The 109,143-nt window shown below is 36.9% G+C and overlaps 7 protein-coding genes, 2 long non-coding RNA genes and 1 other non-coding gene across 41 annotated transcripts; 7 read left to right on the plus strand and 3 right to left on the minus strand.

Annotated features, from left to right (window-relative positions):
• Positions 1–3,116: 3,116 nt before the first annotated feature.
• LOC112197244 (G-type lectin S-receptor-like serine/threonine-protein kinase At5g24080) lies at positions 3,117–4,186 on the plus strand. Its single transcript, XM_024337864.2, has one exon. It carries the CDS (start codon positions 3,293–3,295, stop codon positions 4,184–4,186), a length of 894 nt encoding a protein of 297 aa, XP_024193632.1. The 5' UTR covers positions 3,117–3,292.
• A 7,350-nt stretch (positions 4,187–11,536) lies between these two features.
• Positions 11,537–12,427, minus strand: LOC112198947 (probable sucrose-phosphate synthase 1). Its single transcript, XM_024340027.2, has 3 exons — positions 12,300–12,427; positions 12,096–12,159; positions 11,537–11,950 (listed from the first exon to the last, which is right to left on the minus strand). The coding sequence occupies exons 1-3, from the start codon at positions 12,380–12,382 to the stop codon at positions 11,537–11,539; spliced, it is 561 nt and encodes a 186-aa protein (XP_024195795.2). The 5' UTR covers positions 12,383–12,427.
• A 3,593-nt stretch (positions 12,428–16,020) lies between these two features.
• LOC112197248 lies at positions 16,021–17,609 on the minus strand. Of its 2 annotated transcripts, none has more exons than XR_002935603.2 (3): positions 17,385–17,609; positions 16,615–16,758; positions 16,021–16,481 (listed from the first exon to the last, which is right to left on the minus strand). It is a non-coding gene; the product is annotated as an uncharacterized LOC112197248 (long non-coding RNA). The 2 variants fall into 2 exon arrangements; XR_005809938.1 differs by having other exon boundaries at positions 16,606–16,758.
• A 9,116-nt stretch (positions 17,610–26,725) lies between these two features.
• LOC112197245 lies at positions 26,726–37,995 on the plus strand. 26 transcript variants are annotated; one of them, XR_005809926.1, is made up of 19 exons: positions 26,726–26,870; positions 26,959–27,157; positions 27,537–27,935; positions 28,107–28,225; positions 28,331–28,408; positions 28,851–28,991; positions 29,316–29,600; positions 30,846–30,981; positions 31,379–31,474; positions 31,558–31,789; positions 31,952–31,995; positions 32,079–32,287; positions 33,264–33,320; positions 33,537–33,699; positions 34,374–34,606; positions 35,847–35,911; positions 36,985–37,029; positions 37,130–37,296; positions 37,859–37,995. It is a non-coding gene; the product is annotated as an uncharacterized LOC112197245 (transcript). The 26 variants fall into 26 exon arrangements; XR_005809925.1 differs by having other exon boundaries at positions 32,082–32,287; XR_005809927.1 differs by having other exon boundaries at positions 31,558–31,769.
• Positions 37,996–40,645: 2,650 nt separating this feature from the next.
• On the plus strand, positions 40,646–45,081 carry LOC112197243 (serine carboxypeptidase-like 18). Its single transcript, XM_024337862.2, has 14 exons — positions 40,646–40,918; positions 41,019–41,164; positions 42,139–42,215; positions 42,307–42,429; positions 42,765–42,867; positions 42,993–43,030; positions 43,311–43,412; positions 43,511–43,597; positions 43,687–43,833; positions 43,916–43,987; positions 44,114–44,232; positions 44,361–44,474; positions 44,585–44,639; positions 44,733–45,081. Exons 1-14 carry the CDS (start codon positions 40,758–40,760, stop codon positions 44,814–44,816), a joined length of 1,428 nt encoding a protein of 475 aa, XP_024193630.1. The 5' UTR covers positions 40,646–40,757; the 3' UTR covers positions 44,817–45,081.
• A 2,765-nt stretch (positions 45,082–47,846) lies between these two features.
• On the plus strand, positions 47,847–49,960 carry LOC121052499. 3 transcript variants are annotated; one of them, XM_040517689.1, is made up of 4 exons: positions 47,847–48,053; positions 48,137–48,199; positions 48,983–49,324; positions 49,446–49,960. In XM_040517689.1, exons 3-4 carry the CDS (start codon positions 49,312–49,314, stop codon positions 49,940–49,942), a joined length of 510 nt encoding a protein of 169 aa, XP_040373623.1. In that variant the 5' UTR covers positions 47,847–48,053; positions 48,137–48,199; positions 48,983–49,311; the 3' UTR covers positions 49,943–49,960. The 3 variants fall into 3 exon arrangements, with proteins under 3 accessions (XP_040373623.1, XP_040373622.1, XP_040373624.1); XM_040517688.1 differs by having other exon boundaries at positions 49,163–49,324; XM_040517690.1 differs by having other exon boundaries at positions 49,163–49,324; positions 49,464–49,960.
• A 2,109-nt stretch (positions 49,961–52,069) lies between these two features.
• On the plus strand, positions 52,070–53,100 carry LOC112200345. Its single transcript, XR_002936285.2, has 2 exons — positions 52,070–52,291; positions 52,941–53,100. It is a non-coding gene; the product is annotated as an uncharacterized LOC112200345 (long non-coding RNA).
• Positions 53,101–63,006: 9,906 nt separating this feature from the next.
• LOC112197912 (probable receptor-like serine/threonine-protein kinase At5g57670) lies at positions 63,007–66,409 on the minus strand. Its single transcript, XM_024338876.2, has 7 exons — positions 65,940–66,409; positions 65,587–65,841; positions 65,315–65,472; positions 65,143–65,222; positions 64,931–65,066; positions 64,605–64,754; positions 63,007–63,344 (listed from the first exon to the last, which is right to left on the minus strand). Exons 1-7 carry the CDS (start codon positions 66,151–66,153, stop codon positions 63,177–63,179), a joined length of 1,161 nt encoding a protein of 386 aa, XP_024194644.1. The 5' UTR covers positions 66,154–66,409; the 3' UTR covers positions 63,007–63,176.
• A 15,089-nt stretch (positions 66,410–81,498) lies between these two features.
• Positions 81,499–82,542, plus strand: LOC112198949. The gene has a single exon (XM_024340028.1). It carries the CDS (start codon positions 81,499–81,501, stop codon positions 82,540–82,542), a length of 1,044 nt encoding a protein of 347 aa, XP_024195796.1.
• Positions 82,543–89,962: 7,420 nt separating this feature from the next.
• On the plus strand, positions 89,963–94,174 carry LOC112199929 (U4/U6.U5 small nuclear ribonucleoprotein 27 kDa protein). Of its 4 annotated transcripts, XR_005810158.1 has the most exons (4): positions 89,963–90,607; positions 93,349–93,547; positions 93,688–93,730; positions 93,934–94,174. XR_005810158.1 is itself a non-coding variant. In XM_024340924.2 (2 exons), exon 1 carries the CDS (start codon positions 90,001–90,003, stop codon positions 90,598–90,600), a length of 600 nt encoding a protein of 199 aa, XP_024196692.1. In that variant the 5' UTR covers positions 89,964–90,000; the 3' UTR covers positions 90,601–90,607; positions 93,934–94,174. The 4 variants fall into 4 exon arrangements, 1 of the variants encoding a protein (XP_024196692.1); XR_005810159.1 differs by lacking the exon at positions 93,688–93,730 and having other exon boundaries at positions 93,918–94,174; XR_002936108.2 differs by lacking the exon at positions 93,688–93,730.
• Positions 94,175–109,143: the final 14,969 nt, after the last annotated feature.

Raw genomic sequence — 109,143 nt, forward strand, 5'->3', positions numbered from 1 at the left:
GACGTAGACTCGGCCACTCGGGATTCCAGTTCGGCAGCGGTTTATTACTTGGGGTGGGCTTGACAGTCCTACACCCAATTAGAAAAACCTAAAAAAAATAAAAAAATCAAGCCTCCCAAGTCCTCTCAAATTTAATTTTTTTGTTGAAATCTTTTTAGTAAGTTATACCTCAAAAGTTATGTAAATAATTAACATTAGTCACATGAACATTTGCATGTCAAAAAAAGACCAATTCACCGAAAAAAAAATTGTGAAAATATACTGTTAAGTTATTTCTCAAGTGGACGTCATAATCATTTGAATAATGTATTAATATAGTAATTGAATAGCGCAAGTTGATGATTTTACACTAAGGTGTAATCTCAAATTTATTAATTTTCAATTTCAATTATATGGATCGCACAAAATCCTTATATATCTACTAATGTATTCTAACTTGTTTATTAGTTATATGAAAAAGTATACCTTTCATAACCAACAAGGCTGAGGAAATAGAATTTATGAAATTCAACCGCTGGATATTTTCATGACATGAAGAAATGGCTATGATCAAAGTTTCAACTATTTTCGTTTTCGTTTGGATCTTGATCTCTGTGGTCAATCGTAAACCCTAAATACACATAAAACAAATATTCACATAACCACTCATCCACAACCTTTTTTTTCGAGTTGTCAGGTCTCACACTCTCGTGGGTATGAGCTATATAAACTAATTTAAAATTTGCAGAAATTCTAGTTCCTTGTGGTTCAGCTCCTCTTAGGGAAGTATAAGCGTAAAAAAGGTTGACCGTTTTGTTCCATATTGAAATGACGGCGGATGCGGTTAATAATTTTACATAGTACCTACTAAGACGCTATAAATATATGGGTAATCTCAAATTTATCAATTCACGATTTCGATTATATGGATCGCACAAAATCCTTGTATGGCTACTAATGTAGTCTAACTTGTTTATGGAAAAATAACGGCGGATGCGGTTAATAATTTTACACGGTACCTACTAAGACGCTATAAATATATGGGTAATCTCAAATTTATCAATTTACGATTTCGATTATATGGATCGCACACAATCCTTGTATGCCTACTAATGTAGTCTACCTTGTTTATGGAAAAATATACATCTCATAACCAACAAGGTGAAGGAAATAGAATTCATGAAATCAACCGTTGGATGTTTTCATGACATGAAGAAATGGATATGATTAAAATTTCAACTATTTTCGTTTTCGTTTAGGTCTTGATCTTTGTGGTCAACCGTAAACCCTAAATACACATAAAACTAATATACACATAACCACTCATCCACAACTTCTTTTTTCGAGCTGTCAAGTCTCACATTCTCATGGGTATGAGTTATATAGACTAATTCAAATTTTTCAGAAATTCTAGTTCCTTGTGGTTAAGCTCCTCTTAGGGAAGTATAAGCGTAAAAAGGATTGACCGTTTTGTTCCACATTGAAATGACGGCGGATGGGGTTAGTAATTTTACACGATACCTATTAAAACTCTGGATAACCTCAAATTTATCAATTTCCAATTTTGATTATATGGAGCGGCAGGATCGCACAAAATTCTTATATGCTTACTAATGTAATCTAACTTATTTATTAGTTATATGGAAAAATATACATCTCATAACCAACAAGGTGGAGGAAATAGAATTCATGAAATTCAATAGTTGGATGTTTTCATGACATGAAGAAACGGTTATGATCAAAATTTCAACTATATTCGTCTTAATTTGAGTCTTAATCTATGTGGTCAATTGTAAATCGTAAACCCTATTTATTTTTTTTTCAAATTTTATTCAATTTAATTTTTAGGTCACTAATTGCCACCATATTTGAGATAATCAATTCAGTTTATTATAAATTGAAAAAAAAAAACCAATTGCCAACCATATTTTTAGATAATAAATTCAGTTTAGTATCAATTGAACAAAAAAAAATAAAAAATAAAGACAAAGTGAAAACAAAAAGGGAATGAGGTGGCTCGAACTTGAGTTGCCACCCCAACGCATCATGCATTAGCCACCGCACCAAAACCAAGACTTTTCTCTATTGACTTTGCTTTATTAACTTTAATTCGTTCTGAGGGCTGATTCTTCTTCTTCCTTCTCCAGATTCCGCAATTTTAGTCTAGAGATTTAAAGTCTAGAGCACAAAGCAATTGTGAGTTTGTGACTCGATTTCCATTTTTCCACGCCATAAAAATTCACATCAAGCAGAAGACCAGTGTCCAGTGAAACGCTAAATTGCTTGGCTGCGCAAGAAATTTTTGGTTAGGTTTCCAGGCGGCAATGGTGATTATATGTCGACTTCCCTATCAATTAACACGATCGAAATTTAGTTCCTAAACCCATTAAACCCATATATTCTAAATCAAACACTATCTGTTTCTTGTTCGGCTACTTCTCGATTTCGTAGATGAGGCACAGCAGTCGACGACCTCGACGATGAAGGCCTTGCGGCCAGCGTAGCGATTGTGGAGGAGGATTCGCCCAAAAAATGAAGAGGACCTCTTCGTAAACAAGGAAGAAGAAACAGAGATTTACATTTACCCATCCATTGGTTTTTTACCTCATTGATCGAAGAGTTTTTTATTTGAAACCGTGACCGTGTCTCCGTCTATTAGCTAACGACGGATCCAATGGCCTACATTGGCTAGTCGCGTAAGGAGCGCCAGATCTCTTGACAGCACACGGGATGACCACCCACCTGCGTGGGTGGAAGAATTTTCGATAAGTCTTCGCGAGTTCGTGGAATCATCGAAACCAAAAAGTCAAATACTAATTAACATGCATGACTTCCAGTGGTCAAATAAACGTATAGTCCACTCTTCTTCTAGCTCTCTAATACTCCTCATGCCTTGTTTTTCATCTTCTTTAAATAGACACAGTCTAGGTCTTGTGTAATCTAAATCTAAATTTTGCGACTCTTTGTATATCTGCAACTTTATTGAATACTATTTATACTGGTTATCTATCTCCTGATTAATGTCGAGAAATTACACTGCCGTTGCCGTGGCCGTTGCCGCTTTCGTTGCCGTTGTGTTGGAGAGTTACCATGGACTAGCATTAGGTGTGCTGTCTTTTTCTCTTTCTGCCTTCTAATATATAGTTACTTGTTAATTAATCGTACGTTATTTAAAAGGTATAGAAAAGCTAATGGGTTTTCATTGTTTTGTTACATTTTGCAGTAGTTGTCTGTGTGATTGCTATCATAGTTGTAGTATGGAGGAAACGACGTAATCAGAAAGGGTAGCAGCTCTGATGATCCGACACTCACAATGGACAATTTTCTAAATGATATGGAAAGAGAGAAGCCCGTCAGGTTTACTTCTCTACAACTTCGGATTGCAACTGATAACTTCACCAACTTGTTGGGTTCAGGAGGGTTTGGTTCAGTTTATAAAGGTGAATCTAGTAATGGAACACTTGTGGCAGTGAAGGCTCTAAGTGGTACCTCGGACAAGAGAATTGATGAGCAATTCATGGCGGAAGTTAGTACACTTGGCAGGATTCATCATGTCAACTTGGTTCGTCTCCATGGTTTCTGCTTTGAGAGACACCTCAGAGCGCTTGTTTATGAGTATATGTCAAATGGTTCGCTTGACAAGTTTCTTTTCCATGGAAACAAGATTTTAAGATTCGAAAAGCTTCATGAAATTGCAGTTGGGACAGCTAGAGGGATTGCTTACTTGCACGAAGAATGCCAGCAGCGAATAGTCCACTACGATATAAAACCTGGAAATATTCTTTTAGATGTGAATTTCTTCCCTAAAGTTGCTGATTTCGGTTTGGCCAAGCTGTGCAACAGGGACAATACTCATATATCAATGACAGGTGGGAGGGGAACTCCTGGTTATGCTGCACCAGAACTTTGGCTGGGGCTTCCTATAACCCACAAATGTGATGTGTACATGTACATCTTTAGATTAATGCTGTTATTCGAGATTATAGGTAGAAGAAGAAACCTTGACCTTAATCTTCCAGAGAGCCAAGACTGGTTTCCAAGGTGGGGATGGAAGAAGTTTGAAGCTGGTGAACTAGGACAACTAATGGTAGTATGTGGTATAGAGGAAAAAGATAGAGAGGCAGTAGAGAGCAATGTTTTAAAACGCGGAGGCGTACCTGAGGCGTTTTCGGGAGAGCCTCACCAAGGCGTAAGCCTTGAGGCATAAGGCGTAAGCCTTACGATATAAAAGGTTTATACATATATTTATATATATAGCACACTAATAATAGAGAAAATACTTATTCATTATCATTAATGAAAGGTTTGTGATGATTAATTGGTTATTATTTATTGAGAATGGTGTATATAATTATATGATTAGTTATATTTATGAGATATATAGTTGTATACGAGTAGAAGATAAAAACTAGAATATATAGCTGTATAAGATAAAGAAGAAAACTAAAACTTTTATACTGTGGATTCAATTTGAAGAATAGTCCTTATCATCAGAAGATAAAGATAAGGACTTTGGTTTAACAGAACTCATAATAATTCATAATAAACCAGGATTCATTTTGTGAAGGAGAGACCTATGCTCCATCTTGCTTCTTGCTGCTTCTCATTATGTTCCCATCCCTGTACGTTAGTTTCAAGACCCGAGCTTTCCTCTCCCATCTGTTCATCACCACAGTATATACTCCAAGTCGTGAACCCCACCAGAAGTTGTTTTCTTAGAACAACTCAAGACCATGAGTTTTGAAGTCATGGAACAGAAGTTTGACAAAGAGAAGCTTGACAAACAGAAGTATAATAGCAGCTATGGGCCATTTTCATGAAACATCAGAGTTTAAGGTAACAGTTCTTGGGAATTCTAACAAAGAGAAGCTATAAATCATAGTTGATTACTTGGAGATCCCTAAACAATAGTCACAACAAAAGCATTTCGCATCTGGTCTAGACTCGGTTGAGAAATTGGGAGAATTTGAAGATACAACAAGTCTATGAGAAATTGAAAAAAAAAAAAAGTTTTCTAGGCTTTCGCTTTTCACGCCTTTTGCGCCGTCTACGCCTTGAGCAACGCTTTTGGTGTGTTCAGTGTAGGTCCGAGTTGAGGCCTTTAATGAGTGTTGCGGTGAAGATGTTGGAAGGAGAAATTGATATTCCTAGACCTTCAATTAATCCATTCCAGCACTTGCCAGACACTCCTATCATGGCAGCATATAGCACTAGTGCCTTCGACACGGATTCCTCTCAAACAATAACTGGATATAACATTGTTTGTAAGACTCCCATCATGAAAAAGTATGAGATTGAAATAGCGTCTACTTAAGTAGGTTGAAGCAAGTCCTGACTGATTCTCTTTTATTTTCTTGCAAAATGTCACGTCTCTCAATTATGTATATTATAGGCAAATAGACATGGTTTTGATTGTACAACTCCTGAAACTGTGCTGATCAGCAGTCATGACTCATGACCTGTTCCCTTATTATATTGAACAATGAGCGTATGTATGCATCTCCTCTCGCATTCCATAAACTGCTCTTATATAAGTTCCATTACATTTTTGAAATGGCACTCTGCTAAAGGATATTGGAATTTCTTGAAAGTGTCACAATGTGAACTATCTGGTTCAGTATAGAATGATTACTGCATTGCATTTTTTTATGAAATTGTGCAAATGTTCAAGGAAAATGTGCTGTTTGTTGGCTTGTCGTATAACACAGGTACTTGATTCCTGTTGTTCTTAGTAAAAACTTGATTCTTGCTATATAGTCCTCTAAGATTAAATTTATGAGGCAACACCTTTGAATTTATACTGTAAGGCTACAAAATCCTGTAGTTATTACATTCACAAAATTCAGAATTAACTCCATGACATTAATTACTTCGCATTACAGGATCAACTATTATGTCATTTGTGGAACTTAAAACCCATAGCAATATTGTAAGCTGGTCTAAGTGGAGTTGACGACTCTCTTCCATGAATCCTTAAACATGACACATACACTTCTTTTTAAAAATATAATCCCCAATTTTCATATATATATTATGTATGTAGTGTTAGACAACAATCAGGCTTCCTTGAAATGGTGGTACAACTCAGAGTGGGTGCTTCTTAGCATGCATCTATAATGTAAGACTGAAATTTATTGAATTTCGGCGTCGTAGACACCATAATTATGAGAAGGTACGTATACTATCCTTGGTTATACACTTATACGATATACAACTCGACCGGCATCATAAAAACTTTAATCCCCACAAAGATATTGATGTACTATCACACACTACTACACAAAGTGAATCAGACAACAGTCAAAAGCCTGTTGTCTGAATGAAAATGGAGATGTTGTAAACTAGCGTGTTGTCTGATCTCCCCCATCAGACAACATTCTTTTTTAATTGTCTCTCTGGTCATTCACACAACATGTGTACCTAAATATGTGTTGTCTAAATTTACCAAATTTCGATTCATGACGGTAGTCTGTTGTCGGGTATGAACTCAGACAACAGCTTATTGTCGGGGTGTTGAGTGAAATTCACCAAACACAACAATCTTTCCAAGCCTTTGTTGTCTGCTATATATTTTCAACGACAATATTGTATGAGACCTGATGTGTGAAGTAAACATCACACAAGCATTTTTGATTACCAAATGTTGTGTGAAATGTATTACAAATATCAATTTGCTCGATATGGTGTTGTCTCGGGTGAACCTCAGACTACATCTTCAATTACCGTGTGTTGTCTGAATATCTCTAAGATAACAATTATCTAGATTCCAATGTTGTCTAAAATTCAATTAATATAACAAAATTAATTAAGCATGTGTTGTATCGGATGAATTTCAGACAACACATTTTTTCTTCTTCTTGTTGTCTGAATTAACAGTTATATAACAAGTTTGATGATACTGATGTTGTCTAAATGTAATTTAAGATAACATTAATGTTGATGAATTTGTTGTCTTGAATGAACCTCAGACCACAATATTCCTTCCTTCTTGTTGTCGGTGTTCCTTTAAGACGACAAATTGCTGGATGTCATTGTTGTCTAAACTAGCTTAAGATGACAAGTTGGTAGATGCAAATGTTGTCTGAATATCTTTGAGATGACAAGTTGGTATATAAAGGTGTTGTCTGAATTCTCCTCAGACAATAAGCTTTATTTGGACCTTTCTTTTGTGTTGTGTGATAGTTTGCACTACAACAGTTACATTCATATATATGTTGTTGGACTTAAGTTTGCACAATTGATCTGGAAATAGGCAGATATGAAATTCAAAGTTGTCATTTACTTCATCATTCTCATACATCATTCTCGCAAATCTTACATTATCAATTCAAAGTACAAGCATCAACTCATGTCCAACCAAATCCATAGAACAAAGTTTCAACTGAACTAAAAAAGAAGATATAGCTCCATAAGTACCAAGCGCAATGCTTACATATATGTCTTCACCATAAACTTTGCCCACTCATTTCTGACCACATCAATATCTTCCTGGGTATATGTTGCTTTGCCTCTTCTCTCCCACTGAAATAAATTAGTTTGTAGTTAGTAATGGACAAATTTGCAAAAAGAATCTATAGTTGTACGTCATTGAGCATTATGTTTCAACTGACATATCCAAGCAATCGTCATTAACCAAAAAATTACATATACATGTCATTGTTCAACAAAAGACATGTAAAACAACAGCAACCAAAATTTCAAGCATTCTGGACAACCTTGACATAATCCAAGCAACCAACACCAACCAAAAGTCATATTCACCTTAAGATTACTATTAACAGATAAAAGTACCTTTGGTTTTGCTGCTAGACGATAGATGTCAGGAACATCAGACTGCTTGTGGTGTTTCGGATATGCCACATGACCATACAGATCATATCTGTCAATCAGCTTTAAAATAGAAAGAAGCACAGAGGCATTTGTGCTCGACATTTCATCAATATCATCGCGGTTTCCCATAATTAATGTCTTCAATGACACAAAAGGTGAAAAGTTCATCCTTAAATATATGATTATATATTATTCTGTTTTTTGTTGGCTGAATAAGGAAGCCTCATCTATTTGTCAGGGGACTATTTGAATTACATAGTAGGAAGGTGCAGTTAAGAATTTGAACTTACAAGGTTAGAAAGATCCCTCAAAGGGCGACACTCTCCAAATGCTTTAACTAAAGTCGTAATATTCTTCTTAGGATCTGCCCTGGCAAGAGCAAGTATCATAGGCTTGCGCGGGTTGGTAAAGAAACGCATAATCTGCCAATTAGAAATCACTAGAAATGACGCCCGCGCGTTGCTGCGGGGTGTTCAATGTTTAACTACAGTAAACATGAAAATTTGAAACATGCTATAAGTAACCAAAGTATTTCTTACAGTTACAGATTTGAAGACATACATATTGAAACAAAATAGTTAGGCTTAGAATAAACTATTTTACGTCAAAGTACGCACCAAACCTCAAATCACTATGTAGATACCTCAAGAAAGAATTCAGTATATTCTATTAACGAAAGATAAGCAACCGCATGTATGCAACTTACTGAATTGCTGAAGCAAAGGATGTAGTTTTGTAGCTAACACAACCAATACTTCGCAATGTGGAAGTTGTCAATCAATGTGAAGTGGAGATTGACCTGCTTGATAAAGAGATTATTGTTAGAAAAAGAATTTATCGCAGTCTTGGTAGGGTAAATAAAGGTAGTAACTAAATTTAATCATAATTACCTTTGAGCTGTATTAGTAATGTGCTTTTAAATTCTGAAACAGCCTTCTTTTGTGCACTATAGTTAATGGCCTAAAAACAAACATATAAATTACTCATATTAAATATGAAGAGGAAGACAGAATTACAGGTATAGTAATTATAAGAAGAAAGGGTGTCCAGACCAGGAAGCAAATCAGAATAAAAGTATAACAATAGAAAATCAAAAGATGATATGTATAATGGAGGATTCGAGATTCTCTTTTTGGCTTTTGAGATATCTCAAACGTCTTTCAATACGCTCCTGATCAAGCAAAATTTTAGTTATGGTTCTGTTTGTTCTATATACAAATTTACTCCTATAAGCTTTTGTCCAACCAATGACTAAAGATCATATTATCAATTTCACGTTAGTCAAATTCATACCTTCACTTCAACATGCATGCCGGTAATATGCAACTTCGCCCAAATTCCAAAGCCGATCCTTTCTTTAGCTTGACAGCAAGTATTCCAAGCATATCATCAGCTATCAGAAAATTTATTCCCAAGTGCAGAATCTGCATTCGGTAGACTGTAATACTTAAGCTTGGTGCAGTTCTAACTTTTAACACTGCAAGCACAAAGAGCACATGAAAACAACTGGCCAACACACTGGAGAAAGTAAGGCATACCAAATGGTTATCACCAGTAGACTGGTGGAGAACTGTCATCTCTGAACATGGATGGGTTCCTTCTCAAATAAAGGTACTGAGCTACGCTTTTAATCTGGAAACATACAATAATTATCATTAAAAGATAAAAAATGAGATAGTTTATCAAAACATAACCACCATGTTAGAGTAATTTACAGGTATCACCAGATAAAGATTTATGGGTAGTTTAAACACATATACGCAACTTAAGTGAAAATAGTAATTTTTAATGCAAACCTAATATAAGTGGTACAAAATTCTGAATGCTTTAATCAATATAGTAATTACTAATGCAAACCTAATATAAGTGGTACAAAATTCTGAATGCTTCTGTGAGATGCTGATGCAACATAGAACAGAAAGTTTTTGCCGCTAAAATACTTGCACTTGTATCCATAGAGGAAAGACTAAAATACATCAATTTGTATGAAAATACTATCAGAAATCCAAGATTCTGTTTAGTAAGTTGGTACCATTTTAATAAGTTGGCACCAACTATAATATGTTTTGTAGTTACGTGCTAGTGTTAAAATTTAAAAACATGCATATGCAAACTGTCCGAAAGAAGATACAGGCCAATATATATCGACATATCCTCATGAATCATGATCATGTGATGTAGTCATTGATTTAAAACTGTTACTGTATGTCGATCACGGGACATATTCCTAGGTATTGGATACTTTTGTAGAGGAATGGCCAAAGGCAATGTATCCAAAATTCTGGAATCAGCCCGAACAAATAATTTGAAGCTTGAGATATTGCAGGTGGTCATTTAAGCAATGCATTACAACAAAAAGAAACCACATGATATTCAATGTATCAATGAACTGCATTTGTGAACAATTTTGTACACACAGACAACTAAAGCTTACCCGAATAAGAGCCTCGGAGTTTTGCCCCTCTTTATGTAATGCAGGGCAACGTGAAATTATATAAGCATACTATTAAGGGTCTTTCACATACTTCATGATACGGGGTCTGCAAATGTGCAAAATATGCATTGTAAATAGACTATTAATATTATACAGTTAAGACTCAAGACAAATTGTTTATTGGTAAGGGTGGTTTGAAGGAAAGATAGATATCAAACGATACGGCAGTGACGTGCATTTGGATCATGCGCAAGGAAATTTCATTGAAGATGAATGTAAGACATAACCTTCTGCTCCCCTCCCTTCACCTGGAACACATTTGCATCAGAAAGTCAAAAAGATAGTTCTATTAAAGATCAAAAATAAAAATAAAGGTTATCATAGAGTACATAATTCAACCAGGAAACAATTTAATTGAATTTGTTTCGACTAAGAAATGGAAAGATAAGAAGACGTTTACTGATTTGAATTCAATTGAATTGAATAAAAACTCAATAGCCTAATAAACAGAATCATGATCGTTAACTCAAACTGAAATCAAGTAATCTAGCAGTTACTAAGCTGAATGATGTGATAATCAAGTGAACAAAATCAGTATGTATGAAAGTGAAATCTCACCAAGCCTTTCATGATGTTGACTTTCATGTCTAAGCTTGTTATCGGCTAAAAGCAGATGTTGACCTTGATGGAGGCTGGAGGTTTCTGGAATTGAAACAGTGGTGGAGATCCTTCTTATATATTCAATGGTTCGGGTAACTCACACAATGCTAAGGAACCAAAGGGCCAAAATAACTCTGAGAAGGCATGCCCAATTGAAAACTGAAATGCCAACAATAATCAACCATGACCACAATAGAAGATATAGGGTTGTTCAAAGTAATCAAAAGCAAAGTAGAAATTTTGAAAAGAGGATATCAATCAGCAGAGACTAAATCAAATGCCTATATCTCTGACCTCAGCACAAACAAAACTAAGCGAAGAAGAACACAGCAGGAAAATAGGATTTCCAAACCTGCAATCGTTTACTCTCCAAACCAAACCCAAATCTATCAGTCCTCTTGTTCTTCTAGTCGAACACTGCAGTGATAAAGCAAGTGTCAATCATGTATGCAAACAGAACTAAACCAATCAACCAGTTAAAGAAGAAAAAGCGAATGATAATGAGTGATGATCCTAACCGATCTTTTGTGGTGACTGATATTGATTGCATATTTAAAACAGTGGAGAAACTGTGTTGGGTCTTTGCAGACACTTCCCGAACAACCTAATAAGTCAATTGCAGATTTTATAGCATTAGAATATGTGGTAGAAGTGTAAATTGCCAGAAAAGTCGGATAAATCTAGAATCTTAGAAAGTAGAAGTGTAAAGTAGAAGTGTAAACAACCTCCAATTTGCTCTCCAAGAGCTTTGGACAACTGTATAATATGGTTAAGTGCTCCATCTACAAACTCAGGAATGTGTGGCCAAAGGAGTTCTTTGGGAACGTATTTATCTTTTGGGCCAAATGGTATACGCACTATATAAGCCCCAGTACTCTCCCCAAGCTCCTCTTGTGGATTCTCAGAGTTTACTGGATTCAACATTTCAGTTGGTTCCCCATAACTCCAATCCACATCTGGAGATGAAACTTGTCTTGTTAGTAAATCAACGCGATAAACTCCAGGCATTGAACCCAAGGCCCTGGCAAGTTCCACAACATACTTGACCTGATAACAATAAAACATTTATACTCTCAATGAATTGATAGAAGATGTTATGATTCTAGTCAAAATGTATCCAGTATTGACTATATGGAGAACACATGCATAGAGAACAATATGGGGAATAACAATTTCTATTTGTAACCGTTACCTGGCCACCTGTATCAGAATCACGACCAAGCTCCATGTTTTCACCGCGTATCAAGCCATGGAGGCTGCATGAAGACTGCTTGTTAGAAATTAAAGCATCAAGTGGTATCAAGAGTGCAAGATATATCATATGCATCGTCTTCCATAAAACCTGAAACTTAAATTGCATTAATTAAGGGAAAAAAAAAGTTGTTTAGCTCATTGCCTTATTAACACAATGTAGAATTTCTTTTCCTTTTGATGAGCAGCCCAGTTCTCCATCACATCCATAGAATTGATTCTACGCATTCTTCCTCCTCTAGTGCTATCACTATTATGAGCTGAAATATCACCAACTGTTCCTCTCCTCGGCGCTCCTCGCCGTCGCCGCAGCCTGAAAAAAAAAAAAAACAAAAAAAACAAAGCAAAAAACCAACCGGTGATCAAAAACTGAAACGTAAAATCGAGATTAACGACGAGATTAGATTCGGCACATACTCGAACCCAGGAGCGGTGGAGATCAGTCTCATCGTAGCGAGTGATGACCTATTCGACGAAGTAACGAGTGGGACTGAAACGACCTCGTTCCCGGAGCAGCAGCGAGGACGAAGATTTGGCGTCGTCGAGAATGGCCTCTAAGTAACTGTTCACCCAGTCATTTCCCGCCATTGCCGCTTCTTCTACACAGAGCCAGAGCCAGAAAACAGAGCAGTTTGCTTGATTACAGTTTTATATACATAAAGAGAGAAAAAAGGAGAGAAAACGGTTAGGGGTGTGGTGTGCTGGAGATTTGTGACAAAGATGGGACTAAATGTGCAGAGATGGAGTGGGAGAGAAGTTTTCGGAGAATTTTTCCTCCTCCACTTTGCGATTTCTCCAAATGACAACCAAATAAACTGAGAGCCTTCCATTAAGCTTGCATTCTAAACAAGACCCAATTCAGTAATTGAACAAAGAAACACCCAGAAATACCATCAAGTTTTTCAAATCACCAAAGACCCATCTTTTGAATCACAAAAACATAACTACCCATATCAAAAATCAATGAAATGCTGCAAAATTTCAGCTTTCAAAAGACAAAATCGCACAAATGAAACTGTGCTCCACCCAGAACATGAAGTAAAGAAATTCAAGGTTTTTGACATTATACAAAATCAGAACAAGAAGATGAAGACAGACCAGAGGAGAAGAAGAGAGACAAGTCGGCTATCCTTCTTTACCCTTGGACCTCCCAAACACCACCCAATTCACGTTATAACTAGAACAAGCAATGACATCAACATCTCAAAATCTCAAACTCAAATAAAACCCAAACCTAATCATACCCAACAAACCCAGATTGAAAATTTCCAAACCCTAATAAAACAAAGGCCTAATTAAAGAGGGATATAGTACCTGTAGACTAATCGACCAGAGTTGATGCAGCCGTAAGCTTCGGCGACTTCGAGCTCAGGCAGCAGAGAGAGTAAACCACCTGGGTAGCGACTAAGCTTCGGCGACTTCGAGCTCGACCAGGTAGCGACTTCGAGCGGAGAGAGAGTGAGAGTGAGAGGCGGAGAGAGAGTGAGGCGAGAGCGAGAGAGTGAGAGTGAGAGGCGGAGAGAGAGTGAGGTGAGAGCGAGAGAGTGAGAGTGAGAGGCGGAGAGAGAGTGAGGTGAGAGCGAGAGAGAGTGAGTTCTGGTTTCGATAGGCTGCTGAGATGGTGAGATGGTGAGAGCAAAAAGGAGGGAGAATGACCTAATTTCTTTCAAGAAACGGAGGGAAGTTTTTGGCTTCGATACGACCAAGGAAAGAGATCTGCTAGCTCAAAAGGATTTGACCGATTTGTGTTTTGGGCTTTTGGCTACAAAAAATAAATATAAATTAAACTTTTTGGTTTTTTCTGATTTCTCAGACAACACGTGTCCTAATAACTGTTGTCTTACAGTTATCAATTTCACCAAACTCCAATTGATTACAATGTGTTGGCTGAGTTTGAGAAGAAACGACAAGTATAACTAATGTGTCGTATGTCGTCTGATACATGTCGTGTGATTCACTTTGTGTAGTAGTGACAGACAAATTAAGTTCGAAATACATAACAACTTCTTTCTCAACTAAATCTACAAGATGTCTTGAAGCTGTTGTCACCCTCTGGAGCAATATGGATTGCAAATTTGCAGTAAGTCTGTATGCATCTGGGTTACAACGATCAACATTAACATCATATATATACTTTAAGTTTGTCGATCGTAACCAGCAACAACAAAATATATATTTGGCTTAAGAGTGAAAAGCAGGGATCTTGTAGTGTTGGTGATTTCTTTACCAAGGGAGTATAATCTTGATGTTTCCCTCAAACCTGCTGTAAGTGATCGACCTAGATAGTCGAATTTGATCACTTTACGAAGAATAAGCGACTGTGAGAAATCAGTAGCATGATTCCGAACGTGTATTTCAGATTTTTTTTTGTTCTTGGCCAAAAAAAAAAAAGGATATTTTTTTGTTCCTCAGTCAAAGTCCATATGTTTTGCTCAAAGCAAAGAATACAAGGTGTCTCAAGTTCAGCAGTGGCCTAGACATCCAAAAAATTGTTGACGGTTTGAACGTTATAGTGGAAGACTTTCATGCCTTCTCTTTTTTGGTCCCTTGTCTCAATTAAGTTTTATCCATGTACATGACATCTAGCATTGTCATAAGTCATAACGTCATTTTATTACGATCTAAATTTTTTTGGTTTCAATAGAGTACGTTTATGTGAATAAGTTATATGTAACAATGGTCTTCACTTTGTGTGACCATGAATTCGAGTATATATGCCCATGAACTCTTCAAAAGATTGAAAGTTAATAAATTTGAAATTATTCTGTCTTGATGAAATTATCAGTACATGCAGTATATGCTAATGAATTAAAAGGCGCGCCTCTTAAAAAGTGGAAATCAGGCCTGAAATTGAGTGGGTTTCATTGGTAAGGTGATGAGGACGCAGCGTCCTCTTGCTTGCATGATAGCCACTGTCCTCTTGTTCTCTCTTTCTCTAGTGTCTCCTTCTCTCTCCCCCATTGAAAGATATGACGGCCTTGAAGGCCTGTGTGAATTTGTTCTATTAGAGAAACTGTTACTCAACATGGTTATTATGGAAGAGATCAAGAGAAGGCCATTATGGGTGGGCATGGAATAATTGCAGATTTTGCTTGATGTGTATTTTCTGTCCTGCTTGTTTTTATGCATCACATGCATTACTCGACTCCCTGGTTGGTGAACCTGTTATTGGCTTCTTCCCTGGTTGTAATTTATTTGTTCCATTTCTGAATTGCAGATATGTTGAATCACTGACTACAGGGTTGCCAACCAGGTTTGCATTTGAAAACTTCAGGAATGAAAATGCATAAGTTAATATTTACTTGTTCCACCTTGTCATTAGATGGTGAGGAACTGAAACCATTAGTTGGTGCAGAGTGCTGCTTGAACCAAGAAATCTGAGAGGTTGAGAGTTGAGAGTCCGAGAGTTATGAATGGGAGCTAAACTGGGTTTACTATGTTGAGGCCAAGTAGTATATGATTGTCTCTTGTCATAATTGATATGCTGTCATAATTGTTTACAATTGTATAATACCAATTGTATAAGACCAATTATATAATACCAATTGTATGTCATTTTGGTTACTCTTAATGTGGTATATATAAGAGTAATAATTACATCAATATATGAGGCTTACGCCTTACGCCTCAAGACGAATGCCTTCTTGAGGCTCACCGAAAAACGCCTCGGCCTACACCTCAGCGTTTTAAAACATTGGTATATATATGCACAGACATTTTCCAAGATATTTTTCTAGCTAGTAAGGGAGCAATTATCACCAGGACTATTTTTCTTTTCCATATATAGATTGGTTAGAATGATTAGACTGAAGCAACACAGCAATATGGTAGGAAAAGAAATCATATTTCTGAAGTGTGAAATAGTAATTATCCAGACAAAATGGCAAATCCCATAGTTTTGTAAGAAAAAAAAAGATAATAACAGAACTTATTCATGTCTCTATTCTGGTAAATCATTGATCCATCTCGAGTTCTCGACAATTTCCTTGTTGTGAGCTGCATTTATGAATTCATCAACCCATCCCTACTGTGCTGTAAACACTAGGCTTCCAGCTGTAGGGCATCAGCATCCCAAAGGTAGACTAGTTGCCATGCCAGCTGACTGGCAGACTGTAACAAATACCTGTAAGTCCCTCCCACGTTGTCTCGAGTCCATTTTTGCTTCTTACTTTTGATGCCAGTCGATCTTGGGACCTCGTAGTCTTTGCAATTAAAGCAAAGCCAACAGACCTCCAAGTGACCAGCAAGTCCATTGGGTTGTGAATTCCATTCATGGGTTCATTAACCCATGATCAATTCTACAGAGTGCCTACCACTCTCCCGATTTCTGGAAGTCAAATTCAATTTATAACCATTAGCAGTTATCCACGAAGGCCATTAAACAACATATATTCGAGAGAAACGGTCATCATGAATAAGATTATCATATTGAATAACTGAATGGGAATGACCTAGCTCACCAGCCTGTGAATGATCACCAACAACTTGGAATGCCTCAGGTGCCTGCTTTGATTGTTGTCCATGCTGAATGTATGAACTCTTTTACAGCTTTGACTCCACACAATTGTTTTTTTTTTTTTTTTGTATGGGGTTCATAGGGAAAACTGCAATTGGATTGTCTATGTTAATTTAGGTATGCTTGAATGGGAAGGGAAAAAGATGAAATAATTAGATAGATATGTGGATTATGCGTGATATACTGATATACGTATGATGGTATACTGATATACATATGATGGCAACTATATGCAGTCCACTTAATAGGGTAGTATTGCAATTACAACAAAATGAGATTGGGTTGCTGGTTATTATTCTCCTTTTGTTGAGACCCTAGAACGGTCTAGGAAAACCAAATGAAAGATGCTGATCATGAAGCTAAAGGTAAAACTGTAAAAGATATGGATTCACATACTAGGAATGGGCTCTAGCTAAAAGAAAACACAACCCAAGGATGACTGAGAGACGCTATTCTGGATGAACTACTATGAATATGCTTATCATATACCCCTAGGACACTCTAGGAAGCAAAATGAAGGATGCTAATAAACGATCTGTTCTTCATACTAAGATGAACAAGATCTTTCACAATAGTGAAATTCTTAGTTATCATAGAAGTGTCAGATCGATCTAGTGGCAAAAACGATAAAATTAAAATCACAAAAACTATTTTAATACATCAAAATCCTAACAGCTAGCTCAGTTAGTGATATGTATTGATATTGTATATTACCTCTCTGGTAAATCATTGATCCGATATTGGGACCATCTACGGGTCATCTGATCACAAGCATCGCGTTCATCCTGTGTTTCTGATGTTACATCAGACATTCCAGATTTCCAACCCACCCAATCACACTGAATTAGAGCTTTTGTGTTCCTCAACCACCCTGTCTGTTGAGGCATTTAAACACAAAAGGGAAGCCGGTTTTGGCAGAAACAATGGGCAGCCAATTCATTGTGCGTTTAGGTTCGTGGAATTGGATCATATCCACGATATGGAAGGTGTGCTTTACTATTTGAGACTCTTACTATTTTTCTTTTTTTGGCTTATCACCATTTTTTTTTTTTTTTGAGTAAAAGAAGTCATCCCATTATGTAATTCAGCAAGCAGTACAAAAACGATCCACCCCTATGGGGTCGACAGAAAGAACCGTTCCGTAAAAACCACTACAAAGCCACCCCTAACTAAAAGAGCAAATAAACCAGTAATCTCCAAGCACACCCACATTTTAGGATTAAGCCCAAAACAAAGAAAAGTAGAGCCCCGAAGAAGATTTAAAAACCCCAATGGGGACAACGAGGTCTCTCTTTTCTTTGCGATCTCTCCCGCTCAATGCAAGAAAAAAATAGGTCCATCATTCACAAAAGAATGAACGCCCAAAACTAAATTAAAATTTAAAGACAAAGTAACGGCCCAGGCCCAAAACAAAACCCTAGCAGCCAAATACCAGGCCCAACCAAAACACTTAGGGTAAACCCTAGATGAGAATGCAGTCAAGCCGCCGCCGTCACCACTCGCCGGAATACGTCGCCTGCACTGCCACCACCATTGATAGCATCCTCCTCGTGGCCGCCACCCATACCAGCAAGCAGCCCGGATAGGAATGGACCCAATTCCAGCAAAGGATAACAAGTCCCACCACCATTCTCAAAACCCAATTCCAACCCGACATCCTTTGCCGGCAAAGAAAAATCAAGAACACCACCGGTCCCTTTGTCCTCCATAAGATTCGACCGATCCCAGCCATGCCAGAGAGCGCCACCATCAAACGGAAAACCCAGTATCTCCAACGGCCTCAGACACCAAGCGCTGCCATTCGTGTCACCCACGACCATACCTTTGTAGAGCCGTTCAAACACTAGATCACCTTTACCTCCCCCATTAGAAGCTTGAGAGAGAAAATTAGGTAGGTTTCGACGGGAAGGCCCGTCTTCACCACCACAGTTTGGACCATGGAAGGAGGCAAAGCCATCCATCCAGATCGTAAGTACACGGCCTCCACCAACAGAGAAAAGAGGCGGAACTTGAAACTTATCACCAATTTTGTTAGATTCATTTTTATTAACACAATCTGACGCATGGTTGAAGCAATTCCCCTTGATTAAAAAAAAAAAATTCCTTTACCTTTTATTTTCTATCATGCCTAACATTTTTAGGTAGCTCCATTCATACCTCCCTATTTGTTTTTCAGACCTCCCATTATTTTTGAAACTTTCAAAATCCAAATTTACCCTTACCATTGAAATAAAAAGAAGAAAACCATTATTAATCTCAATGGCAGCTCTCCTCTGCACTCACGGCCGGTCAAAATTAAAATAGGGATGGTCAGTGGCGACTACATTTGAAGATATATAGATACAGGCATAGGTGGATTGCAAAAAAATCAAAGATTTGCATGTGCCTTGATCTGCCAACAAATATTATAGAAGTAAATTTCCAAGCAGCTGTTTATATACAACTCAAAAGAAAAACGACTTTCCTTGATTACATGGATCCCCCACTCTTGAGTTTGATAGGATTGAAATCCAACTACATATCATGAAGCAATGCACAGCAAAATTGATTGATGTAATTAGAAAGATTGGCACAGGTTGTTGTGAAGTGGGGAAAATAAAGAGAGACGGCCTCAGACTTTATGACGGGCGTCATTGGCACAGGTTGGGGAAAATGAGGTGCAAAGAGAAAAATTATATGGGTAATTTGGTGTGCAAAAATATCAAAACAGGTATAAAACTCAAATAGAGAGGTCTAAATAGAACCACCCCACATTTTTTAGAAAATTAGTGGATCTATCTCAACATCAAAGCCAATTTCATCAGGAACTAAAGAAACCACAAAGCAGCCAAATACCATTTGGGCTAGTGGCAGTAGTCTTCATTTTGTACGCTGGAGGCGAACTCATAGTGTTTACTAATTCTTTTATTTCTTAGTTGTTGATTTAATAAAGAGAAATGTTATACACACAACCCTATATACTTAATACACACCTCTTAAATTTTTTTTGTCCAAATTTTCTTCCCAAACTTCCTCTTATGCCCTCTTTATTTTACTTAATACACACTCCTTAAATCCATCATCTTCTTCCTTCTGCCAAATCGAACCCAAGCATGCTGCTCCTCATTCTTGCACCCTATTTCTCACGGTCTCACCTCTATGACCCATACCACCATCCTCCAAGTGAAACCAAATCAAAGGAAATTGGCAAGCAAATGAAACTCAACAAACAATCAATGGAGACAAAGTGAGAGAAGATTTTTTATATATATATTAATTTCTCATTCAATTAACTTCCAAGATTTTCAATTAATCAATGTACCATGAGAAAGTTGAAATCACCAGGACGCTTGCAGACCGTAGAGCACTTGGAGTCCTAAATATGTAGAGAAACTCAAAAGCTTTTTTTTTGATCAAATAAGAACTTCATTAATAATGAACTGCTTACAATGAATTTTTTGCGACATCTCTTACTCAGAAATGGCCACTAGACTTCCCACTGGAAACCTAAATACTGACTCTAAACTTGCACTACAACTGTATGACAAAGACAACAAGCGCAGGAGCAGTAAATCCTTGACATCTCACCTCTCGTCCAGCCAGTAAGAACTCTGAAACTAGACAACTCACTTGTGTCGACACTAACTCACCAACCAGAGTCCTCCTGACCAGCTTTTGATCGACCAATCCAACACTCGTTGTGACCTAAACTCGACCAAAAGGATTGCCGGACATTCAAACCTGGGACTAAAACACCAACACCATCACCTCCCTATTGTCAACACCATCCATCCACCACTGCTCCAAAACGCCAACTCCTCCGACCCAATCCCAAACAGGAAGGACCCACTAGAAGGCCAAGGATGATTGTCTATGCTAGACTTTTCGCCACCGCTGCTGACCCAACTCCAGAACAGGAACGACCCCTAAGACTGCGAAAAGAAGATTGTCTCTGCCACACCTTTAGTAGCGACATATTACCAACAATAAAATAAAACCAAACCCTAAACTAACAAACAAACCAAAAAACAAACCCTAAATTAAAACTAGAACAAAAAACTAGAGAGCCCAGTCCTGGCCCAAAAAGATGGACCAAACCCGAGCTTTGACCCAGGAGAGAGGACGACCCCAAGAAGCCTGCCATGCCTCGCATCCCTGCCCCGGCCTCCGTCGCCAGACCACCGCACCACACCGCATTCGCAGGACCGCCGACTTGAACCCACTACCTTTTCCGACGAACCATGAATAAGCACCGCCCCAAGCAGACGAAACCAATCCCAGGCTGGATCCAAGGGTTCCAACCCAGAACGGATTGATCCGATTGGCAGAAAGCTGTGCCTCCAAACCATGCCACCACCGACCAACCTCCGAACGGTACGACAACACGCCACCACAAGCATGTCACCGTCATACCTCCGATCCCCCAACACCGAACTAGTCCACCGCTGCAACCATCGAATGGTGAAACCAAGCCTGAGAACTACTGTGATCTCCTCCTTCCCCATTGCAGCAACTGCTACCTCGACCCACACTCAGTCAACTAAAGCCCGTCCGACGACGGCGCCAGGGCTCGCCGCCGGACAGGGATGGAACGCGAGAGAGAGAGAGAGAGAGAGAGAGAGAGAGAGAGAGAGAGAGAAACTCAAAAGCTTAATATTCAAATTTGAATTTGTTACTTCAACCTATCAAATTCATGAAAAAAAAACTTGAATAGAGTATGAGAAGCAGTTTTTTTTAGTGCATGGCTAAATTAGTTGTGTTGTTATTGAATGTAGGATCTTGGTCATCCTGGTCATCTCCAGTTCTAGGTCAAAGTTTTTATTTTCTTTATTTTGTTTTCGGTTTATTGTAGTTTTCTTTTTGCTCATCTTTATCAAAAAGGGTAAAAACATATTAAAAAAAAGTTTCAAAAAATGAGGGTGTGCATTAAGTAATTTGGTATGTGTGAATAAACTTTCTCTTTAATAAAATAAAATAAAAAACACAAAGCAGTGCTTAACGATACTGCTGACTTACCTAAATTCACACCCACTTTGACTAACAAAGTGGGTTCTCTTAACTTAAAGATGTTCTTCCCATCTCCAAAACCTAGCCGCCGGAGCTTTGCTTTTCGCCCATGGCGACCAAGGCCGGCCTCCTATCTAAGTGGAACTTTTCTCTCCACACTCTATGGTCTGTCATCAGCCCTTCAAAGTCATTTCTTTTCGACAAACACTTAACCAAGCAAACCTCTGGTTTGGATTGGATTGACTGATCCAAAACTTGTGACTTCTCAGGACGTCAACGAGAAGGCCTGGCCGGAATTCTGGGGGTTGCCATGAAGATGGTGGCGTGGCATAAGGTAGCAGAAATAACCATTGAAGGGGGTCAAATCTGACCACGTAGAGCAAGGCTAAAAGCATATAAAGTTTGGTTTACAGGGATTGCTGGGTAGGCGGTGTTTGGATTTGGGATCCAATCTACAGAGGAGGTAGCGATCCAATCTGCCGGCGCGATGGTGGTCCGATCTAGTGTCGAGGTGAACGGAAAAAGGGCATGGGAGCTTCGATCTGGGCCACGACGTGCTTCCAATTTCTGGAGGAGGAAGGAGAGAGTCTTGGCAATTGTGTGTGCAGCCGCGCAAGTGCTGGATGACGTTGATGATGGTCGTGTGCCGGGAGTGATGGAGGCGGTTGCAGCGACGGGGATAGCTCCAGGAGGAGAGGAGCTCGGATCCAAGTGGAGGCCCGATCCAACTTGGGTGGCCCATATCAAGTGGGTGGCCCAAATCAACTCTGAAGCCTAGATCTAGGAAGGTTCTTTGGATTAAGGCCCACTTGTGGATCAAAATAAGGAGAGCTAATTCTCGAGGGTTTCGTATTTGGGATCCGGGTGGTCTGATCCAACTATCTATGTTTGTACCTGACATATGTGGTACTAGAGTTGTCTAGAGTATTGGCTTCAGGAAATTTAAGTTTTGTTTGATCTTGGCCTATTTACTATGTTTTCTTTTCATAGTGTATAGTCTCGCTTTTGAATAAGTGAGCACTGGTTGTCTAATGAGTGATGCTAGCATACCACATCCTAAACTTGTCCTTGGTATGGCAAGGGAAGATATGTATCCGTGTCATTCTGGCTTGAGTATGAATGAAATTGATGTTTAGTTCAAAAAAAAAAAAAAAACGATACTGCTGACTTGTCATTTTGATAATCATAATTAGGTTTAAAGTTGTTGTAGTGTTTTTGTTATTTTGGGTTGTGTGGGATTTTTTTTTTTTTTTGAAAGGAAAGACGACAGACTATATTAAATGATAACTGAGGGTTACATGGAGCAGAAAACAATAGAGCATATATAACAAGATGCACAGATGCATCTGTAATGAAGCAAAAACAATAAAGAATAATAAGATGAGCAGACGTATCTAGAATGAAAGGTAACCAAGATGTGACTTGATGCCGAACGACATCGTCGCACTGCATGTGTCATGAGAGCAGTGTAAATGTAATAGTAACCGTAATCGGTGATATGATCACCTAGGAGAGGTGATTCGCTCACCAAGAGTTCGAAAGTAACTGAGGGTGTTAGAAACTCGAAAATTAGCAAACGAACTCCTAAGAACCAGAACCAATACCAAATCAATATAAGCAGCTATCTCGGATCTAAGATCCAGATTTGAAAGCTACTCGGATCCCAAATATGGATCCAAATCCTGCCTGAGACCAAAATCAAGCTTGCTAAATTAGACTTGACAAAAGCCCGAGCCCATTTGAATCTGATTTTGGGCACCCTGCATCAGCTCCTCTCTGGACACCTGAACGTCTGTGCAACCCAACCTGCAGCCGTTGACTGCCACCGGTGGAAGAACCCACAACGCCACCATCACCAACCTCAAGCAGCCTCAGCGCTCCTCGTCCAATCGTTCCGCCGCGCCACAGATGGGAAAACACCTCACTAGGAGAACCTAACACCACCGCCAACCGTAGCACCCTGATCCTCAAAACTGCCTGAAGCCAAGACGAGGTCTTTCGTCCAAATGCCCGGCACACAGCAACCTTCAGCCACCAAGCAGTAGGTTAGGGATCCCAGATCTGGTTCGGGTCCCCCAAACCATAGCGCTGCCATCAATTTCCTTCACAAAATAGGAGAGCGTCCTGAACACTGGCCAAACCTGTGGGAATTGAGTCCCAACGACAAGGCGACGGGATAAAGATGCAGCAATCGAAGGGTTGAATGGGGGAGTTGCTCGAGTCCAAGGAACTCAGTGGCCAGGCTCCTCGAACGTTGTCACAGGCCAAGGAGATCGAACAACTAAACCCTAGGGTTAGCCGCCAATGAGACCGGAGAGCGAGAGCTCTCATATTTTTAACAAATTGTTCAATGTGTGGGATTGGTTAGGATTTAAACTTTATTTTGGTGATCTGGAGTTAATAGTTGTCAATGCGGCTTTTGTTCATGTCTAGCATGGGCGGTGGTGCCGGTGAATGGAGCACTGTAGCACCACCAGGAATGAATGCCACTGTGAAGCCCTCCCTTACTTTGAAGGAGAATGTGAAAAAGTTCATGATCCCCTCTTAGATTTTTAACTACAATATTTCATACGAACATACGTAGTTGAAATACTTTGTAAACTCGTTTTGAATTTGCCAATGAGGTTATAGCTAGGCTGCAATCAAATATGTAATTTTGGTTACATAGTATCTGAAATTCCCATTAGCAATCTTGAATGTTAAAGATGAGTGAGGAGAATTAGTGATCACCTACAGTCCTACACCCTGATGATTTGTGAGGTAAAAAGGTTCCACATTATGCAAAGTAAGTGATAACTTCAAATCAAGTGTTATAGTTCCCAAGATTTATTACCACTGTCCTTTGGTAGCACTGCAGTGCTATCAGCTGAAATGGGGAGAATTGTGAAACGACCATTTTCATTTTCCATCATCAAGGCTCTCTTTCTATGCACTACTATTCCCAGCATCAGATTCAGCCAATTTTGCATACAGCAGTTGCTTAATTGGATAGATAATCAAGTGAGTCTGAGATTCAGAAATAATTCTCATAGAGCGTAGAAGAAGTTGAGATGACGAAAGGCAATTTATAAGACAAAATTATCAGCAAACCTTTATCTCTATGAACAGATAATAATGAGGGAAGCCGAATATAACTTGGAAGCAATGTATGGCTGCTATGAATAATAGCATTACCTGATGTCTATAGTCTATATTCGAAAGTTCTGTTTTTTGTTGTTGTTGTTAGAGTTGGCTGGTAGAAGAGGGAGAGGGGTGTTGTGTTCCTCTTCGATCTATTTGACGAACAATTTTAAATGTAGGAATGTTTTTGGCTGTGTAGAGTTATAACTTATAAAAAAAAATTTAATTTAAAATATCTACAGATCATCGACTCTCGCTCTTGATATTACCTATCAACTGGAGCGTTGCGCCGATAATTAGTAGCTCACTTGATACTATGTATTCTTCACGAGCTGCATTATATTTGCTTCCTGTAGAACATGACATATCTAGATTGAGTTAAAATGAGAAAGAAACTCATGGAAATGCCTAATAGATTTTGTTTGGCTCCAGTTTTGTTGCAGCTGGTCAACAGTCTCTTTTCTGAGTGGGCGTGCCAGCACCGTTCGAGTGCGGTCATCGGGGGTGTCCCTTGACCTGACTTCTTTCGAGCGATTGTGGATGAGGAGAACACCAACCTTGTCGCGGGATTCTTTGTGCCTCATGGTGAGGACTTTTGCTAAGCTTCTTCAAACATTGACGAGAATCCTATCTCCTTGTTCCCCGCGAAGCCTCACTGACTTTTTCCTTTAAGGAAGATCTGAGTAAGGAGAAATCTTCTCAAGAGAGATCTGAGTGAGGAGAAATCTCTTTGAGCTTGGCGAAAATGTTCTTCGCAAACAAATATTTCTTGCGAAGATTTCGTTGGCCTTCTCCTTGAGTTCCGCGAGAATTTCTCCTTGTTCCTCGTAGACAAATGTTTTCCCCGCGAACAAATGTTAACTATTGGCTCAAAGGAAATCCAAGTGAGGAGAAATGTTTCTTCAAAATCACACAATCGATACTCGACGTCGTAGATCCAGCAGAGCGAAAGTCACTGGGAAGTGGGGAGAACTTGCTAAAGCATGACTTTAGCTTGGCTGGGTTGCGAGGGCGTTACTCTTGCTTGGCTGGTTCCGTAACTGTTGTGGTCGCGGTACTACAGTCGGCTCCTGAGGAGACTAGGACGGAAGCACGTTGACAGAGGGTTTGGTGGCACTGACAGTCGGCTCCTAAGGATACTAGGACTGGAGTGTGATCACCGGTAAGAGAAGGAGAGGGGTTGCTCACCTCTGGGGATTGGATAATCATAGAGATTAATTGATGAATTGGCTGTGTGTTTGCTCTTTCATGCTAGCCTCTTTATATAGGCTATTTTTGCTGGAAGAATGTAGAATATTCTATTCTAGATCAGGAGTATATGACCTGTAGACGCATTACCTCGGGAGTCATAGCGAATATCTCAGATTAATTGTTTAATTAATCTGGATATGCTTAGAATAAGAGTAAAGCTGACCCCCTATTGGATGCAGGCAATTGGGGTATACTATTTAAGCTCATCCTCGCGAGAATTCCACCATGGTCGCGCACTAATATAGTCATGATGATAGATTCCTGCTTTTCTGCGATAAAAGGTGATCACGTGGTCCTATATGCCCAACATATTCCCTTATTTGCAGGGAAGCCTTCGTTGTTTCCTTCAATCGTCATGTGTGCAAGGAATCTTGATGATTACTGTTCACCACCGCGGGTCATGGGCTCCATTTTGGGCTCTCGTGGGAATCCCCATTTGGTTTCCCGCGCGGCGCGAGGCGAGTCCTTTCTAGCTTGGGCCGCTAGTCCAGCCCATGGTGCTTGTCCTTCTTGGACCTAGCCCAAAGTCACTTTTGGGCTCAAACAGATATGATGAGCTCGATGGTGTCATCTCCCTCCAATGATGAACTCTTCCAAATAGCTAGGTTTCTCTAGTCCTTTGGTATTTTTATTGGAGTAGCACAAAAATACTAAAAATAAAAAAATAAAACCTAAACTGCGCCGTTTCAGTCGTCGGGCCCAAAGAACACAAAAAGGCCAAAAAAGAAACACCAAAGTTGGAGAGTAGCCACCACCCCGCCCTTAAACCCCGAGCGGCAGAGATGATTGGAGGCGGCAAGAGCTACGTCTCAGCCCCACCGGCCTCCTCCACCGGCTATACAGGTTGGTTTCCACTTATACCCCTCCCCTCCTTCCTCAATTTACACTCACGCCGCACCCCCTGAAATTGATGTCTCTTTTTGTCAATTAGATACTGTCGTTGGAGGGCCACACGGCGTTGGTCACCGCCGTCATAGTGGTTCCCGGTAACAAAGCCCTCAGCTTCTGCTGGACGGCCTCGCTCTTGACGGCACCGTTAGGTATTGGGACTTTGCCGCCGCCGAGTTGATGAAGACCACTGATATCAAAATGCCTATTTACTCCATGGTAATACCTTCTGTCACTCCATGGTAAGTATTTGATATTATGTTTGTGTTTCTCTCTCTCTTTCTCTGTTACTCTTTGATATCATATTATTTTTGTTTCTTAAGAAGAGTGCATTTGAAGAGATTAAACTTTACTTCCAAGAGAATTGACTCCTGACTCTGTTCATAGATTAGCATCTGGAACTTGTGGAGTGTGTTTTACTTTTAACTAGTTTCAAATGGCTCGAAACAGATTTCTGGAGAAATGAAGTTCCAGTTATTGATTGTTCGATAAATTCTTTAAAAAATAATCTGGTCTATAGGGAGTGATCAGAAGATATAATAATGTGTTATGTCATTCCAATTTTCTTCCTCTCGTATTGTAATTTAATATGTATGACAAAGGGTTGTCTTAATTTGACAGACTAGAAAACCACAAGTTACATCTATCAGTCCCTCAGGAAAATTCTTTGAAAAAGCGGAAGCTTCATATCTGGAGAACCCCTGGCTAAAGATTCTAAACTCCCAGTGGCCAAGATTACGCTACACCATACAAGAAATTTCACACTTCTTGCATTTCATACAACAAAGAGGCTCGTTGCTGCAGGTGATACATCTGGGAGAATTCTAATCTGGAGAGGGTTTGGTAACCGTACATTTTCAGATGGTGACAAACTAGTAAACTGAGGATCAATGAATGATGAGGAAGAAAGACCTGGGATCAGGGGAGATGATGATGCTGACTCTTGCACCACTTGGCATTGGCATCCTACTGGAATTAATCTCCTTCGTTTTTCTTCTGATGGAGCGTATTTATATTCAGGTGTGTGGATTTTGAGTGCTGTCAGGTGAAAATGGGCCTGGATTATGCCTTGCTCTTTTCTTTTCCATCCTCTTCCTTCTTCTTTTTTAATAATATTTTTTTCGACTTTTTCAATTTTCTTACAACATCTGTGTAGACTTGACCATTCAATGACACAATGTTGGTATTCAGGTGGAAAGGAAGGAGTTCTCGTGGACTGGCAGCTAGACACAGGGAAAAAGAAATTTTTACCAAGAATTGGATCTCCACTTCTATATTTAACTGATTCTCTAGATCCTTCACTTTCTGCTGTAAGTATGACTTTCAAGATACTCTGATGGAGTATTTTAGCATACATAATCTCCATCCATAAGAAAGTGATCAATTCTACTGTTTGACTGATAGAAGGTTTTCAGATATCTTGTGCAGATAATCAAATTCACTTACAAAAAATGCCCTCAATGGAAATCACAAAGTCTATTTCAGGGATCAAGGTTTGTTTATATTGTAAATTCTGATAAAAATGCCCTCAATAAAAATCTGATTGCTTATTAATTTTTCAGAGCCTTTAGAATCTGCTATAATAGGCATGGGCTTGACACTTCAAATGCATAAGCATGAAAAAACATATCATTAACTTGGCATTAGAAGTTGGTAGGGATTAATACGCATGATGAAATTTTTACAAACTATAGTCCGAGGGCATTCTTGAGTCGTCTTGCCTTGAGGCCTGAGATGAACCTTAGCCCTATGTCCAGGTTGAATGTTAATTTGCCATATATGACATATGGTAGACTGGTACTTAAGCTACCTTCTTTATAGTTTAGCAGGATAGCTGCTGTATTTGTGGTTCCATTCCTTGGAAGTACTTTTAGCAGCTTTATCTGACGATAAAATAGTATGAAAGCTCCTAAGTACTTTGTTGTTCTTTTTCAGCCCCCCTTTTCTTCTCCGGATGTATATGAAGGCATATGCAGCAAGTTTGCCTTCGATGACACTGCTGGGTTAGTTGCCTTGCGCACAGAGAACTATCGCATCCAGTTTTACAGCTTGTTTGATGACCGTGAAATTTCTGAGGTAAAGATGTTTTATTGGTACTTGATGTTTCCCATGGATTAAATGGTACAAAGATCTTTTTATTGCATTTTGTTCTCTTATGCCTCCTTATAAGGCAATTTCCCACTTTCATAGCTTACCACAGCAGCAATCCTTTTGATGAATTTAACTTATTAGCGTTGTGACATCAATTCATTGATGATAAATACATTTCTGCCTGATTTGTGCATAATTGAATCGTGTCCTTTTGATATTTTTGGGGTTTGAAATTAGCACCCCCTTTTTGACAAACCAAACCCCCTCCATGAGCAATTTACTATATACTAAACGTGAGTTCTACTGTAGGGCTGTTCACTCGGGATTCAAAAAGACTCTTTTGCCCTTCATTTTCTGTTCAGTTACATCCCTGCCATTCAGTCTGGGTAAAAAGGCCCCCGACTGCAGCTTTAGATATTTTCTCTCTCTCGCTCTCTTCCCTCACGAACTGTAACCTGAGAAGGAGAGAATCTTGGATGCTTCTCTGCTCGGCTTAATTTGGGGTTAAATTTGTGCTTACCCAGTTGGTAATTGATTTGACGGTGAAGATACAAAACTCCAGAAACCAATACCATCAGACTTCACAACAATCAGGTAATGAATTCCTTGCTACGTTTTGTATGCATAGAGACTTGGGTATAGTTAGATTATGTTAGTTTTCTCGAATTCCTTGATACGTTTTTTGAGTTTTTTTTTTCCATGTGATTGATGATTTTCTGGGTCTGGGTAATTTAGAGACTTGGGGGTGCGTGTTTATGAATTTCCATGTTAGATTGGATGTAATTTCTGGGTTTCTTTTTTTTCTTCATTTTGTATGAGTGATTGGGAAGAAAAAGAAGCAAGAGGTGAAATCTGGATTTTGGTTTTTATTTCCAAAATACTAATTTCTCTTCAAACATTATATGTGATCCAATATCCAACCTAACAAAATTTTAATTCAATTATTACACACTAATTATCACATCTTTCACATTGCAGACAATATCTCCCTATCAAGCACAGGAAGTGTTTTTACTTCTGCAATCCCGACATTCCGGATTGCAGAAGTAAAAAGCATATTTATTTATATCATAGTATTGTACCTTTTTTTGCTGTAATATATGGCACATAGTGAATGATTGTATATAAAAAAAAAATGCCAGATTGTATTTTTTTCTTTGCTGCTGTGTCCATTAGTTGGTGCTAGCATTAATGGCATATTACTTTGCTTTATTGAAGCATGTAGATTGCTTCTGCAATCTATATCAGTCAAGTTTGTTGGTATTTAGTTGAAGCTGGTTTTGTTTTAATGCACAAATGTTTGCTTTTAAGAAATCTGGAAATTAACAACATGTCAGAGCTCTACTAAGGTTGCTTTTACTAAATGGTGAGCAAAAGTGAATGACCAAAACACAATCATAACTCAAAGGAAAACCTAATAACTAAGGAGCCTCATTGTAACTGGTATACATTCCTATTCCATTAACACACTTGAAACCCAAAGCCCTATTCCAAAACCCAAAACCCTTCATGCTGTATCACAGGTTTACTTACTTTGAGTTTGTTGGTTTTGTTCTGATCTGTTCCCCAAGTATTCATAAACTTTTCTCGGATATTGCTTCTTCATATTCGTATGTACTTGCAGTCAATTTTTGTTTCTTTTTCAGGCTGAATCTAATTCATCCGTGTAATTTAATTTCTTGGGAAATTTTCCTTTTATTTTTCCCGTTACATGCTCTTTTGGGGAATTTGTTCTTAGTTTGCTGGGATATTCCGTATCTTCTCACGTTTTGGAAGTCTATGTCATATCTATTTAGTTAACATTATACATTGCTAACTATTTTTGTATCAATATCCTAGCTTTTGGAGAAAGCACTGGAAGAATGTGGTGATGGTTTGGATTTAGCAATAAGAAGCTTGAATCAGCTATACTTTTGTTTGGCTGCAAATAAATCTGGTGTGCTGTCAGAAGCAGGTTTCCAATCCCAGCCTGGAGGTATGGATAGTTTCTTTTCCTGTTATCTTTAGTCAATGTATTGCTTGCTTTATCTTTTTATCAATCTCGGTGCTCATGTGAATAGAAGTATCTACTTAATTATTCATCCCATCTCCATGAACTGATGTAATTGCATTGAACTTTTTTTGAATAATGCTTTTTGTTTGCTTAGGATAGTGTAAATTGAGAATAAGTGTGAAGGGTAAATTATTGTGTACTGGTCTGTATATAACTATATATGCATAAAGAACATTTCGTCACTTCATTTACAGTTTGAGAACAAGGTTTTAAACCAGCTTTGTCCATATCTACCTATATGACAGTTGATGAAAATATATGATATCTCTTAAATACATCAACACTAACTATATCCTGCATATCTACCTCATTTGTTCAGTCACCGTGTTAGAAGGAAAAACAAGCAGTTAATCCCTCTTTACATACACCTATTCGATTATACACACTCTTGGCACATGTAGAGGGTCAACCGAAGGTCAGCATATTTTCATGATTTTTAAGTAAATTGCATATTAATTCATGAGTTAAACTGATTGTGGCATACTGGCATTCATGCAGGGTGATAGAATGTCCAAGCCTGAACTATTTGTGATAGCAAAACATCCAGGTCAAAACCAACCAAGAGATTTGTTTGGAAAAAAAAAAATCCATAAATACCAGTATATGCAATGGTGTTCGTCATTCAATTGCAAAATATGATTTAGAGTCCAGTTGCAGTTGGCTGCAAAGATGTTAGTTGGTTGCTTGGCTTATCAAGTTTATCTTTCGATGTACATAAATATCTACTGTGGTTAGCATATCTAACTTTTGAAATCTAGCTAACTTATTACCAGATTTTTGAACATGTAAAACAATATATAATATATAATGTAGCAATGTATATAAACAATGTTTCTAAATTTAGTAGCATTGAATCAAATGATATCGCTCATATTCCCGCTGCATCGTGCAGGTGCACTTTCTAGTTCTATATATACTAATTGAGTGCTCGAGCAGGTATAGGAAAAGACGCTTTTATCCCTCTTTCCTCTTATTTTACGACGCTGCCACTAACCTGGGTATAAGAACCTATCGATCAGCAGCAGCAGTTTTGTTCTCTTTCCGCTCTCTTCTCCCCCTTCAGAAAGTGATAGCCACGGATTGCGACAGAGAGAGAGAGAGGTATTCTGTGTCTTCTGGGTCCCTTCACTATTCTGTGAGAGAGAGAACAAGGGAGTGAAGGCTGATCCGAGAGAGAGGAAGAACAGGGAACGGGAATAGGAAGAAGAATTTGATACACCAAGTTGAGGTAATGACTTTTTTCCTGAAATTTCAGTTCCTGATTGAAGGTTTGGTTTGCCATGCATGCTGGGTATATGTTGGAATTGGATTTCAGAATTTGTTTTTTCTTTTTCTCTGTTTGAGTTGAAAGCTCTGTGGGTTTTGAAGTAGTGGGTAGCTGAGATTTAAGAGCATCTGAGATGAAGTCCATGAAGGTAGATGGCTATAGGAAATGTTTTTGATGGCTCGGTTTTGACGGATTTTCCCTTTTATAACTTTCAATTTATCTCCTGTATCTGTAGCTTGAGTTTCCAATAAATTAGTTAGAGCTGTCTTCTTTTTATTAGAAATTGCTTTTTGAAACTTGATCAAAATTGTAGAGCCAGAGGATGTAGTTTAAGTTGATGAATGACTAATTGGCCAGTAGATGTACTGATTGTATTATTGCTGTCCTGTTTTATAGTTCGATGAAAACCCTATGCAATTTTAGTTTATCATTAACTTTTAGGTATATTTCTTCGTCTCTTAGTCCGATTTGGTTGAGTTTTCTGTGGACTTTGGTTGTTCAGCTCTGAGGAGTTGTGGAGCCTACAATGTGTCAATGTCCTTTTTATTAGACCAAACCAACTTAAGAATAATAGGATACTAAATGCGTCTTTCCTTTGAAAAAAAATTCTTATGAAATAAGCTTACTGGATCCAACATTACTACTTATGAAGCACATACCCAGAGTTTCTTATCAATTCTTTCTGTCTTATATCTACTTGCAATATTTAGAAAACCATACTGCATGAAAGATACTACTGTGAAGTGTGAATCTATGATATGGGTACGGGTGGTTTTTATCAACAAACAACATTTTTATCTCTCATTTGAAGATTTGGAGCAAAAGTTATAAGGAAAGGGAAGCTGAAAACTTTAGTTTATGCATTTCCTCATTTCATACATACTGAAGAACACGTTCATTCCTAAGCAGAAGAACATCATCTTCTTCAAATTTGCAGGTATGACAAATCAAAATGGTGGTTGGGCCGACAGCAAAGGGATCTTCATTTTAAGAGGTATTTGCTTGGTTTCTTCGGTCTAATTCTTCTTATCTGACTCATTTTGGGGCTGGGCTCTTAGATTGTTTTTCATTTGATCTTAGCGTTAGCATCTACAACTAGAGCCCAAGATGGTGTCTTTTATTTAACAAATTTAATATATCACCGAGGTATATATATTTGTAGTTAGTCTGCATGCCGAACTGAGTCACTAATTTTCTACTCTCTGTTTAGGCTTCCAAAAAAGCTTTTGCTGATGCATATGCGGTGACGGCAGTTAGCCAAGAAGTTGTTCATCCGGAAAGTTCCAATTAAAAGAAGCAGAGTTCAAAGCTCCGTCTATCTGAGCTTCTATATATATAAATGAAAGAGGGGAGGATTTACGATCGTTCATCAGGTAAAGCACAAATATTTCATGGTTAAGAATTTTGGAGATGATATGTTGTGGTTAGAAAGAAAAATTGAATTAACTACATGTTTTTCCTTCTGAGTTCATCAAAATTTTAACTTCTGGTTAGAAAGAAAAAGTCTCACATTTCCAATAAGCAAGACAGGCTTGGACATCCCCATCATCAATAGGTTGCCTTAGTTATTTTGCCATGAATAAGGGGAGCGGCAATGTGTTTTTCTAAGTTATCTGTTAACAAAGAGCCACTTATACTCACTATTGGAACAAGAGTAATAATGGTGGCTCATTAAGCTTTTCAGAGTAGTCCTAAAGTCCAAATAACCTTTAGCAAGCTCAAAGATATCGCAACAGCTATTCCAGTTCTTTTGAAAGAAAAGCAGCAGGAAACCCTCACTCCCAGAGGTTTATAGCCTCCAATTGAGAGTAAGGTTTTTCATGAAGACATCGTCATAACTAATCTCAAAGTATAGAGAATTTATGATCTGCAAGGAAAGAAACACATCAATATTAAAAGCTGTATACTTTTAGGTGAATGATCTGCAACGAAAATTATAGTTGCAATTCGATCTGTTTGTGGATAAAGAAACTAAATCGAAATGTGGTTTACAAGCTAGCTACTTTATCTTATTGTAATCCGTATAAACCATTGTTCTTTTATCTAGGCTGTTGGCACTAACAGAACCAAGCCAAATCCTAAAGGTGAAAAACCCATAAGCATTGATATAGAGAACATCTGAGAAATATATGAGCTGGAGACACAAATGCAACTTCTAAAAGTTCCTCACAAGATGGCCAGACAAAGAGGGACTCAGATTACTCATCAAATGAGAATTGGCGCCATGATGAGCCATTATCTGTATCTGCCATCCTATTACCAATTAATCATTTTGAATTGGTAAGCCTATGGAAGACAGAAATGTGCCTGCGTTTATCCAGTTGATGATTTTGTACTGAATTATTATAGGATTACCTGGACAGGAGATTGTTGATTGCTATGTATAAGCAGGGTTTAATTTTATGTGTTGGATATTTACCCTGTTCGTACTCTGTATAAGCAGGGTTTAATATATGCAGTTCGTACTCTGTTCTGTAAATTACTCCCTCCTGGAAATTTCATTTGGGTGTTGACTAATTCACTATAGAAACAAAGAATAGCCTTTTTACAGTTATTAAATTTCGATAACAAGATTCAACCATTTATCCTGTAGTGACTGATCAAGCATTTATAATTTATATCAAATATAATAGCAACATGATCAAACTATCAAGCTAGCAATTTGTCCTAACTAAATACCACATGTCTCAATAATAGAGCTCCTGCAACTTCTAGGTGTCTGTTCCTTTAATTACACTGTTTTACTCACAAAATTTGTATCAGCATTCCTATTTACTTTTAATAGATTAGTCTCCGGCATATTAATAGATTAGTCTCCAGCACATGCTCACCATGTACAACTTTTAAAGAAATAATCTTTGGTATCTCTGTTATGCTCAACAAGTCACCACTAAAATCTTTGCCAGCCTAAAGCACTCTCTGATACAATCATAAACATGCCAGAGGAAAATCCTGCTGAAAATAGTATGGTGACTAAATCCCTTCCTATATTTGATTTGATTTTGTAGTTTTTTTTTTTTTTTTTTCATTTTCTTTATGTTATTTGTTGCTGGGATGTCATTATTTCCAGTTTCTGTCGATCAGCATTGGGATTTGTTTGTAGTCTTGCAAGTTTTCGTGCTTTTGAGGCTGAAATTGTTACCTTTTTAATGTTTTGGTGTCATGATCTTCTGATTTCATTCCTTGGCCCTTTCAAATTTGTAGGGTTGGTAATTGAACTTATTGGATTATCTCTGCAAATAAACTAAAATGATCAATCTCTTAACATTTGGTCCTTTTTGGTTTTTTCTATTATCAAAATTTTTTTACAGATAGATAGTTCAGATAAGATTGATCTGTTTGGATCTTCTATTGTTGTTAGTTTGTGCAAATGAAACACTTCTTTTTATAGTCTTACATTGTCTTATAACCATAGTTGTTAATAATATGATTAATATCCAAAGTTCCTGATTAGCATTTTCATTGTTATGAAGAAGTTTTATCACTGATATGCCTAAGATGTCAAGTTGTGTTTATGCAGAATGATCATGTGGTATTTGGTGCCTGCCACACTATCTTCACTACTTATTATGCCTTAGTCAGAGGGTATGTAAAACTATTTGATATGCTCAAAGTTTAATAAATTTTAGACATGCTGTATTATTTTTGCAATATCTTCCTTCAATATTTTTGACAAGTAATATTTATCTCCAGCATAGTTTCATCTCAATTGATGGACTTTGGTATGGTGTTAAGAACATCGGGTAATGGAGCCGAGTCGGAAGAAATTATAGACCAACTTCAATGGCATAGGTTCTCTCAAGAAGAATGTGCCTACATTGATACAGTTATTGGCATTGAGAAAAAAAAAAACTAAAAACCAAGTCAAGCCATATGGTCTAGATAATGAAACTACTGGAGAGCGGATAAAGATCCAAATATAGCGATATCTGAAGATGGGATTCTGGAAGTCTCAGAACGAGGACATCTTTTATGGGAATGACAGATAACCTTTTGTTGCATGCGATTGTTTAGCTATTTCACATTTCTTCTGTACGCTTGATTTGCATAGCTTGGATTCACTTTCAGCTGTACTAAGCACAGCTCTTGAACCTCTATGTTCGATCTCTTTGGTGTAGAAAAAGATGGTCAAAACAATGCCCATTTTAGGTTTTAGGTCTGCAGCATGTTTTGGAATTTGGAGACTTCAAATCACTGTTAGATTAATGCTCAAGGCTTTTTTTTTTTTTTTGGGATGAGTTTTTCTCTATTTTCCTTTTGCAATTTGTAAAATAATGACAATTTCAGTTAACACTTCTTAGATTATCAGTTACTCTATTACATATGAATTTAGGAAAACAATCCCGCGCGGTTGCGCGGGGCCCACTTGCTAGTTTTCCAATCAAAATAGTGTTCACCGCTACTTTTGGTTCTTTTATACTGTTCTTCAATCCTGTAAATTTTAAAAATTGGTATTGTTCTGGTTCTATTAGTTCTGGGCCTAGGGGTCTAAGAATTGGATTTATCATGTAATTGAACCATCCCTTTTCCGACAGTATACATTAACATGAAATGTATATAAATAGTATATAGATAGAGATAGATGTGTTTGGCCTGAGAGCATCTGCTCTATTTTGATGACATGCTAGTTAAATTCTTCTGGATTGTATGTTTGGCAGGTACAAGTCTGTGAGAGAAACCATCAACCGGGCGATGAAGTCTCTGTAAGCTGCTCATTTTACTTGATACTATCTCATTATTTCACATATCTTCTACAACATATGATTGCTGATTTTACAATATCTTGGAATATTGTGGCTGCAGGTAATAGTGACTTTGGTGTGTCTGTCTGGAGATGGCTCTATGATGAGCACGGTGGAAGTTAATCTTCCTGAGGATGGAATAGGTGGTCTTGTGTGTCTTAAGTTCTGGGCATCAGATTTGCAGAACAAAAATTTCAACTTGTCCACCATTGTGTGTGAACCTCACAGGTTCGACCTTGACTGATCTACTAAGAAAATTGGACTGTGTACTTTCTTTTCTACGCAATTACTCATTGAGATCCTTCTAGTGAGAAACTGTTTATCATTGGACTGTGTTATTTCATCTTTAACCTCCATGAACATTGACTTAATTATTATTTTTTCTGTCCACAAAGATATGAACCCCATTATGTCGTGGGCACAGCACTGTCTAAAACATCTGAGGGTTGATATGGATATGTTGAAGATGCATTTTGAGATGTATACCTCCATGAATACCAATTAAATAGTTATGAAAACAGGGAACTTTAGGATTTACTAGCGTGCTGCTTTCATGGTCTGCTTGCATTTACTTGTGTCTGGACTTTTGCTTTCTGGTAATCTATGTCCTTTGAAAAGTTCAACTCAGGAAGATTTTGTTTTTGATTCATTTATTCATAACTTTTGGTGTTTTAATATAGATGTGTATCCATGTTATGTGTGAGTTCCTGATGCTGTGTTCTGTTCTTAGTGATGTTATTTTCATTCCTTAGAAGAATGAAGTGTTTTAATCCTTATACTTGTGTTGCAGGCCAAGGGAGGGGGACTTGCTTTCCTTAAAGGGAACTCACCTTCCTTTCAACAACAAAGTATAGCAGATGGAAAATCACCACAAGCTTTGCTTGCCTATATAAATGCCGATCATGAGTACATCCTCTTTGGTCCATACGACAACGATGCACGTGAACTTAGTATGACCAGGGGGAAGGATTGTGTTGCCGTTGACGAAATAGGTGGGTTGCTTTATGGAATTTGTTGCTTCATTTCATTTCTTGACAGTTTAAAAACTTAATTCTTTTTTTGCTTGGTATATAGTGGTAATGATGAGTTACGCGGACTTGTATAAGAGTACATTCTTATACGGTTATTGGAATGCATTGCCTCTAATACAGTTATTGGAGACATTGCCTCTAATACAGTTATTGGAGTTGCTTTGATTGAACTATACTAAACTAGCACCAGATCTTTACCATGATGCATTATTATAGACATGTACCCTAGAATGAGGATCACTTATATAAGAATGACTGTTGACTTACTCTAGGCCTAAGAGCCATTCTAGTCGCACATGAAATGTTCTACCTGGGTCTAAATTGTATGAGTCTTGTAATGAAACAAACTGTTCTGGCAGAATGGGTTGAAACTTGCAAGCTTTGAATGAAATATATAGTTCGTCTTTAAGACTTATTTACATCAGTGACTCTTGATCTGCATATCGTACTCTTCTGAAGAGAAGTCTCTTTGTAAAAACATTGATTTATCAAACGTATCCTTAATATAAATGGGTTTAATAACCAGATAATATGGTAATTTTGAATTACCCCAGCTTCTGTTGTGATTACTTTTGCTCCTCTTACTACACTATCTCTGTGCTTGCATCAGATGATAATCCATCTAGTTTGATAAGGCATATATTGTTACATCAGTTACATGTACATAAGGAAAAATTTAATTTTTGTAGGAAGGTAAACTTTTTTACTGGTCTATCTTAGTCAAATAAACTGCATCCATGAATTTGCAGTAGAAATATCAAACGATTAAAATAGTTAATGTCATTTGAGTTGGTGAGAAAATAAAATCATCCTGATGGGTTTATAACCAATATTCCTTTTGCATCTGGGAACCTCATTTTCATAACTTGTACTGACATTGTGTATGATTATTTTTTAACAGCGCAATATGGATATGCATCTATTTATGGGGAGCTACCGCAATTTGAGATGAAGAGAGACCAGACCTTGTTAGCCCCATATGCTCCATCACAAAGGCCTTGGGAGACCATTTTTAGTGGGTCATCACATAATCTTCTACCCCTACCTAAATTGTGTTTAGAGTTTATGGAATCGCTGCTAGAAAGGAGGACTACCACAGTAGAATAACTTGATTCATTGCCCTCTACTGCACTGCCAATCTCAACTTCAGGTGAGTATCAGAAGATTTGTTGTCTGGTTGATATTGATCTCTGGGGCAGAAGGCAAAACTGGTTGTTATTATATAAATGACGACAGATTTAGTAGTCTTGGTGAGGATTATGGTCTTGAGTTTTGAGTTCCTTGTTGACCAAGTACAAGATCATGAGAAGAAGGAATTATACCTCCTACTCCCATCGGAGGGGGCAGTTCCTGCAAAGTTTTGTAATTTTATATCCGAAAGAAAATCTTGTAATTTTGCTGAGTTTGTATCGAGTTCTAATCTATGCTGAGAATTATTTAACAATACTCTGAACTCTATGCCCTGCTATGTGGGAGTCAATACAGATGTTTTACACCTAATTGAGTCGTCAAGTTGTACCCGATGGAGTTGAAATAGAGGAACCATGTTTAGGAGTGTGATAGCAAGAGTCTTACTTGGGACCTTTGGTAAGGGATCCATTCCAGTTGATGAACCAACTGCTTGGAACCTTGATGGCTCAGTTTCAGATTTTGTACCAACAATAGGCGCTATACCCTAAAGCCCTAAACCCAGTTGGGAGTTTAACCTTACAATTCTAGTTGTCGAAAGTTTTTTGTTTTTTGGCAAAAAGTTGTTGAATGTTTAGCAGCAGCTAATTTTTCAGTGTTCACTATTGCGCATGCATTGAGGAAAGAAAAGGTTGGATCCCGTCTGATTGATTCACGTGCTGCTTACCCATCAAAACTCTGCTTACCTATCCATAAATTATATGATATTGAGGAAACCTTTAACAATGCGTTTATGCATGAACAAATTAGTCTCAGTTTTTTTTTGTACCACAATTGAGCAATTTTAATTTACTTTTAGACTTTTAGTTGCTTGGAATAAAATGTGCACGGGTTTTAGGGTAATATTTGCTAGCGAATTTTTTCAGTTTGGCTATAATAAAACAGTTAAGCTTCAAATTTCAAATGCATAAGTTCTGCTTCTTATAACTTCTTTGGGTCATACTCGTAATAATTTTTCTATCCAGTTTAATTCTCTCTCTTTTTCTGTGTCCCAAATGTTTCATTTGGATCAGCTAAGAGGGCGTTGTGTTCGTGGGTTTGTTCTGCAGTTTTTGTTTTCTTTGTTGCATTAAAAAAAATGCATAAGCTCTGCTGTTTGTAACACACTGATATTGATCTACTCCGATGGTTTGAATATATTCATGAAAAAAAAAATTAGCAAACATTTTTGCCAGTCGTATGAAGTCATCGAGTTTTTCAGGTAAAAAATGATGCCACATTGCGCGCACACGTGCTCGTAACGAAGTGTCATCACCAACTACACACTTTCTCATGCCAGTTGCACTAGTTCGCTGCCGACACACTTACTAGTTACTTTACTCGTCCCTTATATTTTCACCACTTCTAATGTAGCACATTTCAAGAGACTACACCAATCCTGTTGCACTTCCTTTCATCAACTTCTAGTCTTCTGCTTCATCAAAAAAACTTCTAGTCTTCTGCTGCATTTTTGCAGAAGAGCCATCAACAATGGCATCAGAAAACCTTCAATGTCTTAAGAAATATATCGGTCCGTTATTGTGTTTGCATGTAGTTCTTTTGTCAAGTTTGTGTGGGATTGCTACCTCACAAACCATAGTCACCAGTTTACCTGGTTTTGAAGGGGACCTGCCATTCACACTAGAAACTGGGTAAGTTTATATTAGCTGCTGCATTTGAGTTTTTTTTTTTCCTTGATAAACTCTTCAACTGGAGATTTTAGAAGCAGTACTGAGTAATTGGGTTTTGTAGGTATGTGGGTGTGGGTGACTCAAACTCCTCCCAATTGTTCTACTATTTTGTTGAGTCGACCAGAAGCCCTTCTGAAGACCCTGTTATGATTTGGTTAACTGGAGGCCCTGGCTGCTCTGTTCTCTCTGCCTTCTTTCTTGAAATTGGTACGAAACTTTTATACAATTGTTTAGTCTAGCTATTTCAGTACATACTAGTTCAAATACTAATTACTAGTCATGGAAAGTCAAGATATGGTGAGGTTAAGTTTGAGAATTGAACTAGTAATAAGATACAAGAAAACATGAATAGCAGATAGAGAAGTGCAACTGTCACCATCATATACATCATAGTTTACTGCATACTAGCTTAGCGTGTAATGTGTTTCACAATAATTTCATTACAAATTTCACTCTCATATCATGAAACAAACTAGTTTCATCAAGACAGATTCTTTCTGTTGATATTAGTTGCTCTATCACTAGTAAAATGCTCACAAAACAGAGAAAAGAAAGTTTCACGTACAAAAACAAAGACTAGAAATAGTGGAGCTTAGATTGTTGGTTCTGTGGAGTGCAGACAAGGTGTTAGCGAAAATACCCAACTCAAATATTGTAGGTAGTAAGCTAACCATCTATCAAGCATTTTCTATACAGATATGTGCTTATAGTTGAGTCTATGTCATGTCTGACATGCACTCTTTATCTTTCAGTGAAACTGAACTAAGACAATGAGAAAAACCAATTTTAATCTTGTCATTACTCACTAGTACTTAATAGGAGTGCTACATCACCACCATTTTTTCATAGATTAGTTGTCGTTCTCAGTTGTGCAAGGACCATTTGTCTCTGCACTCCCAAATTCCCAAGCTAACTTAATCCCAGTCGTCATCGCGCCAAATCATGACTGAATACAGAGTATTTGTTGATACAGAAATGGGTTTGAACTGTCCAGGGAAAAACTCCAAATTAAAAGCCAACAACTAGAATACTACTCAAGTACTTCGGGCTTATTCATTGACATTCTTTGTGTCTTAATTAAGTCTAGTCCATTCAGGCTCCTAGTGACAATGATGGAGACAAGGAGGAATGACATATATTCAAGAATTTACAACATTGATTATCTTTTTACATTTTTGCAGGTCCACTAGCTTTCACATATGTAGATTACAATGGAAGTCTACCCTCACTTCATCTGAATCCATATGCATGGACACAGGTGCACAGTTTCACAGTTCACATGCTTGCTTCAATACTACGCCTTTTCTGGCCATGTTTATCTAACTCAAGCTTAGCATTGATTTTTGCAGGGCCTCAACATAATATATGTAGATTCACCTGTTGGCACCGGATTCTCTTATTCTACAACGCAAGAAGGTTACTATATAGATGACGAAGGTGCAGTGGACCAGATTGTTGAGTTTCTGAGGAAGGTATGCTGAATGTCTAGAGAAAAATTCTAACAGAACCAAAGCCCCTAAACTTTGACAATGATGAATAAAGTATGAAATCTTCGTACCCAAAACAATGTTATCAATACAAATGTAGTCATGATTTTCAGCATTTTAATCCATAAACCTCTTTTTTCATGCATTTTCTGTTTGGAATGACAAGTGTTCATACAAATTACCAAGATGTCAATTATGTCAGAAGCCATCACCTTACTAAGGAGTGAACACAAAGAATGCAAAACCATAAATGTTTTATGTATGTTTCATATGGACTGCTGTATTGTTAAGGCTTATTTATTTCCTAAATTGCTATGCAGTGGCTGTTGGCTCATCCTCAATATTTGAACAATATACTCTACATTGGTGGCGATTCTTATTCAGGAATTCCTCTTCCTATAGTAGTACAAAAACTTTTTGATGGTAAGTTGCATACTTGATGACCTTTGGAGGTCTGTGTTTTTAACTTTTCATGGAAAGTAAATTTAATATGTCCATTATGTATTTTAGCTTTTTCTTACAAGTTTTCCAACAAAATTTTTATGCAGGTAACAATGCTGGAGTGGCGCCCTATCTAAACCTTCGAGTACATAATTCTTTTCTCCAGAACTCAATTGTTTTTATTTTGCTTTAAATTCCAGAACTTTGATGCATTTTATATGCATTTTAGACATGCATATTGGTTGCTTTAAGTAGGAAGAAGTCAAAACGCTTTATACTTATTGGTTGCTCGATGAAAATGAATGATACTGCTGAATCTTCTCAACATTAGATATGTGTTTTATAAAATTTGTAAATTCAACTCTTGTTTAATAACTCTGAAAAAAATAACAGGCATAATGATATTGAGCTTTGTAATGTTATAGGGTTACATACTTGGAAACCCGAAGACTGACGACTTCATTGATGTCAACTCAGTGACCCCATTTGCACACAGGTTGACACTCATATCAGATGAACTTTATGAGGTATTCCCCATTTGAAATTTTTTCTTCAGAAATTTTTCGTTTGGAAAATTAGTTCAAACTAAATCAATCATAAATTTGATGTATCTTTGGTCTTTCAGTCCACCAAAGAAAGCTGCGGCGGTGATTACGTTAATGTAGATGATAACAACACAGGATGTGTGACAGATCTTGCAACAATTGATCAGGTCAGAGAGACTAAAGCTGATCTTTAGTTTGATGCCTTTGTGCCATTACTATGGTCTATAGAAACTAAGAAAATCATTTGACATTTCAGCTGCTTCTTCAAATTAATACTATGCATGTCTTGGAACCCAATTGTCAAACGGCCTTACCAAACAACAGAGAAGAAGAAGGAAGAAGATCAATCCGAGAACTACCTGAGAATTTTCTAACAGAATCTACTCCTGCATTGTGGTGCCGGGTAACTACTCGAGTACATTCCTTATGAGAGATTTGTATCGGTGAGTTAATGAGTCTAACTTCTCTACTTCCTCCTTTAACAGTACTACAACTACGTGATCTTGGGTGTGTGGGCTAATGACCACAGTGTCCGCAAAGCTCTTAATGTCAGAGAGGTATTTAGTATGCAAACTTCTAATTATTACCTGAAAGGAAAGTTATAAGATGCCAGTTGAATAATGTATGACCAGTAAGTACCTAGCAATTTCTCAGCAACTGATTAATGTCTTGATTCTGAACAGAACTCCATTGGTGTCTGGAAGAGGTGTAATAAGAGCATAGCTTACACAAAGACCGTCACAAGTAGCGTTGAGTATCATAAGAATCTCAGCAACACAAACCTTCGAGCTCTTGTATACAGGTGACATATCTTGTAGCTGCAAACCACAATTGTCCCGCTATAAATTTCTTTCTGTCATTCAGTTTTATATTTCCTGGAATAACTATTAAGAGACTTCTAAAACAATGCCTATAAAACTTTCATTGCAGTGGTGACCATGACATGTCTGTTCCACACATCGGCACCCAGGAGTGGATCCGTGATCTTAATTTGACAAATAGTGAGATTTGGCGGCCGTGGTATGTAGATGGTCAAGTTGCTGGGTAAGTTCAAGCAAAATCTCTCAACATTTTATTGCTTTTGTGTGTTCTTTATATTCCAGAATTTTGTTGCAAAAATTCTGTGACTAATTTTCTGTACTTTCCTCATGCAGATACTCAGAAAAGTTCTCAAACGTTGACTACAATCTGCAATATGCTACTGTAAAGGCAAGAACTACCCCTTAGTTATTTTCCCTGTAGTTATGGAAAGAAAGTAAATTATATGGAAGTTGTAAATATATATGTGTGCGCTTCATGCAGGGTGCGGGTCATGCCGCTCCAGAGTACAAAGCTAAGGAATGTTATGCGATGATTGATCGGTGGCTCGCTTATTACCCTCTCTGATCCATTTTGCAGTTTGAAGGATAAATCTTATGGTACCCTTCTTTAACAGGAATTTTATTGGCTTGTATATTAATAAGTACCATATTATTAGGGGAACTGTGAAATTGCATAATTTGGACCTCAATAGAGGGCATATTTTAGTGCAGTAAACAAATCACTCTTCGAAATTGTAATGCATTGAAACCAAATCTCACAGTTGATCTGGGACTGATATACATTTGAAAAATACGTAAAATGTATATTCTGAGTGGTTATGCCATGATAACTCAGTTGGATCTTAGCTGCTAATGAAATGGCTAACAATTTTGGTGAAAAAAATGGTATATATTGTTTAAATGGTTTTGACAAAGATCTATCTGCTTTCAATTGATGGGAGATTAATTTAAGAATCAAACTATACAGAATTGTCACAAACACATAGTATAGGGTACAAAAATACCGATGCCTCTTTCTTTGTGCCTTTGAAGGGTCTCATGGGGAATGGAATATCTCTTCACATAGGAAAAAAAGGAGTTTCCAATTATCAGCAGTTACAGGTGATTATTATTCCAATTTTTCAGAAATTATAGTTCCTAAAGAAAATTGAGACACAAGTTATGATTTTTATGCACTAATCACTTAATCAGTAAGAAAAAGTATTTAGGACTTGCTCTAGTTTGGAACCTCCAAACTACTCCTTCCTATTGAACCCACGTAGCTAGATCTTAGATTAAGTAGTCTAATGATGGTGGGCATTAACTACTCAAACAATGCATATAAAACAGGAACAAGCTTAAATTCTTAAGCTGCCAAACCTGCTCATCTCTCAGTACATCAGTCACTGATAGTATTAGATTATGTACTGCATATAGTCCAAGACACTTTTTTGTGCATTACTGTTATTGATTTGTTGTTGCAGCTGCAACTATTTCCGGAGTCATTTCAAGGGTTAAATGACTATCAACTCATTTTCCATTTTATTCAAAATACCAAGTTCGGCACCATTTTGAATAGGATCTGGGATAAAAATTAGGAGCTCCATACGTTCCAAATCTGTTAACAAGTCTATTATTAACCAAGGGTAATTAAACCTTGGTCTCCTCCTCCAGTTGGTTGAAAGCTAATATTGATGGCGCTTTTGATAAGAATTCATGTTCTGGCGGCATCGGGGTGATAGTGAGGGACTCTGATGGGTTGATTGTGGGTGGTTGTTGCTGCAAAGTTAACATGGTTTTGTCTCCGGCATTGGTGCAAGCTCTAGCTGCTAGAAGGGCTTGTCAACTTGCTGTGAGTAATAGCCTTTCTCCTATTATGTTTGAGTCTGATTGTCAGAATTTGGTGAGGGATATTATGTCTCAGGAGAAGGATGCTTCAGGATATGGAGGTATTGTGGAGGATATTTTCTTTCTTCATGATTATTTACTTGGGTCCTCTTTTATCCATGTGTATAGAGAGTCTAATTTTGCTGCTCATATGTTGGCTAAATTAGTTCTAAATTCTAGTTTTGATGTTTCTTGGAGTGGTCAGATTCCCTCTAGTCTTAGCAACTATGTTGCTACCCATTGTATGAATAAAGTTCATCAATAAAAGCTTGACGTTCTTCTCTTAAAAAAAAAAAGTCTATTATTAACTAACGAATTTTTTTTTTTTTTTGGTTCTATGTCATTTAAATGACCAACTATGTTGGAAATTAGAGTACATGCATGGTAAAGGATCCTCACTTTCTCCATAGTAAACTCAATCTAGCTACAGAATGGAATACAACAATGTTGGATGGTCTTCCACATGCATCCAGTAAAAAGTTATAGTCCATGGTAAAGAGAATCTAGCTAGAGAATGGAATCCGTACAGCAATTTACATAATGAGACCTTAACTATGTCACAAAATAACTAAAATCAAACTAAACCTTCTCCAAAATTAATATCCATATACGCCACCGATTAGAATACTTTTCAAATAATCCATGAAGCAAAAGACATCCACGACACACACACCCATCACTCATGCTAACTAATAATCTCTGCACATGAGACTTCTGGACTCCTTGTTACGGAGCATCTGTGGCTACCGCACCGACCCGCTCAACCTCAGCACCGTCATCCATGCTCTGTGCGACTCCAACTTTCTCGAAGAAGCCCACCACCGCTTTGCCCACTCCATTGACTCAGATTGCGTCCCTAACCAGCGCACCTGCAACGTCATCATCGCTAGGCTACTCGATTCCCAAACCCCACACAGCACGTTGGGTGTTCTTTGCGTTTTGAGTGCACTGAAGCCTGATTTTGTTGCCTCTTTGGTTAATTACAACCGTCTGATGGATCAGCTCTGCTCGCTCCGCGGTCCAATAAGGCTGATAGAGTGTTGTTTGATGAATGGTTATTGCGAAATTGGCGAGTTGGGTAATGCACAGAAGGTGTTTGATTAAATGTGTGGAAATAGTTATTGAAAGATTACTGGGGGGCAGTAAAAAGATTATTGAGGGGCAATAATAAGATTATTGGGGGGCAGTAATAAGATTATTTATTTGGATAAACCTACTAAAACTTTCAAAATTAAAAACATCTTCATTTTTCACTAATTATTGATCCCTAATAAAATTGTTATTGGGGGGCAATAATATGTTTATTGGGGGGCAGTAATATGTTTATTGGGGAGCAATAATATGATTATTAGTTATTACTAGGGGCAATAAAATCAGACGTCGGAATCCGGTCACCAGTCCGGTATCCGGATTCTGGTGACCGGTAGCAGGTAGCCGGTTTCCGGTCACCGATCACCTGATTCCGGTCACCGGAGTCAGGGCCGGTCATTAGTCACCGGAGTCCGGCAAGGTCTTTGATGACTTCTCTCACTAAGTAAAAATAAATAAATAAAATACTTATTAGGGAAATAATCTTTTAGAGTGTTTGGGTAAGTGGACAAAAAGTGAGGGAATTTAAACAAAAATAAGGATTTCCCAATTTCTTAGGACTGTTTCTAGCGTTTGGATACTTATCCCATGAAATTAGCAATTTCCACGGGAAAAAAATCATGGAATTTGAGGGCGCAGATTCCTGACTTGAATTCCTCTCAAGGTAGGTGTCATTCTTCAATTCCATCCCAGCGGGAAATCTCATTTTCCAAAGAGCCAAAATAAAAACATGCTGCTCTAAGTTTTGATCCAAAACAACTCTATATAAAGCCACAAAACTTGCAAGACCTGGACTCCAAAATTTGCGATTGTTCTCATATTTGAGTTTTCTTCTGCTGCTAAAAAGGTGGGTTCCAATCCAATCTTCTTATGTATAATTGTTTTATGTATTGAAATTTAATTTTTCAATGGGACTTTGATTATGGCTAGGTTTTGCAATCATTCTTGTCGTTGAGTTTTCTTCTGGGGACCCTCTCTACTACCGCTGAAAAGGTTAGTCCTTTTGTTCTTTTGTTTTGTTTGTCTGATTCTTTTCTTTTGCTTTCTCTAGTATTCCGTGTGCCTTGTTCTTTTGAAGTTTAATTTATCTGTTGGATTGCTTGTTGATACATTGCGAGAAACATAATAGCTAATTTATGTATAAGGTTACAATTGAGGTAAACTACCGGGTTCCCATTTTGTCATATTCCACTTTTAAGTTCCTTTACGTATGCTTTGCTAGAGTTTGATAGGCCTTAGGTATTGCAAATCTTCATCTGCTTATGTGCCTCCATCTATTTTATTTTAGTTCCTGCATCAGTGGGAAATCTTCGTCTATATCTGCATCAGCAAATTGAGCACATATAATTACATAAAGAAGTGGTTGTTTTCTATTGTTTTCATTCTCATAAATTTAATTGCTGAGAATCCAAAATAGACATAGAGAAGTGGCTGTTTTCTATTGTTTTCATACTCATATATTTGTATATTAAAACGGTAAGATCTTTTATTGTTGTATTCTCCTTTCTCTGCATATACAAATCGTTCTTTAACCAAGTTGAGAAGAGATCATTGAACTTCATGAAATATAGATTGTATTAGGAACTTCTGTATGCTAATGTTTACAAATTGATATGTGAATATTCTGTGAGTATACAAATCAGGAAGACAGGACCTTGAAAATGCTTGCTATAGTTTGATTCATTTACTGAGCATTGTCTATATCTTTCATATACTGACAAGGACTATTGTGAGTTTTGATTACTGCATTGTAATTGGGGAGTGTTTATGTTTCAGATACTAAGCATTGTCTATATCTTTCATATACTGAAAAGGACTATTGTGAGTTTTGATTACTGCATTGTAAGTGGGGAGTGTTTATGTTTCAGATATTTAATCATTGTTGTATAAGAATATGAATCTGTTAATGGAATAAATCCATAAAGTACATGACTATGGTTTTCCTTACAAGTTTAGGACGTAAAATTTTTGATGGGAGCAAACAAAGTTCAATACCTAAATAAAGGCTGAAGGTCCCTTCTCTATTCATTATATACACACATACATTATTCTCAAACCCCATTACGAGAGTGTCTAAGGAGATTGCATAGAGAAGAAGAGCTTCAATGGCCACAAGAGGTTAGTAATTCTGTTCATCAATATTTACTTAAGATCTAAATTGTATTCATTATGTACTTGTGTTCTCATGATGAAGCTATAAGCTTTCGGTTTAAAAGAATCCCAAATTGGGATGATATAGTTGATTTGTGTGGCAAAGATACAGCCACTGGAGAGGGTGCTGAAACAGGTTTCGAAGCCACTGAGGTTATGACTCCTCCTACTAATGAAGATAATCATGTCGATTTGGAAGGTGATGACCAAGCATCAGAAGATATTCACATCATTGAGAACATTTCACCGAACCAAGCAAGTTCTCAGAAAAAGAGAAATGAAGCAACAGTCTCTTCTAGTGTACCTCCTCCAAAGAGAAGAGTTACAACTAAAGATGTCTTGGGTACTTCTGTGGATAGAATGGCTTCATCTTTTGAAGAACTCATTCATGCTACTACAAAAAGTCTTGCCCCGAAAGATGTATGGACAGAAATCATGGCAATAACAGATCTTTCTAGAGAAGAACAAATAAAAGCATGCGCTTGGTTTATAGAGAACGACAAACAATTTCTCATGTTGAAGGAAGTCTCAGTGGAAATGAAAAAAGATATGGTGTTGATGTTTATTTCATATGGATCTGCATAGGATCTCTTGTTAACATGATAAGAGCTGGTACTTTTTTTTTTTTTTTTTTGAAAATTATTTTTGCTCATTTAGTATTGTTAGAACATAAATTTGGATTTTCCTAGCAAGTAAATTTGGATTTTTAGCACATGTGTTGGTCTAGTTTAAATTTGGATTTTACATTTTCATTGCAGTATTGATTATGGTATTTCTTCAATCAGTTTATCGTTTATTTATTTGATTTGATTTAAATCCATTGACAAAAATTAATCCAAACACTAGAATTCATAATTCTTGTCATTTTAAAAATTCTATATTATGAAATCCAAACAATGGAATTCTCAATTAATGAAATTTAAATTCATGAAATTGTAATTCCCATGATTTTAGAATTTCTGTGGAAATTTAAATTACTCTATCCAAACACTTATTTTGGTGGAAATTGAAGTGAGGAATTTAAATAACGAATTTCTTCATTTTTTCGATAGAAAAATTTAAAATTACCAATATGATAATGCCAAAAGAAGGAATTGGCTTTTAAGAATTATGAAATCCTCACTTTTCAATTAAATTCCATCATTTTTTCCCTCATTCAAACACACTCTTACAGTATTTAATTTTCATTTCCAAAACAATGCTTTTTTCTATTTTATCTTTTTATTTGTTTTAAACTTTCTTAATTTAATAAACATTTCAAATCTTAAATAGATACAACCAAACAACTGAAATTGCAATTAATGAAATTTTAGATTGATGGAGTTAAAGATTCCATCATTTATAAATTCCTATGGATTTCATAATTTTCTCATCCAAACGCGCCGTTAGAGTGTTTGGGTAAATGGACAATTTTTAAGCTAAAATTGGGTAAATGATCATTTTCCTAAAAAAAAAATTATGAATAGTAATAAACAAGCAGCAAAATCTCATTGTGATAATGTTAACATAGACAACCATTTTGGTCTAGCTGTGTCCAAGGATAAAAGTGAAAGACATTGTGTTATATTCAAGACCCAGAATTTCGAAATAGAGATGAGAGGTTGAGTTGATGCAAACAAAGGTAAAAAGAGTGAAAAAGAAAAGGAGGAAACTGCAACAGCTAACAAGTGTTGAATATATTTGTAAAATTTTGATTACTTGTATTTTGTATTTGAACAAAATATAATCGAAACCACAACTTGTTGATTTGATTAATTTGCAGTAGCAAATGAAGCATGAACATATCAACTTAACTCAGCAAACTTGTGTACTTAGTTTCTGAACTTGTTCACTTCTTACATCAACCAACACTTCCCTTATATAGGGTACAAGATTAACCTACAAAATATCTAAGATGAAAGCATATTAAACTAGATTAAAAGTACTTTAGATACAAAATATCTAACTTAATTTTAGTGGAGCAAACAGTAATGCAAGTGGCTGTAAAATATCTTTCACCGCAGCTAAGACTTTCACAGCAGCAAGTTTCGCAACAGCGAACAGATTCAACCTTAACGAACAAACTTAGTTATTCCGCGAACTATTATTCGGAAACACTATCTCAGCAAACTCGCTTCCTACTTTTCCCCGCAGTGACGTCATCTCGCAAGCGCACTTTTAGCGAACATTTGTAACTAACTTACTTCGCGAACTTTTCTCCGCGGTGACCTTATCTCGTGAACGCATTCATCTCGCAAACACACTTTAGCGAACATTCGTGTGAGATCCTAAATTTTGAAGTTAGTTAAATTTTATTTTTGAGCTTAGAAGTGGAAAGTAGAGGTCGCCACGAGTTCGCAGCATTTTTCGGTGAATTTTTCAGGTTTCTGGGCTATTTTTTAAAAAAATTTGAAGTTTGTATAGAAATCACATTTAATTGGCGACGTGGCGCATTGCTATTGGTGGGCATGTATTACTTGCTGACCAAGAACAGCAGCCCCAAACGTGGTGCATTGGGCAATTTGTGCTTTAGATGTTGACATGTGGTAGATAGACATGAAGCAATCTATCAGATTCGGACATGTGGCACACATGTGTTGGAAAATTAGTTATGCTCTGACACGTGTCATTCATTCATGGACCAAAACTACAAACTTTACCTATTATGTCAGTTCAATCAGGCCTATAAATAAGACCCAACCAGATCATAGTTCCCCAACAATTTTCGGAGGGCTTCTCTCTCCTACATTTCTCTCTTTTCATTTTCTCTCTCTAGAACTTATTTTTGTCATATCTTTTAAACCGTAAGTTCTATTTAGGATCCGTTTTCGCCTACAGATTCGTCTTGACAATTTCTTTCTATTAGTAGAAAGAAAATTTTGATTTGGTGACTTTATTTTTGATGATCTAGGGGCTTGATTTTGTTACATATCGTCGACGATTGTTGGAAATAAGGTAGGGGGATCTCGAGGAAACTTTTTATGATTGTATATTGATTTTATGTGCTTCGTGTTTATATTATTTTGGTTAATATTATTTTAAATAATTTTTTTGATGATATTTGAATTATATGTACTAGATGTACGCTGATCGATGTAAGTGCATGTTTTCAAGGAGGTTGTTATTTATCAAGTATAAAGGAGTTGAGGAGAAATTATAGTATTTGGTGTTGTGGGAATTATCTTTTGTGTAGTTGAGTCTGAACATTGTAGGGATCAAGCTCAGACGAGCCCGTGTGCACATTTAGGTTTAGAATACCGGCAGTATAATTGTCGATATATTTGGGTGATTTGGGCTTGGAGATCAATGTTTCAGACAAGATGACTAGCAAGAGGGGATTGAGGGATTTGATTGAGTCAGGGGGTTAATTTATATGTTTGGATATTCAAGTCACAGTTGCAAAACTGTAAAGTACACGGTATGGGACGTGTAGGCTGGCATATTCTAGTATATAAATTAACTGGTATATAAATGGAGTTGGATTGCATCATTGTTTGATATGCATGTTATAATTGAAATATATGATGATTTTATCTTTGGTCAATTATCCATGAGGAAGTTTTATGTCCCTATTGAGCCTCTGGTTGAGCTCACCCCTTAACAGATTTTGCAGGTATGGATTCAAGATACTAGAACAAGAAGTTCCGATATGTATATAATGTCAAATGGGTTGTGAAATTTGTGTTTTCTTTATGTTTGTTTGGAATAAAGAATAAGTACTAGTGTACTATCATAATATATGCTTCCGTTGGAATTTTGAGATCTTGTTACCTAGTTGTTAGTCCATGATTTATTTATTTATTTATTTTTATTTTTTTTTGTCACATTTTGATTATAGAGATTTTAGTTCTATAATTAAGATGTGATTCACACCTTAACTCGAGATTTTAAGAATAGCTCGAGTTAGGGCGTGACAATTCGAGGATGGAGCAGGAAAGCATTAATTCTATCAACAAGCAGCCTACAAACAGATGAGCTAAGATGCAGCTAATACCTAATTTACAATTCTAAGGACAACCATAACAGACCATAATATCCATCCATTCCATCATCATACAACAGGTAAATTCAGAGAGGATTAAGTACAACATCGGTGAGATCAAACAGTTTGAAATAGGGATTTTTTTTTTTTTTGGAATTAATATATGAATACTGAAGGAATTTGTATCTAGAGATAACAAACATATTTGTATTCGTAGATCTAAAAACACTACTAGAATTATGGCCTCAGACATCAGTCAAAAACCAATGAGAAACAAAAACCCGACCGATGTCTTAGTGGGTGATGAGAAAGATCCGGAAAATCCAGCCGATGTCTAGTATTAGTTTAGATATCGGTTGGTCATTATAAAATGATGTAAATAGGTTTAAATGATAACAAACTTGCATGTTTTACTATTGTTAAACCCTCATTTTATTGTATTTAATGCTTAAAGAAATATAGATCATACAGCACAACTTTGAATTTTAACATTGTTATGGATTAAGAAACGACGACTGATACTGTTACAGACATCGGTTCCCATAAACATTTATTGTTGTTCATGATTTTGAAGCGTAATTTTCCACATATACCACGATTTTAGATTCAATATACAAAGTCTAGTATTGTATGAACCGATATATTTACTTAGAATAACATCAGTGTGTAAGGAAAAAACGATGTTAATTATTTATAGCACATTGTTTATATTGAAAATACGATGTCTGACACTCAGTAATATATCATTTCTGACAAAAAATCGATGTCTGTATATTTTAGTAACATTGACTTTCATTTTGTAACTGATGTCTGGTACTCAGTAATATATCGTTTTTGACAAAAAAATTGATGTATGTATATTTTAGTAACATCAATTTTCATTTTGGAACTGATGTATCTCTATTACTGGACATCAGTTTCTATCGTTAAAACTGATTTCAACTTTATATCTAGACATCAGATTCTATAAAGAGAATAATGTCCACAAAATATGTAGCTGCTGCTATAAATTGCAATTTCAATAGTTGACAAGAGTGATTTGATTATTGGGGTATTTTATCTGAAATCATCATCCTTAACAGTTTACAAAATGGGCAAAATAAAACCCCAATTCACCTACTACAAGGCTAGCGTAGCAATTAGTATTCATTTTTGTTCATAATTGCTACAAAAAAGTTAATCAAAAGCTAGCCTAACTCAAAATCAAGAAATTGGTCAGAATCTACAGCAGAGTCTGTAAGTAGTCGGCTACTTCAATGCGCACCTCTTCAAGTTGTTGTTGGGTATACTCTTTCCGATCCTTTACCGTCCACTACAAATATATATAAGAATGTAAGTCATAATGAAACGCTAATATTTAAAACAAAGTTTTTTGTCAAATTACAATGCTTATACCTTGGTTGAAAACGAAAGCGTGTCATCATTAATAATATCATTCATGTACCGCATAACATAATAGCCACACTCAACTCCACCTTGCTGCTTAGGTGCGCCCTATTTATTCACGTTATTGAATTAGAAAGAGCATTATCACAGTAAATTATATATTGTAACTCGATCAACCACATACACAATGTTTACCGGAAGTAATTTTAATTTAGGCACTTTGTTAAGTAACTTTTAACCGCACTGCATGCACCGCCACCAAGGAAATATTCAGCAAAAATATTACTGCGCCACCATCACTATGCCTCCGCCTAGCCCAGATCTCCATCCAAATCCCAGCCACCGGAACAGTCAGCTCGATCTCCAATTTGAACCCAGGCAGCCAACTCATTGGCAGAGAAAATGAGTCCACAGGACCACGGATCGACGACGCTTCAACCACAGTGACTATATCCCTCCATCTCATCCCTCTAATCAGCCTGTCCCCAGGGCCAGCCTTGCTGCTGGGCAGTGTTAGCGACTGCACAGGGCATAACAGAGAAGGGGGCACCATATTTTTTAAATAAGATTTAATATATATATATATAATATATATATATATAGTTATATATAATGATAAGTAAAGAACATTAAAATAATATTGCAGATTTCTAGACGCAAGCTGGGTCTTTTCTTCTTCTTCTTCTTCTTCTTCTTCTTCTTCCAACTACACACACGACGTCATTATTCTAGCGTCTCTTACTCTCTTCCAAACCTTGAAATCAAGCAAATTCTCTTTAAATTGGTTTCATCGGTTATTCAATCCTTCAATTTTTTCTCATCATTTATCATCACCCACTCTTTCTCCCCTCTATGCTTTTGTTCTTCTACAGTGTTCATACAAATTCTTCGGCTTTCCATCGATGTAGGCTGACATACAAATCAAAACAGGTATTGGGTGTTTTTCAATTTTGATATTGGGGTACTTGATTTTTGGGTTATGTTGATTTCTAACAACCTGCTAATTCGTTTTCAATTTTCAATATTAGGTGCAATTGGAAGTTGGAGTTGCAAGTTGATCTCGATCAGAACACAAAAAATAAGAAGGAACAAAGTTGATTCCGCGTTTTATTGTTCTATGCAAGTATTTACATTCAAAGTTTAGTGGACTTATATTTGGCTTCACTTTAGAGATCTCAATTATTGAAGACTTTTTTTTTTCATTTCATTTTATTGATGAATAATTGAATATACAAGTTATGTTATTTTTCGACCACGACCTTGAAAAACTTAGGACCGGCCCTGCCTGTCCCCAGCCACCCCATGCCAAGGCTTGCTACCTATCCCACCATCCAACACACCCAATCTCAACTAAGAACATATCCAACCCAAATCGAATGAATCAATCGCAACATCGGCCAAAACTAGGCCATCACAGTCCTTGCCATCTGAGAGAAACATCAAGAGACAAATCTTGTCCGATTGCACGCGCCACCCTCGACGAGCCTGGAGGCCCACGCCGGCGAGGGTGCACCCCTAGACAAGAGAAGTTATCGACGAGGGGAAACCCTTGCTGTCTAGAGAGAAAACGAAAGCGGAAGCTTCTTATGAACGTGGACTACGTTGATCATTGCAAAACAAATGATCGAAAATGTGCATCTTCATTTTATCCACCAACGATCAGACCTAAGGCCTTCCCATTACAAAGCTTCTTTCTACTTGGTCACGAGGCTAAGGGGGATGATAACAGTACGTACATATCCAAGTCAGCATATCAAGTTAGCACCAATAGAAAGGCTCAATAAACTATTGTTAGCTAGTTTTTATGTCATTCTATGAGTGATATTATTGGTTAAGATCACCACGTACATGGTAGTACCATATGGTACTCTGAGACCACAGAATACTTCCTCATAAAAGAGGGCGTTTAGCTAAAGATATAGTGTTAAGTTCCTTTACGAGCATTAACGAATCAGTACAATAAATTTAGTAGTATTAATCTCTCTTGCAATGATAGACTAGCTTCCTATAAAGTAGAACGATAGAAAACTCTACGTACTCTCAGTTAAAAAACTAATCGACTACTGCTTATTGAAATTTAGTCCATCATAATTATAGAATTATAGAATAAATGTATTAATGCGCATGCGCATTAATCGTAATTGCATTGGAATGCAGACTTTCTCAAATATATTTTGTTAGCAATATAGACAACGTACTATACAATATATGCTCCTTTATCACTAATGAAACAGATTCTCTCTAAGTGGTTGTGGGCGGCTACTGTTCACCTAACACATTACACATTACAATATATATATATATATATGTATATGTGTGTGTGTATATATATATATATATATATATATATGTATCCTCAGAATAAGGGAATTTGGAGCTAGCTGCACACACAAAGTCTTCAAGTTCATCAACTGCTACTTACAGGTGTTTCCATACAAAACAATGCACCAGTATTGTTTATAACTCCAATGGCAAGCTAGCTTTGTTCAGAATATACAACAGATAGTTTTATAAATCTAGTAAAAAAAAAATCTCTGTGCCTAATTGTTTTGCTATTCTAATATATGCTCTGAAGATTAAATATTATTGAACTAGTTGATTTTTTGTACTAATTATCACCTAGTTTGCCATAATTAATTGGGATATTTTCACAAATGGTGTATGAACTTTAGGCATTTTTACACTTTGGTGTACCAACTTTCATAACTATCAGAATGGTGTATCAAGTTTGCTCCAATATTTCATTTTGGTGTACGCTGTTAAATTTTCAGTTATCTTTCCGTTATCTTTACAAAAAAAAAAAAAACTGACAAAGCTAAAGGAAAAATAATGGAAATTTTTTTTTTTTACAAAGATAACGGAAAATTTAACGGCGTACACCAAAATGAAATATTGGAGAAAACTTGATACACCATTCTGATAGTTATGAAAGTTTGTACACCAAAGTGTAGAAATGTCTAAAGTTCATACACCATTTGTGATGTTTTCCCTAATTAATTTGCTTGCTTGGAGACATACATATATACCTGAAATAAACATATATACTTGTATATTGACCACGCCAACTTTGAAAAAGGAAAAATATATATTGTAATTGAATCAGCAATGTATAGCAACACAATATGGTGGTAAAAGATGAGCTTCTTTCATCATAAGCTAGCTCCAAATATAGGAAAAGGTTCGTGCATGACAGTTATAATTTTGGCGGGTACTAGTATTTTTTTTTTTTTTGGAAGGAAAGATTCATTCAGGGCAAGGCCCGAACAAGTACTCATTACAACAAAGTAGGAAGGTTGACTTCCAACTAAATCCACAAGACGGAAATAGCGACAAAAAGCAAACCCAGAAAGGAAAACAAAAATATGCAGCAGTCGACCACCGCCAGAGTCAAATCGCAGCTGCATGTGGGCAAGGTAGCCCATCATTTCTCAAAACCAGAGTCAGGGAAGGTGGTGGCGTTGACGCCCATCTCAAAGGACCCACAATCCACTTGGCAAGTGAGGCTGCATAGTGTGCGACCCTATTCGCTTCACGGGGAATCCATTCCCAACTGATGTCATCAAAGAAGGAGCTGCGTTTCCTAATTAGGTTGATGATCGGAAAGGTTTGCCAATTCTTACTAGGTGTAGCATTCTTCAAATCTGTGATGATTTCCTTGGAGTCTGATTCAACAATGACCCTTTTTAGATTCATGGAGATAGGTAACTCAGCTCCAGACATGATTGCTTCAGCTTCCGCAATGGGAACTGAGGCACAAGCAGCCCGAGAAGCCGATCCAATGAAGTTGGCGGGTACTAGTAAGAAAAGAATACTAAGCAGTAATCATTTTATCCATTTTTAATAACCTCCAATATCTTATACCTGCATAAATATATATGTCTAAAAATGTTACCAATGAAAAAAAAAACATATCTTAACTTCATTAAGATTAAAGATTCGGACACCAATGAAATAAAGAGTCTGTGTGTGGGTGTGTATTGGGATCCATAAAAATAGTTTAACAATGACTTAATTAGGATCACAACTTAATAACCTGTTTTGATATAGTTCAGAACGAATGACAAGTTATAACACAACGTACCCATTTTTTTTAGCATATATCATGTATTATATATCACAGCTACATGAAGTTCATATATTGTCACATTAATACCTAGGTAACAAAGCTTTCCAGAACTTTACAATTTTGCCTTAATTAATTAATGTAACTTCTATAAAGTTACCATATAAGTTTAATTTAGACTTTAGCTTTGAACCACTAGCACATCTCATGTAAAATGAATTTTTGCATCCAAAAGTACACTATGCTAAGTAGTAAGACATAGTTTATTAGTTTTGTAGACTATATGGAGCATCTTGCGAGAAGAAACATACGCACACTTAATTTATACAGATAAGCTATTATATATTATGCACTACTGTATTGTGCATGCTAGATTAGATGCAATGTAAACAAGAAGTGGGTAATATAAATGGACTTAAAATAATAGCCCTCACTTATCTATGGACGAGTTATATATTAGCTAGTAATAGGGGATGCATGCATTAAGTAATAATTGAATAATACATATTAATTAAACATAAACAAGTGTCATCTATGAAATTACTCCCTAGACCCTAAATCTCTACAACAATGATCAGATATTTTATAAACAACTCAAGCATATACTCCATTTATAGTTTTCTTTGATGCTCAAACACACTGACATATACTGCATTATCGTTATTGTCGTTACTTCATTCATATACCTATTATTCCCGAAGTCTTTTTAAGGTAAACAACTTCCAACCTACTTGTGAACCAAACCATGAATCAAGTACCAAACTATAAATCAAGTGGCTAGGGAATAAATGCCATTTTGTTGTTGTTTTTAAATGGTTGCAAAGACGAGGAATATGGCTGAAAGTTAAAATATATTACTAAACCCATACATAGATCTAGCATTTACTAGTTATTTAACCGGGAAATTAAAATTCAAATCGTAGGATATGGCTACACCAATATATATCTCTTAGTTTCGTGAAACAAGTAAGGTAGATAAAGATATAAGGTGAATTCCCCTTAGGTGCATTATTCTATCAAGTATCAACTCACTAATTTCACTAGTTAACGAGTAGCAGACTAGATGTAGACAAGGTGTTTTAACTTGTAGATTAACTTTCCACACTAATAGACTATGACTATATCATTAGAAAACTAGTCTACAAACGCATGAAGTTGATTTATCTTTATACATAACTACTCTATCACACTTAGAGAATATTTGTAATGACATTACCTATACTAAAGCGCTATCTTCCCGTGAATAGTACCGGCTATATTGATTTACTTATTTGCCCCTCTTTTTTGTTTTATTACGGCTATGCCATGGTGATGTGTTGAAGGATCTAAAGAGCCAGGGTCACTGGGTGTTTCTTCGCGTCGCACAGAGAGAGAGAGAGAGAGAGAGAGAGAGAGAGAGAGAGAGAGAGAGAGAGAGAGAGAGAGAGAGAGAGAGAGAGAGAGAGAGAGAGGGGTGATATTTTGAGACTTTGGTGAAAGGACTGTGCAGGCCTAATAGATTTGCAGATGCTTTGGAGATTTTGGATATTATGAAAAAAAGAGATTTTGTTGATAAGAATGCTTATGGGATTATTACTTGAGAAAGAATGATGTTTATAGAGTTGATATGTTTTTATAGTATGAAAGAATCTGGATTTTTGCCTATTGCTTCTATCTACACCAAACTGACGCAGCAGCTCTTCAATGTGAATGAGTATCAAAAAGGTTGTGACCTGTTTGATGTGATACTTGAAAGAGGAGTGTAATATAATACCAGCTCCAATACTTCCATTTTTGAAATATGTATATATTCCAGTTTTTTTTTTTTATTTGTTTGAAAAGGGTATTGATTTCATTAGATTCAATAGTCATAAGTAAGGGCTAGAGCCTAACATGCACTTTAATAGGAAATGGACAAATCCCGAACTCTATCAAGCAAATGCAAACTCATCACATATCTAGTTTGGTTAAAATACCAGATTTTATAATATGTAAAATGACAACATATTTGATAAACGACATTTGTTAAAATTCAAGGTAAAAAAAAAAAAAAATACATACCCGCAGCATCGCGCGGGCAAACCGTCTCGTTATCTCTAAACTACTATCTCAAGCCAATAATTAGAATGCTCCTTAAATGATAAAGTAATTAAAATTTAAACAGACTCTAGCTTCATGCGATTTGTGGACGGCTACTGTTCACCTAACACAATACTGATACACACATGTACAGTCAAAAACAAAGTCTTCATGTTCGTTCATCAACTGCTACTTCAGTAGCTAAGCTTTGTTCAGAATATGCAACTCATATATAGTTTATAAATCTCGCTAGCTAGTATAGAATCTCTGTCTCTAATAATCGATTCTGGTTTTCTAAAACAATGTTCCAAATTAAGAATACCCATGATTGGACCACTACTTGTTTAATTTATACCGACTCTAATTCTATTTTTGGTGGGATACCTGTCACCTAGTTTGCCATAATTTGCTTACTTGGAGACATTCATACCCAAAGCACACATATCTACCTTGTAAATTAATATACGATACCAACTTTGAGAACGAACAAAAAAAGTAATTAAATGATTGATGTGGGCAGTGAAGCTGCATGAAAATAATGCAGCAACACAATTATTTAAAAGATCACTAAAATGCAGGCGTATATAATTCTGAGAAAAAAAAAAATCATAAGGTTCCCATCAATGACAGCTCTACTGGACTTGTGGGTAGGGCTAAACACATACATTGCCTACTGGCATGACAGCAAGCAGCAGATTGATTCTTATGTTATTAAGGATCTTATATAATCATTACTGAATTATTACAAAAACATGCAGGATTTAGGGCATTTCTAGTTCAACTTCACCCCGAAGAGATTACAATTACTTCCTCCATCAAATTTGCTTCGTGATATTTCCAATCATTTTAATGTCATGCTAGTTGACAGCCGTTATAAGACCCGGTCAAGAGTTGTTATTTAATCGATATCATAATACATAAAATGAGTATAGGAGAATGATTCTTGTGGCCGCCATTACTCTTGCTGAAACCCATCCTTGTCATCCTGCGTACATATTTTGAATGTAAGATGCAAATTATTTATTTTGAGAGCAAAATTATTATCTTAATTAGAGCAAATAGCACTCCCCCTTCTTCTCAATAATTATTATCATTGTTGTAAATGCATTCAGCATTTAGAACGTTATTCGAGTAGACCTTACACATAAACCTACAGTCAACTAATAGAGATTATGAACTAAAATATTCAAAAGCCTCCAGCCTTGTCACAAGATTATAACCAAAAATAAAAATAAAATTTCTAGCTAGTCCATCATGTTTGAATATTTATCCACTCTTCTCAGTTACATTTTCTTTTTCTTTTTTCTAGGTACGTGGATTGATAACTTTGTCAACTTACAAATCATGCAAGATGATGTTTACATTGCATTGCTAGAGCAAGACTTGTTCTTATTTATAACCCACAACATGCATGGAAACTATGACACATGATCTTATCCAACTAATTAATAACATTGTTTCCTTGTTATAAAGAAATAGGGTGCTAAGTGTCCATTTAATAGATCTATTTGAAGTTTTGAACTGCCATGTTTCCATGCATGATAGGTGTCCCTGTTTAGTGTGGTTGCATGTCATTAGCTTCTCTTTAGTGATCTTCTGCATGTATAACCAAATCACATTGTTTGTTTTGCATCATTATGGTATAATTAATATACGGTGTATCAAGTACAGCAACTTCGTACAGTAAAATGGTAGACTAATTTTATGTAATGGTCAATCAATTAATTTCATCCAAACTGAACTAGTCTACAACAACATAATTAAAGCTAATCATGTCGTTTAAGTTGTGCACCAACTTCGTACAATTATGCATGTAGTGGTATCCAGACTGAACTAGTCTACGACTGCATGTATAATGCTAATTATGTCGTTCAAGTGTCAATTCTAGAATGCTAATTATGTTGTTTTAGCGTCAATTTTAGATCACAATTCACAAGTAGCTACCTAGTAATCTAGTACAGTGACATTAAAAAAAATCGGTTGATTATGGTGCAAACAAACAACCAGCTAACAAAATTAAACATCTCCCCCATGCAACAAAATTAAACATCTCCCCATGCACCATATCAGCCCTTTTTGGAGTTGCGCAATCTCTGCAAAAGCAAGCAAAAATGTATAATAAAGAAGAGGTGGAGTGATGTCCAGCGCTATGGAGTCATATCACCAACGCAATTTCACGTGAAGTGGCTTTTTCTAACAACAGCTGTGTCTCTATATTTATATGTTATAATTTATATACATAAACTTGTGTAACTGTAACTGTACACGTTGATTGATAAAAACTGTACCCGTTGATTGATAAAAATTGAGGTTTACGAAGTAACAATGTTTCCAACAACCCCCTTAAACCCTTAACGACTTCTTGTAGAAATGGAATCATGGGGTGAAACAGAGAAGGAACTGTCAAACTCATATTCCAGATCTTCAAAACCCCAGAACTCATCATGCTCTTCTTCCTCGTCTGGCATCTTCCACCTCTCTTCGTCTATTTCACCTTCTAATTCCATAACCTCCAACACCTGCAAAGGATAGCAAACTTTCAATTAATGAATGTCGATTAATCCTCGCATTGCATTCCAACTACAATTCATAATGAAACAGTATTTGTATACCTAACTGCTTCATTCAATATGTGCATGCTTTAATTATTGCACTCTAAAGTAGTGTTCAAAAAAGTAGAAGAAACCAAAGAAGTGAAGAACATTTGCTATTTCAAAATCATAACAACCCCGTTAGCAAGTAGGCCTACAAAGCTCACTGATTAGATTAGCCAACTGCAATTATTAGCAAAAAGGGTGTTGCATGTTTAACTTATCAATCAATAAAAAGGAATAGTGTAATGGTGAATTAAATGAAGGACTATCTTTTCTTTAATGTCACTATTTTGTCTGTGAATGAAAAGAATCGTTCTGCTTTTTCATGGTGCAGAATTTGCTACTTCCTAACTCAATTTGCAAAACAAAAAGACAACTAAAAATTGGCAATGGCTCATACAATAATGAGTCAAATTAGGACCCGCTCTCACTATCATTTTAGGATCGTAGGTCTTAATCTTTTTTAAATGCGTAGGTGATAGTTCTATGTTTTAGCACATATATTATGGTTTGGTGGAATGGAACCATTTCTTTCAGTTTTTTGATTATATGATTTGCGTGGAGAAACGAAATGCGCTGCTGCTACCAACTCCCAGCAAAGAAAAAACTCCCAAAAGAAAACTAAATCTAACTTTCTTCTTTTCTGGTACTAACCGGTGAAAAAAGAATCAGAAAAGTCATTACAGGCAAACCACCATATAAAATTTGGCAACCCATAACATCACCATCAACTGTGCACTACTGTGTGCATAGAGAGTATACTACGACATTTAGGCTTTAATACAAATATTTACGTTAGTTGGCTGGTCAACTACTATTACTATTGCTATAAACAACATGACACACAAATATCTATAAATGATACGGTATTCTTCTCGGATTATGTATAGTTTATTGCGAAAGATTAAGGGCCTTTAATTATCATTATTGAATACAATTAATCTGATATTGCCAGTTGTTAAATGAGACTAAGATAAGCTTTATTAATAGGTGATGTCATATATAGACAACATGGTACTTTATAATTAGAAATAAAACCATTTGGAACGCATTTTACGGACGACGGTGTATGCGTAATCACTAATAGGGATTTAACACACCTATATAGTAATTTAGCAAGTCATGTCTCTATTAGAGATGTGATTCATAATGCAATAGTAGCATGACAAAATAATTAATAGGTACCTCGCTCATGGTAGGACGCCATGTGGGCGATGCTCGAATGCAGAGAGATCCTGCAAAGGCAAGTCTTTTCAGCTGTGTAACATCATAGACCCCTCTAAGCCTTGGATCTACTAGCTGATCAATCTCTCCCTGGTTTAATATTGGTTTTGCCTGTTGAAACCCACATTTACAATTGATTAGAACTAACTACAGCAATTGATTATATATCAAATCCCAATAATTAATCACATAGTATTAGTACTCTAGAAGAAACCCAACAAGCCAATTATTCCCTTCTGAAAAATGAGCAACTTGAAATTATTAGTGCTCCACAAGATTGACATTACCCAGCCATGTAAGCTTTGGTGAGACCCATCCACTGGTTTCTTGCCTGAGATGAGTTCTAATAAAATAACTCCAAAAGCAAAGACATCTGTTTTCTCATCCACAATCCCATGCATATAGTACTCAGGTGCCAAGTGCCTGCAATATAAAACATCAGCAACCATTTTGATCAAAATCACTGGTTTGATTACTAAAAGCTTGGAAGATTGCTTACCCAAAGGTCCCTTCAATTGGAGCAATTGAGTGATGAGTCCATTGTGATGGAAGCCATTTTGCTAGTCCAAAATCAGATATCTGTGATCCCAAACACAAACAACATCAAATTTAATGCATTTAGAAACCCATTTCAATATAAGATGAACAAGCTATGACTCTAATGTGTGTACCTGTGGTTCAAAATCTACAGTCAATAGTATATTTGTGGACTTAATGTCCCTGTGAATTATCCTCCTCTGGCAGCCCTTGTGCAAGTAATGGAGGCCCCTACCTGTCCCAATAGCTATTTTATACCTCGTCTTCCAATCCATAGGCGGCAAACTCTCATCTACAACGGTGATTTCCAGAAGATTAATTGTTTGAAACAAAACTATCCCGACATGAAATGCACCCAGAAACAAAACCAGAACAAAAAGAATAAAAATTCTTGTGGAATGTTTACCATGGAGTAGAGAAGCAACAGAGCCTCTGGAGGAGAAATGGAAGATGAGATAAAGGCCATTGTCAATGCAACAACCCACAAGTGACAAAACATTTGGATGGCAAACATGGCCAATAGTTCCAATCTCATTCAGGAACTCCTTCTCTTTCCTTTCATCAGTCACAGTTTTTGTGATCCTCTTCACAGCAATTTCCTCATTACCTTTCAGAACACCTCTATACACCTCTGCATATCCTCCTTTCCCAACCAAATTCTCTGAAACCCACAACACAAAAATATGAATTTCAATCGCCCAACAAAAAAAAACCCAGAAAGAGAAAACCTTTTCAAGTTCATATTTGAAGCAGACAAACCTGAGCTGAAACCATTGGTGGCATCTGAAATCTCTTCAAAGGAGAAGCACTTCCATGTGGGTCTTGGAGAAAGCTCTATTGCTTCAACATTCTTGAGACCTTCATTGCCCTCTTCAACATTACAGCACACACTTGGTGGGCTTGCAACTTCTTCCAAGCTTCTGCGTTTGAGTGAGAATAGCCTTTTCAGGCTGTTTGTCCTAATGTATTTCATTTCCAGCTACAAATTAACTTGAAACAAGAAACAAAATCTATACGGGCAACTCAAGTACTAGAACAGAGTCAAAGTGAACCCAACTTCTATCTCTTTCTTTCTCTCTGTCTCAAATTAAAGAGGTAGGGGATGTATGTACGTCTTTATATTTGGTTCTATGCTGTGGGACTTGGGAGGAATGATGGTTCTGCATGCATTGGATAAATACTCACAGAGAGAGGGGAGAGAGAGATGACAAGAAGGGTCTCTGCTAAAGTGGGTTAAAAAGGGTTTTGTCCAAACTGAACAGGAAAATGGCATTTTAATAGTAACGAGGCCTTCAAAATTTTCATTTATGCCTTGTTTGTTATAGAACCTTGGAATTGAATATAAAACGGCCATGGAAATTTGGATTTGACCTATATCTGTTGCGAAATTTTGATTTGACTTTTAAACTTTATCTAAATTGGCAATGATGGTAAAGACAATTTAGAGCGGCCAAATGGGTCAGTCTTCTGGTTAGGCTCTTGTGGGGTTGAAGAGATGATTGAGTCTCGTTGGACTCTATCCAGCTCCTCGTGCATGGTCCACTTCCAGACTGGTTCATGGCTTATGAGCCTCAAGAACTGGCAGATAGCTACACACACGACTCCTAAACGCGACGTGACTACACAGGGACATTTTTCTTTTGTTTTTTTAAGAGAAGAACTACGCAGGAAGTTGTATGAGTTATTAATGTGATAACTGCAAACATGTTTTGATCATGAAAATTCAAATTGTGGAGAGAACTAAATACTCGTTACTAAATAAATTGATATGTTATATTGTTTGATTTTCAATTCAAACCAACTAAATACTCGTTACTAAATAAATTGATATGTTGAATTGATAGTTTGATTATTTGTGTGATGAAATGCAAAATGAAGAGTCACCACTATTGAATCCTTCAAAACGCAACATATATTTATTGTTGGTACATTGAGGTTAGACTATGGAAATTATTCCATTTTCCATATGGATTACACAATGTTACATAATGTCTTATTCCATGTGAGGAGCATTTTCAATATTAAAATGGCCCTTTTTCCAAGAAGAACAGAATTGTTGCCATCAAAAATGTTGGAACTACGCAAAAAGTGAGTGTTGGATACAAAGATGGGAGGATGAATTAATTTAATTCTAAATGAGTGGCTCAATTTCTATCGAAGACAGTTGCAAAAACATGAGTTACAATCTTTAGCAATTATACGTTGTTTTCGAGACTTGCATGCGTCGCATCATAAGTAATATTTTGTATCAAAATTCAAAAGCAGTATTCCCAGAAAAATGCTAATCAAAGAGGGAAGAGAAGGCGTGACTTTGCTTCGAATAAAGTTTTAGAAACTAATAATTTAATTGATAAAATAATGACCGGAAAAAAAAAATTGAAACTGACAAAATTAATAATAAAAGAAAGGGTTCTTGACCCAAAGCACCAAAATTGAACAAAATTATCTCACTTACTCCACCAACAGATTTTTATTCCTACAAACTTAATTCAGAGAGAAATGACAACTTTGCCCCTAACATAATTAAGAAACCACAGCCACTGCAACTCATATCTCTCTCATCCCGATCTCTCTCTCTCTCTCTCTCCTCCGCACCATCTCTCCCCCTTCAGGCGACGATTCCAACTACAATCCACTGCAATTTCCTCTTCTCATTTCTCTCTAGCTTCTTCTTCTTCCTCTGGTTCTCAAATGTGATAAACCACCCAAGGACCCGATCCGGCAGGACCTCAGCTCCGTTTTGCATAACCACTAGTAGTTGTCGTTTCAACCTCGGCTCTGGTGACCTGTCACGGCGACAATTGTGGTCATGGGAGGGATCTAACCTTGAATCACTGTCCGATCAAGAGTGGTGTTGGCGATGGTGGTCACCGGAAGCGTCGAGCTGCTGCAATGCTTGTGATGGTCATCGGAGTACGTCCGATTCTCGGCGGTCGCATTCCTCACGGGACAGGTACGTTGTGAAGGAGGTGATCGATCTCCTGCTCGATTCAACTCAGATCTCGACTTGGGTGCCCAAATCAGTTTTTTTTTTTTTTTTAAGTAACGGAACGGAAGGAAAGGAAAAAAAGGTTTAAATGTAAATTAGGGGCCAATAGACGTCTATAAATATATATTAAGGGCCAATAGACGTTTTTAAATTGATATAATCTCTTCGTTTTTTTTTTTTTTTTGTCTAATTTTAGGAAAATTAGTTCAAATTCTGACTACCGAAAGTTTTGTTTGAGGGCAATAGACGACTATTGGAGGGCAATAGACGTTTTGAATTGATGTAATCTCCTTATTTTTTTTTTTATAATCAAAATTTTATTTGTCTAAATTTAGGGAGATTAGTTCCCATTATGGAGACTGAAAGTCCTATTAGGGGCCAATACACGTCTATTGGGGGCAATACATGGTTGATAGTCGTCTATTGGGGGGGGGAGGGGGGCAATAGACGTCTATTGGGGCAAAAAAACCTTTCCGGTGAGATTTTCAGCAAATTCCGATAGGCAGCAATCGGTGACCAGGTTTCGGCGAAGTCTCCCATGGTTTCTCTCTCTTCCATTTTCCCTCTCTCTCTCTCTAAGTAACAAAGGGGTAAGGGTAAAATGGTATTAAAAAAATTAAAAAACAAAAAAAAAATCTTAATGGGGTATTAGGGAAGACTTCGTTAGAGTGTTTTGGGTAAGAGGGAATTAAAAAAACTTAATGGGGTAAGTGGGAAAAAAATCTCTAAAAATGGTGTAAATGGACAAAAACCCTAAAATAAACTAACATGGATTTGTTGGGTTTTCTATTCCCGCTTCTCTAAAAAAAATTAAAAAAACATTAAAAAAAAAAAAGGATGTGCTTATGGTTGAGCCCCAATCTAAGTTTGATCCTCGCTACCAGCACTCCTGTGTTGGGTCGCGCGATTTGTTAATCTCATATGGAAATCCATACTTATGGGCTGTCGAGACAGCTACGTGTCTCACGTCAGTCATTCAAAGTCGAGGTTGTAAGTCTGCCCTAATGCAGAGATGTAGGATAATCTTCCTCTCTACAAACTTTTGCTTACCAAAAAAAAATAATGAAATTGTTCGGTAAATACAACAGTTCTACAATTATCACAACACCATAAAGAAAACAAAGAATTTATAACTGCCTCTACTTCTTTCTTACTTCTCATCTAACAATACAAAAGAAAACATAAAAACTTAAAGCTGATTCTCTTTCCTCTACTTTAGAGTTTCACTAGAAAAGATAGCCGTGCGATGCTGCGGCAAAAAAAGTTGTAGTGTTCTGTGATTTGATTAACAAAAAATAACTAAGCAATGTATAAATCAAAAGAAAAATATGCGAAATGAAATAGCTTAGATATATATAAACAATTATCCCATCAAAAAATAGTTAATGTGGAAAGGATTGCAATGCTAAGAACACAAAAAAAAAAAAAAAATCCATGGCTTCATTGGTCAATTGGTGTAACGTCCCAAACCGCACCTCACCAGCTTGGGCACGTCACAGTGCCACGGGGCTCTAAAATATAAACCGAAAGCTCGATTCACATTCTAGAGGACCGCTAGGCATTTTGTTAGAAAACTTTTTGCAAAACACAGCGGAAGCTACCGATATTTTCGAGGTGAAAAACTTGAGTTGCTGAAATCTATTTCACTCATCCAGTACTTGGATAAGGATCACACGAGGTATGAATTTCAATGAAAGAGAATTCAACTAAATTTGACACGATGCTAAATAACCACAAGTTCCGAAACACGGAGTTCGAGAAATGGAAATCAGAATAAAGCCCAGAAGGTGGTTTACCAAACTTGTTCTGCACACCCAGCTCCGTCCGCCATTGTCCCGTCACTAGTGCACAATACCTGCATCCATACTATTGTAGGGGGTGAGCTTTCGTCCTCGCTGCTCAACAGGAACTCTACCTCAACTAGACTCAAAACCAATAAACAAATATTTGGGCTGCCCAGTATGAAAACATATTTAAACCAAATATTTAAAAGAACGACAAACTTTAATGATTTTCAACTTGAAAAACCGATGCATGATGCTTAAATAAATACAGCGCCAAATCCAAGTATTACCTGATGGCCGGTCCCATAGACCCACTACACGACCTTACCTCAAATTAATTTATCACCAGGTAAGCGTAGCGAGAGCGTCCACTACCTAGCTACACACACGTACCAGGCCCGTCATTACAATCAGAATACCCAGACGACCGGCGTAACTAACCCTCCGGAGGTTAAGGGGATCGAACCCAAGGAAGTCAGAGCCACCCTTCGCTCTCAAGCCATCACATTTCTCACATGGTTTGGTTAGTATGCATTGCATTTGAACATAACCAAACCATACCAACTAACATGCATCATGTAATAACAGTATATAAGAAAATCACCAACCGAGGAGAGTCCTGAATCCCTACCTGGATTCCGATGCGTTTTCTCACGTACTCCGAGAGTTGCGAACCTTCTGTTCCTCGGGTAACTAGAGTCCTAGATTCCGACATTTCGATAGTTAATAACTTTTGAACAGCTAAACGAAATCTCAACGATTAATATATCGTCCAACCCCAACTTTTCCTGGTTTGACCAGGAGTTGACCAAGGGTTGACCACATTTGACCATTTGACCATGTTTGACCAATCGAGGTAGATTCAATAATTACCTAAATTATTGAACATTGACTTGAAGTTACGTTATCGACCAAACATATATTAAGTGCACCTGATTACTAAGGCCACCCAATACACAAGCAAACCAATAACGACATCACTAATGAAAGATCTCTAATTTACTTAACCGTTTTGCTGCATAGTAATTCCACAGAATTTACTATGGACACCCAAGCTTTATAGCTTCACCATATTTTTGATTTTAATTTCCACAACCAATTCACAATTTCTTTACAATAGCCACAACTTCAAACATGCAACACAATACCCATTCAACCGTGCAACTACAATCAAGTCAAGGCATATTCCAGCTTGCTAACTACAACACTTAACAAGCTAAACACACATTCTGGACAAACCCGAGCTCCACCACAACTCCACAGTTCATTGCACACACACAACCAATTGACTACAAAGTTCCAATACCCGCAACAGATGCAACCAATCTCAGTCCACAATTGCAATATCAACACAGAAACAACAACTCATTCACAAGCTCCAAACACCCAGAGTAAGACAACATGACAGATTCATAGAGAGATATCAACATCACCGTACCAAGCCAATTTCAATTCCCTAACTTCCGATTACTACTCTAAGAGCAAAACTTGAATCAATATCGGAAATACACCAACCCAAATTCACAACTAGAATTCGACAGAAGAACGATTCTGTTTCAGAATTCCAAATTTACCTTTGAGAATTATAGAATTGTTAACAGAGACCAACTTGGGCAAGCCTAAATGTGCAGCTGCCGAGCTCAGTAAACGTCGGGTCGAGTCCACTGAATTTCTCCCTTCAGTTTGAAGTACAGCAAGGACCAAAGCATCACCGAACGCCAATTCAAGGAACCAAGCTTCCCCGGACCTCAACTGTTTTTCCAAGACGCCAGAAACGAAACTAGAAGCCTGGAATCACCGCCATGGATGGCGGTTCTGTCGATACCCGAACTGACCCAAAACACAAATTCATCAAAACTTAATCGAATTCGAGAACCAGTTAGACCAGCACGTAGAGCGTGAAGAGAGGGTTAGTTTTCCTACCTCACACCACCCCGAAGATCGCCGGAAATTACAGAAACATCACCGGAAAGTTCAAACCTTTCAAGCTTCGAATCCTCTCCACAGTCCGTGCATGGACAATCTGAGGCCACAGGCGTGACGACGACGATGGGAGGAAGAGAATAGTGGTCTTGCGTCGTTGATCGGTGGCCGGAGGTGAGAGTTCTGGTCGGGTTTCCCTTCCCGGTCGTCTCTCTCTCTTTCGGGTCAGAAGCTCCCATCTCTCTCTCTCGAGATTTCTGATTCAATCTCTGTCCTTGATCTGATCAAGGGCATTATATACCTCAACCAAAATTGTAATCAAGGGCCAGGATGAAGCGGTGGATAGATCAACGGCCAGGATTGCACCGCAGAAAATCCTATTTCTTTAATTTATTTTCTAAAATTCCACAACTTCGGAAAATCACGGTAAACAGCTCGGGTATCCGAAAAATTTCCCGAAAATTTCCACGAACTCGTCGTGACGTGTACTTTATTATCCAACTCCTAAATTGAGGATTTCACTTTATGAAAATTTCTGAAAATTTCCTCGAGTATTTTAACCTTTATCGAAAACAATAAGTAAATTACTGAACTATTTTACTTTAACTCGAAAAACATTTCCGGGGCTCACAATTGGTCACCCACTTACATTGTTCAAAAGTGTATAAACCATTGTTTGTTCAAAAAACGGTTGACGTGATTTTAGCACAAACGACTGCCAATGCAAAAGAAAAAAAAAATCATGGTTTGATCAGTCTTCTATTTACATGGTTGAATAGATGATCCTTAGATTGTTATAGTACTGCAACCAGTAAAAGAAGAATTGAACATGTCATAGCTAAAAAAGTAGCACAATTGTTGGTGACGAAAAATTCCAAAGAGGATTTTAACTTACTAATGAATGTGGACTGGAGCGAGAGCTGACCAGGAATGATCGAGAATTTTCATTTGCTTATTGATTGATGTTTGATTGTTGGCTCGGAGAGGAGGGGGATACTTGCAGAAAACCCTCCGATACCCAAGTCAGTATATTTCTCACTCGAGTGTAATCAAATAACTCAGAATGAGATGTCTTACTTGGTCGCTGTGCCCCCTATTTATAGGTGTGGGAGGACTTGGGTCATAAGTAGTGGTTATTACCGTCTTTATACCTATAATTACTATCGAGATTTATGACCGTCATTATTGCATGCCGTGCTTTATGACCTTAATGATTAGCGCACTTTCTGCTGTAATCATTACCGCGCTTTATGGCTGTCATTATTGCTGCATTTACAATCATAATTGTCATTGTATTCATGGTTGAAATCATTCTCGTAGTCATGGTGGGGTTAATTGTCATGATTGCGGGTCCTAATTTATTGACCACCCCCACAACAACCTTCTTTATCTTAAACTTAAAGCTCATAGTCATAAATAGATGCAATAAAAAGAAACAATTAATACTAAACTCTGACAGAAGTCATCTTTACTACAAAGAAATTTCACGATCATACCTATAATGATAGCTACCTAAAGTATCTCCATGAGGAAATTTTCTTGATTGAATTGTAACAGGGACTCAGCAAAGCATTATAGACTTCAAAGTTAGGCAAAAACGATGGATCTGCTTAACCCAATGAGATCAGCTCTGAGCTTTCTGCTAACACCCAAGTTAACTCAAATATGCTACTACTTTACTTTCTTTAAGCTCATCCTACAATTTTTACTCAATATTGATTGGATGTTTATAATATATGACATTTTCAGGAGGGTTTGGTACTCACAAAAGAAACAAAGAAAAATAAAAGAAGTCATTTAGGATCACATTAGTCGGTAACAACTTTTTGAAATGACATGTTCGATCATATTCCATTTCATCATTACAATGAGATAAAAGAACCGGCACTAAAGCGCTTAGCTGCATACAATCTATTACACCTCGTACCCAAATTTACCCCTTTACTGGTCATTTGGACAGTAAAGGATTAAAATCTTTACTTTTACCTCCTTTTAGAACTTTTAGGGGACCCAAAAATCGACTTTTTCTTCAGCTTAATCTTTGAGAAAACTTCCTTTTAAAAAGTTGTAGAGTGCGTTAAACCGAATTAGTGGACATGTGGAACTCTATAATCGGAATTATAACGAAAGAGTTATAAAGGATTTAAGTCAATGATATTTTTGTAATTTTCTGAAATTTTTTTACTATAAATAGCAAGGCTGACTTTCCATTTCGGGCAAGCAGCTCCAAAACCTAGATTTTTTCTTTCTCAACGCCGTCACTTTCCTGCGTCACCACCGTCTTCTTTGGCCACCTGTAACCATGAAATTAGTATCAGTCTCTTCGTCTTGAAACGACTTTTCCAACCATATATACCTTGCATCATATTATTCACCATACACGAAGAATCGAAGAAAAGAATGTACGACTCTTTTCAGACATATTTTTTAAATTCCGGCCAACTTCAGCCGAATTGGACGTTTAGACTAACTGGGTTTTGTTTGTCTTGCGATGCTCTACAAACCCACAAAGTTTCACATCTCAATTCAACCCAAGGAAGACGAATTTCGTATTTGAAGATTTCCAGCCATCGAAGCTTTCAGGGTAAATTCTGGCTTATGCTTTCTTAATTGATCAATATTGTAGTTAGAAAAGTTGTTGGGGGTGTTGTAAGAAATTTTTTGGCATAGGTATTGCTACCTAATTTGGTTTTAAAGTTGGTGGTGCGTGGGGCGTCTGATATGAATTTTGGGTAGAGCTTAGTAGTACGAGTTTGTATATATGAATTTTGTATCGATTGTTGGACATCTGATAATGATCGGAATTTCTAAAATTTCAGAAATTTGGGTTTCTATTAGGGAAGATCCAACCGTTGGATAGACCCTTTTTTTTTATAGATTGTTTGACTAATTGAGTTAACGTGATCTCTGAAATTTGAGCTCGTTCTGATATGATTTTGACCTTTCGGCGAATTTATCATTTTTAGGGTTTTGATTTTATTTTCATTGATTTATTTTCAATTCTCAAAAATAATTATTCATAGTATCAAATTGTTCAGGACGACGTGTAGTTCGAACTTAAGGAGCAAATCATCGGACAACCATCATAGCCACAATTCTGTGAGTGGACATTTGCTTTTATGTAAAATTGCATGCAGTATTATTTTTAATCTCTAATTTAGAATTAGAACTAAAATTATTTTACCACCCTGCACTTTACACCTAAAATCATTTGTGTCCCCAAACTTCTAATTTTATCACACATGCCCTTATACTCTCCAATATGATCAACCAAAGCCATTAGTAAACTAATTCATTAATTTCTTCATAAATTGGTGATGATGAATGTCCACTTAGTGTTGCTTTTTAGCTTTGGACATGTAAATAGTGTGTTTATTGCATGATTGAAGGCCAAAATCTAGTTTGAGTGGGCAACACTATACAAAAAAATTGATGGATTAGTTAAGGATTGGCTATAATCAATCACATTGAAGATTACAAGGGCACAAGCGATCATATTAGAAGTTTAGGGGCACAAATGATTTTAGGTATAAAGTTCAGGGTGGTAAAATGATTTTAGCTCTTAGAATTAATATATGATTTTGACAATTTATTGATTTCCTTAAATTAATGATTTATCGAAATTTCATAAATTTCATTTTCAATAGCATGTTGACGAGTTAAATATGATATGAGAATTAATGATTTTTGAGTAAGATTGCATTATCGAGATTTCATATAATGTGTTTTTCGAGTATCGATTTATCATATCGATTTTATCATGATATTTGAGTATGGTGGTTTTATTGAGATTTTATGATTATATCATTTATCGAGATATTAAAAGTTTCTTTCGGAAAGAAAATGAATTTGAGTTCAGAGTTATGAAATTGAGGAGGTTAATTATGAAGATGAATATGGTATTAGCACCTGCATGCATTACATGGTTGGCAGAACCTTGCAAAACATATATTCTGGTTAGCAATACCTTCCGATGCGTCATCTGTTCGGCAGTGCCTTTCAAATGGCATGAGATTGTCGGCAGTACCCTCTAACTATCTATTCCAGTTGGCAATACACTTTGATGCGTCATCTAGTGGTAATACCCTCCAGATGACAGAGATAGTTAGTCGACACTACCCTCTAATTATCTATTCCGGTCGGCAATACCCTCCACATGACATGAGATAGTTAGTCGACTGTACCCTCTAACTATCTGTTCTGGTTGGGAGTATTCTCCGATGCGTCATCTGGTTAGCAATATTCTCCAAATCATATGAGATAGTTAGTCGACAATACCCTCTAACTATCTGTTTCGGTCGGCAGTATCATCCGATGTGTCATCTGGTCGGCAATACCTTCTAGATGACATAAGATAGTTAGTCGGCCGTACCTTCTAACTATCTATTTCGGTCAGCAATATCCTCTAATGCGCTATTTGCTCGGCAGTACCCTCCATATGGCATGAGATGGTTAGTCAGCAGTACCCTCTATCCATCACCTCCTCACATTCCAGTCGGTAGTTCTCCGAGGCGTCATCTGGTCGGCAATATCCTCCAGTCATCGCCTATTTTTATCATATGAGTATTTTAAATGAGATTTATGAGATTATAAGATTTAGGAGATTATGAGATTTACATATTTCTGAAATCATTTTGAGACTTTCATATTTTAAATGAGATAATTTGCAATTTATTTCGAGATATCTTTATTAGAGGTTCTAAACGGATTTAAAGATGATTTATAGTATGTTTCGACATTTCAGTATCAGAATGTTTAAGAGTATTATCACGAGTTTTAAAATAGTTTGAGATGCTCGTTTCAGTTAACATATAAAAGTGATTTTCTTGAACGTATAATGCATGCTTAGTTTTTATATGAAAATGAAATTGGGAAAACATTAAATATTTTGTTTTATCTTAATTATAATTACTTATTTTTCGTCCACTAACTCTAATGGTTTTCAAATGCTTTTCCCTGCGCTTTTCGGTTTTACTTGCCCAGTTTGCAGATAGGTTGAGGTCGAACGTGCGTAGGAGTTGAGGCATAGTGTCCAGGGCTTTAATCTTCATTCTAGGTTACTATTTAACCTACTCGTACTTTATTTCAATTTATTATATAGTTGCTCTAATTACCAATATTTGTATAACTTTGTTTTTTGAATAGATCTAAATTTATAGAAATTATTGGGGAGTTGGTTGTGAATTGTGGGGAGGAAGTAGGCTCCAGGAGATGAGGATGGGTATGATTATTAAGGAGTGTTAGAATGTTTTTACAGGTTTTGGGTAGTCCACTTTTAGGGGAAGAAGTTCCGCCAAACTTTTGATGAAAATTCTTCTAAGGTGGGCCCCGTATGACCACTTCTGATTTCAGGGTGAAATCCGGGGCAGTCTTGTCACAATCAGAGCCTCTTGCACTATATTGAACACCATTACTTAGATGAGATTTTAAATTTATTTAGAAGAGTAAACATAAAGCTAAGAACTGTAACACATGTAGATGGATCGATATGTGAAGTTTTTGATTAGAGATAAAATGGGAGCCTCCTCCATTGAAGAGTGTGAAGTTTAACTTCGATGATTCAGTTAGACAAAACCAAAATGCTGCTTTCAAATTTTTTTATTAGCGACGTAGATGGATATGTGCTAATTCCTGGTGCTAAACCTATTGGTTACAGTAATGTTTTGCAAGCTGAAACATGTGGATTAGAAGCAGGCTTAAGAGCTGCAGTTCAAGCAGGCTACAAGCAGCTACTCATTGAAGGCGATTCCAAGACTCTAATTGATTGCATTAACAACACTTCACCCCCTCCCTGGAAAATAAAGACTAACATAGATCATATTAATTAAGTCTTATTACAAATTTTGATGTTGTTTCCTTCAAACATGTATTTCGAGAAGCCAATAGTGTCGCTTATGCTTTAGCTAATTAATTTAGGTCGTGAGTTCATTGATACTAGGATTTAGTTTGGTATGATCCATTTTAGGGCTTCCTCTGCCTACAACCTTGATCGGCTTCAAACCGGTTGTAACAACAGTTCTTCCTTGTAATTTTTTTTCTCAAGCAAAATAATAAAATAAAAATAAACACATGCGCCACTTCTTCAATGTATTGGAGTCTCACATATTGCTATACATTTTAAGCAAGAGATGCGAGGTTTTTTTTTTCCTTTTAAATTCCAAGTATTTTTACTCCGTATCAAATGGATACGCATATAAAATGTGTTTAAAAATATCAAACTTAATAATACGCATAAAAAAGGAGTCTACAATTACAATATATCGTACTAATTTTTTATTATTATACGCGTACTTAAGTTTTATACTTGTATAATACACGTTTTAACTAACAGAGCTAATTTCTAATTGTTTAATAAAGGGGAGTAAAATCCATATTCCCCATTTTATAATCTACACTCTATGTTTTCTTTTTTAATATCTTAGCATTACATGTTTGCAATCCACACTATAAAATGACAAAACTTAAAATACTAAAAAAAGAAACATGAAATGTAGATTTTAAAATGAGGAGTGTGGATTTTACTTCCCTTGATAAATAACTAACATGCTGATTGAATAATTTGGGATTCTCGACAATTTTGTCATTAGGCTCTTGAATTACATTATTCGTGTCTACTACGTACACCAAAGAAATGTTGATTTGAGTAGTTTATTAGGATGCACCCGTCATACAAAATTATAGCTCCTTGGTTGTAAGGACAACTCAGACGAATATATATCTTGACTTGCTTCCTGGATACATAATCTGCAACGTCCAGATGGGATTTAACCCCAACACTGCGCAAGGGCATATATATCAGGGAGTCCCTACTTCTTTATGCATGGATGAATCGCCTCTTCATACGTATAAATTTTGGTAAGTTGATTAGTACTTGATTCAAGTTATCCCCATACACAGCCCTTTTACTGGAAATTGTAGCCGATTAAAATAGGGAAGCTATATAACTAATTTCATAATTATAGCTTCCTTTTATTGGTAGTGTGCATGCATTCACAAAAAGTAAAATAAGGAACCGATTAAGATGAACACAAATTTTGAGATAAACATATTTCCAAGAATGATTTACCTCTGGCAAACTCAATTCGATCTTAAAATAAACTTATAAACGAAATTAATGATATTAATTATGGCAATACCTGTGGATATGTAATTTATATAGCCATGCTTTTGTTATACATTTTCCTATTTTTGCCAACCAATTCGTTTCACAAACAGCCATATATGCTTATATTGAGTGCATATACGATGAGTAATTCGGCCAATTTGGCTTCATAAGTCTTCCTGTTTTTTTCCTTTTTATTTTAAAGAGAATCAAATGATTTCACTCCTATTCCCATGATGACTCGAATCCATGACTTCGTACATAGGTAGTGGGTGCTTTAACCACTGAGCTAACACCACATCGTCAAAAGAATGATATGCAGATAGTTTTCGACCACAAGAAGAGCAAACTAGTTAATAAATCAAGAGTTTTTCTATTGGAACCTCCAAATTTACTCACTTGACCTCTGTGCTTTTTACACCTCTTATTAAATTTTCAAATACTAAATTTACTCATTAAACCTCACTAAACTTCCTCAAATAACCTCACTCATATAATTTGCAAACAAATTATTATCTTTAAAATAAAAAATTTAGTCATTTCTGTTGTAAATATTATTTCTTATGTGGCTGTCCACGTTATTGGTTAGGGACCTACATGTAATATATCAATAGTTTAAACACTTATCATGTAAACCCTACCTCTATATAAGGGAGGCCTCTAAGACTGAATAATACACTTCTCTATTTTCCCCTCATCTCTCTTTATACGTTTCTTACTCTCTACAAAGTAAGTCAATACTTTTTAACACGTTATCAGCACGCTCTGCTATTTTTCTTAAAACTCTATGATGATCTACGAGTTTATGGTGCAACGTTGTTGCTCTTAACTATAACTCATGATCTATGAGTTTATTTATAATCTATATCAATTATGCATATTAGGGTTTATGGAGATATACGGCATCATATCAATGTTTTGTTAATTAATAGCACGGGAACTGTCCCTTGTATGTTGGGTTTTGTTTATTTTTTTTCCATTCTTCATCTGCCATGTGCTTCTGCAATCCTATATATGAGTGTTTCTATTGAGACCTCCAAATCTGCTCACTTGACCTCATTCATAATCGAATTATTAAATTACATATATAACCTACTATAAAATGACTATTAAGGACAATAATTATATCAAAAAAATATTATTTTTATTTCTCTAGACTTTCCAATTCAATAATAATCAGATTGCATACTTTATTATTTTCCTTATCTATTTTCATTTTCCAATTTCACTACAAACTCATTAATGCATTCATATATATTTAATAAGAACTAAAACTATAATTAAGATCATGTGACATAAAAATATATGATATACATGTTGAACACATATCGTGAGGGAGAGCAAAATAAATCATATTATAACATAAATCAAAGTCTATCTATTATATTTGTAAAAAAAAAAAAAGAGCTAGCATTTATAGAAAAACTAAAAATAAAAATTAAATAATTAATCATGTGGTGCAGAAAATAGAGAAAAAAAAACATTAAGAAAAAAATAATTACTCTTTTTTTTTTTTTGCACAACTAAAAGAAAAAAAAAGTTTTAAAAAAAAATCACACAATAGTTCATGTTATTTTCTTGTTGATTAGAAATTATTTTTGATTTTTTTTATTGGATAAGAGATTTATGTTATCTGATTAAGGAATATACATGTAATTAAGATTATAGAGTAATTAATCATTGAAATGACTAAGTTTTTTTTTTATTTTAAAGATAATAGTTTGTTTGCAAATTATATGAGTGAGGTTATTTAAGGAACTTTAGTGAGGTGTAGTGAGTAAATTTAGTATTTGAAAATTTGATAGGAGGTGCCAAAAGCATAGAGGTCAAGTGAGCAAATTTGGAGGTTCCAATAGAAAGCCTCCCTATATATATATATATATATATATATAGTTTAATATGGTTGTTGGCTTGTTGCGATATGGTTATTTTGTTTAATATATCACTTTATCAAGTACACTACATATATATATATATATATATATATATATAGTTTCATATATCCTGGGTACAAGTATCGTCTATAGTTTAATATATGGTTGTTTTGTTTAATATAGTCTATTTGCTTCACAAACACGTTCCTTTATACACACACACACACACACACATATATATATATATATGAGGTATATGTTGTTAACATAATGGACATATTTTTGCTGTTTCATTCCTTATAGCATATCTGATATTTATTTAATTAAATTTATTTTATATGTTTTATCAATTAAGCATACTTAATATTCATAATACAAGTGAACCTGAAGTTTCACTACTGCTACTCGAGCCAGAAGTTTCGAGTACATATCCGTTTGAACCCGAAGTTCAAAAATACGGAATTTTAGAACCTGAAGTTCTAATCATAAGACCACGAACCTGAAGCTTCGTGTATATAATTGCGATCCAATGTTCATTTTTTTTTCGAACCTGAAGTTTCGATATTGATTACTTATTTGTTAAGAACCTGTAGTTCTAACACTATACATGGATCCTAACATACCTCATCTTCATTGTGGCAGGAAGATGACGAATTTGGCAAAATTGGATTTTGTCGCCCTTGACATCTCTGGCAAGAACTACCTGTCTTGGGCCCTTGATGCAGAGATTCATCTCGAAGCCCAAAACCTTGGGCCTACAATCAAGGAAGGAAACTCAGCGTCCCCGCAGAATAAAGCTAAGGCTATGATTTTTCTACGCCACCATCTCCATCAGGGATTGAAGGACGAGTACTTAATTGTCAAAGACCCACTTGAGCTATGGACAGGTTTGGCAGATAGGTTCGCTCACCAAAAAACTGTTGTGCTCCCTAGAGCACGTTACGAATGGTCGCATCTGCGCCTTCAAGATTACAGTTCTGTGATAGATTATAATTCTGCCATGTTCAGGATCACCTCCCAAATGAATCTTTGTGGAGAAACTGTAACTCAGGCCATGATGCTTGAAAAGACCTTCTCCACCTTTCATGCCTCAAATATGGTCTTACGGCAGCAATACAGAGAAAGAGGATTCACCAAATATTCTGATCTCATCTCTTGTCTTCTGGTGGCTGAGCAAAACAATGAGCTCTTAATGAAGAACCATCAGTCTCGCCCTACAGGATCACAACCATTCCCTGAAGCGAATGCTACTTTTACTAGTGGTTATGGCAATAGACGTGGTGGAAGGCATGGCAAAGCCTGTAACCGTGGTCATAGACGTGGTCAGGGTCGACAAAATGGCCAAGCTCGTGGGGGCTACAACCAGCAGTTGGGCCCAAGGAACAATGCCAAGATTACTAAAGGAAATGGTCAGATGATCAAACCTCATAAAAATGAAGACAATGTTTGTCTTAGATGTGGTGGTAAAGGCCATTGGGCTCGCACCTGTCTTGTCGAAGACCATTTGGTGGCCCTCTACAAAGCTTCCTTGAAAAAGAAACATGTGGAGACAAACTACATTGACCACTCTGACCCTTGGGATTCATCTGAGCCTATAGACATTACTCCGCTCGATGTCTCAGATTTTTTTGCGAACAATGGAAGCAATTTTGATGATATGACCAGTGGTGGAATTCTTGACGACTACTAGTTGTCAGCCTATGTTTAGGCATTTTTTTAATTTTCTTTCTACATTAGTCACCTTTTGTTTAGGCCTCTGATTTTTTTTTTAGTTTGGTTTGTTCCTAGCTATTTTGCAAGGCAATAAAAAGAAGTTTTTTTTTTCTGGATACTTTTTGCTCTATCATGTGGTTTATGATGCATCTAATTAAATTGCATATGTTTTTCATGTGGTCTATGACGCATGTGGTCTATGATGCATTAATTAAATTGCATAAGGGGCCTCCCTATTTTTTTCTGGAGCTCATTAATTAAATTGCATGTGGTCTATGATGCATCTATTTTTTTGACGTCAGTTTGCAAAAAGGAATTATGATGGGTATATATATTTTTTTTTCTCTCGTACCCAAATGAATGACTAAATTGTTTTTATCTATAAATGATCTATAATATCATGTTTTATTGCCTTAGTCAGACTAATTAATTAATTATTATTATTATTTCTTTTATGAAGGCATGAACATGGATTTTGGATGCTCTCAACTTATGAAGGATGGAGAAGAAATATGTCTTGCTGACAGTGCCACCACACATACAATCCTTCGCGATCGGGTTTATTTCTCCACTTTAACACCTTCTAAAGCCAATGTGACTACTATCTCAGGTCCTGCAGACCTGATTGAAGGCTCCGGAAGAGCCCACATTAGGCTACCCAATGGAACTCAATTGTCCATTCAAGAGGCTTTATACTCTTTGAGGTCCAGAATAAATCTCCTCAGTTTTAGAGATATCCGTTTAAATGGATACCACATTGAGACCACAAATGATAATCATGTGGAATATCTTTGCATTGCATCCAATAAAAACTGCCAAAAGCATATATTGGAAAAATTGGTTGCCCTATCATCTGGGTTGTATTACACAACCATTCAACCAATTGAGGCATACCATGTTGTGAACCAGCAGTTCAAAAATCAACATACATTTATGCTTTGGCATGACCGTTTGGGTCACCCTGGATCCACCATGATGCGTAGGATCATTACAAATTCCAATGGACATCCATTGATGACTAAACATATTGTTTTGCCAAGCAACCCTTGCAAAGCCTGCTCACAAGGGAAATTGGTGGTTAAACCATCTTATGCAAAGATAGATATCGAATCCCCATCTTTTCTACAAAGAATTCAAGGGGACATTTGTGGACCTATTGACCCATCTTGTGGACCATTTCGATATTTTATGGTCCTAGTTGATGCCTCTATAAGATGGTCACATGTTTGCCTCTTGTCTACCCGTAATGTGGCATTTGCAAAACTACTTGCTCAGATAATTAAATTACGAGCTCAATTCCCGGACTACTCTATCAAGTCCATTCGTTTAGACAATGCTGGTGAATTTACATCTCAAACGTTTGATGATTATTGCATGTCTATGGGAATTGAAATTGAACATTCAGTTCGTCATGTTCATACACAAAATGGTTTGGCAGAAGCTCTTATTAAGAGACTTCAAATAATAGCTCGCACTTTGCTAATGAAAACAAAGATGCCAGTTTTTGCATGGGGACATGCAATTTTGCATGCAGCAGCTTTAATTCGGTTGAGGCCCATAGCCAACCATCAATATTCCCCATTACAACTTGTTTCTGGGAGCCAGCCCAATATCTCCCATCTTCGAACATTTGGTTGTGCTGTTTATGTGCCTATTGCACCGCCACAACGAACAAAAATGGGCCCTCAACGTCGATTGGGAATCTACATTGGTTTTGATTCACCATCCATTATTCGGTATTTAGAACCCATGACGGGTGATACCTTCACCGCACGATTTGCAGATTGCCATTTTGATGAGACAATATTCCCGCCATTAGGGGGAGATAAGACTGTTCCAAATGAACGTCGTGAATTAATGTGGACTGTACCCACTATATCTCATCTTGATCCTCGTACTAAAGAAAGTGAAATTGAAGTACGAAGGATTCTGCACCTTCAAAATATTGCTAACACAATGCCTGATGCATTCACTGACACAGCAAAAGTGACAAGATCACATATCCCAGCAATAAATGCACCGGCAAGAATTAATGTCCAAATTGGACAAAATAATGTGGCGGCCAATGAGCCATCTGCTGCACGCCTGAAGCGTGGCAGACCTGTAGGTTCAAAAGATTCAGTTCCTAGAAAGAGGAAAACAAAGGCACATCTGAATCCTAATGAAATCGCCCCTGAAGAGAATATTGGGCAAGACATTAATGTCCGATCCACAATTCATGATTCTGTGACTACAGAAGAGGAAAATGACATTGGTGAGACACCAGCCCATGAAGAGGCTCAGGTACCTGAAAATAAGGAAATTTCCGTAAACTATGTGTACACCAATGAGTTGTGGGACCGTCGAGATATGATCATAGACAATATATTCTCATTCGCAGTAGCTACTGAAATAATAAAAGGCGATGACACTGAACCTCGCTCTGTTAATGAATGTAGACAGAGACATGACTGGCTCAAATGGAAAGATGCAATCCAAACTGAATTAAATTCTCTAGAAAAACGCAGTGTTTTCGGACCTGTTGTCCAAACACCACCCAATGTCAAACCGGTTGGATATAAATGGGTATTTGTGTGAAAGCGTAATGAGAAAAATGAGATTGCAAGATATAAGGCGCGACTTGTTGCGCAAGGTTTTTCACAAAGGCCTGGGATAGATTATGAGGAAACATATTCTCCTATAATGGATGCTATCACATTCCGCTATCTAATAAGTTTAGTAGTTTCAGAAAAACTTGATATGCGTCTTATGGATGTTGTTACTGCATACCTATACGGTGAGTTAGATACTGATATCTACATGAAAGTCCCAGAAGGACTTAGGTTGCCTGAAGCAACTGCAAAACCACGCAGTATGTACTCAATCAAACTGAGACGATCCTTATATGGATTGAAGCAATCTGGACGAATGTGGTACAACCGCCTCAGTGAGTATCTACTTAAGGAAGGATATGTCAATGATCCTATATGTCCTTGCGTGTTCATTAAGAAATCAAATCCTGGTTTTGCAATAGTCACAGTTTATGTCGATGACATGAATCTGATTGGAAGTTCTTCAGAACTTGGAAAAACTGCTGAATATTTAAAGAAAGAATTTGAAATGAAAGACCTTGGAAAAACAAGGTATTGCCTCGGGCTGCAAATTGAGCATTTGGATAGTGGGATTCTTGTCCATCAACCTGCTTATACAGAAAAAATTCTGAAGAGATTTGGTATGGAAAAGGCTCACCCACTGAGTACCCCAATGGTTGTTCGGAGTCTTGACACTATGAAAGATCCATTTCGTCCAAGACAAGATGACGAAATTATCCTTGGTCCAGAAGTACCATATCTTAGTGCTATTGGTGCCCTTCTTTATTTGGCGCAATGTACAAGACCAGACATTGCATTTGCAGTTAGCGTATTGGCAAGATATAGCTCTGCTCCAACATCACGCCATTGGAAGGGCGTAAAAGACATTTTACGCTACCTTCGTGGTACAACAGATATGGGTTTATTCTATACAAATAAATCTGTTGATAATTCCACGATTGTTGGATATGCTGATGCAGGATATCTCTCTGATCCGCATAGAGGTCGCTCTCAAACAGGATATGTTTTTACTTGTGGAGACACAGCAATTTCATGGCGATCATCTAAGTAAACACTCGTGGCAACTTCCTCTAATCATTCAGAAATAATTGCTTTATATGAGGCTGGCCGAAAATGTTTTTGGTTAAGATCCATGATTCGCCACATTCGAAGCACCTGTGATTTACCTTCAGTAACTGACAAACCAACAGTCATGTATGAAGACAATACTGCTTGTATTGCTCAGATTAAAGAAGGATTCATCAAAGGTGACAAGACTAAGCATATCGCACCAAAGTTCTTTCACACTCATGAGCTTCAAAAGAATCAAGAAATTGCAGTGAAGCAAATTCGATCCGACGAAAACTTGGCTGATTTATTCACCAAATCTCTACCTAAGTGTACTTTCCAGAAGTTAGTGGAAGGGATCGGATTGAGACGACTCTCGAAGCTATCAAGCGACGCATGCAAAGATCAGGGGGAGATTGCAATCAGGGGGAGCATCAAGAAACATGCTACCTAGGACATATGCGCGTTGTGCTCTTTTTGTCCTTCGACCAGGGTTATTTTTATCCCACTGGGTTTTTGTTACCTGGCAAGGTTTTTAACGAGGCAACAATAAGTGCGTCCAATGCCATCATCAATTGGTGGACATCCAAGGGGGAGTGTTGTAAATATTATTTCTTATGTGGCTGTCCACGTTATTGGTTAGGGACCTACATGTAATATATCAATAGTTTAAAGACTTATCATGTAAACCCTACCTCTATATAAGGGAGGCCTCTAAGACTGAATAATACATTTCTCTATTTTCCCCTCATCTCTCTTTATACGTTTCTTACTCTCTACAAAGTAAGTCAATACTTTTTAACAATTTCAATGATTTAATCACTTTATAAATCTTAACTAAATATACATTTCTTAATCAAACTTGAGTTTCAAAAATTAATGTCTAATCAATGAGAAAATGCCATGAATTATTATGTTTTTTTTTAATTTCTATTTTAGCTGTGCAAAAAAAAAAAAAAAAAAAAAAATCATTTGTTAAAAAGGGAGGCCTCTATATAAGGGAGGCCTCTAAGACTGAATAATACACTTCTCTATTTTCCCCTCATCTCTCTTTATACGTTTCTTACTCTCTACAAAGTAAGTCAATACTTTTTAACAATTTCAATGATTTAATCACTTTATAAATCTTAACTAAATATACATTTCTTAATCAAACTTGAGTTTCAAAAATTAATGTCTAATCAATGAGAAAATGCCATGAATTATTATGTTTTTTTTTAAATTTCTATTTTAGCTGTGCAAAAAAAGAAAGAAAGAAGAAATCATTTGTTTTTATTCTCAAAAAAAAAAAAAAATCATTCATTTTTTAATGTTTATTGTTTTTTTTTCTGTATTTTTTGTACCACATGAATAATTATTTAATTTGTTTTTTGTGCAAATATAATGGATTGACTTAGATTTAGGTCATAAATCATAAGAAGATTTATTTTGTTTTCCCTCACCAATATGCGTTTAACATATATATCATACATTTTTATGTCACATGATCTTAATCATATTTTTAATTCTTATTAAATATATATGAATGCTTTAATGAGTATGTAGTGAAATTGGAAAATGAAAATAGATAAGGAAAATAATAAAGAATACAATCTAATATTATTGAATTGGAAAGTCTACATAAAATAAATATAATATTTTTTTGGTCTAATTATTGTCCTTAATAATCATTTTATAGTATGTTATATATGTCATTTAATAATTCATAATAGAGTGAGGTCAACTGAGCAGATTTGGAGGTCCCAATAGAAACTCTCATAAATCAAAGCTCAAATAAAGTAAAAGTGAGAGGACCAGCGAGTGCTCATCTAGCTAATTGATCGATGAGCTACAATGCTACATGGCTGGCCTCCTTGTAAATATAATGAAATCTACCGCTAGGAATGTCTCGAAGAATAACAACAACCTTCCCAAATAAGGGCAGCCTTACAAGAATAAAGTGCCTTCACGTATGGTTAGTGATAAGACTCAGCAGCAGTTAAGTTGTGAGACAGATAGGGATGTTTTCCCGCCCACCAAGAAATATAAACATGTTGATACCATTTTTCACCAAATTATCTCTGCAGGGTCATTTTCTTTAATAAATTAAGAAAGTGACGCTTTACTGGTTTTCACGAGCCGCATATATAGTGTTGCTTAAGAAACAACAGAAACATGCTTCCATTTTTCTAATTAATAACCAAATAAATCGATTTTGAGAGAACAGCAGCAGCTATGAAGTAATGAAACAAGAGAGAGAGAGAGAGAGAGACTACAGTAACAATAGGACAATAATATAAGTTAGCTTTCTGTTTGCTCCCACATCGATGATCGGTCACTAGTTCCCAAAGTGATTGGTATTAATTTGTACTGTTATAGAGTGCATTGGTGGGTACGTACGTCGACGTTTAACCAGTTCCAACTGCTTTTCCGTTTCTCGGTGTAGTGCGCATGCAAGGCTTCAGTTCCTTTTACTGTGACATGGTGCTTTCGATCTTCATCTTCACGTGAATGTTTTCTTGGAGAAGGCTACATTTGATTAAGTCTTTTATCTTTCAAAATGGGGATGGATATGATTGTTCAACACCCGTTCATATTTTATCCTAAAGTTTGATTGTGTTTTGATCTTGAAACTATGGACAGGATTGTATGCACCGACAGTGCAAGTGCATTGTAGGTTATTTTAATCTTTAAAAAAATAACAGTCACTCATCTAATCCACTCCTTTATATATTTTAATATCAAAAAATTATATCAATTCATATTGCAAGTATCCATGCACCGTCCCAATGCACTGACGGTGCATGGAATACACTCCCCTTGAAACTATTATATGTGGTTATGAGGTCCTAAACTAGATCTAGTTACTGTACTAGAGCATTAATATGTTACTTAACAAATGAACTTTATTATTCTTAACCCATGACAATCAAGCAGATTCTAATTAAGTACCAGTCGGGAAAGTAGTTCACTGGCCTTAGGCATCGTGAATACCCATAATTCTAAACTATTCATGGACATCATTCATGATTCATCTCAGAATGTCTATTGATCTTGGAATCTTGTACGTTGATATCTATCTACTTGAACGAATACATGGATCTGTTGGAGTTTTCTGCTGATTCGTAGTAGAGGGCTAGTACAACAAATACCATTTTCAGTTGGTGACTTGGGCCTAACTCCAACTAAAGTCAAAACTACCAATAACAACCCCTATATATCATTGCAGGGTTTGAAGCGAATACAACTAATTCTTTTTATCTCAACTTAGCCAAAGGGAAAAAAGAAAAAGAATAAGAAAAGAAGAAGCAAAAGCAGAAGTATTAGTTAGATACAAGTCCATTAAAAAGTTCAGGAGTTATCCTTTTTTTTTTCCCGGCAATTAAAGCATAATTTATTAAATGAATTAGTACAGACTTAAAACGAAAAACAAACAAGCTCAAACTGGCTCGTTACTATTTGGTCTAGCAGCATAGTCTCCCCTTCGTAAGTGAGAGGTTGTGAGTTTGACTCACGAAATACTAGTTGTAGCATTTGAGTTGTTTATCTGATGAAAAAAACACAAGCTCAAACTAAACAAACCAAAAATATGACTATGAAGGCCAAATTAAAGGCAAAATTTAAACAATTTGTATTTTGGGTGATTGGGTTCCTCAGTTTTTCTAGAAAACACAGAAGCAATCAATTTGGGCCTTGGTCCGTTGATAGAAGTTTAATCTTTGTTAGGCCCATTCCAAAAAGAGGCTTCATCAAAACAGAGGCATCCTCCTCCTAAAATCTTGAAAACCCTTTCTTCTTCACTCTCACACAGACCGAGTATGGGAGACCGAGAGAGAGAGCGAGACAGAGAACGAGACCGGGAGAGAATCCGAGACCGGGATCGAGACAGAGACAGACGCCGTGACAGAGACGACCGTGATCGTGACCGCGACCGTGTCCGGAGCAAGAGGTCACGCACGCCGGAGCGCAGCAGAGCACGCCACACGCGCTCCCGCACGCGCTCGCCGGACTTGTACCACTCACGCTCCCTCTCCCGTTCCCGCACTCCAGAAGACCGCTCCCACCGCCGCCGCCACCACCACCGCAGCCCCTCCCCGGAGTCGCGGAAGCGTGCGCGGCGCGAGCCGACGGTGGAGGAGGAGAAGGACCGGCAGAAGGTGGTGTCGGAATTCGTGGAGGGGATTGCGAAGGAGCAGCAGAAGCAGAGCAGCGGTGGTGGAGAGGGCGGTGCGGACGAGGACGAGGTTGAGATGATGAAGAAGTTGGGGATTCCGGTAGGGTTTGATTCCACGAAGGGGAAGCCGGTGCAGGGGGCCGATGTGAGTGGTGTTAGGGCCGTCACGAAGCGCCAGCCTAGACAGTACATGAACCGCCGCGGCGGATTTAACCGGCCATTGCCTGCAGAGCGCAATCGCTAGAATACTGGTTAGGGTTTTACATCCTTTACTTGTTCTTTAGCTTATAATTTCGGAATGTGATCCATTATGCTGTTTAATTTGATTTATCAAGTAGGATTTTGTTTAGCTTAGGATGCCTTGCGCTAGATTAGAATGAGAGTATACTCTGAATTTTAGACTAATGCCTGATGTCTTGATTCATCTTTTTTGGTGCAATTGTCCGCAATAGACCAACGATTTCTATTACTGTGCGCAGTTTTCTTTGTCAGGGATATTATTGTGGGTATCTGTTTCCATTTTATGGGTTCTAGCCTTCTAGCCTCTAGGTAGGTTAGTGATGTTCCTAGTATTGAGGGCGGTGAGTGGTTCTGCTTGAGAAATGGGTTGGACTTATGATATTGTCAGCTAAACTCAGGTAGCTAGTTGTCTTATATGGAATTTATGTAATTGATTGTTGACATATACTATATAGTTATTTTGCTTGGTATCTAATCTTAGAACTCAAAAACGTAGAGTTTATAGACTGAATTCAGAAGTAGTATGTATTGGAGTTGACTGAATAAGTGAGATAAGAGCATGATGCTCTAACATTTGAAGTACGATTCATGTTCCCTTGTGTAACATTACTTTTGTGCTCTAGCAAAGTTCTATTAATACTGGCAAATATAATGATGGTCAGCATAAATATCGCTGATATGACCAAAATAATTATGTACTAAAATTCCGTTAATTATTTTTATGGAAGTCACTGTCACTTTGTCTAGATTCTCTTGGCATGCTTATCTAACTTTTTAATGAAGGTGATTTTCTTTTTTCTAACTATTTTATAAAATGGGGGTCATGCTAGAGTCAAGTCAGAACTGCATGGTTCATAACCGTAATTTACATGCCAGAATGTTTGTGTCTCACTGTATTGTCTGAGTTGATCTTTTAAATACTTGTTTCGTCGCATACTTGCATTTGGCTCCTTGGTTCAAGCTGTAGTTGGTTAGTGCCCATTCTTGTAATTATTTTTAGGCTTAGTTTGGTATTGCAGTTGGAATACTCTGCTTTAAAATAACTCAGTTGTAGAAATAATCCGCTGTCAAAAATATCAGTGTAGTGTTCGGTAAATCACATATTTATAAGTGTTGAGGTGAAAAAAAGTACTGCAAGAGTGTTTGGTAAAGTTAATGTTAAAAGCATAAAATATCTAAAATGGACATCGATCATTTTACTTATTTTTCAATTTTGATATGCATGCCTATATCCAGGATATAATAATTGTGGCTAATCTTAATTGTATGGTACAATAGATTAACCCCAATTATGGGAAACCTCATTTCTGGGTAAACCCACTCCTATACTTTAATGGAAGAAGCATAGAAAATCATACCAAAAGAATTGAGGTGATGATTACTTTATTAGGCCTGTGAGGACTGGAGTGAACAAAAACAAGAAACATTTCACAAATTCATGACTAATTTTAAGAAATAAATTGGCAAAAACCTAGATTTGAAGAAAGAGGGAAAGAATGAACATGAGCAAATTGATTATTAATATGGCACCATATGCGAGACCTACTTGCTCTCTGCCATTCTTACCGACTGCTCTATCAAAGGAGAAGTGAAAAGTTGTGAAGAGAGAACAATGAAGGCGAGGGGGTGAGGAGCTGAAAAGAGAGCAAGAACACGCATGAAACCCAGAAGAAGAGAACGGGAAATTCTGAGGTCAATTTTTGAATTCAGTGGGGATGTTTCTGGAATTTCATCAAGGTACTGGTTATTGGATTCACGTTCATAAAACGGTGATATGAAAAAGCAGGTCCTCCGCTGCTTTTGATTTTTGCGGTTTCCGGCCGCAATTGTTAAAGAAACTCAGATTTAAAATACTTACCAAACAGGCTATGAGTCATAAATGGTGAGAAAAAGCTGGATTTAGCCCAAAAACTCAATCCCAAACGGAGCCTTAGTTTCTTTTTTTTATTATGAGTGATAGGGGGGGGGGGAGCATGTTCTTGAGGCCGGTAGTTCAGATTTTGGTTTGCCGCTTGTTGGTTCACGGAGCTTTCATGTCTGCTGTTTATTTAGACCAGCTACAGCTGTATGTTGTCATGTTGATGCTTCAGTTAGATGCAGCTCCTAATATTTTCCTGGGGGCTTATTTGCTTGTTAGTATTGAACATCTTATATTGTAAAATAGCTTTCAAAAGGTTTTGTGTTTGATGCTCTTTATTTACTTCTTTACTGAAATTCTTTTTCTATTTGTTTTGCTATGGTGGACTCCATGTCACGCACTTTTTACTTGTTTGGTTAAATAAATTATGTTTCTCTTAGAACGGTTAGGAAAGGATATTGAGCTGTGGTTTTGGAAAATTTGTATATCTCGTACCAATCTCTTTCATTCTCTTAAACATAGTCTTGCTCTGGAATAAGGTTGTTCATTCTAAGCCTCCCATTTCTATTTTGAATCTTGTCACATAGTTGTTTAAGTTTATGAGTGATTTTATTCTTGAAGTTTCTGGTTAAGAGTACCATATGGAATGGGCTCTGCTCCCATAAACTTAAGTTTCCCTAAAATTTGCAGGAATTAGTCACTTAAACAGTCTTTGATGGTCATACATAAACTAGCACCTCATCTATTTACAAAAAGCTTTTAATCCTTTCTAAGTGGTCCTAGGTTCTATTCTCACCTAACATATCATTTACCATGACCCAAGATTGATAAGCATTTTTGTTTTGTTCTTGGGAAGCTTTGAACAAGCATTTTATCTTTGTTTGTGCATGACAGGAGTTTATAAGCCGGATTAGGCAGAATGGGTCACTTATGGATTCACAGTTGCTTATCTGGAGCAACTTATTCCAATAAGACTCCTCCTCTGTAGAGGTATGGGGTTTGACCTTCTATCGGTGGGTTGGGTGGGAGGTTCTTCTAATGTTGGAACACCCTTGACGTACCCTTTCTTGTTCATGAGGAAACGTATGGTCATGTAAGCCCATTCTCTATGTTGAAAGTACCTCTAACTTCATTGCAGTTAAATATTTAGTTACGTTAGGTATTTTCAGTTATGTTACGACTTGGGACTAAGCATATGCCATATCTTTCTTATCACCTGGACAATTTGATTAGAAGAAAGATATTGCTTGCCAGGAGAGCATTATCTTGTCACCAGGTAATGGAATTGGTTTGCTGCTCTATTAATCTTTCTTTTCAAAAATAAATAGTGCCTATTTAGGTTTTCTAGTTTGAGATGTGTTCCTATTGCCTTGCATTGAAATATAGCAATTTTTGTTAAGTTAATTAGTATTGCCATGTCTCCGAAATTTGTTTGTTTAGCATTTACATTCTTTAATTATCAGTTTCTTTTACATGCAGGTCCTCAGTGACTTTGATGTTGAAAGGCACCAGCAGGAGAACAATCAATGTGAAATTGGAGATCATTCTTGTGATTTGATGGAAGTAATGCATCTTATGTTTTGAGTCCGACTGAAAAAATTAGTCATAGCTGGACTAGTTTCAGTGCCTTGGATTTGTCTTCTGAATTCATAATCTGAACCAAATTGAAGTGATCCAAATTGAAGATTTGCAATGCATATATCTTGAAACTTTTTTTGTATTTTAGTTTATTGAAAATCTCCTGATGTGGCATGGCGTTTCTTTTTTTGGTCGAAAGGCGTGGCATTTCACCCCTACAAATCACGGGGATTGGGTCGATTTCCGAAGTGATTTATTATTTCATCTTGGATCTGAAAGTAAAAAAGAATGCTCATATTCTCCCACGTTTGAAGATCTATGCTTGGAGAAGTCCCAACTTGTGCAATCAACATCAACAAGCTAGGGAGGCATATCTTTTGTTTTTGAGGCTTTTTGGCTTCTTGCATTTTTGTTGATATTACAACGCGATTTGCGGTTTTTTATGTTTTTCATTGGATAAGAAAAGGAAAACAAAACCAACCTACTATAACACCACTCGAAGCCTCTGAGGCATCAAAGAATTAATCCATTTGGGGTTGATGGCACGAAAGGGTGGACCATAATTCTCTTTACACGGTTGCAATCTTGGCAAGACGAGGTGCGGTATCTTATCTTCTTATTCTTTTAATAACTCATTTGTGGTACAGAAAATGTGTCTTCTGGCAGAAAATGTAGGATTATGTGCATACAGAAAATGTCATAAAGTTGCTCACCTTGTACCTAGAAAATGTAATAAAGTTGCTCATCTTGTGGAAAGCCATACTACTAGGAGAGAATAATTGTTGGTGGGATGCTTGTAGCCATTAATGGCTAGATTCTGTATCTGATGGTGGTGTACTTGTTGCTTGATTTTATGCGAAGTGAATTACCCCCACTGATAGTGAAAACCTTAGAACAAAACGTCCAATCCTTCCCAGCTCAAAGAGGTGGACAGCACCATCAATGTTAGATTCAGTCATACCCACACTCTAGGCTAACTCGGAGACCTGATTTCTCTTCTTTGACCACGAGCAGAGAAAGAATATCCACGCAGAATGAAAACCAAAATGCTAAGAAAACCGATGAAGTATTAAGTGACAGCAACCACAGCTACTTTTGGAAAAAATTCTAGCAAAAGCTCCCCGCCAGTGAGACGTGTCTTAGTAAAGAGGATGAAAAATGTTGAGCCACTATAAACCTCAGCCCAAACCCAGCTCTAGTCTCTCACCCTCAGGGAGGACCTCCTTGAACTTGAGGTGGGATAGCAGGAAGAGAGAGTGGTGGAATAGCACAAGCATGTGGAATATCAACAGCTGAAAGATGTCGGAAAAAAGAAACACCAATATTGAAAGACAACATTTCTTAGAGAAAGCTAACGATGGATTCCTTCCCTTAAAACATAATTTCTATGCTTGAAATTTAACCCACCACTAGGGTCAAAACTTTTCTCCACCGGACAAAATGATACCCAACTTTCAAAAGTGATCAAAATGATACCTAAATTCTTAAAAGTGATCAAAATGATACCTAAATTTTTAAAAACAAATCAACTTGATACCCAACTTTTAAAAGTGATCAAAATGATACCTAAAGTTTTAAAAACAAATCAATTTGATACCTCAGTTTATTTTTTTAGGGCTAAATACTCTGTGGTTTAGGTCCAAAACTAATTCAGTCCATGAACTTCTAATTTCATCAAAAACACCCTTGTACTTTCAATTTTGATCTAATAGGTCAAATTCTTTGTTAAATCAAATGCAAAATCAAGCACAAAAATTGAAGTGATTTGTGGTAAGAGGGCCATCAATCATCTATAACTCAATCTTCTTCTTCTATAGAATTAAAATATAAAAAAATATTCCATTCAATTTCAATTCTACCATCAATCGTAGAAACAAATAAAGTTCGGATGTTTCCCAACTTCTAAAGAAACAAAGAAAAATGGGAAGAGAGAGAGAGGCAGAGATAGAAGAAGGAGAAGAGAATTAACAAAGTAAAATAAAAAATAATTGAAAAATAGTTTTTTGTGTAAAATATTATTATAACGCCATAAAATACTGCACCACACGTGATCAATTTTAACAAAAATTTACAAAAAATTAAACCGAGGTATCAAATTGAATTGTTTTTAAAACTTTAGGTATCATTTTGATCACTTTTGAAAGTTGGGTATCAAGTTGATTTGTTTTTAAAAATTTAGGTATCATTTTGATCACTTTTAAAAATTTATGCATCATTTTGATCACTTTTGAAAGTTTGGTATCATTTTGTCCGGTGAAGAAAAGTTTTGACCCTATTTGTGGGTTTTACTCTAATAGATAAGGTGTTGTATTATAAAAAAGAGATGAAAGTTTGAATCGTTCTTATTATAAAACAAAAGTGACTGAATCTTTCTTATGTTAGAGTTACTCATTAAACATTTTAAAGGTAAAAATGAAGGAGAAACAACATAACAACATAATATGTTCCAATTAAACACTTAATTTATCTAACTTAAATCTCGCCATTTTGCTTCGAAGATGTTAACAAGAAAGAGAGTTGAAGCATTTGATACTTTACTATCTCTTCTTTATCTGGCATAAAAAATAGAGGACCTATAACAACTCTATTTGATGTAAAAATATTAATGCTTGGCCGAATGCATCCAGGAGTAATATGGATGCTATTAAGCAAAGAGGTCATTGAACTAAGATTGTGATGGAAAGATTACCTTTCAAATAAAAAAAAAAAAAAAGTGTGACAGATGCTGCAAAATTTGTTGTAATTGCTAAAACTTCAATATTGTCTAAATTTTTTTGCGAATTTGTTCTTAGTTCCTCTTAGCATGGAAGTCTTCGTTTTTTTTATATCATATATATAATGTCTCTGCTCAAATGGTTTATTTTAAGGCAATTCAAAATCTAATTTTTATCATTTCTATCCTTGACACTTTTATAAGAAGGATTACTTAATACAACTCCTAAGATGAATCATGTGTAGATGTCACATGATCACAGATAAAATTAAGACTTATATGGAGGGAAAAAAAAAAAGAAAAAAGTCTCCTAGAGTGTAACGAAAATTTCTGCAACTATACCAAATTTTGCTATATCCATAAACTTTTTTTTTTAAAAACTTAAGTGGCAATCTTTTTAATAAACAATATGTATTCAGTGATTTCATTTCTTAGCAGCAACATATGTGCTACTTTTTGATGCATCCAGCCAGATGTTAGTATTTTTGCACTGAAAGAGAGGTTGTTATGTGTTCTCATTTTAGTACCTACTTATAAGTCTAAATTTATGGATTGCAGAACTCAATTAGTTTAAGATAATACCTATAGTTTTGGCATTCCTATTCAATTATTCTATAAGGAAACAGTTCGTCCATGTTAATATTGTTTAGAGAACATATGTAAAAATCTACAGTGTTAGCTCAAGGAATATTGAGGTAATTGCTTCATAAATCTTCTTTATCGTCAATCTCACATTTTTAGTCAAAGTACTCATATCCCCTTCAGAAAGTCAAAATTATGTTAGTTATTGTAAAAAAATAATGTAAAGTAAAATAAAGAGTTGAGAGAGATATCTCCACATTTGTTTTACTGTCATTTCAATGAATAATGACACTTTTTGCAAATTCTAGCATTCCTAAAAGATACAAAGGAATATCATCGTTGTGGCATTAGAAACTGACGAGCAAAGAAATCAAGAAGCATAAGCTGTGCGACCTAAAGTTTAGAGCTTGGGCTTTCGGCCAGGTATTATTTATGACCAATTTTTTTGTAGATGTTTTGTTGTAAAATCTTCATATTCTTGTTTTTAATTGTTATTTGTTTTATCACCCAGTTACATTTACAAATCCAACATGAGCTGACTAATTGTCATAAACAAAGATCAGTGGAGTGAAAAAAGCGATAGGCACTACGGATGTCACTCTATTTTTTTTTTCCCACTGATTTCTCTCATACATTTTTTAAAGCTTCAATTCCAGCTGTTTATGCAACAATTAAATTACAAGTTCTTGCTATTCATTTATTATCTTTTGTATCCTTTGCTGTTTATTTGGATATCCTCCAATTTTGTTCATGTTAAGACTATAAGCAGTACAAGAAGATGCCGCTGACTCTTCGTTTTCATGAAAGGTTCAGCAAAGGAATTTTATCCATCGATAAGCATCGTTCATGGCTTCACAGGTGGCTGTGGGTTGGATGGTAGGGAAAGCCTTTCGCATTGATAAGCATTATTCATGGCTTCACAGGTGGGTAGGGTGGCTGCATCATTCATGGCTTCCATGGCTTCACAGCTGCGAGGTCACTGGTGCGGAGGCTGGCTTCACAGCTGCGAGGTCACTGGTGCGAAGGCTGGCTTCACTGGTGCGAGGTCACTGGTGCGGATGCTGGCTTCACTAGTGCAAGGTCATTGGTGCAGAGGCTGGCTTCACAGCTGCGAGGTCACTGGTGCGGAGGCTGGCTTCATCATTCATGGCTTCCCTGGCTTCACAGGTGCCTGTGTGTTGGATGGCGGGGAAAGCCTTTCATAAGCATAATTCATGGCTTCACATGTGGTTGTGGGTTGGATGGCGGGGAAAGCCTTTCCAGTGCTGATGCAACCCTTTCAACATCTTTAAGACTTGCCGTCAGCTTGACAATCGTGTAGATTCCAAGGATAAACGAACCAACCATCCTCAGACCATGTTCGTTCTCTCTGTAGCCCGAGTTGAAACGGCGCCATACAGATGCCATTGGAAATAATGATATGTTATTGTGTCATCTTTCATCTGAGGAAACAAAAGAAAATCCTTTGGGAGCAAAGACTGGTATCAATAAATCTTGCCATTTCACCCTAGGCCAAGGACTAATGTTAGTAGCATAGGTCCAAAGTCAAATATGCATTCTAATGTATGGATTAATGCTGGAAACAAGCCAACACATCTACATCGATACCTTCATTGTTGTCCTAAATTGGTGGTGTTAGGGACAAAGCCTTATAATCTTCATTATCGAATACATCATTGAAACACCATGATCAGGTTGCTCTTTAAACGAATTTTATGTGTGTGTGTGTGTGTATACATACAATTTTTCTATACTAAGGAGGTTCGTTCCTTAGCTAAGGAACTAATTTCCATATTTTGACCATTTTTCGATCACATATTTACATCTTAACGTTTTTAGGTCCTAATGTATAGACCACCTCTGCAAATTTTCAGCTAAATTAATGATTGTTAAGGTATCGAACTCGATTGAATTAATGAACGGACTGAATCTATCCAGCCTGAACCGTTCATGTTCATAATTGTAAATTGCAGTCTTGGATGCCTTAACGATCATCAATTTCGCTGAAAATTTGCAGAGATGATCTACTCATTAGAACTAAAACTAAAAGGTTAAGATGTGAATATGTGAACGAAAAGTGGTCAAAATATGAAAATCCGTTCCTTAGCTAAAGAACGGACATCCTTAGCATAGAAGGCCTATATATATATACAACAAACTTTAAGAATAAGTGATCAACTTAAACTCCTTATTTGGTTGTTTATTTGTAAATAGACTGAATTTTCAAGATTATTGGTGATTGGCCTTGCTGTCATTTTTCATGCTACTCTAACTGAATGGTCAAATTATCATGCGAATACAATTGTATACTTAGTATGTTATTTTTGACTCACTAGTCAAAGAAATTTTTTTACACAATAATAAAAGATTTTATTAAAAGAGTAGTGCTATGTGAACCACTTTTTTGTATATGGTACGCCTGAATTAAAAGCACAAAATTACCCTGCAAAAGACAATTGTTAGTATAGGATAAGCAGGGATCGTTCAGTCCGGGGATTGAGGGTACACTTGTAATTGCAAAAATAAATTAATAAAAGTAAAAAGTATTATGTACAAAAAATAACAAATAAAGAATTAAAATAATAAAGTAAAAAGTATTATGTACAAAAATAAAACAAAGAATAGAAATATATACAAGTTAATGTAAAAAGGGGGGATTGGAGTTTTCAAAACGCAAACAATAATAAAAGAAAGAAAATGTTTCAATTTTTAGGGATTCCAAATCAGATGTATGGATGTTGAGAACTTCGTAATCCACCACTAGCTAAGATAAGAGAAAGACAATTTAACCTAATCTTCAATTACTAAGGCATGTGAATGAAACCAATCAAGAACTTTAGGATCGCCGCTAAAGCCTTATTTTTCCCAAAATTACTTAGAACCGTGAACGCACTGCATCCTAAGCTTGCTTATATGCAATCAAGGTGTAGAACGCTACCCTATCAAATTAACTCATTAAGCACACATAAACACAGTAAGCTCTTTGGAAAGATTGATTTTAGAGTACAAAACTAGTGAGGAACGCCATCCTAGCATGCATTCTATTTGTTTGATTTCACCTAACATGTAGGCTTTACTACTTGAGTGTTTTAAGACCGTGAACGCACTGCACCTGAAAACTAGCTCCAATTACATGCTCATATTTTAGGTGATCAATCTAAGACATAAACATATAAAAGATTTTATAAAACAAAACCAAACAAAGCATTCACAAAACCTTGTAATCGAAAAAGAGATTCAAAAGCTAAATATCCATCACATAACTAGGATTTCATACTAGTTCTCAACAAGAAAATTACTCACTCATAGTTTGGAAATCCAAAAAAAATAAAACCAAAAGAAATTACAAGGAAAAAGATAGAATTACACCATGAAGGGAGTGGATGATGAAAAGCTTGAGACGTTGATCTTGAATCTTGAAAGCAAGACTTCACTATCACGGCACAAGGTGGATGATGACGGCTAGGAGGTTTCATGGCTTGTTCTTCTCTTCTTCTCTTTGCTTGAAAATGTAGAAACTTGAAACTAGAGGATGGAAAGGAAAATGGAAAGGAAGTGGAGAGACAAAGAAGATGGAATGGATGAAGGAATGTGTGTAGGAAAATGGAAAGAAAATGGAGAGACAAAGAAGATGGAATGGATGAAGGAATGTGTCTTAGAATGAGAGGAGAAGGTGTTTATATAGGGAAGAAAAAGAAGAGTGAAATGATGAGTGGAAGAAAAATAATGAAAGTGATTTGTAAAATATGGAAAAGATAGAGAAATGATGAAATGAAAGCAAAGCATGAAGGTGCAGCAACATGGAAGTGATGATGATCTATTAAAGAGATTGTAGAAGAAAAATATATCCAAGGAAAAAGAGAAAAGCATCTAGCTTTCTTCATGTGGGTAGGAAACATGAACATGTGAATATTGAGCTGGTTTTAGGTCAGTTTCTGCCCCTTTATTCCTTCAATTATTTCTCCAACAAGACTTCATTATATGCCTTCGACTTCTTCAAATGAAATGTTCCACTATGAGTGTAGATCATTCTGACAAATTTTCAGAGTTTTATTCCATGCGGTTGGGCCGAAAATGCTGCTGGACCTCTTACAGGTCCAGTTTTCCGGTTTTGCTTCTGTAGAAAATTGGACTGATTGTTTGAAGGCCTTCCACTCATAGTTTGCTCTGGCACTCTTCATAAGAAATGATCCTTGGGCTTTCTAGAATGAATCTGGAAAGTTTCAACTCATTTGGAGTTCGGATGGCTAGTCTGCCACTCCTCATTTCTTGTCTAGCTCGCTTTCTCATTGGCTCAATTTCTCCAAGACACGCTTTGTCAGGCCAAAATGCTCATTTTGGGGCCAAACAGCTCATTTCATCATCATCTACTCCAATGTACCTAAAAAATAGAAATTGAGTTAAAAATCGATTCGTTAAGGAATTAACTAAGCAAAATGTGAGAAATTAACTATTAAAATACCACATTAAAATGCTCCTATCAGTATACTACCTAAAACCCATCTTATCTGGTAGCATGTGTGGCATAACCATTTATGAATAAAAAAATTTCATTAAATGATGCGGCAATGTCACATTTTCTACTGCATAATATGGGCTCTAAGTTGTACACCGAAAGGTAATTCACTTAGCATAAAATCAAGCAACAAGTACACCACCATCAGATACAGAATCTAGCCATTAATGGCTACAAGCATCCCGCCAACAATTATTTTCTCTCCTAGTAGTATGGCTTTCCACAAGGTGAGCAACTTTATTACATTTAACCCTAGCGAGAACCTCCTCTCGAATCTAGCGAGAGTCCCTCTCGATTCTAGCCAAAACTAGTTCGGCATTCATTGATCTTCCTATTTTCTGACTATTCATTCCGCTCTTCGAGCCTAATGCAACGTTTCAATATTCTTACCTGGAACTGTCAAGGACTCAATAACATTGAAACACAGGATGCTCTGGTTAACATCGTGCGTCAACACAACCCTAGTATTATTTTCCTCTCTGAAACCCTAGCCTTTCCCGATTTGTTAACTGCAGTGCGTCGTCGTCTTGGCTTTGACTGCTTCTTCTGCGTTCCCCATGAAGATGGCTATTGTGGTCTAGGTCTGTTTTGGCGCAAGGAGACTCCGGTGCATCTTCGAAATTACTCTCCTAATCACATAGATGCAGAGATTGGTGCGATTGGCTCAGAAGGTGCCTTTAGATTTACAGGAGTCTATGGTGGCCACTACATCAAATTGTGTTAGCACTTGGAATCTACTATGAATCCTAGCTACTCAGGTTAACTTGCCTTGGATTGTTGCTGGTGATTTCAATGAAATCTTGTCTTGCTGACAAATCTGGGGGCCTAATACGGAGTGCAGCTCAAATGTATAGATTTCGTCAAGCTTTGGTTGATTATGAATTACTAGATATGGGGTTTATTGGGTCACGTTTCAAATGGTCTAACCGATTCACCAAGGAAAGGCTGAAAGGCTAGACCAGGTACGCCAAAATGTCCAATGGAGAGAGTTGTATCCTTTCTCAAGGGTTATTACTTTACTTTTGAGCAGGTCTAATCACTGTCCTTTGCTTATTGAAGTCAATCCAGAACAGGTAGCTTTAAGCAGAACTCCTAAGCGATTCCGATTTGAGGAAATGTGGTTGCAACATTCAGAGTGTATAAACATTGTTGAGAAGGGATGGATGCTGCCAATAACAGGCGAACCAATTCTTCAGGTTGGAAGGAAAATTAAGCAAACAGGTGATTTGTTTCTCCGATGGCACTCGGGTGTTTTTCAGCAAAGGTAGATTAAGATGAAATTAATTCAAGGGAAGTTGGAAGCTCTGATGAAGAAGAGCTTTGATGCAACTCATTTCGAGGAACATAGAGCTTTCTAGTTCAGATTGAATGAGTTGCTTTCCATCAATGAAACTTACTGGCATCAAAGATCCAAGATTCAGTGGCTGCGCGAGGGTGATCTCAATAAGGCTTTTTTTCATAGGAGGGCCTTAAATCGTAGATGTCAAAACCGGGTGGAGGGGTTGGTGAATGCTGTGGGGCAGTGGACATCTCAACCTGAAGAGGTAGCATATATTTTGGTTCGATACTATGAATCCATTTTTTGTTCTGAAAACTCCAACCCTGAAGCTACTAGTCTGATTCTTGACTCTCTGCAAACTCGGGTAACGGATGATATGAATTCAGAGCTTATAGCACCTTATTCAGATTCTGAAATCAAAAAAGCTTTGTTCCAAATGTATCCCTCTAAGTCCCCCGGACCAGATGGCATGTCTCCTTGTTTTTTTTATAGAAATTTTGGCATGTTGTTGAGCATGATGTGTGCATGGCAGTTAGAGAGGTGTTACGTACATGGAAAATTTCTGAAGAGTTAAACTTTACTCACTTGACTCTTATTCCCAAGATTAGTGAGCCTGTTAAACTTTACTCACTTGACTCTTATTCCCAAGATTAGTGAGCCTAAGTTGGCTTCTGACTTAAGACCTATTACTTTATGCAATGTGGTTTATAAAATTGCTTCCAAGGTCTTGGCTAATAGACTAAAGAGTATTCTTCCACTTATTATCTCCCCGCTTCAAAGTGCTTTTGTCCCCGGAAGATTAATCTATGATAACACACTTGTAGCTACGGAAGTAGCTCATTTTATGAAGAAACTCAAGAGACAAGCTGATGGGTTTTTTTTCCTTGAAACTGGATATTTCAAAGGGTCATGATCGACTAGAATGGGGCTATATAGAGGCTGTTTTGCTCAAACTAGGTTTCTGCAGAAGTTGGGTGGATGTTGTCATGGCCGCTGTGAAGTTTGTTAGTTATTCTATCTTAATTAATGGTGCACCCACAAGTTTTATTTTGCCTACAAGGGGCATCAGACAAGGTGACCCATTGTCACCTTATTTATTTATTCTTTGTGCAGAAGCTCTATCAGCCTTGATCTCTTCCTCTGTCCAGAATGGATTTATTAAAGGCCTAGCTATGTCACCGTCTGTGCCTATCATTCATCACTTATTGTTCGCAGATGACAGTTTTCTTTTTGGTGAAGCTTTGAAAGGGAATGTCAAGCTTTTAAAGGTATCTTGTCTATCTATGCTAAAGCTTCTGGTCAGATGATTAACTTGCAAAAATCTAGTGTTGTGTTCAGTGGTAATGTCAGTCTACAAACAAAGAACCACTTGGCTTCTATTCTGGGTGTTCAATGTGTTAATGAGCATGGGTTGTATTTGGGATTACCTATTTATGTAGGTCATAACAAAACCACAATCTTTGCATTTATGAAAGAATGACTCACTAAGAAGTTAATCAGTTGGAGGTCAAAGGTTCTTAATGCAGGAGGTAAAGAATTGCTTATTAAAGTGGTAGCTCAGACTTTACCTAACTATGTTATGAACTGCTATTTGTGACCTCGGTCACTCTATGACTTGCAGCAGCTTTGTTCCCAATTCTTTTGGGGGAGTACAGATGAAAACAGAAAAATCCATTGGAGATCCTGGGAGAGAATGTGTCTTCCCAAGGAAGCAGGAGGTATGGGTTTTAAATTTCTGTATGCGCATAATCTTGCTATGCTCTCAAAACAAGGTTGGAGAATTCTCTCTAATCCGGACTCCATGGTTGCTCAAGTGTTTAAAGCTGTTTATTACCCCCATGGAAATTTTCTTAATGTTGACATGGGAGATAGACCATCATATTCATGGAGAAGTATAATGGAAGGCCGGCCTATCTTAAAAGTGGGACTTTCTTAGAGAATTGGTAATGGTACCTCTGTGAATATTTGGGAGGATGACTGGATCCCGAATGTCCCCTCTCATTCTTTACTCAAATCCAATGATTCAATTTTTGAGCTAGTATAAGACTTGATAGATGTTAATTCTTGGTCTTGGGATGTTGTGGCTGTTCAGTCTTGTTTCACGCCTGAAGTGGCTTCTCATGTGCTATCTATTCCATTGAGTCGACGATATGGTGTTGATAAAGTTGCATGGAAGTTCAATAAAAAGGGTTATTTCTGTTAAGTCGGCCTACAAAATAGCTCTAGATTTTTTTATTGGTAATATTTTTGCTTCATCATCTAATGGGGATCCCTACGTTCCTATTTGGAAGGCATTATGGAAAGCAAAAGTTTCAAATAAGGTGGCTATTTTTGGGTGGAAAGCAACTCATAATCTCCTCCCTACTAGAGCTGCATTGACTTCTAAAGGCTATTCAGGCGAGCTGCATTGTGTTCTATGTTCTCAGGCTATTGAAACCATTGAGTATTTATTTTGCGAATGTGGTATTGCTAGAGAGATCTTGGGTGCCCCCCAGTTTTCCTTTTCTTCTTCCAGTTTGCCTTGGAAAGAGTGGTTATTGGAGAAGGCTACTTCTCTAACTTCTAGTCTATTTGATAAATTGCTGATCATGTTGTGGAATCTTTGGAACAATCGAAATGATAAACTTTGGAGAGGGCAGTCTAAATTTGGACCAAGTTTGGTCTCCTTGTCTATGGCTTGGTACGAGGAATATTTACAAGCTAATAAGCCTAGTAATAGTTCTACTTTGGCTAGTCAAAAGAGTTGTAAACGATGGCAGGTCCCTGAAGATCATGTACTTAAATTAAATGTTGACTGTGCTTTTCTGACCAATGTCTAGTTCGGATGTACAGGGGGTGTGCTTCGAAACTCCCAAGGGCAGTTCCTTGCTACTACTTTCTCACACAGGATTAATTTTGTCAGTTCTCCTCAAGCTGCTGGCTATGAAGAATGGTCTGGAATTACTAAAGGCAATGCAAATTTCTCATGTTGTGGTGGAAAGTGATTGTTTATTGGCTGTCCAGGCTCTTAATACTTTGCACTGTGCGTTATCTCCTTTGAGTGCTCTGATTCTTGATATCAAGGACTTGCTGAAATCTAACGTGGGAGTTAGTGTCATCTTTGCAAATACAGTAGCTCATAGGCTTGCCAATCATAGTTTTGACTCTAATGTGCATCTTGAGTGGTTTGTTAATGCTCCAAAATTTATGGCATTATGTACGATTCAAATCGTACTTGGTATTGGTAATAAAATTCATTCCTTTCAAAAAAATAACTCATTTAAGTCGTAGGAAACTTACTGGTAAATTTAATGTATTGGTACATTTAATATAAACCAGCTCTTAATAGTAATATACAAGCTTTATACAATCATAGACTAGCTTGAGATGAGGCTTAGCTAGTGCACCAATTCATAGGGCCAGTGTATATATCGATTAGTCTATTTGATATATAGATGCACAGTAACGTTCATAGTCATTAGGTGATCAAGAATATTGTGGTCATTTACTTTTGGATTTAATATTGAGGATTGAGATTAAAGGAATGATTTTTAAGTGCTTTAATCTCCACTGTAAAAATCAAATCTAAGAATATTGTGGTAATTGTTGTAGAGAAACTGAATTTGAGAGGAATTTGCTGTGTGTTCTCATTGATAATAGGGGCCTCTTTATATAGAGGATTACAATGCATAGAATCTCAATCATACAAGGAAAGTAATTCTACATTGATTAGGATTCTAGATCCTTCTAATTAAATCCTATTACCACTAGGTCAAGTAACCTGGAGTTTGGGCTAAACACAAATTAGGTTTTCCTTCAACACTCCCCCTTGTGTTGCCCAAACGCGGTGCTTCTCTCGTTGCCTCGTTAAAAACCTTGCCGAGTAACAAAAACCCAGTGGGAAAAAAATAACCTCGGTCGAAGGGGAAAAAGAGCACAACACACCCTTCACGATTCGAGACGGACATGTAGACATCTCCCCCTGATGACTACGATCATGGGAGTTCAGATAATTTCCGCAAGCCAATTCTTGCCACATGTTTCTCGAATGTGGTATTAGGCAATGACTTAGTAAACAAGTCTGCCTCACTGTCCTCAGATTGAACCTAGTTCACTTTGATCTCGAGGAGTGTCTGTTGTTGCTGATTATGCTTGGTGTTGTCGCTTTTGATGTAGCCTTGCCTCATTTGTTCAAAACAAGTAGCATTATCCTAAATGCTCGTAGGCTCATCTGTGGTAGACTTCATACCACAACTGCTCGAACATGCGTAATTATGGATCCAATCCATATACATTCACGAACCACTTCGTGAAGAGCAATGATCTCTGCATTGTTCGAAGATATAGCGACTAGGGTCTATTATGTAGACCTCCAAGATGTCACGGTCTTTTCCCATGGTGAGCACTTAACCGGATTGGGAATGACCATTGTGTGGGTCAGACAGATACCCAACATCAGCAAAACCTTCCAAAACACATGTCGTTTTGGAATGGGGATAGAGAATGCAGGCCAGCGTTGGCGGCGTTTCTGGTGTATGATGGGTCCGAATCCATCATCTCTTCGTATAGGGATAGAACAAGCCCATATCAATCGTACATCTCAAGTATCGAAAGATATCTTTTACACCAATCCAATGGCGTCGCGTTGGCGTAGAGCTATATCTTAGCTAACAAGTTCACAACATATGAGATGTCCGGTCTTGTGCATTGAGATAAGTACAATAATGCGCCTATTGTACTAAGTAAGGCACTTTTGCCTCTAGCACATCTTCGTCATCATCCTTTCGACGAAGATGATCCTTTTCAGGATCAAGACTACGGACGATCATGGGGGTGCTTGAAGGCTTGACCTTGTCAAAACGCCTAAGCATCTATCGACACGATGCTCAAGTTCCAAACTGAGACATAATCGTGTTCTCCCAAAATCCTTCATCTCAAACTCAGATTTCAAGTGTTCAGCGGTTTCCCTTAACTCTTTAAAGGCTTCTAATGAAGATCATGTCCAACATGAACAGCGATAGAATCCGAAACTTGTTATAGAAACGCGTGGGCATATCCCTTCCCAATCAAGTAGTCACTTTAGTGAGCGTTTCAACCTCTTTGTAAACGCGCTCCATGGTCTAGAGCCACTTGACTTGGGTAAATGAAATTCGCCATGAACCTTCATGTATATTCCGTATCTAGATCCCTATAGAGATACGTAGTGAACACATTTGTAAGTTGCATGTTCAGTTATTCGGAAACTACCAAACTGACAGGGTAGTGGAGTGCAATGACATCCATTACGAGAGAATATGTCTCATCGTAGTCGATTCCAGTGTGTTTTGTGAGAAGCCTTGCGCCATAAGGCGAGATTACCATCTCTTTTTCTCACTACGCTTTCTAACGAAGACCCATTAGTCAACAGGTATTATGTTAGGAGGTGTTGGCATCTCTAGCTCGAAAACCTTCCTCTTCGTTAGAGAATCCATCTTAACCTGGATCGCATCTTTCCATTTAGGCCAAAAACTCTCTACGTTGGCATTCATTCATCAACGGAGCGTGGTTCGATATCATCGGACTCAGCAAACTCATGCGTAACAAAATGCGTAACTACATCATCAATTATGATGAAGTTTCTATCCCACGTCTCATGTACACTAGTGTAAGTTTCATAGAGCTCTATATTCTCAGGAATAGGGTTTGATGTTGAGGCGTCCCCCAACGATAACCATAACCCGGAAGATATTCATGAGACGGATTTTGAGTCTTGATGATTAAAGGATTGGAATGTGCCAAAGTATCCTTCGAACCCACGGGCCTCCCACGCATCCTAGCTGGGGCCATGGCCTGTAACGCCAGAGTGCCACTCTCTTTGGCATTGGCGCCATGCCTACCTCCGTGTAGGGTGGTGCTTACGTCCTCTCGTAGGGACGTCCTTCCTTGCAGGCATGTTTGCAGCATAATTGTGTGATCTCGTCACTTTAATAGGGATCAAGATGAGACATAGTGGGGACAGACTACGACAATTCCTGTTGTTCCTGTTGAACATCCTTGTTCTTA

This window comes from Rosa chinensis, chromosome 4 (genome assembly GCF_002994745.2).
Source record: "Rosa chinensis cultivar Old Blush chromosome 4, RchiOBHm-V2, whole genome shotgun sequence".
NCBI classification, from domain to species: Eukaryota; Viridiplantae; Streptophyta; class Magnoliopsida; order Rosales; family Rosaceae; genus Rosa; species Rosa chinensis.

What these genes read in the sequence shown, in the direction of transcription:
- LOC112198947 (XM_024340027.2), bottom strand. Translation starts at nt 12,382, where the DNA reads ATGCGTAGAATCAATTCTATGGATGTGATGGAGAACTGGGCTGCTCAT. An exon ending in TTCTACATTGTGTTAATAAG is followed by an intron (nt 12,160 to 12,299) that starts GCAATGAGCTAA and finishes GTCTTCATGCAG; the next exon opens with CCTCCATGGCTTGATACGCG. An exon ending in ATTCTGATACAGGTGGCCAG is followed by an intron (nt 11,951 to 12,095) that starts GTAACGGTTACA and finishes TATTGTTATCAG; the next exon opens with GTCAAGTATGTTGTGGAACT.
- LOC112197243 (XM_024337862.2), top strand. Translation starts at nt 40,758, where the DNA reads ATGGCATCAGAAAACCTTCAATGTCTTAAGAAATATATCGGTCCGTTA. An exon ending in TGCCTTCTTTCTTGAAATTG is followed by an intron (nt 41,165 to 42,138) that starts GTACGAAACTTT and finishes ACATTTTTGCAG; the next exon opens with GTCCACTAGCTTTCACATAT. An exon ending in TATCAGATGAACTTTATGAG is followed by an intron (nt 43,413 to 43,510) that starts GTATTCCCCATT and finishes TTGGTCTTTCAG; the next exon opens with TCCACCAAAGAAAGCTGCGG.
- LOC112198949 (XM_024340028.1), top strand. Translation starts at nt 81,499, where the DNA reads ATGACGAATTTGGCAAAATTGGATTTTGTCGCCCTTGACATCTCTGGC.
- LOC112197912 (XM_024338876.2), bottom strand. Translation starts at nt 66,153, where the DNA reads ATGAAATACATTAGGACAAACAGCCTGAAAAGGCTATTCTCACTCAAA. An exon ending in TGTTGCTTCTCTACTCCATG is followed by an intron (nt 65,473 to 65,586) that starts GTAAACATTCCA and finishes TCACCGTTGTAG; the next exon opens with ATGAGAGTTTGCCGCCTATG. An exon ending in CTGTAGATTTTGAACCACAG is followed by an intron (nt 65,223 to 65,314) that starts GTACACACATTA and finishes TTGGGATCACAG; the next exon opens with ATATCTGATTTTGGACTAGC.
- LOC112197244 (XM_024337864.2), top strand. Translation starts at nt 3,293, where the DNA reads ATGGACAATTTTCTAAATGATATGGAAAGAGAGAAGCCCGTCAGGTTT.
- LOC112199929 (XM_024340924.2), top strand. Translation starts at nt 90,001, where the DNA reads ATGGGAGACCGAGAGAGAGAGCGAGACAGAGAACGAGACCGGGAGAGA.